This window comes from Lepisma saccharinum, chromosome 3 (assembly GCF_977018435.1).
Source record: "Lepisma saccharinum chromosome 3, izLepSacc3.1, whole genome shotgun sequence".
In the NCBI taxonomy this organism is placed as follows: Eukaryota; Metazoa; Arthropoda; class Insecta; order Zygentoma; family Lepismatidae; genus Lepisma; species Lepisma saccharinum.
Window position 1 is genome coordinate 55,697,505 of NC_139231.1, and position 119,597 is coordinate 55,817,101.

Sequence of the window (119,597 nt, forward strand, 5' to 3'; positions counted from 1 at the left end):
TTATGATATGTTGAGAGGTGCAATGCCAGAGGATTTCAACACCCTGCATCCAGAGAGAGAAGACATCTTAATACCACAGTGTTGCATGTGTTGCAGAAGTTTAATGAGACTGGATTCACCATAGTGGATGGCCGAGGACCACTACCAGCTAGAAACAGCAGCGGCAATCATGACATCATTAGTCAGGAGCCTGAAATGCAGTAGCCAACGTTTGGTATCAGTGACAAGTCAGTTAGTCAGTCAGATCCATACTCTGGGTGTTGCATTTGAGCAAGTGGCACCCCCTATAAAATTCAAATGCAGCTGGACCCACTGAGTGGCCACCCTGTCCTCCGGACCTTACACCCCCTTACCTTTGACACCATCTTTAACCAATGGTTTATCAAGACAAAATCAATGATCTCCGATAACTTCAGTACTGGATCCAGCAAACGTGTGACTCTGTGGACCCTGCAGTGTTGTTGCCTATCCATGAGGTCTGGCAGAAATGTCTTGCATTTTTTGTGGCACAGAACAGGCAAAACATAGAGCACATCTTGTAGGACACCAAATGTGAACTTCAACTGTCAAAATATACTCACCAAATAAAGTTAGTGGAAAAATAACGGCATATTCTTATTTCTGAGAAAATGCACATCTTAAATGGTGCTGCCACATGACCCCCTTCCCATTTGAAAAGCTGGAGGTAATTCCAAAATGGCAGCTTTCAAGATGGCCGCCATGATGTATGCTGTCCCCATCTGGTGTGCCCTCATTACCCATATCCAAAGTTTCATCATCCTCCGTCAAGCTGTTTTCAAATTAAAAGGGTGGTGCTGAACTTTTGCCTCACCCTGTATTTTTAAAGTGAATGTGCATATTGAGAATTCAATAACATTTGTCTTTCATATGGTGGCTTATTACACAGCTCTTTATTTGATTACAGGTAGACAGTTGAATGTGTTCAACAGCCAGTCTCAGATTCAGATTGGTGGGAAATGGAATCCAGCCAAACAACATATTGAAAGACCATTTTCTGGAATCATGACTGGATTAGTTTTCAATTCAGAGCACTTTCTGGAACTGGCAGCTGAGAAGGAGTCTCGAACGGCAGTCAGGGGAGATGTTAAGTTGTTAGCATCAATACCTCCTCATCTCAAAATCCGTCATTCTGAGCCATTGCAACGCATGCAACAGGTAAGTGCAATATATATATATATATATATTTAAACAATGCAAATAGTCTTCCTTGCAAAATATGCACTCAAAAAGTGTAAAATATGCACTTAAATATGCACTTTAAAAACCCGTTTCATTTATAAATGCTGTATATTACAAACTATGACAGATTACATGCCAGGCAATGAATATGCATTATTCTGAATGCTCATTCGCTACACAGATTTTTTTCAATTAATATGGTTCTGCGTTAAATGAAACCCAATACATTACAGATCAAGATCCTGATTGCGTTTGATAACAACGTGATGTCTCGAATTTTCGAACTTGAAACTCCTTCTGTTATAAGATAGAATAGTCTTATATTCAGAAAACACACATTCTACTTTGCAAGATACAAGTGGACTGTATTTTAAGTCAACAAAGTCAGACACATCAAGTTCCAGATCATCCACACGTTGTCCATTTGTATGCAGAATTTTGCAAACTTTCACCATTGTTGCATACCCACTGTTCTTTTTCAATACTGCATCCATTTTCTGTACAAACACAGGATCTTCAACCTGGGCGAGGGCCTCTTTAACGTCTTCTATAATTTTGATACTTGTTTGAAGTTGTAGCCCTTTGTTTTCTAATCGACAAATGGAATCCTTCAGGCAAGAGAAATTAGCTTGGATGTAGGCAAGATCCTCACGAATTCCCTCTGTGGAAAGTATGCGCTGGGCCTCCTCGATGCACTCTGCTTCCTGGGCATCAAGTCTATCAACAACCTGTTTCACCATTTCAAAATTGTCAGCGTAATATGCAGCAGACTCAATCCATGTGCCCCATCTAGTAACCACAGGAGATGGTGGAAGTGGCACGTCCACTGCTACTTCCTGGAAAAATCTTACACGGCTAGGTGCTTTGATTTTGATTTTGATTTGATTTGGTTTATTTTACTTCGCTTTTTGTGCCACTTTTGGCTAATTTGCGAAGATGGGGATGAGTAATGATATGATGAAATTGATGAATAGACACTCGCAAACATCCATGCCCAGGCCAGGATTCGAACCCGGGACCCCTAGCGTTGTAGCACGATGTGCTAACCACTCCGCCACGGGGCCGGCTAGGTGCTTTGAGAAACACATTTTTCACATTTGAAATTAGTTCATTGACGTTATGAAAGGTTGCTCGAACTAATTCAGACACACGATGCAGCGCATGTGCAAGACATGTAACATGAATAAGTTTCGGATACAATATTTTAAGACCAGCCATTGCTTTACTCGTATATGGAGCAGCATCGGTACAACAACTAGCACTTGGTCGTAATATGACCCTATGCTGTCTGGCCAAAATAACTGCAGACAGTTATTAAAGAAAGCTGCTATTATGTTATGGTTCATTTTTTCAAGTTCTTCAATTCTCAACAAATAAGATTTTGACTCTTCTTCTTCGACTCCCAATACACCGAACATGAAATTTACAATTCACCTTTGATTTACGTCAGTTGTTTTGTCAAGAGATACCCAAATCTTATTTTGGCTCACTTTTTGCCTCATTTTACTTAAAGTTCCCTGGTACAGTTCCGGAACATAGTTTTTTCTAATGGTTGATTCATCGCTTTAAATGGAGACTATGTTGAGTAGCTGGTTTGTATAGAGGAAGAGTCACTCCAACTACATGTGCAATTTGAATGCTCTACATCAGTTAGTAAAGAGGTTATGACCACTTTTGCATTACTTTCGGTAGGACCCTCATACAATGATTTCCCTTGTTATTGGAGTGTATTCTCTTTAAATGACTGCTTTCAATTTAATGATTTTTAATTATTTGTTCCATAAATATGATGGCTGTACCCTGAAGAAATAAATGTTCAGTGATGTTGTGTGGTAACTGGAGGAAGTATACAGTGTTTCCTTGTCACCTATTCCATCTAGTCAGCAGATTTTCATCAAGATAGACAATACACAATTCTTAATGGAGAGCAGTCAATGTCTAGTTTACTTTGTTGATGAAAAATCAGGTAAAAAGATATATTTCATGACAAGTTTCTATATTCTATTTCAATTTCTATATTTTGTATATCGTATATGACGAATGAAGAATTTGCAGTTAACCCAATATCAGAGTTTTGAAGAAAATAAATATGCTGACCAAGGCAGTAATTTATTTTATTAAAAACATAAACTAAACATAACGTTTCAGCATATTTATTTTTTCATAATCATGGAAACAAGGCTTAATGGTGTTATATCAGGGTTTGTTTGGAAGCCAAACCCACATCTACTTGGGCAGTAATCTGTGTCAGTGTTCTAACAAATTGAGCTACCAAGCTACATTCTAGAGTCCCAATTTCTGCCTCTTGGTGCACACAGACTATCAAAGAGAGAAATTCAGATGTTAGCTCAGTAAACCAACTAAACGCACAGCCATGAAATTAGGCAGGTGGCAGAAGTTTGCACTGTTGCCACATCAGAGCACAGCCCTGTGTGTTTGGAGGTTTAAGAGAATGAAAGATCTCATTGTAGAGTTGTTCTTTGTATTCCATGTGATACAAACTGATAGTATTTGCTTCAAAGGTCAGCGATGACACAAAAGTGACCAGGGAGAGGTCGGTCTGATGCTTGAACTAGGCAATGCAGCCTGGTTGATGTTGCCACACAGTGTGCGCGAACCAGCAACTTTTTGTCCCACTCTCGCTTTGCTTTTTCCATATGTGGCACCAGTGCAATTCTGCCCAGCCTCCTATTTTACGACTGTGTGTTTAGTTAGATATTCAACACACACACAAACCAATTCAAGACACAACAATGTATTTATCATATTACTACTCTGATCAGGCACGTATCCAGGAATTTCTTTTGGGAGAGGGGGAGGGGCTGAACACTTTATTTTTAAGGGATATAGATAGGATCTCACACAATTGTATGTTTAAGGCCAGTGGTGGGGATTGGGTTCCAAAACAGGGGTGGGGGGTGGGGAGGGGGACAAGGAAAGTTTGCTTTCTATTGGTAGACAAGGCGTAGCATTAAGAGGCCATAGTGTGGAGGCAAGAAAATGGGGAGCAACTATCCTCTAAACCGTCGCCACTGTTTAAGGCTGCCATTTTAATCAGAATGTGAAATCTGAACATTTTCACCACTCGACTCCTCTGTTTCCATGCATTAAGATTGTCTGCCAGAACCATATGAGTATGTTTGTGTGTCCATTTCTTCTCATCAGGCTTCCAAACATCAATGCTGTCTTTGAGTGTCGGCCAGAGTTGTTGTTGTCACATTGGCCGTGTGAGGGCGGGCATTGTCATGGAGAAGAATGACATTTCCAGACAACATCCCAGGTCTTTTCTTGCGAATGGACTTTCGTACAGCACCACTCAACAATGTGGAGTAATACTGGGCATTAATCGTGCTCCCTTTGTCCAGAAAATCCACATGGATAACGCCCTTCATGTCCCAGAAGACACTTGCCATGATCTTTCCAGCGGATGGCTGCGTTTTGCTTTTCTTAGGGGGCGGGGAACCTTTATGCCGCCACTCCATGCTGCATCTTTTGGTCTCTGGGGTTGAATTGTGCAACCATGTTTCATCACACATGATGATGGATTGCAACAATTCATCACCTTCTGCTCGAAACCGATTCAGAAGCTGTTCACAGACCTTCCCGTGTGTCCACTTCTGATCGAATGTCAGCAGGCGGGGAACCCACCTTGCACAGATTTTGCGGAAGCGTAAGTGGTCATGAATGATTGTCTCAACACTACCGACACTGATATTCACCTCGGCAGCAATATCCCGCACTGTTACTCGCCGGTTCTCAAGAATCATTTGCTCAACACGTGCGATATTCACTGGTGTGACTGCAGTCGGGCGAATGTGTCCATGCACTTCATTTGTCACCAGCTCCCGTCCTTTGCGAAACTGCTCACACCATTCGTACACTCTTGTCCGCGACATCGTTTGTTCACCATACTGTGATTGCAATCGTCTGAAAATCTCAGCTGGTTTCACTTTCTTCTTCACGAGAAATTTAATTACACACCGCTGCTCCACAGCCACAGACACACTGCTTGCCGCCATGTTTGCTGCAACTGCTGCGCATGCGCGAAATACGTCATGCTGGGCGCTAGTTACTCGCGAAGGAATACATTACGTCACCCGCACGTTTCATCATGACCCGGCTATTCAACGATTTTTTACGTATGAAAATCCCAGTCAACCTTGAACGACACTTGTAGCTGTATCTCGAAACAATTAATGCACAGTGAAAACCCTTCCATTCCCAACATCTCCCAATATGATCAAATTCTTACTCTTTTATCTCCAATGACATGCCCAAAGGAGGGTTGGTGGCGTCATACCCCATTTGACCAAGTATTCCTTTAAAAAAGAACGTCAGAGACAGGAAAAGATGACAAAATTAGGATTGACAACCAAAAATAGTATGCATAACCCCTCTTCCTTCCGAAAATCCTGGGCACACCACTCTTTATCGCGGACACATTTTTAAAAATTAACTCACCAGAAGTTTTTATCATTTCGTATTGGATACTTAAGTATGATACGTTCTTCCTGCAGGTTTGGATATTATCCTTTAGGGTGTTGTTGCCTGCCTTCACACCTAACCTTAACAACTCCTAATTTTCCATCCTTGTGACTTGGATCTTGAAGGCTTAGGAACATTTCAGACCGAAGGGACACGCAATACATGTCATTTGGAATGAGCCAATCAACAGCAACGTTTCACATCATAGCTACACAAAAGCCTGCACAAACCTATGTTCGACTTGTGAAATTCTCATACGACACTGTGTGAAATCTCCCTTAGTAGGCCACTGTCATCACCACCTCGAAGTGCCAGCTCGTGTTAACTACACAAGTAATATGTCTCCTCAACCACTGGGAATGCCCCACAGTTTTCTTCTTTCTCCTTTATTTTCTGTCCTTGTTCGTTATACTGGCAACATCTTACGATTTGACATACATATTTTAGCGAAAAATCAGTTGAAGTCAAGGATGGCTCTGTGGCTCAGTTGGTAGAGCAATGGCACTGTATGCCAGAGCCCTGGTTTGGGTCCTGATAGAGCCTGCAATTTCCACCTAATATGTCTACATATGCAACATAATCTTGCTTTCTCTTCTCGACATTCATAAAATTTTCGGCTGTCCCTTCATGGCAGTTAGGTGTTTGAGTGTGTGTCGAAAACCAGTAGGTATTTTTAAGTATTTTTTTATGCCATGAAATTTTCAAACTGCATACAAGAAATTTGGTCCGGGCACAACTAAATCATCACTCAAAACTTTGATTTTCAGTTGATCTGTGCAGCTTATTTTTTTCAAAAAAACTACTCCAATACCCGGTACTGCTGAAATATTTGCTTTAGAGAGGGAGAGAGACATTCGAACTCTTCAGCCCTCAACGTGAACTAGCACTACACTGCGGCTCCAGAAGTTCCGCTGTCATCAATGTCTTCAACTTTGGACCCGAGCTGGAACTAGTAGTAGGCTTCATTACTTTACGGTATTTAGTCCTTTTCATTTTCGAATCACTAGATCTTATAAAGCTACTAACGGACACTGATCACTAATCGTCTGTATGAACTGTCACATTTACCTCTGAAGTCTCATTAACTGATTCTGTTGTACAGATCAACCGGGAATTGAAGCTGCGTATTTATATCCTTATTATATTCTAGAACATTCCGCAGATAAAATGATTGTTTAATATTGTCAGTAGTTCGATTCCTCTTATTCAAGAACATTCCCTCTTGCACTTTCTAGAGATTAAATATTACAACGAATCATCCTACTTGTGGTGCTACCTTTGTTGTGCATCTTGCAAATGCTGACAAGTCTTTACATAGTGCTCAAGTTCGCTGTGACAACACCGAAAGCGCAAGAAAAGTTTACGTGCAGTATTATCAACAACAGGGTTATAGAACATTCTCAGTCTTGCCTTGATAATTATTTCTCTCCTTAAATTATCGTTACATTATTCAAGAAGATAAAAACCTAACTTTATGCAGTGTAAACTGAAAAATTTTCTGAGGGGCTCGAGCCCCCTGATCCCCACCTTGGATACGTGCTATTAACAATAACAGGGTTATAGACAGTGGCAGCGATTAGGGGAGCAGTTACCCCTCCCCCCTTTTTACCACTTTGCCCCCAAACTAAGTAAACCTTATCTACCATGGAAAAGTAAACTGTCCTTGCCTACCCAGTTTTGAAACCCAATCACCGCCACTGGTAATAGAACATTCTCCATCTTGTCTTGATAATTATTTCTCTCAAATTATCATCACATTATTCAAGAAGCCAAAAACCTATTTTTTTCTAGCGTAAAGAGAAACATTTCCTGAAGGGGGCTCGAGCCCCTTGATCCCCACCTTGGATATGTGCTATTAACAATAACAGGGTTATAGAACGTTCGGTCTTGTCTCGATAATTATTTCTCTCAAATTATCATCACATTATTCAAGGAGCCAGAAACCCAATTTTATCTAGCGCAAACAGAAAAAAAATCTGAAAGGGGGGGGGGGCATGAGCCACCTGATCCCACCTTGGATATGTGCTATTAACAATAACAAGGTTTATAGAACATTATTCTCCATCTTGCCTCGAAAATTATTTCTCTCCTTAAATTATAGTCACATTATTTTATTTCACACCAAAGGAAACCAAAAACCTCATTTTATCTAGTAAACCGAAAACTTTTTTTGGGGGGGGCTCGGGTCCAGCGGCGTAGTGTCCACGTAAGGCTTGTAAGTCCACCTTACAAGCTGAAATTATTGAAGAAAACGTATTTCATTCCCGTATTTATCGCTTGAACACACATAGCAATATCAGACTTCAAGTAGAACTTTTAACGAAACAATTGAGGACTTGTTTTGATTCGAGTTGTTTCTCTGTAAGGCCTCTTGAGAGGACTTACGTGCGGGTGAATGGAAGAAATGATTTGGACTCGCTCATGGCGGGTGTGTTTGCTTACGTAGTATCTTATCAACCAATGACAGGGCGCCCCGATTCTGACGCACTGTAATGCGCATAATGAGTGGCTGCTGCTATCTGGCGAGATTTCTGTCCCCGCTGCGTCTGTTTGCACGGTCAGAAGAGAACCAAGAAAATCGACTCCCGTGTTGTTTCAACAGTGCTTGACGTGCGGTGTAGCTAACAAAACGGGTGTCATTTTAAATGTGTAAACTAACTATTAAGTTCACAAAGAGATGGTTTAATGTTGGATATTACCTTCATTAGAAGCAGCGAAGTTAAAGATAAAAGAGGAATATCTGGCAATTCTAGATCCGGCAGCGCCCGCAAAGTTAGGTGCGTGCATCCCAGTTGCCCGTAATGTTAGAAGCATGCGCGTAATACTTAGCGTTATGATTTACAGATTTTTTTTTTTTACCTTTTCCTTTGTCTAAGTAACTTGATATGCTTTTCAAAATGTGCGCAAATATCGTAACCATGATAATGAGTAATATTTTCGAATGCATTTGCATTTGCAAATTGTATCTTACGCATTTCCCACAAATGCCTTTTTAGTGAAAGAAAAAGAATAATAAGAATAAAAATATGACATGGCCTTTCCAGAAGAAGAGTTTGTGTGCTTAACTAAGCTGTATGCGAAATTTGTCAATTGCTACCAGTATATAGGTAATTTATTCTGAAGCCGAATATCGAGTATAGACTGTGTTTGAACTTCATGAGTACCTGCGTACTACCCATTTGAATGAAGCTGTTGAACAAGTGTACAAACTAACAGAATTCTTCCTCACTGTTCCTGCCTCAAGCTCGTCGGTGGAAAAGTAGTTTTCTACACTGAAGAGGATTCACACATTTCAACGCAGCACACAGACTCAGGCAAGGAAATCTGACTTGGGACTGATATCCATTGAAAAGGAGCTGCTAAAGACATTGACCAGAAACTCCCGATTCTACGACGACGTGATTGAGGTGTAAGGCTAGAGCATCGTCGGATCGAGTTACAGTGTAAATGAGAATTTTCATTAAGTAATACATACATATGCTATTATTGTTAACATAGATTGTGTGCATTTTGTGTTTGAAATTGAGTATGCCCATGCATGACTTACATTCAAATATATTCTATTTCGTTAAGATATCTTTGGGTTTTCTTTATCCAATATTCAGATCAGGTTTATCTAAGGAAGCCTTACACCTTTCATAGAATCACGCTACGCCACTGCTCGGGTCCCTAAGCCCCCTCCCCTCTTGGATACGTGGCTGACTCTGGTGATACTAAACAGCCATTGAAGACAAATTGAGACAAAGACAAAAAGTGAAAAAGACAAAGTGAGCACAAACATGGTCAAAACAATGCTCCAAGTTTCAGATCAATATTTTATTTGTATACTCACTTTGTTCCGTGTGTGATTCATGATGGCTGTAGCAACTTGTAATGTATTTTGCCTGCAATGTTGTCAGGTGTGAAATGTCAATGTAATTTCAGCATCAGACGATTTTCATGGAACCTGGTTCCTACATCAATTCCACCTGACACTGTCATACTTACTTTGCCACTGGACCCATCCAGTGCATGCATAGTTGCATTGATGGTCTTGGCTAGCTCACATGGACTGTACGAGGGTCACCATTTATATTTTGAGCCTAACAATGAAAAAACAGGAATTTGGCATTGAAAACTGCTTTATTGTTTTTCGAAGTATTCTCCTTTATGGTCAATACACTTTTGCATTCGTTCGAACACTTTGTCAAAGCAGTTTTTCCAATCTCCATAATATGGTTTTTGAACGCATCAACGGCGTCTTCCGCCGATGAAAATCGTTGTCCACGCAATTTATTCTTGACATTCGGGAACAAGAAGAAGTCATTGGGTGCCAAATCAGGACTGTACGTCGGATGACCCATCAATTCGATTTTTTGACTGTTCATAAAGTCGGTTGTTAGACAAGATGTGTGACAGCTGGCATTGTCTTGATGAAGAATGATCCGACGGCGTTTGTTTGTTTTCCGTATTTGACCGAAGACCTCTGGCAAACAAATTGTTGTATACCATTCAGAGTTGACCATTCTATGTTCCTCTAAAGGCACAGTTGCCACATGACCAGTTTTCCCGAAAAAACAGGCGACCATTTGTTTCGATGTGCTTCGAGCGCGAACAACTTTTGTTGGATTGGGTTCATCTTGAAACACCCATACAGTCGACTGCTGTTTACGTTCCGGCTCATATGCATATATCCATGATTCGTCACCTGTTACAATCTTATATACGTCTTTTGAAGCACCACAATTGTATTTATTGAGCATTTGTTTGCACCAATTGACGCGAGCGTCTTTTTGAGTTTTTGTCAAATTGTGTGGGATCCAACGAGAACATACCTTTCTCACAGCTAAATGATCATGTAATGTTTTATATATGCTGGTGGAACTAATGCCTATGGTTGCCTCAATCTCACAGTATGTCACATGACGATCTTGCAGTATTAGGTTTTGCACAGCATCAATGTTTTCTTGAACAACAACTGATTTTGGACGACCTTCGCGAATCTCGTCGGTGAGCGAATGGCGGCCACGATTAAATTCGTTATACCAGCGTTTCACAGTGGCAAAGGATGGGGCTTCATCGCCAAATGTGGAAGTAAGTTGATCGATGCACTCTTGTCTTGATAATCCACGTCGAAAATCGTAAAAAATCATCGCACGAAAATGTTCACGAGTTAATTCCATTTTATTGTTGTCGCGCAATCTCCAAGGCAACATAAACAACACAAATCAAGCTATTGACAAAACATTTGAAGTACGTTATGGTCAATAATGCCAGACGATTCCGTGCAAACGTCAAATCGCGCCTAACTTCAATCAGTGTTGCCAAGGCTCAAAATATAAATAGTGACCCTCGTATACTATATGTTTGCATTTATACTACCCTAACAATAACGATATTATACTATTTTGAACATATATTCGATAGTGTACTATGTGGCAGTAATTTTAAGGTAAAGAGTAGAGATATATACCTAATGTGTCTTTCAGACTCCAGCGTCAGGCTACTCAGGAGTTATGGACGACCTTGTGTTTTCTGGAGCAGGTTCTGGATGTAATGCAGATGATGAAGATGAATGCACTCCACTATTTGAAAGTGGAGGATCAGGTTAGTTGATAAATTATATCTATTTTTGAATATGAATGAGATATGTCACCCAATTATTGTAATAATAATATACTTTAAAAAAAAAGTCACACAAAACATTTCGTAAAGCACAGATATTAACATTTTATTTCATAATCTAGAACAAATCAAAATTGTATTAATTACTGTCAAATCAAGAAGCAGTGGCATGTCCAGGATGAATGTTCAGCAATATACTCATGTGCCTATGCTGCTCCAAAGTAAATTCACTTGGGAAAATACAGCAGTACTTCTAAAGTGTATACCTTTAGTCCACTCAAAATTTCAGAAAACAATACAATATTTGTTATCATTAATTTGATTTAAAATATTATTATGAAATAGGTATGGAAGGGAATATTTTTTGGTCTTCAAGGGATAGGGGGAAAAAATGGTCATGATTTCCCAACTTTCACAATTTCTCTCTGGGGATTTATGGCAAAAAAACTACAATTTCTTGAAAATTTTGAATACTTGTATTGTACTTATGATTGATTCCGTGGCTGTTTGAAAAGTTCCCAAATATGAGGTAATCCATTTCCCAAGGCAGAATCAGGATAGTACAAAAGTTGCTGACATAAAAACTTACACATTCTTTCAGGCAAAATGATTCACTTGAATATTTGGTTCTGATAGTTGTTGCGTACCACAGTGTCAGTCTCTGTATTATGTATTCTTTAATTTTACCTTTCACAGTCAACCCAATGGTACACATAAATGGCATTAAACATATCTACAACAATCTTTGCAATGAAAAAGAAAATAATTCCGGTATAAGTTTCTAAAATAAGGAGTAAGTTCAAGTTCAGTTTCTTAAAATAGGAACTTTCTTGTTTCTGAACTTCTGTTTATATCAATTTCTGTATTCTAAACACCTTATGTAAATAATTTATTAAATAGAGAAAGAAGAAATAATTTTGAAGATAGAATACTTTTAAAATGTGCATTGTGATGTGCTGCAAGTTGATCAAAGAAATTGCTAATGACTTGCACTAGAAATAAAACTAAATTTTTGTACCAAGTAACACACAAAACCTACACATATATGTGTGTGTGTAGGTTTAGGTTTTAAATTAATTTTTAACTGAATATTTTACCACCAACCTTTCCCCACAGGACATATCAAAGTTCAAGTTCATATCTCTCCCCCCCCCCTCCTTTCCTCTAACGAATAAAGACAAATCTTGGATATTCTGTTACATAAACATGCTAATGTACAAACTGGATTTTTATCCCTTTTTCCATATATTTCCTTCTCTTAATGTAGGTGATGATATTATTACACCAGTGTACACACCTCCACCACGTCCTACAACTTTACCTCCTAAGACGACTCCAGAAATTGATTCCAAACAGTGTGGAGATGACGAAGATTGCTTGCCGGGATCAGGATCAGGGGAGTTGACAACTGAAACTATTGTGTCCAGTGGAGGTAAGGAGGGAACATGTTCTGAAGTAGATATCAAGAGTATTGTATCCATCCATTTGTACTTCAACTTTGCTTCAGTATTGTTTCCAATGTAAATTCTAATTTTATGTAATCTTCAAGTGAGCATAATGTAGACTAGTAGTACCAGTAATTATAAAATTGTTTGAACTTTTTTCTTGCTTGTATATTAAGTCAATTAACAAATATTTTTTAAATATGAATAATTTTTCTGCTTATTTATTTTAGTTTCCATCTTTGGCAATTCTCCAGAATCTCACTGCATGTTCTTCTTACCTCAGAACTGAGTGTACTTAGGAATCCTCTATACTTTTAATTATATATGTTTTTCAAATGTTACATCTAAGCAGTATCATATCATAATATTTTTGCATTCATGGGTCTCCTCCCTGAAAAGTGAATATCAGGTCAAAATTACATATTTAGTTTATTTTGACAACAATTATTAAAAAGATGTGATACTAATGATAAGGCAAGTACAGGGTTCCTTGTGGACATGTCAGAATTTCAATGTTTTTAATCCAGAAGGAAAATTACTGTATTCCTGCTTGTTACAATCTGTCATACATTAATGCATTTTACACAAAATGTTATTTGCATTTTTCAGCCAAATAAAATGTAAGCATTTTTTAATACTTACATATAGTGTTTTTTTTCTTTGTACTCTTAAAGTTGGTTTGTTATTGTTATTGTGTTCATCATAAGATCCACTCAAAATATTGTGGAATGTACATAAATGATCTTGAATCCATGTTACACAAACACTTCTTTCGTTAAAATGTTATTAGTTTTATTGTTGCCCATAAAAAGCTTCCGGTACAGCATACCATACTGCCTGATAAAAAGCACTGTTTATGTGTAGATGTTTGTGACAAGCATTGGATACATGAAATATGACAGTATGATTTATATTCTATCCTTAAAGCAACATAAATACTGATAATGTAACTATTAATTGTAATGCAATTATAAATTATGAATTTTTAATTTACTGAAAAATATTTAAGTTACAGTTTCCCTATACAAGTAAATTTATATTTGTATCTGTTTAGATAAATCATGGACAATTCTTTGTCTGTTTTCTTTCAGAACCTGGAAGTTCCTCTATTGGCTACAGGCCTTCAAGCAGTACTGGGACGTCTGAGACCAGCAGTACCTCGGAAGAACCTGGCTCTACGTATTCTGAGACAAAGAGCACCAGCATCTCCACCACCAGCCATTCAACTACATCAAAACATGAGTCCAGCTCCAAAGCTACCTCAACTAGTACAACAAGTACATCTAGTACGACTGGATTTCCACCCCCACCCCCTCCACCTCCACCCACTCTCCGTCCACCAACAGACAAAGATATTCAAACAAGTGGCAGTGGGAAGAATCGTATTTCATCTGAAGCTGCAGAGAATGCTGCTTTAATCATTGGCATCATCGCTGGTGCTTTAATAGCTATAATTCTAATCATACTTATAATCTTGAAATTCAAGAACAGGTCGGAAGGATCGTACAAAGTGGATGAGAGCAAGAACTATCAGTTTGCACAAGGACCTGGTCCCAACGCTGCCCTACTCAATGGGAGCCAGTCCCAAATGAACGGGAACGTCAAAAATGGTGAAAAGTGTGCTGCAAAAGTGTCCAAAAAACGTGAACTAAAGGACATCAAAGAATGGTACGTGTAGAAACAATTGAGGAAGTTGCAATACTTCCTTATTACTGAATACCATTACTACAATTATCAAAAACTCAAGTGAGAAGTGAACAGTTAATATGTACTAACTACACAAATAAAACTGAATGGTAGGCATTGATGTTAGCTAGTGCTGTCCAAGACTGAAATCAGTGCCACAAGGAATAGCACAAACATTAACACAAAAGTGTTGTATGTTGAATCAGTCGACTGTCAATGGAAACAAATTAGGATAATTCACTTGCAACATTAATTGACAAACACAACACAACAGTGTGAATAGAACTTGTTAACAAATCTGCAAGAACTCCGAGCCACTTCAGCCAACAACATAAGACTGAGCTTTTAAGTAATGTAAAGTAAACTTATTTAACTGAAACTTAAAATACCAGAAAAAATGGGTTTTGTTTAAAACCCCACATATGTTTTTAAACTAATGAAGACATTTTCATTTAGTTAACTTAATGCACATATGGAAAGGAATGCACATGTAAAATAGTAGTTATACTAATGTTATTATTTTATTGCTTTAAAGTAATTTCTTAAAACCACCTTTGCTGACTAAAGCTGATATTACTTTGGCCTAGAAAATTCTAATGTCCGTACTTCTCTTTGTTTTAAAACATTTTTCTCCTGTAAGATACACGCTATCAGTATTTATTTTTACAAACATAGAATCGTTCTGCAAAATTTATGATTATAAAAGAAGTGGTAATAAGAATAACAGAATATTTAAAAATATTATTTTTTTGTGTAAGTATACAGATTTTTTAAAACTATTCGTATGATTTCTGTGCATTCATAATGGGAATTGGTATGTATCAAAAGTAATAGAAAAGACAGGTATCAAAGTTATGCAATATTATTTAGGAAATTGTTGTCTTTTTATAATTTCATGCCTATCCATATATGGCCCCTGTTAAAGTTCCTGTTCTTATTAAGAGAATATTTGAATAAGAAAGTACAAGTGTATATAAAGCTTTATTCTTCACAAATGGTAATGAATTTGTACAAATTTATGATTTTTAAAATTTTTCTTTTTATATTTTCAGTGACTGTCATGATTGTCTAATTTATTCAAATTATATATTTAGGAAGGCAAATGTACTAACAAGCAAATAAGTCAAAATGATATTGGGAAAATAAATTTAAAATAACTATATATGATTGTATGGAGTCTCCTAATACTGTTACTATATTTATTAAGAATGTGCAATGAAATTCCATCATATTACAGACACAATGTTTATATTAAGTGGCTGGTGTTTGTGAAGAATATGTAGAATTAAATTGATATTCATAAACGATAAAAATGGTTTTAAAAAAGTCAGTAGCTACAATTCTAGCTATTTTGCTAAGATTAATTAGCCAGTTTCAATGATATTGTGCTAAGAATAATTCACTTTGCTGCAAAGACAAGGGACCTCAGTAGTAAATCTGTGGCTTGTTTCCTTATCTGTTTTTTCAATTCATCTTTCATCGTGAAAAATAACCTAAAGAAGGAAACAGCAACATATAGTAAGATAAATTATATGTGGGTGTGTGGGGGGAAGGAGGGGAAGGAGAGAGAGAGTTCCTATGTAGCCAAATGATTAGCATACTCACCTTCCATGCAACCAGTCCTGAGTTCCATTCCTGGCAGGAGATACAATATTTTGATGGTGACCCACCGTCGTGGGTACAACTTGCGAGCTACAGTAGCAGACTCCAGCCTCAGAAGCCAGAAAATATCAGTGATGGAACTCAAAGGTTGTCTAAATGGATAAATCAAATTGGGAGGAAAGTGTAAACACTTACCACACAAAATGAAAATTTATTGTATTTCGCAGCCTGGCCACATGTTCACTGGAGAAGCAAAGATGTCACCATGCTGCAGTGTAGCCAGACAATTCATTCATTTTTCAGCAACAATGTCCCCTTTTCTGCTGCAATTGATGCACTCATTTTGATCCGATTTTGAACCTTTCTGATTCATTTTTCAGTAAAAATCTGAGCTTATCTACAATATTTTGCTCTCATTTTCATCAGATTTCAGGTCTTTATCCTTCATTTTTCAACAACAATCTGATATCTGATGAAAATGAGAGAAAAATATTGTAGATAAGGTCAGATTTTTACTGAAAAATTAATCAGAAATGCTCAAAATCGGATCAAAATGAGTGCAACAATTGCAGAAAGGGGACATTGTTTCAGAAAAATGAACGATAAGGGCTCGAAAACTGATGAAAATAAGTGGGAGATGATAGAAACACCTGTTGCTATAAGTGGATGGGTGGGATGGAAATTGTTAGAAATATGTGGTTATGACCAAAACAGTCGGTATGAGTTAGAGATTACTTACGGAGTGACTCTGGTAGTACGCATGACTCATTCAGCATTTTGGAGAGAATGTGTCGATTGACAGAGAGAGTAACATAATTACTACTCTGAAACAGTCATTGATGTTTGTGTTGTGGCTGCTCATGTGGGTGGTGCTAGTAAAAATCAGTTTTGGTTGGATGAATTGTGATTATTGATTATGAGGTTCAAAGGATTGAGATTTCACCCAGACAAAAGTCACTGCCGATCTGTCAGAGGAGAATGTACAGGGTCCGGCAATATATATCTACCACTTTCAAAGGTTGGTATCTCCTATGACCCGGCAGAAGGGATGAAACCCAGCATGCTAGGTAAGAGCACGAGGGATGCCATTTCTGTAGCAATGGAGCGTTGGACCCCTGAACACTGTGCTTTTGTGGTAGAGGCATATTTTATTGCATTGTAGCTGCACAGCGTACATGTCGACGACAATTTAACATTGGGACCAGAACGACACAATACGGAGGTGGGTAGTTGATGTGATTTTCAGAAAATAAGATGAAGTTAACAGTATTGTGTTATTGGGTTACAAATGGCATTATGTTGTCTGTCAATTACCACAATCTTGCTGTGCATTAGCTGTATTTTGTTACTATGTTAAATATATTAAAATGGTAGATGTATGTTGACAGACCCTATATAGTAGTGGCTTTAACCCAGGTGAAACCTCAACCCCCCCTTAAACTGAGAATTAAAAATCACGGATGGTTATGTTGTTCTAACAGTTGGTAGCAATAACATAAAGAACTAAACGTGTTACTGTAATTTGAAGAAAGTCATGATGTCAGCAGCATATGCATATATATGCATGCAGCAAACATGCAGCTAAAGTACTGTATCCTCTTATCTTCTTATCTCATCTGGCCACTCTGAAATGTGAATGTCATCTTCCCTCTTTACACTGAGGATGATGTCTATAGAGGAAAGAAGTATGTGAATTTTATTTTGTGTAGGAAGTGTTTGCTGCCTCACTCCCCCCTCTCCAGTGCATGTGCACACACACACACGCATATACATACATACATACATATAAAAATACATATTATATGTATATAAGGTAGGTCCTATTGACTCTTACAGTCTTCATCTGTGTTTAACAAGACTGATTATTGTGAATTTCAGATAATAAAAACCAGCTGAAATATAAAATCATTGTTTCCTGATGTTTGCTAAAATACTGATACATATCATAAAATTATGCATTGTAAATAAGTGGAATTTCACTGCATGTTTAGTAAATTGTGTTAATTCTTTTGGTGTAGTCCCAACTGAGAATATTCTAAATTGTGTTTAAATGTTCATTCTTATTACAAATCGCACATTCCCAGAATAGATCTAATGTGTTATTCTAACAATGAAATTATGCAACTTAAGTTAACCTAAAATGTGTAACTTTTATTTTATTTTAAATTTAATATTGTATGTTTTGTGTATATTTTGAGACAATCTTCAGTCTGTTCCTACAACTCTGAAATTTATCTTCTATTTTGGTGTCACAAAAGTACAAGGATTAAATCAGGTGAACTTAAGTGTTGCAGAGACAAGACAGAGCACACTGTTATAAAGAAGGAGCACCTTTGGATATGATATGCCAAGTTCGATACACAACAGCTGTATCTTCACTTAAAAGTACTTCCAAGAAATTCATTGTGGAAAGTAGTTAGTAAAGAATCACTCAAGTGACATGTGCTATTGGGTTAAAGGATTTAATAATGTTTTAGATAGGAAACACATAAATGGTGATGGTTTCAAAGAGATTTCTCTTCAAAGTTTCCTCATGAAAAAGCATTGTTTTGTTGGCAATAACCTTGTGTTAATGGTGTGAACTACTACAAGAAGCCTCTAGTTTTTATCAAATTTCAAAATGGACCTACAGATAAAGTGATTCTAGAGTACATTTTACTAATGTGTGGATGTGCGCGTTTGTGTGAATAATGTGAAGAGAAGAACAGCAAATTGTTATTCTGTGTGCAACGAGAGATCTTCTGAGGCAGCAGATTAAAGCTGTTTGCCATATTTGATTGAACACTTCTGTTACTGGATGAACAGAGAATTTTATTTTCCAGATCTACGTAAAGTTACAAAGTATGAATTACTGTCATGTTTCATGTAGGTAAAAATGTGCAGCTAGCTTTCTGTCTACCATTAAAAACCTTCCATGTACTAAAACATACATTAAAATCATGCTCATTTCATGCACACTGCCAAATTCCAAGCAAGCTTATTAACAATTTTTGGGGGAGGGATAAAAGAAATGAAAAAAAAAAAACATTTTATAAAAGTGAATCAATCTGGATAAGAACATTTCTTCCAATTCTTATTACAAATTATAATTTTCAATCACTGGGTTTCTTTGCATTTGTTCATCAGGAATAGAATAATAAATTATAAAATTTTGGGTATATAATGTATCTGGTTATTAAAGAGTTAAGTTCAATTTGTATAATATTATGTTCAATAAAGTTCTTCTTTCCAAAACATTTAAGATAGTTTAAATTGTGGTTTCATGTGCAAGATACCTTAATTCACATACAGATGAATTACAGGGTTTTTATGCACATTTTTACAAAACCCACACTTACTGCAGAAAATATGAAGTTCCTAATCCTTCGTTGTTTCTCTGAATACCATGTTACATTTTAACACAATCTGCTTTAAGTAAGCGTTTCTCTAAAGATCTGAAATTATACCACCACTCACTTCCTGGGAAACTTCTTGAAATAAGATACAATGTGTCATTTGAATATAAATACTTCTTCAAATGTGTAATGTCTACTGGTCTTTTTCTTGACTGTAGAAGAGGATATCTAGTTATTTAATCTTTAATCTTAATTATGTATCACCTATTCTGCCTTAGTCATGATCATTGACACCTGACTGGACAAGTCAAGTAGCAAAGTAAGGGTGGAATAGAGGGAAACAGGTTCTGCAAAGATAGTCTGTTGCTGAAAAAATATTGCACTTTTATACATATAACGCCGCTGGCAAAATTCATAAACAGAACAAAGTGAGTGATAATGAACAAAACAGCCGAATGCAAATCAAATACTGATTGGAAACTTAGTGTTATTTTATGCATGTTTCTACCTACATACATGTAGATTCCTCCTCTTGAGCTAGTCTTATCTTTCATGGTTGGACAGTACCATATATTTTATTAACAGCAACGTTGATCTAATAACCCTCAAGTAGGAATTTGGATATGCTGTTCCATAAAGCCAACCATCATCAATATATCCCATATTATGATGCAATGTGCTTTATGAATAAGTGGACATCAACAAATCAAGCTTTTTCTTTAATGATATTTAAGACACGTTTCTAATAGACAACACTGTTGTGAACATATTATAAATAAAATAAATTTTAAATTTACCAAGAGAATATTAAGTGTATCATTGAAAATCAGTTACTTCTGTATGAATACATGCACATTTTTGCTGGTCACTTTTAATTTCCATAGCTCTGGCATAAGTAAGGGTTACAAAACTTGTATGGACTTGTGGAGGAAGAATTGTTGATTTATTGTAGCTGAACATTAACCCATGAACATTTGTTTGCCTTCCAAATGAGTCACCTTTCTGTCTAATTATCTAGACATTGACAGAAGTGACACATTTACCATGCTTATATTTTCCTAATTTCCACTTAAACTTTCTAAGACTAAGTGGAATTTCAATTATGAAATTAATTTTAGTTTTCCATTATCTTCTTTGCTCTACTTTTCAGTAAATAAAAGATTAATAATATTAAACAGAGAGAAAAATTTCACCATTCTTGAATCCCCATGTAATATTCACCAACTTCTACACTTAACATGCCCACAAAGACAAATATTGACTGGCAGAAGAAATAAAAGTCAGTTGGTTTGAATTGCTGTTAAGTCCACTTTATGCACAGTAAGGCTAATCGAGACTGGACCTACAGTTTAAAGTGGGATCCGAATCACTTGTGCCTCCACTGGGTATCGAACCTGGGACCCCTCGATAATAAGGCAATGATGCAACCTACCACTGCACCATGGGGGAGGCCCTAAAATCAGTGGCAACTATAAATCTGTACTATATTGTTGCACAGTAAAATTTGCTGAATATGTGCATTGCTTCACTGTTTGAATACACTGAAAGGGAATAAAATAAAAATACAGTCTGGATTTTCTTTTCTGAGTGATTGCCAGCATTTTAAAAACTTATATTTTCTTTCTTGACACAATTTATGGCAGCTAGTCACAAAAAAATCTTGAAATGGTGATTTTACATATTAAATGATTACAAAATGTTGCTCCTCTAAATCATATAATCACCTCAACTTTGTGCATGGTTGAGTGGCTGCATATATATGTAGTAGGGTTGAGATGATACCAATAACAAGATATCAGTATTGGTTTGAATTTATTCATCAATTCACACTGATCGTTTCTAGAACATAAGTCAATTACATGGAGCACTTTTAAATATCATGAACAAAACAGACAATTTTGTATTCTGTAATAATTTTGTGTGGCCAAATTTAGATTTCTTTATTAAATGACAGTATTATAACCTATTAATTGGGTATTTTTGGTTAGTCTAATCTCTGTCTATTTTTCATGGAATTCTACAATGCTGGGAAATATATTTTGTTAAACAAAGTAATTAAAAATATTTAAAGCACACAAAATAATTCCTTATTGTTAATTTTAATTGTTACAAAAACAAGAATTGTTAATGTCATCACACATATGCTTATGACTCAATTCTGTAATTCCTGTTTTGAACAGAATTCTACAGTACATCATGCTGCATCATAGTGTACTCTGACACACAAAGCATTAATTAAGGGGGTCAATGGTCTGATTATTTCATATACAGTGTGTTTCCGTGACCTTGATTCAAATTTGCAGGGTGAATGGTTCCAATATGAGATGAGATGAATCCCGATCCGGAAATGCACCATTAGAAAGTTATGAAACAAAACTATTTGGGAACTTCCTATGACAGTGGAATAAAAGAACTGAAAGATGCAGCTTGTAGATTTAATACAGAAGTTACTACAGTATATCGTAGCACTCTACGATGAAAACATTACAGTAATTGTTCAAAATGGCAGCCCCCAGTGTCAATGCAGGCACAATGGCATCGCAAGAAGCTCTGTTGCATCTGCTGTAACAAACCCAGAGTCATTCTGACGATATCACAGGCAGCAAGGATTCTTGCCAGGAGGGTATGGAAGGGGTGTGCCTCAGCTCAGCACCGAATCGTCAATTGTTAGGAGGACCTGTTGGCAAGAAGCCTTGCTATATTGTCAGAATGACTCCAGAGCAGATACGATGGAGCTTCTTGTGACACTGGGGCTGCAGCTTTGATCAATTAATGTAACGTTTTCATCATAGAGTGCTACGTACGATACACTGGAGTAATATCTGTATTAAACCTACAAGTCACATCTTTCAGTTGTCTTATTCCATTGTTATTTAATGCCCCAAATAGTTTTGGCTCGTAACTTTTTCATTGTGCATTTCTGGACCGGGGTTCCTTATCTTATATTGGTACTTGAGTCAGTCTCCACCTTGCAAGTTTGAATCAAGGTTACATAAACACCCTGTATAAACCCAAGAATGTGTTAAAGTAAAATTTTGGTAGTAGATTAGGTGAAATACTTATGTCCCAACATCCTCCAAACGTTATATTTCTTTCAGTATTCAGTTGTAGATAATAATACCATTAAGAGCCAGTAATAGTATTGATATTGTCATGGGTTTTCATTGAAAGTGGTATCAGCTTAGCCCTAATATATCTATATCTGTACATATGTCTGTATATATATCCTTTTTCCCATCCTTTTGCCCCTAATGTTTTCTTTCTCTTGTTGACAAATTCTTATGGTTGCCACTCCATCAATATGCATTTTCTAGTTGCATGATAATCTGAACTTGAATTGAATTCCTTAAAATTGCTTACAAGTGCTTGATCCATTTATGTTACACCCTTTATATACATGAACAGATGGTAAAAGCCTTCGAGTTATTTTTAATGAAACCAAACAAACAAAAAAAATGAAGAAAAATTTAAATGTCATAGATTGAAAGTTACTAACTTTAGTTTCTCATAGATTGAAAGTTACTAACTTTAGTTTCTGTCAAGATTGATTCACATACTTACATCAGAATAAGGTAAATTAGATTTTTATACACCCTCACACCCATTAAATTAGTGACTCTGTAAGCTGGCTTTAGTTAGAATCCTCTTTTATAAACCCCAGCATTTTCTTGTTAACAATTTAAATTTGCAATTACCACAATGGCTAACCTGCATTGTAAATCAGGTATCTTTATCTGGTTTTGTGTATATATATATTTACACATGCTACATTGTAAATGTATAATAATAAACCTTTTTAACGAAAAAATGTGTTCATTATTTACTGCTATTCAAATCTAAATTGATTTCCTTGGATGAATAGAATTGTTACATTTTTGTAACATGTGAATGTTGGGTTTTAACTTACTCATCACACACACACAAAGCAAGGAGGAGGAAGTATGTAAAGATAGATTAATCAATAAGAAGTTTTATAATTTAATTCGTATTTCTTTCATTAAGATGATGAAAGATTATACCAAACACACTGTTGAAGTTGTGTAAATATCTAGTAAATTCGATTTACGATACAACACAAACATTTATAAATTGCACATTTCATTAAATTCAAAAATAAGAAAAATGTTCATCATTCTAATCAACTAGTTTAATTTCTTGTAAATATGAATTTTTATAATGTTAGTGTAGTCAGTTAGAAGCATTACATTTTCTTCTTGACCAATGATGACTTTGACTATGTAATATACATATCTGAAGGTCAGAAGCTGTTCTTGAAAGTAGTTACTTGCCCTGTTTAGATTTTTGAATTCATAACGTCTGGAAGTTGGTGTTGTATACACCATCCTCAACAATTACCATTCTGTGGTGTATTTAAAATCACATACATGAAAGTCCATGTTCAAAGTCTGAAATATTATTCAATGCTCTGAAATGCATATGAAATTCATTGAATCAGTCACAGGAACAAAGTTGTAATCAACTTTTTGGAGACAGAGGTGCAATGATGGATCAATATTCTTCTTTAATAGTGGTGTTAGTTGTAGCTTCTATGGACAAATGGAAGCCTTTCTACATCATAAAACTTCAGTTTGAAAGAACAACATGTATGATGGGTATGAGAAAGTAATACAGCTGATTATTGTGTCATTTTTGTGAGATTAGATGTGTGTTAGTTATAATGTTGTTCCATTCTTTGTAGGTCACAGCCAGGATAAAATCAAGTGAGCTTTTACTTACTGTGCATATTAACCGGTAAAAGTTTTGAACAACGTTTTGTGTTTCAAATTCAAGAATTTACATATCACTTCTTTACGGTCAATACATCCATTTGTCATGTTATCTGTGACAGCATTTGTCATATTTTTATTGTAGCCAGTATCATCATCATCTGCCAGTTTCCAGTCTCTGGTTGAACTGGCACAGAAGTCAATCTGCTGCTTCTTCTGTTCTTCCATCACTCATCACTTTCCTCCATGCCTCAATCCTGCGTTTTTCTTCCAACACTTTCCACAACCTGATTTTTCTAGCCCCATCCTCTTGATTTGTTCAAACCATCGCAACAATCTCTGATCTATTCTGTCTGTAGTTTCGCTACTTCCTTTCTTTGCCAAATCTACTCATTTCTATTTCTATTTCTGGTTTTCTCTACTCTACTCAAGAATTTCATACCTACTGCCTTTGTCTATTTCTGCCTTTATTATCCAAACCTTTGCTCCATATGTAATTATAGGTACAGTCATGGACACTTCTAGGTTGTATCTAGGTTGATCGATTGATTTGGTTTATTTTACTTATCTTTTCTGCCACTTTTGGCTATCACAGTGAAGAGGATGAGTGATGATATGATGAAATTGATGAAGGGACACTCACAAAGAACACCCATGCCCGGGTCTGGACACCAGGCATCATAGCTCACTGTGCTAACCACTCCACCACGGAGGTTGGCAGTTTCTGTAAGAGACATGTGTTTATATTCATTGCCGCAAAATAGCTATTACATACAATTTGTATATAAAGTTATATACAAGGTCATGGGTGCCTGGAAAATTGTGTACCCTTTAGCCTGTGGCTGCTTGTTGAGCAGTTCTGGATCTTTCCAACTTCTGGACATCTCTCTGCACTTCTCGCGAGACTTGATGGAAAAATGTGCACCTCTTTCCTTCATCTTGGACTACAGTCTTCATATTTTTCACTTTGCAGCCAAATGTGGTGCGCAAGTTACCAATAAATGTAGTCATGAACACTTCTGGGTTGTAGCAGCTCCATTGACTTTCAATTGGACCATTACAATCCAAAAGTTTCCATGCTATATTATTATCCTTGTGGTACCAGATCAGGTTGCTATATCTATGATAATCATGATTTATGAGCTACTTCAAAGGTCTGGTAAAGGTGGCTGCAGTATGATACCAATCACACCACTACTACCAAGATCGAGAAAATGTGGATCTTTACCTCCACACACACCCTACGAACCTTCATGCCATGAACTATAATTTATGCAATCAGGAGTCAAACATAGGGTTATGACTAGAGCCCGGAAGTTTGGCAAAATGCCTCTTTTTATCTACTGCATATATTGATAAAATTTTTCCTGATATACGTTTCTTATGTTGTTTCGAATGTTTTAGAAGCCTTTTCATTTTGCCTATTTTGCCTATTTGGGACCCCACTGCCTATTTTTAATTATAATGCCTTTTTTACCTTTTTCAATGAAATTTGACCATTTTCTTTAAAAAAAATGTGTATATAAATGATTTTTCTCCCAAAAAACATTGTTGGCATTTATTTTTCTTCCGTTTATTATGTGAATAATTTTCGCCTTATTTAAGTAATATTGAACTCATGCATGTTTCAACATTGCTGAAGGAGAAAAGTGTGAGAAAAATGTATTTCATGCTCAGTTAGGATATTGCCTTTCGGTTAACATTTCCTTGTGCATGATTGACTGCTGAAGTGGACAGGCTGATTTCGAACACAAAGAAGATATTTCTGAAATCTCCCTCTCGAACCCGAAAATTTAGGGAAGTTGCATCTGAGCTTAGTTTACTTCCGCAACCAGTTTTGACCAGATGGGGAACCTGGATATCAGCAGCGATATATTATGCTAACAACCTTGAAAAATCAGTGAGGTGATAGATGCTCTTCCAGAAAATGAAGCGGTTTCAATTCGTGAAGTGAAAAACTCCTGTGCTATTCAAGTTTATTTTTGCACATTATGGTGCATTGCCAGCGACAATTACAATTATAGCATCCGTGAAAATCTACGAGGAATCTATGCAGCAGATAATGGAATTGCCAGGAGCTGTTGCGGAAAAGTGCAAATGAGAACTTGAAACAATTGAAAACAATTTGTGATATTCTAAAAGGTGAAAATGCTGTTACCAAAATGAGTCCAGCTACATTAGCTTGTTTTATGTATGCTCCAATAACTTCTGTCGAAGTAGAAATATCATTTTCTATTATGAAAAACATTCTCTCTGACAGACTACTATCAATGAATGTTGAGAACTTTAAAAAACACCTTGTAGTTATGTGCAATCAAGACGGAGAAAATTGAAATGCTCTTCCCAATGTAGATTTTAACTTTTTGCCAGAAATTATAGATAAAAGTAAGCGACTTCCAAATGTGCCTTTTTTCGGTTTATTTTGCCTTTTTTTTTATTTTTAGTGCCTATTTTCAACATTATAAATGCCTTTTTGCCTGCCTATTTTAACGAAAATAAATGCCTGAACTTCCGGGCTCTAGTTATGACCATTGGCTTCATAGATATTTAATGATGTAAAACATTAATTTTCTATTAATACACATACGCTTTTCATTGCTTGTAGGAATTTTCTGAAATCCATGTAAACAAAAGCATGGAAATGAGAATTGAGTTTACTTCAAAGTCCACTTTACGCACAGAAAGGCTAATCGGGACTGGGCCTACAGTTGAATGTGGGATCCGAACTACTATGTGCCTCCAAACGGTATCTAACCTGGGACCACTTGATTACAAGGTGACAAAATGACAACATTACCACTATGCCATCTAAGATCCCGAAGGAAGTGAGAATGTAGTCAAATATTTTCTTTGAGTTCACAATATATTTTAAGGACATTTTGAAAGGAGAAGGGGAGGGATGATGTGGCAGTAACGGGAGGTTATATTTTCATCTTCTTTTATAGAATTCCCATCCTCTCATGCATGCAAACTGATCCAAGCAGATATTATAACCTCCTTCTAACCTGCTCCTTTGGCAATGCCACTGCATAGAATCTTATTCATATTGCGTAACTACAATGACAAGAATATTCATTTTTTAGCTCAGAATGTATAATTTGCAAGCAGCCTTCATTAACTAATACTAATAGACCCTGTCAGTGAAAAGTTTAAAATCTAAACTACTATTATTTGCTTTGTTCCACAATTTGCCATGTGTACTTCAGTGACAGGCATGCCAAAGAATTAGGTAATAGGTGAATATGACCCAAAGGGTGTGCTATGCGTACTTTTTTCTTAGTGGCCTGTTCCATATTTTACCATATTTACAAGTAGGGGAGGTGGATCAAAAGGAAGAGGACTGTATCATCTCACCATATGCCAGTGGTTCCCAAAGTGTGTGCCACAGCACCCTGGAGCATTGTGGCTGGCTTACAGGGGCACCGCAAAATCAATGGTGTGCCCAAGGGGGTTGGTGGGGGTCATAACCCCCCCTTTGGCACAGTATTCCTAATAGAAAAGAACATCAATGGTAGGAAAAGGTGACAAAATGAGGGCAGACTACCAAAAAAAGGGTACTTTTGAAAATCCTGGGCATGCCACTGCGCGAAATGTTCCAATATTTTCACTGAAATATTATGATTGTTCCAAATATGTGCTTATTTAGTGCTTTTTAAATATAAAATGTTCCTGAATTTGAAATATGTGTTTATATTTTAAATTAAGGCAAGCAACCTAACCACACTAACTGATCGTTGCAAGTGTTAGATAGGTAGGGTGGCCATAATATTTTGACCCAAAAATGGGGCATCCCAAGGAGATCAGTCCACTTTCCTGAAAAATCGGTTAGGCCTAATTATAAAAGTATTGCTATTATTTCTTAAAGGATGGATCGCATAAATCATACATTATAAACAATAAAATAAATATGATCTCCCGTTGTCAAAAAGTATTATTATAATCTTGGTATGATTTTCACAACATTTCTCGTCCTTTCTGATCAAGCTTTGATATTAGTCCTATACGCTGAAGTTCAGTGCCAGAAGTATTTAGCAGAGCCAATCATCTTCAGAGCAGCTTTGTTCTTCATCAATCGTTTATAAATCTCCCCAAAAATCTTACCCCACATATCAGATACACAACTCTAGAATTTTCTTTTCAGTTTGTGCCAAGATGCAGGAACTTTATATTCTTTTTGCAATTCTGTAAGGAAACTGCATGCTTATTTTGCTCTACAAATAACGGAACACATACAAAACAATGCATCTTTTTAGCATGAAATGTTTCAAAGTTAGACTTGGTTTTCAAGATAACTCCTAGATGTTTATAAAACGGGTCAAATGGTGGCTTTTTAATAATAAGGATGGGACGACCGGGACATGCTTCTGAAACGGGACTGTCCCGGTCAAAATGGGACGTATGGTCACCCTATGGATAGGCCTACATTCTGACTTGGGTGCCATGGAAAGATCTTGAAACACTAAGGGTGCCATGAAATGAAAATGTTTGGGAACCCCTGCCATATGCAACAATGCAGAGTAGTTTGAGTACAACTTTAAATTGTAGGTCCAGTCCCAATTTATTTATCTGATCATATATTGAACTGAAACTTTGCCAAAAACTGGCCACGTCACTGTTAAGTGATAACAAGTGACCATGGTGAAAAAAAGATAACACCAAACACACTGTCGCTGCACATTCTTGCCTAAAAACTATGTGAATGTGCAAGAAAGTAGTGCAAGGAAAAAAACATAATAAAAACTACATCAAAGGCCAATGTTGGGAAAATCCTAAGATCTCTGTAGTTTTAGCATGTTGCATGACTCCTCTACAAAAGTTCATAATATTAGTAGCTATATTTTTCCTGGGATTTCTAGTTTTGTAAGTACAGGGTGTCCCACGAACGGCGCAACTGGGAATTAAGAGTGGCGTTACTTTGTAACCGAAAACTGTACATACATAAGTCATACACCAAATGTTAGCCCTGTCCAAGTAGATATTTTTAAACATAGAAACAACAAACGGGGTGCAGTGTTGTTCATGCAGTGTTGCCAAATGTAAGTGAAAGTGTAAATTTATTTTTCCACAAAGCATGGAAAATTGCATGTCAAACATTCGTACGGAAATTTGAACGTCAATTTCCACCTTGGGTAGGTGGACTATTTCGCCATCTATAGTTCAGAGAAGAAAACCGATCGTTTTCGCGTATAGCAAATCCTGAAATGCCTCGTAAAGGCGTACCGGTCCAAATGGGTCTTTTAAAAAAATTATGAGGTACAGTGGCAACACTGTTGATGTTTGAAGGCAACAAAAGGTGTGTTTAGTGATGGTCTATGACATGGAAATACTGGAAACAGGAAAAAAAGAAAATTTTCATTTTCTTTTTTTCCTGTTTCCAGTATTTTCATGTCATAGACCATCACTAAATTTTCATTTTCTTTTCTTCCTGTTTCCAGTATTTCCATGTCATAGACCATCACTAAACACACCTTTTGTTGCCTTCAAACATCAACAGTGTTGCCACTGTACCTCATATTTTTTTTAAAACGCCCATTTGGACCGGTACGCCTTTACGAGGCATTTCAGGATTTGCTATACGCGAAAAAGATCGGTTTTCTTCTCTGAACTATAGATGGCGAAATAGTCCACCTACCCAAGGTGGAAATTGACGTCCAAATTTCCGTACGAATGTTTGACATGCAATTTTCCATGCTTTGTGGAAAAATAAATTTACACTTTCACTTACATTTGGCAACACTGCACCCCGTTTGTTGTTTCTATGTTTAAAAATATCTACTTGGACAGGGCTAACATTTGGTGTATGATTTATGTATGTACAGGTTTCGGTTACAAAGTAACGCCACTCTTAATTCCCAGTTGCGCCGTTCGTGGGACACCCTGTACAATGAAAAATCATGGAAATAATTTTTGAGTTTTCGCAACATTGGCTTGTTGGTAAAATGACACTTTCAAGGTGATGATATTGTATTTATCACTGTCAATGAGAAGAATGTTAAGAGGAGGTACATGAAAACAACTTGTTAGATAAATATTGCTCCACCATTTTTTATTTTTAGTGCTACAACAGTTTCTTGAAAGAAAGTTGAAATATCAACAAAAAATATTTATAAGAAACACAGAAATTTAGCATTAATGTATTTTAATTCTGCTTCATCCCATCCTAAGGAAAACTGTTATTGAAGGAATGATGTAAACTCTCATACAACCGTTTTAGAACAAATTACTCAAAAAATATATATGTATGTATAAATCTGAACAAAAATCGGAAACACGCTCATTAAAATCTCTTTAAAATGTATGTTACTATATTGCTCACTATTTCCAAGTATGAACACACTAACAGAAATTGCATAAAATAAATTATACACTTTTCTCTCACTTGAAAATTGCAAATCAGAGGGAAAAAACAGTACTTGCTTTGAACACTTACAAACCATGACCGCCCCTTGAACTACATTAAGAATTAAAATTATCCCTACTTCAAAATATCCATTTGTACACAGTCCCTTGTTAATCAAATATGTATATCAATATAATACAACTGTCTGTTGACATGTTAATTGCTTTCTTCCTCAATGTTTAGAGCATCATGAGCTTTTCCCACTACACTTTCTGGAGTTTCTTTCTCCAGTAGAATTTCCAGTTCTGAACTTCCATCATTGTTCAAATTATTTATCTTGTGATTTTCTTGTAGATCAGTCTGATCCTCCACTACTGACTCGATATGTGAAAAGTTGTCTTCCGCAAAAGTTGGTTTTGTGATCAAATTTTCATCCTCAAATATTGAATCTTGCACAAGATTTTTCTCTGTCTGGCTCTCATCTACATCTTGTTCATTGTAATCGAAACCGTTTGATGATATCTCCTGTGGTTGACTAATATCTTCTATTACAACTTCCTGTTTCCTATCAGTTTCAATTTCTGATTTGCTTGGAATTTCTTCTTCCAAATCTGTTGATTGGATATTTACTCCATATAAATCATCTCCATTTATGTTTGAGACCTCCTTCGGTAACTCTTCGGTCGACTTAACTTCCACAAAATCATTTTCAGTAGAGACCAACTCCTTTTCTACTTCCAATCCTTCAACATTTCCAGTTTCTTCCTTTTCATATGTTTCCACAAGCTCAGAGTCATCCATTGCATGATCAGTATCTTGTTTTTCAGGTATTTCCTCTGTTGATTGATTTTCCGCAAAGACGTCTTCAACATTGATTTCCTCAGCCTTTTTGTTTTCTTCAATCAGTTCTGTTTCTTCCACAATATTGGCTTGTTGGTCAGATTTGGAAAGGTTTTCTGCTTCTGTAGCCAGAGATTCAGGTGTCTCTTCATTTCCTAATGGTGCAATAGCATCCTCATTTACAGAAAATACTTCATTCTTTGACGTTTGTCTTTCTAGTGCCTCTTGCTGCTGACAAGTTGTTGTTGAATCATCTTGCTGAGAAGTTTTCCTTGATGGAGCTTTTACTGGTTCATCTGCCTGTGAAGTTTGTCTTGACAAAGGCTTAGAGACTTCTTCTGCCTGTATTGATGTTTGCCTCGACAATGGTTTTGTTTTTTCCTCTACCTGTGATGCTTGTGTTGACAAAGGTTTGATTGGCTCTGATTGTTGTGAAGGTTTCCTTGATGGAGTTTTTGTTTCTTCCTCTACCTTAGATGATTGTCTGGATAAAGGTTTGGTTGGTTCTTCCTCTACCTTTGGCGTTGGTTCTGATTGCTGTGAAGTTTTCCTTGATGGAGTTTTTGTTACCTCCTCTACCTTCGACGATTGTCTAGATAAAGGTTTGGTTGGTTCTGATTGCTGTGAAGTTTTCCTTGATGGAGTTTTTGTTACTTCCTCTACCTTTGACGATTGTCTTGAAAGAGATTTAGGCGACTCTGTCTGTTCAGAAATTTTTCTGGACTGTGGTTTTGTTGGTTCATCCATAGCTGATGTTTGTCTGGATACTGGTTGAACTAAATCACTTTGCATTGATGTTTGTCTTGAAATAATAGGATCTGTATAACTTACTTCTGAATTTTGTCTTGAGAATGAGTTTTGTGAAGAAGCAGAAGAAATTAATTCATCTTGCTTTGATGTTTGCTTTCGTAATTTCTTAGACGACTTATCTTTCTGCAGCGGCTCCTCTAGTGCTTTGTCCAATTCATCTTCATAAGAGGGTTCTGCAAGGATATCTTGTTGTGATGTTTGAGATGACAAGCGATGGGATACTGAATCATCTTCTGAAATTTGTGAAAACACTGGCCTCGTACTTTCCTTCTTGAATTCAGAAATATGGTCCTCTGAATAGCCATTCATATTCTGCTGGATATTATTTTCCTTTGGGCGTGTACTTGATTTTGGCAGCATATAGTCTTCCTCTGCAATTGCTGCACGCTTCTTTTCTTTCTTTCTTGATGATTCTTCGCGCTCCTAAAAAGAAAATAATGTTATAAATATTCAAAATATGTTTACTAGAAACATGATATATACCTGTAATAATATATTCATTGATACTACCTGGGTCATTCCACGTCAATCCATCCAGGCCATGTCACCCACCATCCCCGATTTTGATGAAATTCCGTATACTTATAGAACGTTTGATGCTTATTACAAAAATGACAACTTTTTAAAAATTGGTCAAGGGGTTCAGAAGTTACGAGCTTTTTAAGAACTCCTTGTACACCACATGCAGCTCCACTTTGAATTACATGGATTAGGTTATAAACGATCGCATCTTCCCTCGGATTTGCCGTAGAAACTTCAAGTTTGTTTTCTTTTGTTCAGAATAGTATAATCTTTCATTTAAATAACGTTTCAGATGAATGCATAAATAAACATGTATTTTTATATATAGTTTTATGTATTTTTTTAGAAAAATAAATGACTAACTTCAAGAGCGAATTTCATGCAATGCCCCCCATTACAATTTCCCCCCAATTTTATATGTAGGTAGCTCAGAGTGTGTACTAATGCCTGATGGAAAAATTGGGATGGGCGGTTCAGAGACAGGGTGATAAAAAAATAATTTGCATAAAATGACATTAAAGGTAAATCTTATTAAAAATGTTTATGTATTTAGCACAAAGCCTGAATTACATTATGTTTCAAGCTATAATATTCAAAATTTATGTTCACTATGTGTGAATGTAAGCATAGGCGTAACATGGCGGGGGCAAAGGGAAGTTCTTGCCCTCTCCAAAATCTATATATTAATTTAAAATTTGCAAGTTAAATATATTTTGTGATCCTCCTGGTACTTGAGGAACAAACGAATAAAGAGTAATAATTGTGATTTTTCAAATGTATTTATCAAATAATCCTGGACACTATTTTTATGCAATGGAAAACTTTGTGATTATCCCAACCCGAAGATAGTTTCCAAGTGACACCCATTAAGATAGCACCTAAAAATTGTACTCTATGCATTGTCAGAATTTCATGTACTATAAATTGTGCCGTTCATATTTTGGATGGATATTTTGACCATTTTGAAAAAAACTTCCATCAGCACAAATGTGTAGTATTAATTCTTACTTCATATTACGTATCCCCATGAAGAGTAGCCAAAGAAGAACTTCCATATTGAGATAAAATGCACAAAAAGAATGTTCTCGAAGATAAATTTGCTAAACTTGGGAATGTTAATAATGATTATATATATAATTATATAATATATAATTTTCTTTAAAAAATGAAGACTGTTGAAACTAACTTAGATACAGTGGAACCTCGATTTTACGTTATCCAGGAGACGAAGTTGAAAAACCTTAATACGTGGGAAAATGTAAAATCTTGGAAAATTTCTAAACAATTTGCTATGTTGGGATCACCAAGATTGAATGCAAAATGAAGGAAAATGTAAAATCGAGGAACTTAAATCGGAGTTCCACTGTAATTATTACTTGCAAATTTTAAATTATTATATAAATTTTGGAGAGAGCAAGAGCTTCCCTTTGCCCCCGCCATGTTACGCCTATGCTTACATTCACACATAGTGAACATAAATTTTGAATATTGTACCTTGAAACATAATGTACTTCAGGCTTTGTGCTAAATACATAAACATTTTTAATAAGATTTACTTTTAATGTCATTTTATGCAAATTATTTTTTTATCACCCTGTCTCTGAACCGCCCATCCCAATTTTTCCATCAGGCATTAGTACACACTCTGAGCTACCTACATATAAAATTGGGGGGAAATTGTAGGGGGGGGCATTGCATGAAATTCGCTCTTGAAGTTAGTCATTTATTTTTCTAAAAAATACATAAAACTATTTATAAAAATACATGTTTATTTATGCATTCATCTGAAACGTTATTTAAATGAAAGCTTATACTATTCTGAACGAAAGAAAACAAACTTGAAGTTTCTACGGCAAACCCGAGGGAAGATGCGGTCGTTTATAACCTAATGCGTGTCATTCACAGTGGAGCTGCATGTGGTGTACAAGGAGTTCTTAAAAAGCTCGTAACTTCTGAACCCCTTGACCAATTTTTAAAAAGTTGTCATTTTTGTAATCAGCATCAAACGTTCTATAAGTATACCGAATTTCATCAAAATCGGGGATGGTGTGTGACATTTTCACAAAATTCTGGATGATTTGACATGGAATGACCCACCTGCGATTATTTCTATGTAAGAGCATGATGAATGGCAATTTATACCAAATTTTTCTTGACTAAACTAGGGCCTCCCCGATGGCGCAGTGGTAGCATCATCACCTTGTAATCAAAGGGTCCCAGGTTCGGTTCCTGGTGAGAGCACATAGTGGTTCGGATCCCACTTTAAACTGTAGGTCCAGTCCCAATTAGCCTTACTGTGCATAAAGTGGACTTAAACACCAAATCAACTCAACTCAACTCTTCACTATACTAATAAACAAAAACCCAAATGCACCAACAAGATATGTTATAATGTTCTCAATACATGCTTCTAGTAACCCCAATGAACATTAGTTGAAATATGAAATCTATTCATAATATTTAATAATTGTATGTTTACAAATAACAAACACCCTTCACAAATGTGTAAAAATGTAATTACATTTTGGCATATGCAATTTAAATATTGCATTGGAATTCATTGCATTGGTTGTGAGAAATATCAGAGTATAATATTGCCACCAATCTGTAACAACTTAGACTGAGTAAAACTGCAGTCCTGATTTCTCCATGTTCCTCCATAAACATGTTTTTTTTTCTGAAATCTATGAGGTACAAATTACTCTTGTATCTGTATGTTTTACCTACCTAAATTGATGTTATAATTTCAATAAATGGAATGAAATATGAGATACAAAGGTTCCATTCCACTATTGAAGGGTACAGAGGTCAAATACTAAAAGTAAGACACACTGACAGAAAATCAGTATGTTTCATATACCTAGAGCTTGCAATATCAGGGGTTATTTATTTTTTATTTATTTACTTTTTAGCAAGGATTTTCGAATTAAATTAATAATAAAATATTAATGTCCATTCTACAACTATAATTCAATGAGCTCATCTCACCAGATATACGAGCCCCATATAAATGTAGTTTGTGATTCAACATGTCCCTCCCAAAGTGGATATCCTTTTGCATTAAATAATTCTGTGCAATAGAAGACATTTTCTATATATTTGGAAATGTTGCAAAACTCTGAATCCACAACACATGAAATTTCATTAGATGCAAATAATGTTCTGTGCAGCTATTAATAGCAGATAATTGCACTATATTATACCAATACATGCACGTGTGTATTACAAATGAAAACTATGGTGGAAGATATAACTACAGTCAATTCATTAATTAATTAAATTTATTGCTATTTCTTCAGTGATTTCTGTACACATCCCAATTTTTTTTTCACCAAAGTCAAATTTATGGTAATTTTTTGTAATCAATTTACCCTTATACTTCTAAAATTACCTTATTCCCCCACCATTACAAAATTCTGGGTAAACCCCTGTATTTCCATTAAACGTACTTTAGACATAGACTGTTAAGTTTTTGTATATGTATACAATACATTGTTTTGCATTTTTATTTCACTTAATATTAGTAAATATTTTAACAATGAATATATTATATTGAGCTTGTATTCCCCTATTATTTAGGTCAGTTCAGAAGAACATCAACATTCATTAACAACACAACAGATTTATTTAACTATGTGGTTGTCTACTAGCATTCAAGTTTCCAAACCAATATGGGGCAGTAATTTTTGCAAGTTACATAGAGGCTGAATGCAGCAAACATTTGTAAGCAATCAATTACTACAAACCTATTTGTTGTGGAGACTGTTATTAAGTAAAAAAAAAAAAAAAAACAACTTGGGACTTCTTACCTTGCTTGATGATCCACCTATTGGCACCTTGAGTCCTATCAATGGCCTTGAAGCTCTTGTTTGGATGTATGCTGATTCTAGGGTTGGCGGTGTATTTCTAAACTCACCGGCAAAAGCTGTAACAAAGCAAATTAACTATGTAGAATGTTTCGCTTGCTGCACCTGCAAATTAAACATTCAGCACATTTAAATTTCATGCACCACATAAACTACAGATTTACTATTTTTCATTCACGACAGATAATTCCTTAATTAAGTACACTTATTCAGATAATTGTATATCATGAAATAATGTTTTACACTTCCTTGTGGACAAGTGTTATCTAACTTCATGTTATATACTGTCAAAAATGTAATGCAACATTTAAAAACTTGCCACTATAGCTCTCCAGGTCTAAGGGCCAGAGAAATAGAAGTGACCAGGAAATGTAAATATGATTGTAAAACACATTATTTCCCTCTCTACCATGGTATTTGTACATTACTAGGGAATAGGACTTATGCATATGTAACATAATTATTTGCTACATTGATACCTATTGCAATCATATAACTTATATTCTGTGGTGCCATTAGAAGGAAAATATTTCAATATAGGTTTAAGGGGAGGTATTGTATGTGATAACTTTCATGATTTACATGCTGATAAAATTCATTGAAATATAACAGCAACATTTCTTACTCAAGAATGATTGTAACCTTGAATATTGTGTGCCATATAAGTTCCATGCATTGCGTCAAATTGCCCCACAGACAGTAGTTTGTAAGCTAGGGTGTAGGGTTTCTTGTAGGTACTTAGCCAGATTTAGACCTAAGCCATGTAGGTCCATAGCTAGGGGTGCACAAATTAGGGGAAGCAAAATTGCTTTATCATAATGCGTTTGACTGTAAGGCGTTTGAGTGTAATACCACTGAATAAATGTAAAATATAAGTAATTTCTTTGAAGTTCGAGTTGATAGCCCATTAAACAAACAAACTTTTAAGCCTACTTTATGCTCAGATAGGCTAATCAGGATGAGACTGATGGTTTGAAGTGGGATGCAAACCACTGTGTAATGTACCACCTCCGGGGATCAAACCGGTGACCCCCCTGATTACAAGGTGCCATCGGAGAGGTTCTCCATTAAACTTCTCCATTGGTGAAAGATAAGATTCAATAAAACATGTACAATCAGTTGCAAGTGTTTTTGATGAAAAAGATGCTAGGAAAGATCTCAATTCTTGAACATCACCTTCATTCAACACTACGTTGAAAATAGCTGGACATTTGTAATTTCTATGAGCAGTGGAAATTTTTGCAAAATATTTTAATTCAGGTAAAACGCATCTGGAAGTAATTTTAGATATTAACAATGTATCTCATCCACAATTAACAGCACCCTCACCCAAATTCTGTGGGAGGGGACGACAAAACTTTAAATCTGGTCCTGGTAGAATCGAATCAGTCAGTAAACAAATAAATACCTCATCCTTGGCCTATTGTTTATTGTTGTTATTCAAATAATTTTTCTGTGTTGCAATCATTGTATATGTATATGTATATGTGTGTGTGTGTGTGTGTATGTGTATGTGTGTGTGTACACAAGGGCTGCTGGAAAAGTTTCTGCAATCAATATGAAAAAAGACATGTGAAATTCTGGGAATGGCTTTATTGTTTTTCAAAGTTTTCACCCTTAAGATCGATACACTTTTGCATACGCTCAAACCAATTTTGAAAGCATTTTTTCCACTCTGAAGCTGATACCTCAGAAGCCGTTGTTTGGAATGTGTCAACAGCTGCTTCAGGCGACACAAATCGCTCACCACGCTTCTTATTTTTCATGTCTGGGAATAAAAGAAGTCATTAGGTGATAAATCAGGTGAGTACAGACAATGAGTAATTAATTCTTCATTTTTACTGGACAAAAAATCAACAGTTTGGTGTGCTGAGTGGGAACTGGCGTTGTCGTGGTGAAGAATAATGCGACGATTTGGGTTTGTTTTACGCAATTCATTGATGACCTCTGGCAAACAAATTGTTGTATACCACTCAGCATTTACAGTCCTTCGATCTTCTAAAGCTATTGTTGCCACATCCACATATCCGGTATACCGAAAAAACAAGCAATCATTTGCTTGGCAGCACTCCTCGAACGAACAACTTTTGTTGGTTTCAGCTCACTTTCAAACACCCAAACAGTGGATTGCTGTTTAGTTTCGGGTTCGTATGAATAGATCCACGTTTCTTCCCCTGTAACGATGTAGTACACCAAATTTGACTTTCCTCGGATGAATTTTTTGAGCATTTCTTTACACCAATCTACACGAACCTGTTTTTGAGCTTCAGTCAAGTTGTGTGGGATCCAACGGCTTGAAAGTTTCTGTACGTTCAGATGACCATGCAAAATCGTATTGCTTTTCTTGTTAATGTTCAAGGATGCCTGAATCTCACAGTATGCCACATGCCGATCTCTATCTGAATCATTTCACGCACAGCATCAACATTACTGGCAACAATAGACGTGGATGGACGACCTTAACGAAATTCATCACTGAGAAATGTGCGACCACGCTGGAATTCGGAAAACCAATTGTACATAGTCCTATTGGATGGTGCTTCATTCCCAAAAGTCAAATGAAGTCGCTCGATGCATTGTTTCGGTGTTAAACTACATTTGAAATCATAAAAAATCATTGCCCGAAAGTGTTCACGAGAAATTTCCATTCTCACACGAAACTACTACTTCAAACTGCTGTTAAAAATAAACGAATAGGCTTAAACAAACAATCAAAGATAATTTAAACATAAAAACGTCTATTCTTCCGATTTTTATATATTTTTATAATAGCGGAAAACTAACGCCACTGTTGGTGGTAGTTTGCAGAAACTTTTCCAGCAGCCCTCGTATATACACATACATATATATACACACATCAGTATCGAAAATAAGTGGAGATGGCATCCACTCCCACCCGAGCTAGCAAAATTTTTGCAAAGCATTCTTCCAGTTGCCCCATTGTCACCATGTTAAACCATAGGAGCATCTCCCTCCACCCAGCTAACTCCAAGGCCCAAGCAAACATCCCAAGGCCCAAGCAAACATCCCCCAGCTAATATTTTCCAGTTCAGGGGCTGATAGTGTTTTCAATTATCCGCTTACACTTCTGCAATCCCGGGTTCAAGTTCTGACAAAATAATGCACAAATTTTAAGTTTTCAAATTTAAATGTGATGGATATCAAAATTCTGGCACACGCTGTCAACAGGGGCGAACAGGGATAACAGAAACGATAGCTAATTAATGTGAAGATCATCAACTGGAAACAATGAAGCGCAAAATATTAACAAATTGTCTGAGATAATTCGTAGTTCTGGTTCCTATGAAGTGATAATAAATAAAATAGAATTATAGTATTGCCAATGAAGTAATTTTCTTCTTCTACGGGTGGGTAAGAAGTAACTAGGAATTGAACATTTGCTGTAGTTTTGGTAATATTTAAGCAATCTCAATGCAATTTTCTGTACATATACATTATGGAATAGGATTACATATGTGCCAGCTCAGAATTCAATGTAGGCACTGGCGGCATCCACCAGCTTCCTCCAACGAACGGGAATGGAATCCACAGTCTTCTGTAGCAATTGCTTAGGGACGTTTGTGATAACATCCAGAATCCACAGTGCGTGGTTATGTCTTGTACACTTCCTCCTTTAACCAACCCCACAGAAAAAAGTCCCAGGGCGTGAAGTCTGGCAGCCCATTCGTGAGGTCCTTGTCGTTTCAGTCAACATCTCTGAATTGTGGTCCAACCAGGGCCCATACGATATGTGCAAAGTGTGGTGGTGCGCCGTCTCGCATGAAAACAAGCTCACCAATGTTTCCCCAGCGAGATACGATGGGCCAAACATACCCTTGCAACATTGTCAGGTACTATTCAAAATGTTATCACATTGTTACATTACGTCTTAATGCTCTTATTTGTTAATTTTCAGAATGGTTGTTACTAATATTCGTATGCACATACACAGTGCGTCTAGTTTTAAGACAGTTGACGCTGTGCAATTTTCAGGCGAGCCATCTACCGGCCAAGTACGGAAGCAGTTAGCAATAGGTGTCAAGTCATTGCAGGCAGTGTTTGGTGTAGGCGAGTGTGGTAGTGTCTGTGCCGTGTGCGATTGTACAGAGTTGTATCTAAGTTGCCCGTCATGAATGCGAGTGAGGAGCAACGAATAGCGATTAAGTTCTGTTTCAAAGCCGGTAAAACGGTGACAGAAACCCTTGAGATGATAAATGCAACTTACGGGGATCAAGCATTAGCCCGGTCGAATGTGTTCCGATGGTATGGACACTTTCGTGACGTACGAGACGATATTGCAGACGATCCCAGGAGTGGCCGTCCAGACTCCAGTTGAGCGTCGAAAGGAATTGAACATCGATGCAGTTCGATAATTGCTTCTTGAGAACCGCCAGCTGTTGCTCAGAATGATAGCAGATTCCTTCTTTAAAGAATTCGGCGTGTCCGACCGGCCATGGCTGCCTCCAATGACTGGTTCCTGCTGCACGACAATGCCCCCGCGCACAACGCCATTACTGTCAGGCAGTTTTTCGCCAAAAAAAAAATGTGACTGTGTTGGACCACTCTCTTATTCGCCGGACTTAGCACCTGCGGACTATTTTCTGTTCCCGAAATTAAAATCCCCATTGAAAGGTTATGTTTTCGACTCTGTGATATTCAGAAGGGCGTGACGCGTGTTTTACACTCGATTCCCAAAGGTGACTTCTACTACGGCATCCAGAGACTGTACGACCGTGCAAACACGTGTGTCCACTTAGGATGGATGTATACTGAAGAATGAATAATAAAAGTTTTGATTGCTTTCCTATAAGTATGTTTCTCATTCCAGTCCTAAAACCTAGTAGACGCACTATGTATGTAATCCTATTTCATAATGCACTACATGTAAAGAAAGTTTCATTGAGATTGTTTAAATATTACGAAAACTAAAGCGGATATTCAATGCCTAGTTACTTCTCACCCACCCTGTATATAGTTATTATAGATTTAGAGGCCAAACTTTTAGAATTTCTTGCAATATATGTAATTTGTTGAGTAGTCACTTCTGTGGAACAGCAGGTGTAGGTTAGACACAAGTGTGTCATTTTATGTGTCCCTTCATCTACGTATTTCACTTCTTCATCATATTACAGTCGCAATTAGCCCAGAGAAGTGCAAAAATGACATAAAATAAACAAAATACCAATAGAATAAGATTTTGTGATGCTTTTTAGAATTATGAAGAGGGAAAGTTGAATCTTATGACATCAACATGTACATTAGGGTGTTGCGATGAAAATATACATTTTTGACGAATATCGGTAATGGGTAGTGCTCAAAATATGAATTTTTACTTCCTTGCAACAACAACAACACACACACACCACAAATGATCTCGGCTCGATTACTTCACTCCTTCAGCTTCAGGCATCAGGCTTCACTTTTCATTTGAAATTTTCAGGAGCCAATGAGAAGGTAATCAGCACGACATAATTAATTGTTTCTGCGGTCGTATGCAAAATCTGGTGGTGTGCAGGAGGTCAAACGCTTGCAGTGAGTTATCAACAGCTTCAAACACCACGCATGTAGACGATCGACCATCACGTCTTTCCGCGTGCAGTGTCACGAAGCAAGGTTGCAGCGAGTTGCCAGCAGTCTACAGGCATTGTTACCAAGGAGGAGTCAAATAGAACCAATTACCCAAGGACATACTATCGTCCAGCTGAGGCCAGTTTATTCTTTAGGGCTGATCTTCAACTATCTTTCAGGTAACGCAGAACTTCGTTAGTAATGGTGTGCAGACTTGCTTAACGAACTTGCAAAGTGCTCAAGATAACGATCCCGCGGTTAGCCGTGTATTTCTTGACGAGCCAAACAAGGAACCTTTTCTTGAACTAACTTTTCGCAACATAAAACAAAGGCAAAATACGATCCAAGATACGGAATTGGCTTAACAAATCTTACGAAGTGAATGCATTTGTTTGAATGTAATTTCGCTGATACTTTATTCACGATATTTTCTTACGTTGTCATTTTAGCTAACCTGAGCAACCGCGACGCTTCAAATCAAAATTTTTGGGGCGAATGAATGCTAAAGTGATTTTTGAACGAATCTCCATTTGTCAACCTTGAAATAGCGAAAGCAACTGTTCCCCATACTTTTCAATTTAAAAATCTATTATCCTATCCAATTAAATGTACGAAAAGGTTCAAAACTTTTCTTAAAGGATTGAAATTGCATACATATATTAAATGCTATATTAAATGCTTCTCTTTTCAATAATGTTTAAATTGTGCAAATGTTCTAGGAGGGAGGGTATTTGTATAAAAAAGTATTACATAAATTTGTATGAATACTAAATGTATATCGGCCTCCCCGATGGCGCAGTGGTAGCGTCGTCGCCTTGTAATCAAGGGGTACCGGATTCGATACCCGGTGGAGGCACATAGTTGTTCGGATCCCACTTTAAACTGTAGGTCCAGTCCCGATTAGCCTTACTGTACATAAAGAGGACCTAAATCGCCAAATCAACCAACCAACTAAATGTATATCTATTGCTTTGAATGCTTGAATTGGACATGATAAATTATTTTTTATGAACAATTGTTGAGAGAATTCCACTTTTACATTGTATAAATACGATCGTAACCAAATTGTTGATAAGTTATGAATTATACTGTTTACACTTTTATCTTGGTTGTTAATGATTTAAATTGACCATTAAAAAATTTCCTTGATAATACTTTGATGTACCTAGGTATTTGCAGTATTTATTGAAGCTTGTTCAAGTTTTGAAGAATACACTATTACGCGCAGTTACATTTTTTTGGATATGGCTATTTTGCGTGTTAGTCGTATGTAAAGTAGACAATCTGATTTTAGTTAATAATATATTGATTTTGGTACGCTGCCAAAAAGTAAAAATCCTTTTTGCTTAAGAATTTGACTTACTGAATGAACTCGCCACTGATATTTTTGTGTGCGCTGGTTGAAATATAGACTCGGCAGGGCATGCGTTTTGAGCCGTTTGTAATTAGAGCAAACTACTTTACGCCGTATGGCTGACGTCAGAAGGGTGTAATACCCTTGTAAACCGTTATGGTAACACTACAGTAGAACTATAGTTCCTATTATAGTAAGAGATTACATTCTGTCCAAAAATTGAGATAGAAGCAGTAATAGATAGCTTTCAAGTGTTCAACGGCATATAAACCAGGGCTGTTAAAAGTTCAGGAACAGTCTCACTTCAAGGTCCATTGTGTGGAAGCTTTCCTCCCCTTTCTGTCACGTCGCGGTAATGCGTAACAAGACTTCCTATGCACAGAAGCTCTTGCTTGCTCGTTTTTATCGCCTTGATCACGATAAGAACTTGCATGGTTTTCACCCTTTGGATTTTTTTCTAAAATGAGATCGGTCACCCATAAATCATAAAATAAAGATCCAGGAACACATACATTATATTGGGTTCCGTAACACAATTAAAATTCGGTCCAAGTTGCACATTGTTTCATTTCAATACCAAACGTGAACCGTATTTAAATTGATCCGAAAAAACAAAGGCTCCGGGACCGAATAGAAATACTTTAAAGATAAAAAGGTTCTTTACGGTCCAGAACTCATTTATGCTTGCTGATTCTCTCTCCCGGACAGAAATAGAATATATTTACAATTTCTGGACTTTTAACAAGCCTGATATAAAACATGAAGTTAGACATACAGTCGCGGACACTTCTGGGTTGTAACAAACCAATTGAGTTTCAATGATATCATTACAACTCAGGAGTGTCTGTGACTGTACAACAGCAGAAAAAAGTCACAATTTATTCGGTCGTTCTTGTTGCCTTTCCACTGCCCCCTTTAAGATTTCAAACAAAAAGTGAAGCCTGCAAGAGTGAAGTACGTAATCGAGCCGAGATATTTATGGGATGTAAGAGAGAGTATCGATACGAGACAAGACTTTACAGTTTCGTGTGCGGGCAAGTTTCTCTCTATCGGTCTCGTCTCGAATTATAAATGCCTGTCCTGTTATAGTTTCGTCGCAATTTATAAACACTTGTCTCGGTCTCATCTCGAACATATACAACGTGTGACGTCACAAATTTCAACTTTTATGGAGATCAGAAGCGTAACTTGCAACCTAACTTACGATGGGGGGGGGGGGGTGGAAACATGAACTTCCTCTTAAAGAAGCTTACAAAAAATACCCCTTACTAGTTTTAATGAGGGTAAAATAGAAGAAGCAGAAGGGGACGAGGCAAATTCATTTTAGGCGACGCCAAATTCTATTCTAGTCTAGGACGTTTAACGAGCTACGGCTCTGCCCCTGCCTTTTCTGTACCACTGATTCGTCTGTTTGTAACCACTAGCAGAGATGTGATATAGTCAATTTATTTATGGCCTTTTTGCATCAATTAGTTTACCAACGACCGCCTTCTTCTTCTTCTTCAAAACATTTTTATTTACTTCCCATAGAGCTGCAGAGAAGGGCAGCGTATCCAGAGTTGTACTCATTTGCAATGTCTATGAATAAACTATAACAATAGTACATTGTAGTTTTGAACTACAACTATGAATTGTACATGCCAAAATGCACACTACTTACTGAACGTGATTGAGCGTTCAATGCTTGGTGCGTTTTGCATGATATAGGCTCGCAATTGGATGGCTTTGTGATTTATTTAAGGTCAAAACCAAAATGTTTATATTTGAAATGACCGCTTCGGTGGCAAAGTTTGTCAAAGTTCGTTTGTCAGAGTTTGTATTAAGTGCCCTTTCTGTTCAGACAGGTTATTTGGGACCGTACTACAGCTTGAAGTGGGATCCGAACCGCTGTGCAACGTAACCCCACCGGAGTTCGAACCCTGGAACCCTTGTTTACAAGACGACAGAATAGTGGCCATACATACGACTTGCATCTTGCTACGAAAGGTAGGTACGAGGGGCGATCAGGTTGCTCTGACCCTAACATAGAAAGAGCGGCAATAGGGATTCAATTTTTTTTTTATTTTTCAACATACTCCCCTGCAACTCCAATGCACTTCTCCCATCAGTGCTCCAACGCCTGGATACCTTACAAAAAAAATTCTTCCGACTGGTCCTCCAACCATGAGTCCACAGCCCTTATCACCTCAGAATCATCAGAAAATTTTTGCCCACGAATGTCATTCTTCAAATGTTTGAACAAATGGAAATCACTGGGGGTCAAATCTGGGGAATAGGGTGGGTGGGGCAGCAATTCGAACGATGCATCTGCGATAGCGGCCCTCGCAATGCGTGAGGTATGGACAGGTGCATTGTCCTGGTGAAGGAGCACACCACGGGTCAACATCCCACGCCTCTTTTTCTTGATGGAATCACGTAATTTCTTGATTAGGTCACTGTAGTATGTGCCAGTGATGGTTTGGCCTCTTTGTAGATAGTCCACAAGAAGGACACCCTTGCAGTCCCAGAAAATTGAGGCCATCACCTTCTTGGCTGACGTTTGCACCTTGAACTTCTTCGTTGGTAGAGAATGTGGGTGTTTCCACTCCATGCTTTGTGACTTTGTTCCTGGGTCGAAGTGATGGACCCATGTTTCATCCATATTTACAAATCGGGCAAGGAAATCGTCTATGTCAGCACGAAACTTGTCAAGAAGTTCTTGACTGATGAGCACTCGGGTGCGCTTCTGATCTGGGGTGAGGTTTCGAGGGACCCATCTTGCAGCAATTTTTTTCATTTGCAATTCCTGGGTAATTATGTTTTGCACAGTGCCATATGACAGGCCACACATCTCAGCAACATGACGCATAGTGACTCGACGATCCTTCAGCACGATATCGTGGACTTTGTTAATGTTTTCGGTCGTCATGACAGTTTTTGGTGCTCCACCTGCATGTTCATTCTCACACGACTCTCTCCCACAATTAAACTCAAGACACCATCTCTTCACCATACTGTATGAAGGAGCACTGTCCCCTAATGTATCCACCAAGTCCTCATGAATTTTGGATACCGTCCACTTCTTCTTCACAAAATATTTAATCACAGCTCTCACCTCAGTTTTCTCCATTCTGGCACATTGACACAACTTCACTCAGTTAAACCCCTGTAAAAAGAAAACTGTACGCTACTCAGACTTGCAATTCAGATTGAAAGCATATAAAGGATCACTAAACAATAACAAAATAAAAAATCAATCGTGACGTCATTCCTTCTATGTTAGGGTCGGAGCAACCTGATCGCCCCTCGTACTTTGCATTTCCTACATCTAACTGATATACTATGAGACACCAATATTTTCATTGTTGCAATATAGTGCAAATGGACACATTTTCACGTGTCGTGAAAGTCAATCAATATAATTTATTATTTGCATATACCGTATATGACTTTCATATTTTCTCAACATGCAGTTTTTCTGCAATATGTCAACTGCTTTACTTGTTATGTAATTTATCAATTTTCTATCTACATACTACTCTCTGTCCCGGGAATCTATGGAGCTAGCGAACGAAAACAGGCCTCTGCGCAAGTGAGAACTCCAGAGGGAAAGTGAGTGCAGCGCGCACAGTTTTGCTCTGTCCATTCGCCTTCTACACTTCTCTTCCGTTATGCGCGACCTTGCTCCACAAATTCCAGGGACAGACTATACATAATTTCATATCTCGTGTATTGTGTTTATGTAGCGTTTCATATAGAAGTACAATTCAGAACCGCAGTTTCCTACTTTTTGTTTAGACTACAGTGTTTAAAACAAATAATTTTCGAAATATTCTTAGTAGATGTGAAATTTTGAGAATGAGTTGAACTTAAAATAATAAGTGACTTTAGGACGCAAAATTATCAAATTGGTACGATATAGATATGTCTCGTCTTTACATATATAAATAGATACTAATAAAACACTCGAGTAAATCCGCTCTTACACACACATGTTGAGAAGTCGTACCATTTCACCCCAAGCAATGAAGTGTTACGTTACATACTTACGCAGGAAGCAGAAAGAACTGCAAATTAAGACAGTAATATCCAATAAAAAGAGAAATAACTCGATGAAAGTATTTAATAAATTTAATGAATTATTCCAAATTAGCAGAAGAATGTTTCAAGGAAATATGCATACTGTAGTATATGAAACGTAGCATAAAGAAAAATTCAACAAGCTGTTCGCGTTAAGAGAATGCTACACATGAACGTATATCAATATTTGCAAGAAGCGAATGATGGATAAAATAGTGAACTACAAATGTAGCAGATAGGAAGGAACGAATCAAATTTGTCATAAATAAGTAAGTTTAAAAGAGGCCCCATGCAGAACTACACAGACAAATTAAATTAATTATTGTTATTTTTTTCTAATTTGCATGTTCGGAAATATCACGACAGTAATAAAACGAAAGCATATACAAAGAAAGAAGTAAATGCTGTTATCTATAAAAAAAATAAGAAATAATACTATTGATCTATTACATAAAGTGTAAATCTAACATACCGGGTGGCCAGAATTAAATTTGCCCAACTCAGAGTCCTCTGTCAAGGTTATTAGAAGTATAGGTTGGGCCAATCCGTTGTTTACTCGTGATGACGAAACGACGGTAAGAAGTGAATTTATCAATGAAATGAATTCCAAATCTATGCGCTAGTGTTGCACTATGCAGATAGGAAAACCATACCAGAAACTGAACACACGAAATCGAGTACACAAATGAGCATTTCCACCCAGTTACATTTTGTGGCTTTAGACAAATTGAAAATAAATATCGATAGGTACTTATTGTTATGCGGGACAGAATATTATTGATCGGAACGGAATATCTTTTTTTAAATCCCGTCATTCGGGACTGGAAATATTCGCAATTTCTCGACTAGTCGGGAAATTTTCCGACGCTCTGGAAATTTCAAATTCTACACGTCATTTTCACCTTAAGTGATTGTCTTTGCATTTCTGGAATGAAAACTAACAATTTCCGATAAGTTCCAGGCACTTGCAATGTAGAAAAGAGAAGAATTAATACCGTTTTGAAATGACCATTCGGAATTTCCCGACTGCTCGGGATCCAGAAAAGTAGGGAAGTCATTTGCTGAAGTCGGGATCGGGACAGAATTTTTCTTTCCGATCCCGGTCCCGACTTTTCTAGATACCGCACACCACTTGTTATTATTATTTATTACAAGATACATCTTCCAAGTACGTTGAACATAATGCACTGTGAATACCAGAAAAGACAAGTTCAAATGAGCATTTATGTACACTATATTTACACTAGGCTATGCACTTGTATTTTTTTCTTCAGTGCACAACATGTTTCCGCGAATATATCAAAGTCTGCCTAACATGAAATGTAATATTGTATAACTTTGCTTTCACACAAACTTGTCATAAAGTAATATTTCATTCTCACAGGCAGTGGCGTGCCCAAGCGGGAGTTGGTGGGGGTTATAACCCTACCCGCTGGCCCCGTATTCCTAAAAAGAAAGAACGTCAAATGTAGGAAAAGATGGCAAAATGAGGGATGACTACCAAAAATAGTGCACGTAACCCCTCCCTTTCGAAAATCCTGGGCACGCCACTGCAGTCTCAGGTTAACATGCAAGGGCAGATTTTTCCACCTTTCGATGTGTAGTCTTTAATTTCTGCAGTAGAAACCAAGTGTGGCTTCTTACCGATGTTTAAAATGATTAATACAACTTTCGTGTTGGTATTTTATAAGCACAAAATATACACGAAGTTTTGTTCAAAGCTAAGTTGCGTTACTGCGAAACCGTAATTAGATTTTGATCAGCTGTAGGAGTTTAGCTTAATGGTTTAATTTTTGCTTTGTAACTTGGCCATAAAGTAGAATTTAGTTGCAGAAGTATTGTATTTTTTAATATTGCTTATACGTTCTATTAAATAAATGTTAATGTCTCTGTAATGGTCTTACATAGTAGTATACATTTTTTAAGAATACTTCAGTGAATTGAACACGTTGCCACAAATATTTAAAATACTATTACTAATTTGTATAATACATTTTAAACTTCTGCTCTATAGAATCCTTCAAAATGTCACCAGTATTTTTTTTCATATAATCAAAAGAACATCACGTTATGAATCTCCTGCATGTGATTGCAGAGTAATCAAACAAATGCCAAATTATCTATTCTTCCATTGCACGTTAAGGAACAAACACAGACACGCCCTTTTTAACAGACTACACAGAGCCAAGATACCATTTCCTGTATCATACAGTCCCTGTTATCGTCTCCCCCCCTCGTGGTTTAAAAGATATCATAACAATATGTAAATCTCTTTAGTGACCTACACTGAACTTAAAGTTTAATTGACATGTGAAAGCGGAAATTTAGAGATCCTTCTTTCTTACGATTTCTAAACAACCGAAGAGTGTGGTGAACGTGAAACTACTTATTGTTCGCAACAACAATATGTATTTTACAAATCGCCTCTAATCAAAAACCCTATTACATCACAGTAAGTGATTTTTTAAGACAATTCAGTAGTCACTTTAAAACCACTGAGTGCCACATGGTGGGAAAGCAGATTCGATGCCTTAACTTTGTTGAGATGTCAAATGGGAGAGGTCTAGGATGCGCTCCTTAAAATAATTGGCGACAATAAAACTGTCCAAATGGTCGCACATGAGGCTCGGTGTATTGCAAACTAGTTGTGTGGCTTTACATTTCTTTGCTCACTAGTTATATGGTACGTATGACTCAGGGGCGTGCCGTGACCTTTCGTGATAGGCAAGCGATGGGTTAATTTTTCGTTTTGGTTAATTATAACAATTTCAAATATAATATAAGCCTACACACATCCCTATCTACAATAATGTGCATAGTGGTGAAGTATCGGGCTTGAGTGTGTGAAGTGCATACATACCGTAAAATCAAATCTTCGCTGCAGGTTTATAAAGAAGAAAAAAGCCTCTCTATATAAACTTGTAAATTTCAACCATGAAGAAAATAATGATTTACTTGATATTTGAGGGCAACTGTAAATTAAATCACGTTCTTTTTTAACCCTAAAAATAATAAACATCCTATTAGCATAAAATTTCGATCTTAAACAAACGGACGGGTTTCGGTTTCTTACTTGGCTAGAATTATGAATCATGACTTGTCTTCAGTTGGATGCAAGCGCAGATGTGATTCTGGGAACGTTCACGTATTTGCAGTGCATTATAAAAATTGCTCAAGTCACTGTAGCTGTATAGTTCCATGGTCCTAAATTTGTATTGAACAAAACACATGGCCAACAAAATAATTTATTAAGATCGTTGCTACCACATAATATTGTTGTACTGAGATGTTTTAAACTGCCTAATGAAAACTTTCCCATCTTTCTTAGTTGGTTTGGTTGTGCACAGTTCAGGACACGGTCGCTCGACTCACAATCACAAGCTCCAACTTTACACCATATGTTCTCGAACTGAATGGTTTTGAAAGAAGGTCCCTAATCAAGGCCTTACCTGCAGCACTGCAAATTGGTATGGTATGTCAACCCTGGCGGAAATTTTCAATGTACTTTTACACCAGGTACAAAAACACGACACAAAGAACAGAAAAAAACATCACAATATCACAGTAAAAAACAACACGCAACAGCAGCACCCACGCTTCTAAATTAACCTTCCTTTTCACCATAACCTGCAGTGTTACATACCCTCCATATTTCCGAGTAACCGACCATGTGACGAATATGTTCAAGTACCGGCTGTGATTTCATTTCTTATAAATAGCATACGACTTGTGATCACTGGCTAACTTCATAATGTAATTTGTTGATTACTATAGAGTATCAAACATGAAAATCGTACCGCGTTAGGTGGTACTACGGATGCACAGAAAATTCTGGAAGTTAGCAACACTTGTGGCCGTGTGGACGAATTCTTTCCAACACCCTTGCCAAAGACAGATGCGGTCTTGGTGATGCTTGCCCTCGGCCTTTTTTCTTCGTAAACGGGGATGGACAGTGTCCATGCAAGAACTGCATAAGTCACTCGAAAAGCGGGGAGAAAGGCGAGCAGTCCTCTTCTTCTAAACGCGGTCAATCGTGGCGCATCGCCCAACGTCGTCAAGGGTGTAGCCGGTTTATGTTTCAAGCCAAAAGAACAGAAAATAGAGGAAATGAAAATTCTGCAATGTAAATATCTTATAGTAAATAAATTCCATTCTAATATGTATAGAGGCATTGAAAAACACGAACTTTAAATATCAAAAGTGTTTTAAAAAAGAACGCAAGCGGCGCTTGCCCCGCCTTTCCTTACCGCACGCTTCTGGTATGACTTCTTATTCCAAGTTTTGAAAAAAGCAAGAGTGATGAAAATTTCAAAGTTTCTTAGACGCCACTTGGCAGCCTGGTAGGACTTCCCTCCCTCAGCTCGTGGAGGCGTCGGTGGGGGGGGGGCGACCTTTGAGTCCAGGTTGATGAATTGGCATCGAATTTAGATATAGATGATCCAAAGATAGGCAACACTGTACAGGGCCGAAATCGAAAGGAGAAGCAGTTTCAGTATGATGAAACTGTTGAAGATCCACTAAAGCGGTACAAAGTTGATTTTTATTACCAGGCCGTAGACGATTATTTTAGCTCTAAGAGAAAGGTTTTAGCAGCTTAAACATAATAGTGAATTTTCCATTTCTTTTATGATATTAGTAAGCTTAAAGACATGCAATCTTATCTTTGTTTGAAAATTGTAGAAAACTCCCGGAATGTTAACACATGAAAGCTACTGAATTAAAAGATGAACGAAAAGCGTTTTTGGCTATAAGAAAACAATTACACGAAAGGAGACCTTAAACTGATAAAGAGTCATGATTTTGCACCTAATGTGAGTGTAGAACTTCGGATTTATTAACTTTGTCGGTAAACGTGGCAAGTGGCGAACAAAGTTCTTCTTGGAAATTAAGGCTAATAAAAATACTATCTCCTATCAATCATGTCTGAAACACCCTTGTTTCTATTTTATGCAAGATAGCTTTATACGAAGAATAATATTAAATGCAAAGGTAAAGTTCCCTGTGCACATAGCACCATGTCATGAAGGCACGTTTAGGTGATGTGGGGGTAGGTCCACACACATTCTCGATCTCGGCCATTTTAGAGGTGATATGATCAGCACCACTCTCCGGCCGCCTTTACCTCCCAGGGTTGCCCCCATGGTACACCCATTCATTTGAGGCTGGGTGAACCCCAGAGCCGCTTTATACGGGGAAAACGCAGGAAAGAATTCAGACCTTAGATCACCTACATTTTAAAAATCCAATCATGTATCACAGACCTACAACGTTAAACATATGAAGTCAAGCCTTCATTTCTTTCCTAATACTTGTTACATTTAAGATACATTTAAGAGAAAGAGAGAGTTTTCATAAAATACAATAATAAGTCTAATATAAAATTAGTGTTTAACTGTGGTCGAGCGAAATATCCTTTTTTGGTTAATAGTATAATAAAATTATTTATTTTATAGTTTGATGTTTTAATTAGGAATATATTAATTTTCAATTTCCCGTTGCTACGTAATGACGGGAGGGGGGGGGGGGGCTTTCGAGAGGGAGCGCCATCTGCCGCCACCTCCCAGGGCGGCAAAATTACTAGCGCCGGCCGTGGTGTACACTGTATGTAACACCTTATTACTGACTTCCTTGACCCTTGATGTACAGGGTCTTGGAAAACAAAGAAATGAGCATAATTTTCTCTACGGAGAAGATATTGAACCTAAACCAAAAAGAACACAAATAATAAACTCGACAATGTAAATTGATGAGATTTAGTAAATCATTTAATGAAGTGACTAATCGCAAAGGACATAATCAGCTCAGATCCTATTACTTCTTCATGGTATGTGACGTAAAGTTCCCGCCCAACCGTTTGACGGCGTTAGTGGTTATCGCATCTCCTTTTCCACAGCCTGTAGTACACATCCTCATCTAGACATTGTTCTTGTTCTGGTGTTTAATATCTGCATAGTGCAACACTGTCGTTTTGTCATTTCACGTGACTTTACATTGAAGTGATGGATTCACTTGGCCGGTCACACGTCATCGCAAGCAAAAACTTCAACCGTTACCATGGTTTTGGGCCAGGGCTGTCCTCTGTAGCCTGTTTGAGGCATCGTAGAACTCTGAAATTTGGTGAATCCACTATGCAGACCATGGAGAAGAGGATGGCGATAAAAAAGTTCAATTTTCCGCCACCAGGTTGAAATGTGGCGCTGAACTTCTATGATGGGTTATACAAAAAATCACGTTAAGTGATTTAGCTGAGTTATTAATTAGAAAGACATTTGTTACTGGCTGGAAGTTGCGAGAAAATAATCTCTCGTTTATTGCAAGATTGCAAGGTAAAGGCAAATCCATAACCAATTGGAGCAGTTTACATCATTATTACAACTCATCATGGAAGTACAGCGCCACATTTCAACCTGGTGGCGGTGAAATGAACTATTTTTCTTATGGCCATCCTCTTCCCCATGGTCTGTATAGTGGATTCGCCAAATTTCAGAGTTGTACGACTCCTCAAACAGGCTACAGATGGCTCTGAGTTGGGTAACTTTAATTCTGGCCACCCGGTACCATAAAGTTATAAACATGTTGATGTTTACACTTATCTCCTGTATTTTCCTTTGGGTGAAAATCTGCCATTATATGTGGGCTTTTAGCACACTTAAATATACTCGTACAATTGCAGTTTATAGAAACTCTCGTATCAAGAAGTCGCGAGGACCTATGCTTGTCATCACATGTATCTTATTATAATAACCTGTGGCGCAACAGCTCACCGAGGGGCCTGGCCTACCTACCTACCTCCCTCCCACCTGATCCTACTCACTTATCCCCCCAATGTGGGAGATCGTCCAACCAGTTACGGGGTGACGTGTGGTCCCATGACCGGGTTACGCTACTCATTTGTAGCTCCCCAATTTCCTCACCGGTCCCATACAGGCCGAAATCTCAGAGAAAAGTTCTTACGCTTCCCCCAGAAGACTCGAACCTGCGCGCGTCCCGTAGCCGGAGTCCAAAGCATGACGCCTTAGACCTCACGGCTACGGTGCGGAACACATCTATCATATTAAAACCTCAAAACGCACGGTATTTTTAATAATATACATTTTGAAAATGCATTTGTATCAGAAAGACAAATTACCTTTGGATTTAAAATTTCACTGCCTTCGTACACTTAATTCACGCAAGTTTCAGTTGAAAATACAACGTATTAAAGAAAAATATTCGTATTGGCTACCTATATGGTAACCAGATTATGCAATGCAAAAAATTGTACACCCAGCACAGGTATTTCCGTATCAGGCCAATACAACTATCGAATGCCTCTGAAGTGACAAGCACCTGATCACATGGTTCGCGGTTGGAGCTGAAAAACAGTGTGCAAACGACCTTTGGCTTCCAAATTCATACTCCACTCAAAGAGAAAAATTAAAGAAATTTATATTCGATGGCGCCAGAGCACCCATTGTTTCAGTTCGCACGCCCCGCCCTCGTTCCCCTTTGCGCACCCCAGTTTTGACCTCCACGGTGATGATAACAAGAGTCAAAAATAAAACATGACAGCAAGTTTATTATAGCACTATGTGCTCTTTCATTTATGGTGGTGATGCACATGTCCAAAGTGTAAGTCCAGTTCTTATTAGCCTCTGTGTAATATAACTACCGTTCTTTATTTAACATCCCAAACAATCCATTTGAAAACAACATAGTGTAACTTCTTTCAGTTGTAAGTTGCGTTCTTAGCACATACTTCTATTTCTTATTCTTTTATTGCCTCGTTTCATTATCTATATTCTCGTTATAAACTATTAGCAGATAAACCTATTACATTAGTATTAATATTACATTTTTACGAGTATAGAGTAAAAGTCGTCTGCACATAGTTATTAAAGATGTAAAGATATTTGGAGGGACTTTTGTATGCTGAACTTGAGTGACCTTATTACGGGAACGTCAGGCCAGTGTCAGGTTACTTTCCCGTTGCGCACTCCTGTAACATTCGTATGTTCTCAGTTTTTTTCTTTATAAAAACCAACCCTATTCCTCGGCCTACTGTCTCGTTTGTATATCTTTACGATAGTCTTATTTCAATGTGGCTTCTTCCTCGTTTGTTTTTCAATAAATGCCTTTTAGAAAGAAAATAATAGTAGTAATAGTGTGATCTAGAAAGTGACACATTTTCTCAATGTCATTTCTGCAGTTTTTTCAAGGAACTTAACATTAAAAACTTCTGAGCGAAAATAGTGTAAAAGACATGTACAAGTAATTATTATAATACAATTGTTTTGAGGCAGTAGCCATTATTCAATATAGGGATGTATTAAACAACTGTAACCGTTTATACAAGTTTCATATTACCCTTCGAATGGCAGAAAAGATATCAAGAATGTTACTCATATGTTTGTTTGCAACTTTTTAACTAAAAATGTGAACAGAATCGCCAACGTTTCAAGTTATAACTTCAATAGTCTGATCGATCGATGTCACATTCACCTCTTGTGTACATAGACCCTACTACTGGGCAACGAATGCCTAAGATCTTTTTCAGGAGAAGGAATTGAAGACTAAAATTGGTAAACGCTGTAAGTGACACAATAATTCAAACACCGTTTTCCACGTTAAACTGTGAAATGTGCCATGCTTTATAACGTGGTGAACGTGAAATGTGGTTGGTAGACCTCTAAGTAGTTCAAAGGGCGTGTAAAGAGATCACTAGTGTGCACTTTCTTACGGGGTGATGTGCGGAACGATGCGATTTCCCAACACTTTCGTTTTTGGCACTTACAACGTTTACCACTTTTAGTCCTCAATTATTGGTGATAGTGAACTATAACTCGTGTGTCTACACCTGATACGAGGGTCACTATTTATATTTTGAGCCTTGGCAACACTGATTGAAGTTAGGCGCGATTTGACGTTTGCACGGAATCGTCTGGCATTATTGACCATAACGTACTTCAAATGTTTTGTCAATAGCTTCATTTGTGTTGTTTATGTTTCCTTGGAGATTGCGCGACAACAATAAAATGGAATTAACTCGTGAACATTTTCGTACGATGATTTTTTACGATTTTCGACGTGGATTATCAAGACAAGAGTGCATCGATCAACTTACTTCCACATTTGGCGATGAAGCCCCATCCTTTGCCACTGTGAAACGCTGGTATAACGAATTTAATCGTGGCCGCCATTCGCTCACCGACGAGATTCGCGAAGGTCGTCCAAAATCAGTTGTTGTTCAAGAAAACATTGATGCTGTGCAAAACCTAATATTGCAAGATCGTCATGTGACATACTGTGAGATTGAGGCAACCATAGGCATTAGTTCCACCAGCATATATAAAATATTACATGATCATTTAGCTGTGAGAAAGGTATGTTCTCGTTGGATCCCACACAATTTGACAAAAACTGAAAAAGACGCTCGCGTCAATTGGTGCAAACAAATGCTAAATAAATACAATCGTGGTGCTTCAAAAGACGTATATAAGATTGTAACAGGTGACGAATCATGGATATATGCATATGAGCCGGAACGTAAACAGCAGTCGACTGTATGGGAGTTTCAAGATGAACCCAACCCAACAAAAGTTGTTCGCGCTCGAAGTACATCGAAACAAATGATCGCCTGTTTTTTCGGGAAAACTGGTCATGTGGCAACTGTGCCTTTAGAGAAAGGTAGAACGGTCAACTCTGAATGGTACACAACAATTTGTTTGCCAGAGGTCTTCGGTCAAATACGGAAAACAAACAAACGCCGTCGGATCATTCTTCATCAAGACAATGCCAGCTGTCACACATCTCGTCTAACAACCGACTTTATGAACAGTCAAAAAATCGAATTGATGGGTCATCCGACGTACAGTCCTGATTTGGCACCCAATGACTTCTTCTTGTTCCCGAATGTCAAGAATAAATTGCGTGGACAACTATTTTCGTCGGCGGAAGACGCCGTTGATGCGTTCAAAAATCATATTATGGAGGTGTCTCAAGAAGATTGGAAAAACTGCTTTGACAAATGGTTCGAACGAATGCAAAAGTGTATTGACCATAAAGGAGAATACTTCTAAAAACAATAAAGCAGTTTTCAATGCCAAATTCCTTTTTTTTCATTGCTAGGGTCAAAATATAAATAGTGACCCTCGTATGTCATTTCTTCTCTTTCTTTCAGAGACACATTATAAAATAAGAGCGTTTAACTTAATGCTGCAAAATAAATACATATTACATGTGATTGTTATTTTGCTGACTGACGAACAGTTTTCAACAAAATTACCTCTTTATATTATTAGGATAGCTACACCTCAGTAAGTCAATAAAATCTACATACAAACGTGCAATAGAAATAGAGATAGAAGAGATGAGAGTACATGCTACATGCATAACATTACAAAAACACTTATTCCCTCTCAAAAATAAAAAACATAAGCACGGTGTATTTCCAAAAAAACAGAAACAAGCAGAAAAATTAAAATTTATTTTATATTCGGTGGACTTTACTTGTGGAAAAAATATTTATCTTATTTAGTAGTATGAATGATTTTGCAATTTAATTTGTAGCTACACTATACATTTTTTTTTTTTTTTTTTTTTAACTTTTGTTCTTTTTAAATTTCCATTTTTCCTGTGTGGGGAAAATGTTTGCACACAATTAATATCTTCTGCTTGCCGTATTTCATTTCGTACAAAAAGCAAAACACTGGTAAAGAAGGCTCAAAATTAATACTTACTCTGCGTAAGCTGTTGATTCTGCAACAGGCGAATGGAGACTGGCAGTGAGCAGCTCTCTCCAGTGCATTTACATGGGAGCATTAATAGGACAATTAATTTTATTTCTAAATGTGGGTGTTGTGGAATATCTTAGTTATTTAGCATCGTAAATTTTCAAACTATAGCAGCTGCATATGCTACTGAAATTAAATCCATAGCATGTATATGTTTTCTCAATAAAATCCGTACATTCATTATGTAGTCGTTATGGTTACAATTAAGCTCCGAAAGCAAAAGTCATGCTGTGGTATTCTGTGAATTTGTTAGAATAATAGCTTAGATTTTCAGTGTATGAAATTGCCATTTAACAAAATAATCAATATAGAGGTTCAGATGACATTCATAGATATTTTGCATGTGCTTTCCTCGCAATATTTCACAGGCAGATTTTTGTTGTTAAAACCATTTCGATTTGAAGACGTTTACCTGATGCTAAGATAATAATTAGTTAACATTATTACTTTTCATGTACAATTCCTAACATTCTTCTATTTCTCCGTTACGAAGTGGACGAAGGAAATAATATTTCCCGCTCTATGCTGTAAATGATTCTGCATCTCTATTCAGTATTACTTGCCTCATTTATAGAACTTTCATTTTTACTCTTCTATATAGGATGTACCCTTTGGCAAAACTGAATCTTCAATAGAAAATAGTATTCGTTGCTGATAAATTTCAAACCTTTAAAAATTAAATGTTCTAGTGACGATTCACTATGAACTTTCCAAAACGTTTATGCATAAACTATACTTGTACATGAAGTATGTATTTAATATAGATTACTGTTTTGTAGTCTATGTAAAATAACTTTACTGTTCTACATTTCAGATCAATTATATATGATCTTAAAACAAGATTATAATTGCCTTCAGTGTTTCACAAATAGATTTCCTCACTCGTTGAAAGTGGCACCTTTTAGATATGTTTCTATTCGTTTGTCAAACAAAATGCGTCGTATAAAGCATAAATTCAAATTGAGAGGGAGATTAAAAAATTGTTCTTTTACACAAAACTTTAGAACCATGCAGACTATATAGCGACCACAAGTCTTACTAGTATTAGTAAGGCTATCTTTATCATGTTATTTATCCATATTAAAAGTTAAGACTCAACTACTCATTATTAACCTTTTTTCATTTTGACTCACAAAATAATCCATTATTAGTTCTGTTGTTTTAAGTGGGTATAATAAATTCACCACCACCGAGATCAATCTCAGTGAAACACGTATAAACATGGACGATGTTAACAATTGACGCCAACAAAGAAGAAGTAACGCCACACAATAAGACAAAGACATAGACTCATTTGAACATTTTGAAACATCCTAATATTTGATTTCTAGCGGTCATGAGACATTTTTAAAGTCACTGAACCAAAACATTACAGAACACAAACGTAAAATTTTAACAGCACTGCAAAGCCAAAATTGCAAAATACAAAGACGAAACAAGTAGTATGTGAAGTAAATGTTTCTGTTTTAGTATGTCTATGAAAGAGAAGAAGAAATGTTACAAGTGGAAAGTAAATATTATATATTGTACAGTGTATTTTAGTTGGTTTGACCATGAAAGGGTACACATAATAGGTTAAAGAAATGGTGCGAAGTTTCCGCGTTTTCTCAAAAGGCAAATAGAGAGCTGCACACAATCATAAAGCTTACGCTGAAGACCCTGGAAGGAAAAGGCATTTTATTTAAATTCACGGACACACGATTTTTTTCTATAACTAAATTATATTAAAGACTAATCATTCGTTACTATTAAATTCCATAATTGGTTGCAGTAGCAATCGATGTATGTTAAATAAAATACTTTTAAACAAAACGAAGGAAATTGTTTTTGGTCCAATATTCTCAAAGTTGCTTTTTCTAAACTCCAGTTTTATGTATCAGTCATGCAATTATATTTTAGTTAACTAATCCTAAGGAAGAGGGAAGTATGACAGTTTTGAATGTTATTTCAGAGTTGTACAAGTGTAGATCATAACAAACATTTACATTGAAAAGAACAATAATTCACTGAATTAGAGAAACGCGAGTATTCCATATACTCAGTATATGACGTATTTTATTCAAGTAATGGGTGTGTGTGTAAGGAAGGAGAATTATTACGGTTAACAAACTGTCTACGTCCGATTTATAAAATGGCCAGAAAATTATAGAACATTGTAGTCTCGGTGCTGAAACAGCAGAAGCTTAATAGAATTATGATCCATGCAGTGGCGGAAATTGGGTTCCAAAACCGGGGGGCAAGGTGCAAAAACTGGGGGTCAAAGACAGTATATTTCCCTTTGTAGATAAGATTTAGCATAGTATGGGGGCAAAAGTTGCAAAAAGTAGGGGGCAACTGCCCCCCTCGTCCCCCTAATCGCTGCCACTGGCATCCATGGTATGAAGTAGTCGGAAAGTGGTGACAAACGTGCAATTCTTTTAGTGTCGAGATTAGAGAAATGTCAATGTGTTACACCTTGTTAGTGATGTGGAAGGGTGTGCTACAAACACCCATTTTGATCCAACTTTCTTTTAAAAAGGAGAAGAACGTCTGGTACATGAAATCATGACAAAATATGACATTGTCTACAGCCCTTACCAAAATTGTAGGTACAGAAAGACAGCTTTTCCTATAATTAAAAACTTCAAGTACACTAATTACGTTCACTTGAATAGTTTAAAACTGCGACACCATCAAGTTGATTATTCTATATTAAGTTATTTTCTGCAGATAAAATATAATTTCCTTTTCGATACTACATAAGCATATGCAGTCTCGCCAAATAGTAAATACAATTCTACACGTAAATAACAACCTCATATACCTTTGATTTGAGCCCTAGGCCCGTTGGCAGCTGTTCTTGTCTTGTCATAATAGGAGAGGAACTTGACGTCGTTCTTCACTCTCTCGTCCTCTGCCAAAACAAGATTGCGGCGCTTGGCAATGGCTCGGCCTCCAGCGAAGCTCAGGCACGCCAAGTGACCCTTGCCTGCAAAGGAATTAGTCATTAATTAATTTCCACTCACGTATTCTCTGAACATTCCAATATTTTCCCTAAAGAACACGATTACAAGTGCACTGCAATCTAATGTGTACGATACATGCACATATACTAATTTCGCCACAGTTATAGCATGGCTGGGAGAACAACAACAAAGGATTGACCTCCGTTCAATAAGAGTATTCCAAATGTTTGTTATTCCACTGCAATTTGTATTATACGTGAAGATCTGCTAATTCGCATCTTCAGCTTCACTTGACTCACCAGGAGACAAATACAGTGTAGGCTATTAAAACATAGTACAGACAGCTATATCTAATATGGTGTCGTTTGGCATAGTTTGCCATATTATGAAAAGATTAGAGCTCTATATACAATAAAAATAAACTAACTAAATTTAGGTATTAAAAAACAAGTAGTGGCTCAACAAAAGAAAAATTTCAAAACACACACGATAAGATGCATATGGGCAAAAATTTTACAGTTAGAGCATTTGTAGGGGCAGAACAGCATAGGGACGGGCCACGCAGAAAATGCAAAGAGAAATGTAGCATTAATGTAAATTGATTGATTAGTATTTCACCCAGAACTAAAGGCCGAATCACACGGAACTGGATATCCAGTTAGTTGGTGCTGAACTGGCTACCTGCCCGGATGTGATGGCTGCCTGGCTGGCTGCTTGACTGGTTTGGAGGAATACGTCTCCTCGACTGGATACTGTGAAACAGCCAATCAGAGCAAAGTTTGGCCATGTGAAGATAATCTGTGAGTTTGCAAAGAAGAGAGTAATTTTGTCTGTGGTTTCCGAGTGTTGGCTGTTTTTGTTAGTTTCTCGATAAAAAAAAAAGTAAAGAGAGAACGTGCAGTGCATTCGTGTTCAGTTCATTAATATTTAGGTATTTATGCAAAGCGATGAGATGTGTAGGGGAGACCGGGACACATTGTCACAAGGGGCATGTTGTCACAGTAGCAATTCTGAGAAAAACCTTAACGTCAGCGAGCTGGTGCTGCTTTTTCTTTTACCCACTAGATGTCACTCCCAACTGTACTCGTTTAGAGGTGCGCGTGAAACACGTGGCTGAGTCAGTTGAGCTTTGTCTGTTTTCAGTGCTTCAGTGTAAATTTTTTGAGTCCTGGAATTTTCCTACTGTGTGTTCGTGAAAGCGTGAGCGGTAAGTATTTTCGTGTGTGTTATGTAGGTTAGAAATAGAGCTTCATAATGTGGTACTCTGAATGCGCTTAATCTTATTGTTTGGTACAGATATTTTTTTAAAAAGAGGAACGACGGCACGTGGGGCATGTTGTCACTGTGACAATGTGCCCCACTGTGTGTTAGTCATGATACAAGTGGTGTATTCCTCTTTTAATAAGTGGTTCTCTTGCTTCCCAGATGGTGAGAACATGCAAAAGAAAGACTGAGAGGAATGCCCCGCCCATGGGAGACCTACTGGCTGCAGCAAGAACCGTGAAAAGAAACGATAACCCCGTATCAATACGTAAAGCTGCCAAAGAATTTCATGTCCACTACAGAACATTGGCGAGATTCTTTGCAGGTGTTAGAGATGGTGAACTACAGTCTGGGCAATGCTCATTCACATTAGGTTACTCAACATGTAACAGAGTATTTGCGGAACATGAGGAAGACTTTCTAGTATCATACCGAAAACAAGCTTCGGACATATACTTTGGACTCACGACGATTTGGCTTACAACTATGCAAAAGCGCTCGGAAAGAAGTGTGTCGTGGAACGAAAAGGGCACTTCTGGTCTAGACTGGTTTTCGGGATTTCTGAAAAGACATGATGACCTTGCTATAAGAACTCCCCAAGCAACCAGCCTTCCGCGAGCAACCAGCTTCAACAAAACAAACGTCGAAGCATTCTTCAACAATTTAAAGCTTATAATGGAACGCCACAAGTTTCGTCCCTCAGATATCTATAATATGGATGAGACGGGAATCTCAACAGTGCAACGTCCTAACCGTGTTGTTGCTCGTAAAGGTTTCAAACAGATAGAATCCATTACGTCAGCTGAAAGGAGAAGTTTAGTGACTCTAGCAGTTGCTGTGTCCGCAACGGGAAACACGGTGCCACCATATTTCGTTTTTCCCAGGGTTCACTACAAAGAACATTTTATCAGGGGAGGACCACCGGGCAGCGCTGGGTGTGCAAACCCCTCCGGATGGATGAAGGAAGAAAATTTTGTTGAGTTTTTGAAGCATTTTGTTGCCAACGTTAAATGCTGTAAGGAGTCTCCAGTGCTACTGCTTGTAGACAACCACGGGTCTCACCTGTCAATTGCAGGTTTGCAATACGCCAGAGAAAACGGTGTTGTGGTTCTCTCATTACCATCCCACTGTTCGCTCAAATTTCAGCCACTAGATAGGTCAGTGTTTGGACCTCTCAAGAAATTCATCAACTCTGCATGCGAGAATTGGTTGAAAACTAACCTTGGAAAAACAATCACAATCCAGAACGTTGCAGACATTGTTGCCACAGCTTTTCCAATGGCTGCCACTCTCCGAAATATTACGGCTGGTTTAAGTGTTGCCGCCATATTTCCATTAAATTCGGAAATATTCACTGAAGAAGATTTCATGCCAGGTTATGTTACTGACCGATGCTGCACGAGTTCACAGTCGCAAGAGCAGGAAGGAAGTACATCAAATTTTAGTGTAGGCACATCACAAGCGGATGCTGAAACGGGGAGATCACCACCGCCTGAAGTAACAGCATCAACAGGAAGAACATCGGCCCCATCTACCGAAATGGTAGCATCAACGTCGTCTGAAGCAGCGACCGATCTCACTCCCGAGCATATCAGACCATTCCCGAAGGCAAGGCCAAGGAAAACCAACAACAGCTGATGAAATTGCAAGTCATGCATTCTTACTGATACTCCAGAGAGAAACCGAATTGCGAATTCAAGAAGAAGCAAGGCCAAAGGCAAAACTCCTTCAAAGAAAAGACTGAATCTTGAACAAAAAACAACTCCATCTAAGAAACAATGTCGACGAAGGTCCAAAGATGATTACGATTCTTCCTCAGAGGACGGCGACACGCTGTCTTTAGTGTGTGAGGATCCATACAGGACAAGTACAGGCAGTGACCAGTGGATTCAGTGCATTCGATGTAAGAGATGGGCCCACGAAAAGTGCGCGACGAAGAACTTGTTTTACGTGTGTATTAACTGTGATTCTGACGATGACGTCTAGGTCTGGTAACTTAATAGAAGCAAAAGGATAAAAATTTTGAAAACAATCTGAGGTGCCAACTGATAAGACTAAACTAAACTTTGTAACAATATTTACTCCCTTTGTAACTTTACGTAGGTCTATAATATGAATTATTTTGCAATTTATTAACTCTAAAATCACAAGAAAGTTGAATACCATTGGCAAATTTCGTGTGTTGGAAGTGTAGGCCCTATCTTTTGCAAATTTTCTTACTGAAACAGTTTTCTGTAACCTTTAAGTTTGTAGTTTTGATTCATTAGCTACTCTGTAAGCTAGTGTTGTTTTCATGAAAGTTCTGGTTTACCTACAAAGATTGATGTAACAATATATGTATCTTTTGGGATTGAAGAAAATATACAGGCCCAACTACTTTATTTCCTGTTTAACTAGCATAATTTACCTTTCAATTTAATTAGCTTTTAAGTATCTTTTACATGCTAAGTAATTAGTGTTAGTAACATTTCCAATCTTTTTCTAGGAATTGCATTAATAATATATACCTATTTAATGAAACTGCCACTAGAATAGCATGTGACAACTTGCCCCAGATATTGTGACGACTTGCCCCGCATATGGGGTACATTGTCACAACTGTATTGATCATAAAGAAGAGTTAATAAGTCCAGATCAGGATGAGTTACATCATACACAGTAACATATGTTGTGCAAAAAATAACTAAGTATTTGCATGTAAAAAATTATAATTTTCGACCTTACGTGAGAGCCACAAAAAAATAAAATGTGAAAATTGTGACAAAGTGACCCGGTCTCCCCTACGTGACAAATATGATTAGCCGAAAATGAAAATCCTTATTATTATAAGTGTATTAAATTAAATGTTCGATTTTTTAAAAGAAATTGTGAATGAATCCTGCGAATCTCATGTACGAATATGCATACCCGAGTTAATTAAAAAGCTTGTTCGGTACGCATTGATTACTATATTTTTTTGAGTCAATCTCTAGTCCATACTTTTCTTTTTTTAATTTTTAATAAAAGCACAAAGTAATTCTACATCTCGTCCATCTTTACAGATTGTCTGCTCTGCGCAATGTCTTATGGAAATAAAAGTCTATCGACAAGTACGATAACAAGTATCGTGTGAGGCGAAAACTAGCAAATGGGTAGCCAGTCCAGCGCCACCGTGTGATTCAGGCTTTATTCAAAGTCTGTCATTTTTGGCAAACCGGTTCTACGTAATTACGGTCCGTTACAATTATACTAATCATTAACACACAAATTTAATAACAATTTACCAAGAGAGAAAAATGATTAATTTTCAGCTGAAATCACATTTAGACGTTACAATTCTCACTGATTGATAAGTGATAATGATCACTTTTAAAGTGTGTTCCAATAATAATTAATTAGTCAGTTAAATAAAGTTAAACACACAGAACAAGCAAACTAATTCAATAAATTATATTTTCAGTCCTGCAAGAAAATGTAATTAGAGCAATGGAAACTACAAATAAAATTTGAAATGAAGAAAATTAGTTAGTTGTTAGGAACGACAATTATAACTGAATGAAATAGGGATGGCTACATGAGATTGCTCTGAGAAAACAACAATATACGTTGTGCAAAATACACACAAACACTTTATCTGAAATTAGTCTCGGACGTATATAATATATGTTTCATGGTATGCTCGTATTATTATACGAAAACAATACACATTCATCGCATGTTCTATCTTCAATAAATCTCAATCTGGAATGTTTAAATTTTTGAAAAATTTGTTACCTATATAATTTTTTGCTGGTTCTGGATAATGAGAAATGCTAAAGATTTCTTGCTGCACATTTCGCACGGGTCCAACCAGCCGCTGGATATACGCATCTGAATAAATTGGAGTTCCCAGCTCATCGTTTCTGCGAAAAACATATATTGTTACAAAATGTTATAAATGTGCGATTACAATAATAATCATTACTGCAAATGGAAATGAAATAACGTTAAAAACCACTGATACAAAATTGAGCTGATATATAGATAATCTTATCAACTTCGACCCTCGTAATATAATTTCCACCATATTTTCTCATAAATATTAGGTTCATCACTTGGTAGTTTCTTAGGGGTCCATCTTCCCAAGTCTGTGGTTTACAAAGAACTTAAAATTAAGATTTGTCATAAACAATAAATATACTTTATTGTGCGTGTAAACACAGACCACACAAAATTATAAATTATGACTGGAATAAGTAATTGTAAATTTTGATGAAAACAATATAGAAATCGTGTGATAAAGTGCAAAGGATTTAAATCTTTTTATTCTGATCAGGACTACATTAGCTGGATTTTTCGCAATATCAAATTTCTTTCTGTAAGTGTTTCAGAAATGGTGGTAGTTAATCGACGAAATTAAATTGTAGCCTTATCGGTACGGTCTCCACAGCATTCATTGAAATATATCCTCAGGAATTTACTCAACTCATACTTTCAAAATGAAATTCTTGGCATTATAACAAAACGTTCTAAGTTATTTCTGACACGTAATACTGTAGGATCGAATCAATCATTTTACATGGAAGTCGAAATAAGATGAAAACTGAGGCGTATCAACAAGAGTATACGTGTTGATGTCTCAGTCATCAGCAATCTCTCTTTCAAAGTAGAAGTAAAGGCTAGGACTTAAAATCTAAAAAAAAAAACCTAAAAAAAAAACAACCTTTCATAGATTGAGTGAATACTAGAAAATAATCGTATACTTACTGATAACTCTTGAACAGAGGCTTGTTTCTTCGTGGAACTGGCGCGTGGATTTTTCTCAGCAATGCGTTTGTCTGTGCTCTAATCAATCTAGTTTCATCGTCAAATGACTGGAAAATACACATAAAATATATTAGTATTTATGTAAAACTAAGTGGAAAAAGCTACAAAGTGAATATGTAGATCCGGTGTCGACAAACGGATAAGAATGTTCTAAAACTTTTAATGCTGCAAAGTAAATGATGTATTTAAAATATGATATTCTTTTCGGAATACTTACGTTTGAACTTACTACAAAATCAAATTTTAAAACTTGATGTCACAATAAATTTCAAACAATATCATCATATTTCACCATAATTTTACAATTGTTGGCGACCATCGAATACTATTTTTTGTTGTTGTTGTTGTCGACTTACGACTTTTGAATATAAAACAGATATTTGGTACTCACTTCGTCTTCAGTATTAACTAAGTTGTAGTCAAAAGTGAAGGGACATTGTGACACAGTTACTGAAAGCAAGGAAGGTTTAACTGAAAACGTCCATACAACAGTATTGGATAACACGGTGTTTCAAGATAATGGTGATATGGAAACATATTATCTGCGTATAAACGATGTCCTTTTTCCAAATTTTGCTTGATTCACTGAGGAAGGGATATATTTCATCAGATTTGATAACCCTCCAGTAGGAACATTAGCATACAAGATGATAAATATGCATAATTGTGGTTTTACGTCTCTGAAACATTGCAGTAAAATATGTATGTATAAATGAGTGAGTGGTAATTACTAAGTTGTTATCGTACTTACCTCTTTATATTACGACACAATTGTTTTTCCATAAAGTTATTCTTTTGGGGAGAAAAGACTAGATTGCATATTTGTTCAATGGCCTTGCTGTCTCTTTCGTGACCTTCATTAGCATTTGTTACTCATTCATTTGCATTTAATGATTAACTTCATTAGCATGTGGCTTAGCTGTGAACTTCTATTATTGTCACTATCTTAGAATATGCTTATTGCATGAATTTGAACAAATCTTATTGTTCTAGGTACATTCCAGCGAAAAGTGGGCATACCCATGAAAAAATGAAACGAATTGTTGGTCATATCATATTTGACACGTGCATGGCTCCAACAATCCAGAAACATGTGGTTTGTAACTCTGTGTCACGTGATCAGCCATATGGTTCGTAGAAGGAACCGCGTAGATAAGCCGTTGCAGTAGACATTGCTATGTTTCGTCTGTTGCAGGCTTTCAAGCTTTTGCCTCATGGAAGCTGTTCGATGGATCTTGACATATTCTAATTGGTAATGAAGTACATACGATGACCTTCTTTAGTCTGAAGTAGTTTTCGGCATAAAAAATATTACTTTCACAGGAACTTTAATTTCCCTAATCACTAGACATGGTATATTCAATCTATTTTGCGTCCCTTACAACAAATTTCAAATTGTTTCCTTCGTGCACTATTCACGTTATAACCATAAATCTTTCAGATAAGAAACACCCTGCAATGATGTACTGGTGAGTAAATTTTTGCGTTTTGAATTTTGTATTGACAGTATGCAGGCTACTAACAAAATCATAAGAGAGTTATTTGAATGTTGTGTTCGTTACGCTGGACTGTGCCTCGAATAATATCTAGTGTCATTTGTGGCATTGAGACAGTGATTCTAATTTTATATTACTTATCTTCATTGGAGATGTGATAAAAAAGTGAATATTTTAAAGTGAATTAAAGATTACTGAATGGGAATAAGTAAGAATTTCTGATTTCAGTATTTTTCTAGTGCATATACTTTTTTCAACTACATACATATCATTACGAAAGTTGATTTTGTGTCCAAAGATGATAAGACTCTCCATTTCCGATTGAGATCAGCACATTGTGAAAGGAAGCTATTTCATAATCCCGTGTGTTTCTTAAACAATAAGATACTTACCACGATGGCGTTTGTGTTGAGGAAGTCCTCTAAGTGCTCTTTTCCAACGTGTGGACGAGCTTTGTGGTAGATTCTGTCGATCTCCGCAAGAAAAACTGAAGGGCGCACACGGTTCGTGTGAGGCGGTGGAGTGACCAGAGTCATGCGTTTGTGGGCGACAACTGGGATGGACCGGTGGTAAGTCTGACCCTGGAATGCGATTGTCCCTTGCGGGGTTAGGAACGTCCCTCCACAAAGGGAGAGGGCGGAGGGTTAATGAAAATAAGCAACTGGTCAGTAGTGTTATGTAAGCTAGGCGCTGCCGAGATTACTCATTGTCGTAATAAGTTTTATGAAGTGAAATGGTAATAAATAGAAAGATTTCTGCGAGGCATTGCAGAAGAGATTAGTGCTGGATTTGTATATTTTCAGCGGAGTTACGAAAATATAATCTATATGAAAAAGCACTGGCGGTTACAAAAGCATAAAATAGAAAGGTAAAATAAGATTCACTTTTATAAGAACACGAGTAGTAGTTATTCCTAACCTAAAAAAAATAATGATAGAGCCTGGCCAGAAATAAAAGTAAATTAACAGAAAGGCAGGAACTATAAAAGCAGTAAAATGTTTAGTTGATTAAATATATTTTAAATAATACATTAGATAAATTTCGCTTTTCAAAGAACCTTGTGTTAGCAAATTTGAAGAATAAGCAATGTGCAAACTAAATAAACTTAGGCTTATATTAAAAACTATAAATAAACGCTGAAAACAAATTAAACAACTCAAAGCAAATTCGAAGGCAGATATTCATGCAGCAACAATTCTCTCAGATATTCTGCAAAAAATAAGTTAAATAATTAAAAGTACTAATTTAAGACTAAGTTTCAGATCCATATCAGGCATACGTAATAAGTTCAAAGTGTTTTACAGAAGCATATCACAAAATGTAGGACAAATGCATGATACAGAGCATTCAGTTCCTTAAAAATAATTTTGAAAATCTAAGTTTTCAATATACAACTAAAGAACCAACTAAATGCATAAGCCACTTCTCAGGAACCTGCCACACGACGTTATCTTTCATCACAACGAAAATGTCCACATTGTTATTTTTTGTGTTCTTTGCTTTATTTATCACTCAGAATTTAATTGTATTTTACTTCAATTAATAAAGTGCTTTTTGAACAGAGTCAATGACTAACATTTGTGAACATAAAGTAAATTGTGATTTTACGCAAAAACTTTAAAAGATTGTATGGAGCCCATATGTTCAAAGTATCAAGCAAGGAACATATTTATATTTCGAGGCATGTGCATTTGTATTTCACGTAATTAAAAATTATCCATATCATCATGATATCGCAAAATTAAAGATTAGTTTTGTGATCTGCAACTGTAGAGTATAAAATACAAGTAAATTTGGGTCTATATTTAACATCAGATGAATTATTTAATCAGTAATATAAATGCTAAGCTGAAACGTAATATACTGGTATCTCGGTAATATACAATTGGTATTAAAGTAATTTTGATTATCAACTTCTATAAGTTCAGCAAATAAGAAAATATTGTTACTTTATTTTTGTCCTCGTATATAATTACCTCAACAAAGTTTACTACATATTAACTCTGAAATATTTCCATCTATTATTTTGTATTTACACATCATAAAATTACTAATACTACATCATACTAATAAGTAACCTTTAATATTAATTAGAATATTTGAATTCTCACTATATTTCATTGAAGAAGTTATTTCTAATAATAATCAAATGTTTCTAATACCATAAATTCTTAACAATTCAACTTAACGTACTACCTTGAATAACTTCTACATTTAGAAACACAGATCCCTGTAGCTATGAATGCAGTTACTAGCTTACCTTACCGATTCCTGGAGCCAGTTTTGGATCGAGCTTCTTTCACAAGAACAAAAGGGACAACGTGTCAACAGACAGTGGGGCGGGAGCGTGAGGAGGGGCCACAATGTAAGAGAAGAGAAAGGAGTGCATTAGTCACGTGCTGCTTATGACAACATACAACAAAACAAGAAACATGTAGAAGATAATGATGACGTCATTGTGCATTGGTTGCAGGCCAGAGTGTATATGCTGGAAATTGCGAAAGCTACTTAAGAGTGTAAATGTAGCGAGTCTGGTTTTCCCTTAAGAAGAAACAATGAAATGTTCAATAAGAACTGTTACTTCCTTTTTATTTTGCAGAGATTAATGAGAAATCATTTTAAAATTATTCTAAAAATTAAAGCCATAATATTATAATGGGTTTTATAAATGTGCTTATTTATAATGTGTAAGAAAATGTGTTTCCTTTAAGCAGTTTTGGGAATTGGAAGAAACAACTATTTTTTTTTATTAAATTGGTAAAAATTATCGAAAATGCATTATGAAGAGTGAATACTGTGACCAGTAACAAATTTAAGTTACATGATGAGATGGTTTAAGCAGCATTGCCGAAGTTGAACGAAGATGAACGAAGATGAACCAACTCCTACCAGTTAGTATACTAAGTTTAGTTAATGCTTCGAAAAAAACCCTACTTGCTTTGATTTATGTTAGTAAATGCTCAAATGAGGAATTTAAGAAATGCATACATTGACTTGTTTTCAGTGAACTAAGCAAAAAAAAAAGCATCGAAAAATGGCCCGGGTGGTCTACGAAGGCAAGGGGAGGGAGCTACACGCGGTAGGAGTAGTGGCGGTAGGAGGTGCCGTGGGGGAGACGCCCCGAGGACACAGAGGAGTAGGAATAGGAGCCGGGGTGGTCGGAGGAGCGAGAGGACCGCTCGGAGGTGTAAGAGTAGTCCCCAGGGCCGGTGCCTGTGGAGCGGCTCACTCTCTCGGACGTCGAGTTGTAGCTCCTGGTGGGGGCGGTGTACGGCGAGGAGGAGGACGCCGTGGACGAATCGGAGGTGTAGGAGTAGGAATACTGTTGCTCCGCTCGCCGTCCGCGCTCAGGGGTGTCCACCACCACGTAGTGACGGGGAGTCTGTCGGGAGCAAAACACAGTCCACATTGCACTTTCCAGCATATAGCATGACGTCACCGTTCTCTTAACTTAACTAAGAAACATGACCAGTACGTTCCACATGCAAGAATAACAAGTAAAGTTCCAGGCAAAATAATAAAAAATGTCGGCGTAAGAGTTCGAATCTTAACTTGCATATGAAAATATTAAAGTACACAACAAAAATACTGTCAATATCTTAATCCAATCTAACATAAAATTTCCCATGTAGCGTTTGGATTTCCCATAACATCGCGTTTGCCGAGCAGCAGTTTCTCATGCGACACAAGTAGAAGAATACGAGAGGTGAGATTGGACGTACAGAACATATTCACACTTTATCTTGTTACTTGTTAACGGGTTCGTGAGTGAGTTAAACTACTTACCTGTAGGTGTAAATACTATTTGACGGCGTGAGTTCTAAAAGAAAACATAATGCATGCAAACATGGCATGTTATCGTAATGGAGTAATTTAAAGTGTACAACCCTTACGTTATCTGTTATAAATAATGTCCTGGGTAGGGTAAATAACCTAAAGCTTCCTAGAAAGCCCTATTCCATGATCAGTGACAGCGTCAGAAAAATGAATGGGAAGACAGAGGGAAGCAGGAATATTTTCTGGGTGGGCAGTCACAGTATACACCGAGAAACCATAGAGAAATGCATATTTGGGCTACAACAGCATTTATTTATCTATTTTTTCTTGTTTGCCGATGGACGCATTGGTTGAGTGGCGGCGTTCGCCTTCCCATGTTCTCTCTGTCGCCGTTACTGTTTGTAATGCGTTTTAGACAGACGACGCTTTTTAATCTTTGGTTTGTTTATGTACAATTTCAATGGTTTCAATTTTCTCTTCTTTTAAACTTAGTTCTATTTATGTAAGCACAAATGCCGAACAAAAATGTTAAATTGTACGGTCGGAAACAAATGTGCGTTGTAGGAGGAAATTGATTTTCTCTGATCTCACATTATCAGATCAAACTATTATAAACAGGCAAACTCACCAACAACACATACATTTTAGAATCTAAAGCTCGTGTAAAATAGAGGGGTCCCGGGTTCGATACCCGGTGGAGGCACATAGTGGTTCGGATCACAACTGTACGACCAGTCCCGATTAGCATTTCTGTGCATAAAGTGGACTTAAAGCAACAATTCAATCAATTCAATCGTGTAAAATTAATATGGGATTAGGGGTTTCATATTGTATGCACAATCCATTTTTGCTTACGATTGTAAACCGAACAACAATTTACACCAGATTTCCTGATACACATTACTTTTATATCATCTCGTGCCTGTGATTTCTTGTTCAAGTTAAGGTGACAACATTTTTCTGGTCATTTTGAACCAGCATCAACATCAGCAGAGTACTAGGATGAATATTGATTAGTATTTCTATAGTTGCACACATAGGTATTCTCCTCCTTTGGCGAAGAAACGAATGAACGCGCGCTCCATTTGTAATACAGTATTTGAATTCTTATTAATTAAAATGTGGTTTCATAAAATGAAAACTTCGGCTTCTGAATTATGTCATAGAGCAATAACAATCGAATTCATTTATGGACCTGGATTTTACTACGTGTCCTTTAAATATGCGACAATCTCAAGGTTTCTGAAGCCTACAAATACCATTGACGTTACATGAAAATCGTTAAAAAAGAATGTAAGCAGGAGAACTTGTTATTGCCATGCGAGTGAGTTGTTAATGACGACATCGTAAGAGCAGCAGTGTCACTAACGAAGTCTGAGCCCTCTCACATGGTGAACTTCTTGCGGAATTCTACTTCATTGCCTCGTTAAGGTTCCATTAAATAAATGTATTTTGTATTCCTGTCCTCGGTTTTACTTTTGGTAACAAGAGAGGATAGAGTTCGTCGACCTAAAGCCAAACTAAATCTTGAAAATAAAATTACTGTGCCGAAACAATCTTATGTCTTCATGTCGACATACAACTCACAAAAAATATAAAAAAATAATTAGGATAGCATCATTCATTTTAACTGTGCTTACAACTTCTCATCAAAGCACTTGTGATCCAATATCAAAAACGATATGATAAAAGTTTCCTTTCCGAAACTTGACATTCTTATAGGAAAAAAAATAGAAGTAGGTTTATTAAACAACCGCTATAGCGTATATAAAAAAACGTACATCAAATGTTGTAACGAAATTTTGTGGTTTAAAAATATTTCCAGCAATGCTACATTAATTTTACCATGTGAAGAAGGGTACCATGTAATTTTGAACACCCCAATGAGATTTCGCTTTTTTACGATAATTGTATGACTCAAAAACCTACATAACTTTCACATGAAAATAAATTGGTTGTTTCACCTTTGCTTGAAAACACCATTATAATAGTGTAGATATAAACGAAACTATTAGACAATATGTTCCATAAAGAAATGTTTTGATTCAATAAAAACATATCAATCTTCAGGTGATTTTGTTTCTGCTCTGTGATTATCAGAATTACTACTTCGGAAACCGTTTAGAAAAAGTCACAATATATTAAGATTTCAGGCACCAGTTAATGTAATGTATTGGAACTGTTAAGCCTTCTACGACGTCATCTGAAATTCACGTGAGAGAGTGTTCAGACCCGGGGCATTTGCGTAGCTCTTCGAGACGAACCTTTATGCGTCTTGCATTTCCGTAGGCGGTATAAAGCGGAGGAACCAAGCTCGGCCGTGGAACAGTCGGATGCATTTCCCATGGCACTGGCCGTCTCTGAAAGGCGAGAAACAGAAAGAATGTGGCTTCAGAAGTACAAGATATCAACGATGAAGTTAGCGAGAAAATCTATATTGGCGTTACTTTCAACAGATTCACAGCATTCCAAAGAGCATATGTTCTCAAGATAGGTATTAAACAAATTTGGAAAAAGCTTGAAAGATAGTGGTTTACAAACAGTAAAGAATTCGCGGCGTGTGATATAGCACCTTCGTACGAGAGGGCAATAACATATTTTCTATTTTATCGTGCGTTATTATTACCACGTTCCAACAGCAATTTAATTTTTTTCTATGTGAGGCTTTAAATACCTAATTTTACCCAAAGAAATAGACCTGGTTTCGAGTAGTGAAATCTCTAGTGAAAGTTGGGCAAGAGAACATTCTCACTGTTACAATATTATACTAGATCGAAAATCAGTGTTCTATATTATAATTTACCCGAGCAGGGTATTTAAAAAGCATTTTCCAATACACAAGTGTATCTTTCCTTCAGAGCTTGTTAAATTATGCCACATTTGATTCTTTTTGTTATTTATTATCTCAGCGTAAAATGGCAACCTTGTGCTGCAACTGAAAAATACTCAATAAATAATTTTAAACATTGCACACAATTTTTCTTTAGGTTATTGTTATCATTCTCAAATCTTCATTCAAATTGTAGTTCACTTCTAATGTTCAGGTTTAACTCACTCTTCAATGAGCAGAGATAAATACAAATAATAAAAACTATATAGTTGTAGTTATAATTGTGCAAATTATATTTTAATGTTTATATTTAAGTAAAGCTTTAAAGTACGTTGTGTTAAATTGTATCGTGAAATAAGTATTCCCGGATCTTGGTCGTTATAACGACTTACCTAAAAATCATCAGACACATAAAGAGATTACAAAATATACAACCATACAACTGATTACAAAAAATAAGTTGTATCCTCACTTATTGAATTCCAGGGCGCATCGCAGCATCAGTTATTTTTAGATCAGGAGAAAGACAAAATTATTACAAGGGAAGATGCGTATTTCAGACATTTTGTAATATTTTATTGAAGTCCAATTAATAAGCGCACCCTAATCAGCACTGTGCATTTGTAGAAATTATTCTTCTTCTTTTTAGCTGTCCCTGTCAGCATTATCTTGTCGACTTTGGACATCGTTATTGTATTGTATTTTTTTTAATGTTTTCTTCTAAGATTGATAGTTAGTCTCTCAAATTAATCAGAATCACAAACATAAAACGATTATTATGAATAATTCACTTTTCTTTTTTTTTACCTTTTGCTGTTTCTTATTTTTTTTTAAATATATGTATATACTATATAAAAATCACTTTATATTTCGAGTCTACATTTCCGAGCATATGCATACAGCATCCATATTAATGAAGGGGATAAATCTGTTAGAATGGATGAGAGTGATATTGGAAATGGAAGTTTTAAACGTTGTAAACCTTTGTAGAGTATGATTTGTTGATCTGAAAAAATTGGACATTCTAGAAATAAATGTTTAGCATCAAGATTATTATTGTCAAATTTACAATTTTCTTCAATTTTAATATTTATTTTTGTTAAGTGTGCTGGAGTACGTACATGTCCTGCTCTTAATCTACGTATTAATAAAAACTATGACATGCCGTGGGAGTGTGTATGAATTGAACCAAGGGACCTTGGATTTAAATTCTGCAATCCATCTAATTAGATGTATTGCCCACAAACTTAAATTGATCCTTGCACCATTCGTTCCATAATTTTGATTTTCACTCGTGGTAATAAATCCGTATACATTAATCTATTGAGACTTATGAGTTGTAAATCTCTCGCCTGTTTAGCATATAAGTCCACTCGATCATTTCCTACGTTAATATTATGGCTTTAACATAACTGAATTGTATGTCAATGTTCCTTTTGCAAGCAAATTGAACTTGTTGAATAATGAAAATAATAAGACAAGATTGATGACATAATCTGGAATAAGATGTAGATAATGCTTGAAGGGCACTCAGAGAATCTGTAAGGAGAAGAATTTTTAAAAAATCTTCAGCTATTCCACATTGTAAGGCTTTGAATAGAGGGTAACTTTCCGCAGTAAAAATGGTTGAATCTATAGGTAATCTAAATTGTTGATAAATGTTTTTCTCTGGGATGTAATAGGTACATCCTACACCTTTGTTATTCTTTGAACCATCGGCGTAAATCATCACATGCATTGGCCATTTTTCTCTGTACAATGCATGTAAACCTAGATCTCTGAAGTGAATTGAACATTGAGTATATAATGGAATATCTAGTTGATAAATCAAAGGATGTAAGAGAGTGAAAGTGTTAGATCGAAGTTCTGGAAATAAGTAATGACAATACACAAAAAAATATGAGGTGGTATGAGGATTTATTACATCGGCTTCAGCCCATTTGTAGAAAACAAGTATTTCAGAGTAAAATTGAATCCTTATGGTTTCAAAGTTAAGTTTAACAATTGAGCCAGTGCACGGCCATCTCTATTCCAAGGGGGCCAGAGTATTCAATTTGGCAACTCCGTGTTACGTCACATCAGCCGACCGATGTTACTCGGGAAAAAAATATTAGAGAATGGACATACATAGGTAGAAGAGTAATTTATTTCAATTTTCAGGACTCCGGCCTCCCTTGGAATAAATATGACCGTGGTCAGTGAGTTTTTTTCTTTGTTAGTAATAAGAAAACAAGGATGTTTTGAACATACATTGAAAATAAATCGCATTAGCTCTGATCTTCAAAAGATCTGTTTCGTTGATGATTATTGTGATAAATAGCTTGATCATCAAAATTTACTTAAAAATCAATGTGAATAGAGGTTTTAAAATTCATCTTTCTTCAGGCAACCATTGATAGTGATGTAAACGCTCTAACCCTCCATCCATGGGCTAAATAGAGAATATGATCTGTCTCTTAATTCCCTTCCAATATATTTAATGTTTCTTTTGCTAATAACAAATATATTTATCATTTACAATTACGTGCATTGACGCCACCACTATTAAAGGTTGAGGTTGCGTTGAACAAAACTTCAGTAAGAGGCAGTCTGTAAAGTACTTACTCTTCTGCTGAGGGTTGGACGCTTCTTGAAAGTGATTTCCCTCTGAATTAGATAATATATTCAAAGTATACCAATTAAGTAGTACTAAAAGCATATAACTGTTTTAATTGTATTCCAATTTAATCAAAATGAAAGTTAATCGTTGAAAGTTACATTTGGGTTTTTGCTGCAGAAAATGGCTCGATGGGAATTTTTGAGACAAAAGTCTACTTTCTTTGGATTTGTGCATACTTGATGGATCTAAAAATAACCCTGGATCGAGCTGTGGCCTGATTTGTAATATTCTTGGCGTGGAGTCAAGAAAATCTGGCAATGCGACTGAAATTATAAGCAAAGTGAGAAATGTGAAATTGCTATCCTAACTTTCGTTTTGGTTTTGAGGTTAAATGAGTTTGAGTTAAACGAGCCGAATATAATTAAGTTAAGTAACTTGGTAACACGAGTGAGTACCTACTAACGCAATAAACTAACAATTATTATTATCTTTGTCATTGCATGTGTAAATGACAGCAGTAACTGTTTTCACTTGTTCTGACAAAAAAACTTTTTCATTAAACATCAAAACAACTTCCATATTATTTGAAAGCTTGACAAATTTAACAATTTAAGTGTCGGATGGTAGTCAATAGTTAGTTTTTTTCATACATTTGAAATGTTAAAACATTTTACAGTATCATACAGACGTAACTTTAATATTTACTACCCGAATGGTGGCAGCGCGCATAGATTCAGTTGTTTCAATACTTATACGCACTTCTACATAAATGTTCAACGTAGTTCTTAATTATATATCCAAATGCATAATTCATCCATTATATGACTAGTTATATAATTTGGATATTAGAATTTGACCAATGTATGACATAAAGTACAAAGAGATGAGACCAGTGTTGCATGTGGAGTTCACTAGTGTTAATACACGCGTAACCAGCCATTATGCGCAGTGAGTTCATTGGCATAAAAGGTGAGTTAGATGGAACGTTATTTAAAAATGATAAGAATTTACTTTCACGTTAATTGATATAAATCATATCTCGTAATTGTTATAGACCTAATCATTAATGAAAGAGTTCATTACTTTTGTATACGTGATTTTTTGCACGATGCAGCAACTTCGACAACAAGGACAGAAAGTTGTTTTCACTTATATTCGTGCGCATAGTAATAAAAAAAAATACCTTGACATAGTAGATGCAAGTGCTAAGAAAGCGAGAACCGAGGAACGTGTAACACCTCTTAGATTACCTTACACAGATCTTTTACCTAGAGTAAAACATAAGCTACTAAATACCACATCCTATAAGTGGCAAGCTGAAGTCAGTAATCATAGACCTTGGTACCAAAACAGGAATCTACCTCGGGAAGTGGTTGTTTTTATATTAAGAATGCATACAGACCATGTATTAGTAAATCAACATTTGGCTCGTTTAAAGGTTGGGCCATCAACTTTCTGTCAGTGTGGTGAAGCTTTTCAAGCACTCAATCATTTGTTTTTTCAATGTCACTTAAAGCAACAACACCGAGTCTCTTTATATAAAAAACTTACAATACTCACAGGCTCCATTTCCGATATCCTTATCTACATTAATGTCTGAACCTCGCAATGCAGTTATTTGGATATTTTATAGTTTCGTTCGAAAACATAGGTTTGTAATCTAAACAGCCATGCCCCTCACGACAATTTAAAACTAGAAGCCCTCGCAGAAGTCGTTATATAATAAGAACAGAATGGACAACAGCTCTCAATAAGTCAATAGCGTTTCGAAGAAAGGGAAAGATATTAATCAACAGTTTGAAACATATATAATAGTACCTGAACTTTGGCTAGAAATCGCAAAGTACGCGGTGTGAGCCAACAAAATAAATAATTTCCCTGTGACATATGTGAAACTATTTTATGCATGTGAATTCATTGCAATATTAAATTACATTACCAATGATCAGCCCTGGCCCAAAACCATGGTAACGGTTGAAGTTTTTGCGTGCGATGACGTGTGACCGGCCAAGTGAATGCATCACTTCAATGTGAAGTCACGTGAAATGACAAAACGACAGTGTTGCACTATGCAGATATTAAACACCAGAGCAAGAACAATGTCTAGATGAGGATGTGTACTACAGGCTATGGAAAAGGAGATGCGATAACCACTAACTCCGTCAAACGGTTGGGCGGGAACTTTACGTCACATACCATGAAGAAGTAATAGGGTCTGAGTTGATTATGTCCTTTGCGATTAGTCCACTCAGAATTAGTTCACTTCATCAAATGATTTACTAAATCTCATCAATTTACATTGTCGAATTCATTATTTGAGTTTTTTTGTTTTTTTTTGGTTTAGGTACAACATCTTCACCGAAGAGAAAATTATGCTCATTTCTTTGTTTTCCTTGACCCTGTACATCCAGGGTCAAGGAAGTCAGTAATAAGGTGTGTTATATACAGTGTACGTACAACTATAGATTGAATTGTATCTTCTCCAAATATGATGTATAAAGAAACAAACTGCCGGAGAACTAAGTGAGGTGAGTGTACAATTTTATATTACTATTATAGTGGAACCACAAGCAAAGAAACCTGCGCAGACTCGCGACTCCTGTGCATCGTACTCCAGTGTGGAGGGGAGGGGGAGAGTGGAGCATGCTCTCTTATAGTCCGAGTTGAACGGAAGAGGAGGAAGGTTCTTTTTCTTGTGGTCGCTCTTGTAAGTAAGGGGAACTGTGATTGGCCATTCATCTATTTTATCACTTCTTCATAATCTCAATTGACTTAAATGGCCGGAAGAGCAAAGTAAATTTATGAAATATAAATACAAACACGTACCGTTTAATAAATAACCAAAATGGAATGAAAAGTTAGCAGTTTGTATTTTTATTGCTTTATGTGAATATGTAGGGAAAAAGCGAGAGAGAATTGTACACCAATGGCAAAGAAATGGTAGGCGAAGTATTTACCAGGATTATACTCCCTACATTCCTGCTCATAATAAGGAGTCGAAGGTATCTTGCTTAAGGAACTTTCTTCGATGTAAACCTAAAAGTTGACTTTCAAGATTACGTACATAATCTTCTGGGTAGAAATGCGCACTGCGGATTCTAGCATTAGCATGATTCACGTTAGCGTTTCCACACGAATCCAAAGCTCGGTGACCGAAGAATCCTTTTGAAAAACGTATATAACGTATATATTATGTTCAACGTACTTGGAAGATGTATCTTGTGCTGAACTAAAATAAATAATAATAACAAGTGGTGTGTGGTATCTCGGAAAGTCGGGACCGGGATAGGAAAGAAAAATTCTGTCCCTATCACGACTTCAGCAAATGACTTCCCTAAATTTCTGGATACCGAGCAGTCGGGAAATACCGAATGGTCATTTTAAAACTGTATTAATTCTTGACGTTTTCTACATTGCAAGTGTCTGGAACTTATCGGAAATTGTAAGTTTTCATTCCAGAAATGCAAAGAAAATCACTTAAGGTGAAAATGAGAATTTGAGATTTCCCGTCCCGAATGTCGGGATTTAAAAAAAAATCCCGTTCCGATCAAAAATATTCTGTCCCGCATAACAATAAGTACCTATCTATATTTATTTTCAATTTGTCTGAAGCAACAAAATGTAAATGGGTGGAAATGCTCATTTGTGTACTCGATTTCGTGTGTTCAGTTTCTGGCATGGTTTCCTATCTGCATAGTGCAACACTAGCGCATAGATTTGGAATTCATTTCATGGATAAATTCACCTCTTACCGTCGTTTCGTCATTACGAGTAAACAACGGATTGGCCCAACCTATACTTCTAATAACCTTGACCAATGATATCCTAACTCTACTATATAAATGACCTTATAATCAAGTGGTCCCGCGTTTGATACCCGATGGAGGCATATTGCACAGTGGTTCGTATCTCACTTTACTTTAAACTGTAGGTCCAGTCCCGATTAGCTTCTCTGTGCATAAAGTGGACTAAAAAATCAAACATTTTAAAATGTGTCTGTAATTATTTCACTGTTAGAACTAAAACCTTATCTGAGGCTTTCAAATTGCATTCCTGGTAAGAAATTTGTGGTTCGCTAGCACTGTTCTCACTTGTACATTTGCAGAACTTGTTGGAAGTTGTCACTATAATGTACCCAACGTCAAAGAACAAAACACTGTTCAAGTTACGAATGAACATAATGTATTGTTTGACATATGAAGCTTTCAGACCGAAGTAACGCGCGACAGGTGACAAGCGACAAGTAACACAAGGGTTTCACGCCGAAGCGATAAGCGACACGGGTACTTCTAGTCTGTAAGGAAGCTGTGCATGCACGATTGAATTGTTGTTTAAAGGCAACGTTATGCACAGAAAGGCTAATCGGGACTGGACCTACAGTTTAAAGTGGGATCCGAACCACTGTGCAATGTTCCTCCACCGGGTATCGAACCCGGGAAACCTTGATTACAAGGCGACGACGGTACCACTGTGCCATCGGGGAGGCCCCTGTGCAACACGAGTATCAGATCGAGGCGACACGGAGAAAATGGCCCAGTCCGAGCGAAAAGCAGCGCGTGCAGCGTGTCGGGTCGTTCCGGTACGGAAGTTCGTTTTCAACTAACATGTGTTGCTTGTCACTATGGTCTGAACGATCCCTTACGCGTGGAAGGCTGCTGAATTCGTGGAGTTATCGACTCGCTTGTTGTTTCTTTGTTAGTTATTTCGTGATTTCCATCTAATCAGAGGTTTATCCAGAATTTTTAATTTGGAGGGGTGTAAGTCCGTGTTTAGGGGGTGTAAGTTCGTGTTAGGGGAGTAAGGGTATATTTAGAGCCAAAATAACCATAAATTGAACATTTGTGAAAATGTTTAGGTGGATGTTGAAATTTGGGGAGGGGGGCTATTAGTTGGTGTGTGGATACTCATTGTCGCTATTTGAATAAAGATTCGGAAAGGCGACGTAAAGTAGAACAAATCCATTACATTAGACGCGGGTTGACGTCATTAGTTTTCCACATTTTGACACCCTCGTCACCATTTGGCTGTGGGAACTGAACGTCAAAGCATTCGTCCCTCCACCGCCAGAACTAGTCTCCAATTGTTCGCCAGCCACCGCCTCTGTAGAGAGTAGCGACTGGGGAAAGGAGCGGCTGATGACGTATTCGGCGGAAGAGACTCGTGACTAAATTTGGAGCGGGGAAAGCCGAGCCCTGGAATCCAGAGAGAAATATGTCATCTGCTCCTTCTCTTCACCCTCCAGCAGGTTGCGACTGCGGAAACTGTTACATGTATGCTAAACAGGATACAATCTAACGAAGATTAACCACCACACAATACCGTGGTGATGTCTTCGCAAGGAGGGGATTGACAGTAAGTCAAGAGATGTACGGCTATTTTTTTAGCAGTCAGTTCTATATTTTGGAATATTTTACTGCATTTGATGCTATTGATGATTACGGACATGTCGCCATAGTGCCTGTTGTTGTGAACCGACTCCCATTGATAGACACATGGACACTCAACAAAACTAGGATATTTATTGTAAGAATCGATCTATCAGTCTGTCCGTGAATGGACGTCAATTTTTTTCTACAATGATATAATTAATGAACTGAGAGAGTACCATAAGTAATCAATAAAAGTAGAAATATATTTTGTGCAAAAATACCGATAAGGTAATAATTTTAATAAAATAATAGTTATATCCAATTGACTATATAGGAAACTATAAATGCTACAAAGATAACATTTTGTGTAATTAAATGGGATTCAAATACCATTTAATTATAAAATAAATTATTCTTATTGTAAATTCGTTACAAATAGAATGCTTTTCATGCCGAGGTGGCCGCGGAGCGGCGGCTAGCACGCCGTAAAGTAAGATCGCATCTGTCGGCATTTAGACCCACAGCTGCACGCTTACCTTGGCACTGGACGCGTCAGTGCTTCAGTATCCAGATAGCTGGTGTCCAGTTTGCACGTGTTTGTTAAGGTGTTAACAAGTGTTTTAGATTGTTTTGTTTTAGTTTACGTATTAATGGTGCTTTTCTGCAGTCTAATAATGCCACGCTATCGTACAATTTAAAATAAAGCATTTTTATGCACCACTCTTACGTCATAACGAATTCTTGTAGGGAAGTTAGAATGCGTTATGCAGCAGAATTCCCGATGTTTCTGTTTTGCACAGAGACAGTGTTCGGATACTTGTGAACTAATTTAGGAAATCAGGGTCTGTTCAGGGTAAAATGGCGTGTGCTTACTGAGGAGACGACGTTGAAGTACGATTGGAACATACTCCTAAAAAATCTCTCCGGCACCTTGCACAAGAAACAGACATTTTCATAACGTCTGCGTGGCGAGTTACCAACTTTTAAACCTGAAGCCATACATTAGAAGAACTGAAAGAAAATATCAGGAGAGAAATTGAAGCAATGTCGGAAGAGGTACTGATACATGTTAGTGAAAATTTCCTATAAATATGTCGTAAATACGAGGAGGATGCAGGAGGACATCATTTCCAACACCTCTTGTAACAAGGCACTTGCTCATTTTGATGTAACTATCAGTGTAATTGTACGAGATTATTTCATTACATAGCTAGCGGTTCCAGTCACGCGGATGTTGCATCCAGTTTGCCGGCAGACGCGATCTTACTATCCGGCGCGCCAGCCGAAGCTCCACGGCCACTGTATATAGGCACTGTATATAACCAATATAGAATATACATGTAGACTATGTACTGATCAGTGGCCGGCTATGTGGCGAGAATGTTAGGTGGTCGACTTTCGAACATAGAGGTTCTCAGGTTCGAGTCCTGAATGTCATCTTCTCAATTTCCACGTACGTTAACCACACATATATGAGAAATTACTTGCATCAAATTGTTAACATTATAATACACTTAATCTTCAAAACGTGACGTCATTCAGACGAATCCATCAATATAAGTTCCACTTAGGATAGGGTAGGCAATAGCCCTATTTGTGTAAGAGCACTCTCGTATGCACGAGTAGTACTCCGAGCAAGCAGATGTAGTGTAGCGTTGTAAGAGGGGAGGAGAGGAGGGAGGGTGAGTGAGTGAGGCAGAAGACCTTGAGGTACGTTGTGCTGACTGGAATCTCACTGTCACAAAATCTATCCCAGATATAGCCTATTTTAGGTAAGAGTTTGTGTATACTATTCCATGGTCTTATTTTCGCCAAATGGTCGGTAAGTACAGGTAGCAGCAGCTCTTTGGTACTAACTTTTCAGAGAATAAACACTGCTCGACGCTATATTGGTATACTGATGGTTATGCTATTCGACCTTAAAAGATCACCTAATTTTAACTAACGAACCAATTCAACCACTTAGGACATGTTTCTGAGCCACTTTTAGAAGTACGTTTATCTGTGGACTTTTTTGATAATATGTTTATCTGTGTTAACATGCTCTCTCCAAATACTTTCATATCATCCTAGGAGTTACAGACTACAATAACAGCAATAAGCTTTGCAAAGATCCCGCGCAAATCCATCCGTTTTGTTAATCATGAACTCTAAATGACACAAAGTTCTTCGGAAACTAAGTTGCAGTTAGTTCGAAATGACAGAGCAAGGTGGAAAATATTGCGAACCACGTTCACGGTATGGATATATCATGGTGTTTGTCTCACCATCCATTTCATGTATCTATCGTTCATCCTCGTCGTCGCGATTAACGCAAGTGGGAGAAACGCGATGTAAAATAACCAAAATAGAGGTCGATATTATAGTTTTCTGATTCTCACGTAAATATATGGAGCTCGATTTGGACATTGGCCATCCAAATCATTTTCATATCTCTGTAGTTTTTATATTTCTAAAGATTAGTAGTAAAGGGAAATAGCTAGTGACCTTGTCTTTTGGCATTTGTGATAACACCAAAAGTGATTATTATTGGATATAATGAAATGTTAAATACATGTTTATGTATAATAACGGCAAAATAACGCGAATTTGGTGTTGTACGCGATGTTTAGTGTTTCTCGTGAATTTCGCCATCTTTTACGCGTATGCAGCTAGAAATGTCTAGTAAATTGACTCATCGCCGCTGTTTTCTCGTTTAATAGATCAGAGTCCGCTACTTTCTAAGTAAATACCTAAATATTGGAACTTACTGCACGTTCTAGTTTACTTACTTCCAAAACAAACAAAATTGAAACATTGACTCGAATGCGGAACAACTCGCACGGAAGTCAAGAACGCTAACGCAGGAGTTTTATTAATTGTCGTATATCTAATGTAAAAATTTTCAGTCATCTAACTGTAGTGATGGTACGAAATGTCTCATGTTTCTCGATGAGTCTTAAGTAAAATAAATCGGCTTCTTCCAAGAACAACAAAGATGCCTTTAACGTTGTTTTTTTTGTCACCAAGGCTCTTTCTAAGGCTCTTCTTAAAAGTCCAAAGCAGTTATATATATGTTGATTAATTTGCAAATTCTGTTACTCAAGTCATGTAAAAAGTACGACAGACTAGATATTTGTTTTATTATATCATTTTAATGTTGAGTGCCGCTTCTTTTTCTGAAGCAACAATTTTGGGGAATATAACGCGAATTTTTGCATCAAAACAAACACAAAAAATTCAGGTCGCTAGAGAGATTGTTGACTCGTGCGTATGGACAGGCGTCCATCAATTGGCACTGATGTTAGCTACAACGCACACAAGCACACACACACACTTAACTGGCTTGACCATACTCGAGTAAAATGTTATGGTATTTATACTTCTTGCGGAACTTCTTAAGTGAGCAGCATTTGTAATTTTCAAACGACTATCCTCTATGGGAACTTCACTGTTCTTGGAAAATTGAAATAATAAATAGGATTTCTGATATTTGATATTTCAGTTAAAGTGTCATATTAGCGATACGTAGAATAATAAGATACTTACTAATATGCTCTGGATGTAGGCACCGTTGACGTAATTCCGGCACGTGATACCTCCTTGGAAATGTAATCTTTCAAATGCCACTATTTTGTCACGGTAAGTCAAATTGTGTCAGCACACCCTGCGATCACATTTGTCTCACCCTGTATATATGGGAATGGGGGGTAACATTGTAGCGACACTATTATAATAAAATATGCTTAGGCTATTGAACTCTCTTGGGTTATTGAAGAAACCTGTATTTAGATAAAATTCACGCAAGTGGAGCGATTTTCTTGTCGGTATAATTTTAATTTTAATTTTCACGATTCTGTAGGCACGTTTTCCCTTGCATTATTTACTTTTTTCTATTGGTATATTCTTGCACGTATAGGAAGAATCTTTTCACACGAAGTAAATGTTCTGTGGTGAAATGCAGTTTTTCAGAAAACTCGTTCCTCCCTTATTCTTCCTTTATCTTATGCAACCAATCATGGAGCAATGCATTGCGGGTTCCTATAATTTGCAGGGGTTTCGAAGCAGCACGACACGTTCAAAGGTTCAAAGCTTGTGTATGCAGTGATGGAACCGGCTTAGTTCATTTGCGTAACGTAAATGAACATGATTGATTGATTTGTTGTTTTAAATCCACTTTATGCACAGAAAGGCTAATCGGTACTGGACCTACAGTTTAAAGTGGGATCCGAACCACTATGTGCCTCCACCGGGTATCGAACCCGGGACCCCTTGTAAATTAATATCACTCGTTGACAATCGAACTTCCGATCTACTAATTTTCAAACAAGGAAGTAATCAAGATCAACACTGATTGTTCAATCGGTCATTTATTCATGAAATCTATTGGCTAAAGATGCTTCAAATACACGCCAGTAACTCCCCCAGCAAGTATTTTTTGTATGTTAAACTGATGAAGGCGTCACTCACAAATAACATCCATGCCTAGGCCAGGAATCGAACCCTGGAACTTCTGTGGCGTGTTCGAAAGTCGTCCACTTGAAATGCTTGGCAACCTAGTCTGTTACAGCACGTAATAAAAGCCCTGTAGAAAGTTCTACACGTGTGTGCACGCTTCTATGTTAATACAAAAAATGGCGCAACAGTCCATTGAGGGCTCGGGCCTACTTACGACTGCCGGCCACACTTCCACCTGATTCTACTTACTCATTCGCCCGATGTGGGAGACATCCAAACCAGTTACGGGGTGATATGTGGTCAGCACGACGAACCCCCAGTCGTTGCAGGTTTTCAAAACCGGAGGGTTTTTTTTTATATATTCGGTATAATTTCATTATTGCTTAATATATATATATCAGGCAATAATATCAATATAAAATATGAATTCTAGTAGCCCTATTTATGCCTACGCTTATGCTGGCACGCTCACGTATAAGAAGGTGAGTGCGAGTCTGAGAGAGGGGATGATTTCATGTGAGAATTTTTATTTTAATGCTCCTGCATAAAGCGGCTCTGAGACTCTCACAACCTCTAATCAATTAATACTTTTAGGAGAAACTCTGGGGACTGTAGTGTAGTGCTGATCACATCATCTCTAGTATGAACAATATCGGAATGTGTAAGCACCTACCTCCACACCTACTATGCCTTCATGGCATGGTGCAATGCACAAAGTATACCTTTATCTTTCACAATCACTATTATAGCACTAGCAATGATATAAACATGGACAAAAGTAATGAAACAGCTGTTCAAATGAAATATAATGTTGCTAGACTTCGTCTGACCGAGATAGATTGCAAATACTTGCAGTATAATGTCCTGAGGAGAAAGAAAGTAGCTGATGTGTGTATGAGTGTAGATAGTATATAATAATGCTACTTACTTTTAATAAAGTATATAATGCTGATGTTACATTGAAATTTGTCAATGAAATGCACTGCATTTACACCCCTAGATGTTGAAGTGAAATATATTGATGACAAAGATACAATTCAATATTATTGCTTATGTGACGTGCTGGTCTACTTATAAATTGTGAATATTATACATGTATTTATATCCATTTTTCACGTTTAGCCTGAATGTAAGCTTCATTATTAATTGTTTGATGTTGTCTCTATCTTCTGTAAATACGTCACTGATGCCCAAATTCCTGTTGGAAATTAATTTGGTAAAAAAAAAGAAATAACTCAGATATGGCCTGTCAAATGTCGTTCATCGCTTAACACCCAAATATATCAAAAGTACTATTCTCACAACCGCAATGCACGTTATTTCTGAAAATCTAAGGAAAGTTGTCATGCAGCTTATCATTTATGAAAGCTCTGTTTTCATTCCAAATGTAGAAGTGATTGGTAACAATGCACAGACATCCCTTTGAAACCACTTAATTGATCTGACTGAACAGCTACTTAAAATTTTCTTCCGACGTATTTGGAAGAACGCCAGCATAGTACAATTCTCACTCCTGATGCTGTGGTCAACAGCTGCTATACCTTAGGCACAAAAGGCAGTAGTCACCATGAAGAAAATGTAATCATATTTCAATCAATGGTTAATCTTCATTCATTAGTCAACGACGCAATTCCGAGCTCTAAATGTATACATACACTTAACCATGTATTTCATCTAATATAGATATATCATTAATAGTGACAATGAAATGTCATCTTCGGAGTGGAATGTTAAATTTTGTTGAGAGCATTTGATTGAATAATGTGATGTTTTTCACAATAAAAGCGACGTAATTAACGAATTTCACTTACTTTTCATAAATACTTATGTTTCAGGCAGCCAGGATATTTTTCGGGGGGGCTGGATTTGTAAAGGTGGATATTACATAGACGTGTTCTAGGGGGAACGGGATGCACAAAAAATATTTAGTAATTACAATTTTTAATTTTCGTTTTTAAACGTTGTCGAAATACAAAAATGGTAATCGGGGTAATTTACTACTTTGGTTTTTCCTAGTTATCTACGAGTACTGCCTTGATTTGAAATTTCTCATTTTCTCAAAATTTCGGGAGGGGCTGTAGCCCAATCAGATCCCCTCTGCGTACGCCAGTTTCAACGTTCGAATATATGTAAATTTACACAAAATATAATTTAAAAATTGTCTTAACGTCCAACTTACATGGCGTGCATATAGCCATTTCGTTGTAAATTGCCACCTACAAGTGCAATCGTAGTTCCTAATTACATTGCGTCAAATTATTAAGAAAACAGAATCGCAGTTACTGACAATCGTAAAATCTGGGTAAAGATAGTTTTCTCTGTAAGTAGCACAGTGAATACAATCAGCATTTAGTACATATAAGGAACTGCCATTGTGGTTGACGTTTAAGTCCTCTGTCCGTCTTTTACGCATAGTTGATCGCCTACATAAGTAGCCCTATGGGCCATTCCTAACAAAGGCAGTAAAGTTTTACGTTCGAAACAGCTTGCCTTAGAATGACAAGTTCATCTCATCATGGCTCTTGCATGTATGCATACTGTATTAACTCAGTAACTTATCTACCCTGCGACTTCCTGGATTATTTTCAGACATTTCTCGTTGTGTGCCAACCAGATCCCAAATCCTGATATTGCTCCAGATATTTCTCCCTCCTTGCGCAAATGCAGTCTCCCAACGCGCATTTCACTGAACGTGATGGCGCAATATATTTTGGCAGCAGAAGTCCCCTGGGGGGCGGTTGACTAAGAAAGAGAGGGTTATGTAACAGGTGCTGCTGACGCACCGAGCGCCGAGCCAGATCGAGGAAAGCAGCGTCCTCTATTTTTAGCCTTCTGCGACTTCCGCCACGCTGGACCAGCTGCTGGGAACGTCAATGCCAACTGTTACGTGCTCAGGGTAAACAAAAATGGTTCTAAAATTAATTAATCGTCAACAATGACACAGGAAAGTTTGGCAGATTTGCACTAAGATTTACAGTACAAATGTCAAAGGTGTAAATGAATTGAAGAAAATGATATCTTCAAGTCTTTCTCTACTCTCTAGCTTTCTCCAAGTTTCATCATTTTTCAGCCTATTCGTATTCCCTTATCACCCATGCTCCCCATACGCGCTAATATTTGTTGCGTACTTTCATGTATATGTCTATCTCTAATTGGTCCATACCTTTACACTAATAATTTATATTAAAACTGTTCTTATCTGAGTCAACGGCTAGATTTCTAATATCTAAGTAGGAACTGGTCTCAAAAGGATTTAATGTTTTTAAGTTTATTATTTGATCTTGTTAAATAGCTCTTCAAGCACACGAAAGTACTATACTTCATTTAATTGTATAAGAATGCTGAATTTCAGAGTAAAATTAAACATATAGAACAAAGTGTAAAATGAATGTACAGTGCTTGCAAGAATCCGTTTTCCCGGATCTATCTCTTCTAGGAATACTCAAATGTTGATTGCATTTAGTTTATTTTACTTAGTTTTTTTAGACACTTTTGGCTAACCGCGAAAATTTTGATTGGAATCAGTTTTCTTAGTTAGAGAAGATAATGCCTTCTTAGAAGCATGTACGTTGCAAGAAAACAATGAATGAATGAATGAATATTTAAGTTCTTGTAAAGTTATTTAAAAGCTTATTAAAAAGTCGTCAACACTAAACCTAAGAGAAAACAATTTATCCACCTCTGGTATTGTGAGATAAGTGGAAAAGTCAACCTTTCTTAGATACGTTAACTTTCAAATGCAAATATTGCCTGAACTCAAAATCCGTGTGCTCTCTCCATATAATAATTAATTAAAGGAATAACCCAAATTGAAACAAGTTCAACAGGTCACTGAAAGCCATTAGGGAGAAAATTTTAGCATGAAGATTGAAATAATTATAGGTGAACGGAATTTTACATCATAATACTGGCTTTGTTAATAGTATAATGTGGGATTTCTTGAACGATGGAGCGAAGTTCATAGAAAAGTATGTAAATCTAAATGGTAGGTTCTTGGAGCATTTCGTTGTTATGGATAACCATATGCTTATGAGTATTTCTAGTATTAACTTACTTTACTGCTACTACAAGAGTTAATTCTACTTAGCAAAATACCACATTTTCATAAATAAGCTAATCATTGATGGATACTGTTATCGAAATGGTCTCTTCTCCAATAGTAAATCTATTTAAAATTCACTTTATGGGCCAATTTTGGAGACATTATTCATGATGTTGCTAAGAGCAAATAAGGTTCCATATTGAATTAAATCCATCTTGTTTCCGAAAATAATGTAATTCATTAGACACGTTATTTTTATTAAATTAACGAACTTCTGTTGAAAGCAACAATGGATTACGGTTATTTCAATTCATAATATTAACATTTCCTTGTCATTGTATCTTGACATCTTAGGTAAACTATAAAGCACACAATGTTAACACGGTTAAACATGTAACATTATTTATGATGCATTCATGGACAATGCTAAAGGCCATTTAACGAAGACGATAGACTATAATCTAGTAATTTGTGAAAGTCCATCATCATCATGATAAAGAAATAAATTGCGCAAATGATCATCTACGTCTTGTCAGGATTTTGAGCCTGTCAACATCAGCATCACAGTGCTAGTAGATGACAGGGTGTATTTCTACTGAACTTTTTGCTTTAGAATTAGTCTCAGAGTTCTTGATACAATTCATTATCCACTCTTTCCACTCAACATTTAAACTCAAAGAAAGGCTTCTTCACTTTTCCCCGATGGCGCAGTGGTAGCGTCGTCGCCTTGTAATCAAGGGGTCCCGGGTTCCATACCCGGTGGAGGCACATAGTGGTTCGGATCCCACTTTAAACTGTAGGTCCAGTCCCGATTAGCCTTACTGTGCATAAAGTGGACTTAAAACACCAACTCAACTCAACTTTTCCCCAAGAGGACATCCGTTATCTGCATGATTGTGTAAACGAATTCTGCTTTTCCACCAACTTCATACAGCTCTTCATTCTTGCATACGTTGGCTTCACATCTACCACGTAACCAATGAGATTTTGTCCACGCTGAAGTGACGTGACTATATTCGTGCAATACACGTCACAATGGATATTTGAAGAGCTCGGGTGTAAAACATAGTAAGTGACATTTTGGTAATTTCTGAGTTCATTAAGAAAAACTGTTATTAGAATCTACCTGTATACTGTAGATAAATTTTTTCGTGTTGTGTTTACCATCAGAAGGCTTCACTGAGTCCAATGCAAATTGTATGACATGGCAATTTCACTCAAAAATTGAAGGATGGCACATTTTACTCTGTAACTCAAAAATGACCAAAATGTCACTTACCATGTTTTACACACGAGTCCTTCATTTTATCTTCTGATACAATTTCTATTCAGAATTTCGAATGAGTGCGTTTGCCTAGTATAGACAGAAGTAAAACTATTTTCTGGGAAAGATTAAAAGCGACCCACCAAATACGATATATTCCAAGTTTCAAACTCCACTTTCATTCTGACAAACCAGAATGAAAGTACCAGTACGTGGAACTATGTGCTCAACATTGCTATTATATTTTCTTTGTGTTAGGACCTAAACATACGAGGTCCTTCAGTATGCTGTAACACTGACCCATTCTAACCTCCCAACAACTGAAAACTAGATAGCTTGCAATGATTTTATGCAAAAATAAATTACGTTGTAACATGTATGTTCGTTTACACAGTTGTTGTTGGACTAGAGCATTTGCAGGAAGGCGGTGAAAATGAAAAATTGTAAATTTATTTTTCATCATGTACTTGGAAAATGGAAAACTTAAAAACACGTGAGGACGTGGTACAAACTTTAGGACAATATGCTTCCATCATATTGTACCGTTACTAGATGTTAACATGAGTTCAAATGTGGCAGAGAGACATGTGAAGATGCTCGACAGGTCTACCAGTGACAGTGACCACATTGACAGCGATTCATGACATGGTGATGGCAGACAGACGAGCCATCGTTAGATATTTAGCGGAGTGTACAGGGTTATAAAGAGTAGAGGGCATAGCATACGCGTATTAACGAAATATTTATGACGAAAGTGTCAGCAAGATGGGTCTCTCGAAACCTGACTCCTGATCAGAAGCGTAGCAGAGTGACATATTCAAGAAAACTTTGACACATATCGCGCGGATTACTTTCAGTACTTTAAAAAACAAGCAATATAAGCGGCTTTCATATTCGAATTGCTAAGTCATATGTTACAATGACACATTGGTAAGATCAAAGCAGCAAAATCTAGTGAAAAAAGATTTCATTTCACTGTGTAATAATTTAACTTTGGCAATTAAATCCTTGCTTATTTGAATTGTACTGAAATGTAAGCAGCAGAATGAAACACAAAACGTATTAGAGCTAGCTAACTTTTAATGGAAAAGAGGAGGCAGTGATTTAAAGACACAAATAGGATGGACAATGACATCAGATTCAAATGCTGTTTGAAGTCTTCTGATGTTCTCCTTGATGGAATGTACGTGGTTCATTTCCGAATGGTGAAAATATTTAACAAATAAACAACGGGCAGGCCATTCCTATTGAACCTTCTCTTTTATTTCGGCATTAAACAACATCGCCTTCTGCCTAATTTTCTGACTGACGAAACGTCCATGATTTACCGAGTATCAAATTAGCGCTTATCGTACGAGTACGAGCGACCTTGAGCGACCTTTGGTTCGATCCCCCAGCATGTTGTGAAGGCAACACATACAATGAGTTAACCACATGTCGCACAACGCAAAGTCGTTAAGCAGACCTCAGGGCTGTTGCGCCAGGGAGTTTCATGTAGTTTTTTATTAACATTTTATGTAGAAAGATTATAACACAAATATTCAGTTGAATGAAACACGCGGTCTCAAGCATCGTGTTGATAATTTGCCCGGTATAATGAGGTATTTTTATTTGCAAGCTACGTTTCTTTTTAGATTTGTAAAAATTGTGTGGATCGTGTTTGTTGCGGTTAGGTGAAAATGCAATTGAGTTTAATTTTATTCGCAATAAGAAATTAAGAATTATGTCAAACAGTTAGTGAATTTGAAATGCGACACTAAAAGAAGGGATTTCTAGATTAATTTGTGTTAGTGTAAAAGGTAGACGGTCGATTTGAAAGCGAAAGCAACTTACGGTCACAGAATATGCTGAAACGTTGGGTCGGGTGTATGGCCGACGGGTAGTGTAGAAATCAGATTCGTAAACCATCTTGTTGTTGTTGTTGAGCGTCCACTGGAATTGAAACTTTTGACCTGTCTCCTATCTCTGCAGCCTCACAGCTTCGTTCGATTTCGGCAACTGAAGCTCCTTGGCTGCGTTCGCCGAGAGCCACGCCCTGGCCCCTTCCTCCCGCCTGAGCTATTTCTGGAAAACGTTCTCACATTTCGGAGATTCCGAAACTCTTGAAAGCGGTTGTAAAACAGTGATGACATATATTCATTCCGTGGATATCATATCTTGGCATAAGGGAGTAAAATCACACGACAAGTTGTGCAGAGGAACTGCCACGAATATTGTGATTCTTCTGACCATCTCAACTACAACAAATTTCTGATATCATCGTCTTTTGGAACTAAATATTTGCACTGTTTTAAATATTTCCTTTCAACACAAAGGATATGAATATAAAAGTAATTAACTTCGCCAAGAATTGATTAAAAATGTATGCTTTTCTTATTTATCTTATTATAAATCACAATATGTAGCACTGTATATATTTCATAAATAACCCATACAATAGCGGTGTAAGCACCCAAATATCAACCTCACTTCCACGTATTACACCCCGTTAAACTGCCTTTCTGCAGGCGAACGAGGCTCTGGCGGGAGATTTTAATCCTCAAAGACACGTGTCGATTTTAGTTATGGTAAGGGGCTTGAACCATGTAATGCAAATAGTTAAAGTGATGACGAACCCAGACTTTTCACATAAATCAATCAAATCGATACAATATTTTTTTTGTTCCCATGGTATCAGTATTCACATACAAATCTATCTCAACTTCTTCACAACTAACTTACTCTCTGACATTTCTGCACGAAGGTATATTGAGACAGCAACATAAATTTTATACCTGTCCCTGCCCTGGGCAATATCAATCCACGATTGACCATCCTTACCAATTTCCTACAGAGTCATCTTAATATTGTCATTCCCTTTAGTATTGACCTTCCTACAGTCTCTTACCATTAGGTTTACACAAAAAACCTCTAAAACATTGCGTCGTACATGACCTGCCAAATGAATTCTTCTTGATTTAATTACTAATTTATTATAATATCATGGGCTAAATACAGATTATGCTGTTCAATGTTATGTAATCTTCTCAATTCACTTGGCTGTTTCATTTATTTTAGGATTTTAAGATTCTGTTTTCAAAACTCTAAATTTATGTTCCTCTTTAATATAAGGGACCATGTTTCACATGCCAAAATTACTGTTTTTATATACTTTAATTCTTAGATACTTTGACGATACTCGAGAATAAAAAGCTTATGAATATGAAAGTAACATGCATTACGTGAATTAAGTCTGCTTTTATTTTTTTTTAAAAAAAATATCGTTTTCACCTCCTAAGTATTTGAATTTAGAAACCGATTGAATAGGTTATTATCTATAATTACATTTATAGTGTTTCCACATTTTTAAACACCGGAACAATAACACAACATTAAATCCAATATATCAAAATATTAAAGAATTTGTCAATTTCTACATATACAAACAAGTCTCTGCTTTTCTTAAGATACTTTCTTATGAACGCAATCCATACCATGGGAAAAAGGATTTGTTAAAATATACTTAGTTTAGTTATTTCTTAATAACGTCCTCGGAAACGTTGTTTATCATTATAAAACCATTCATTGCAACAATAATATTCCCGTAACCTCGTAAATATCGTGCCATGTGATATTCTTAATTGTGTTTTGTCAATACACGATATTTATTTGCAACATTCATTACAGTTTTCTGACAGCCCTCTCCCCTCCTCACATACACCAATTTTCAACACCTATGGTCTTAAATTCTATCAGTTTCTTCTTCATCTATCTAAGTTTAACATTTTCGGCAGGCGAGACAGTAGCGTAACAAGCAGCCCGCATAGCCCGAGCTGCTAGGGAGGCCCCTCCAGATACCATAATAAAGTCTAAAGTCTGAATATGAAAGTAACATGCATTACGTGAATTAACTTGTGTTTTTCATTTTGTATAACCAAACGGTCTTTATTTTCTGGATTACCCTCGTAATATGAAGACGCTTCTGGATTGTACTCGTCCAATTCGAAGCCAATGGGGTTATCGCAACCCGAAATGTCCATGAACAACAAATGTATCAAAAGTATTTAGCAGAATTGCGCAGCCACAAAGTACCCTTAAGAGCAAACAAAAAAAAAAACACTGCTTGTTCGTGTAAAAGTAATGGATAAGACTTTCACGTACTGTTCCTCGCATACCTCCAACATTTATCTGAAATAAAACTCGGCTGATCGGTGCATCCGACCAGCTACCGACATGTATCTACTCCTTTGTTTTGAACCTCGATCCCAGTTCTATGCCACTTCTTTCTCTAGTATTCTTGTGAAGCACGTCTTTACGTCGCGTGGTGAGAAGCACTTCAGAGTTTTTGGATCATGTGAAACATTCTTAGACGTCACCTGTAAAAGTGTGTCCAACATTTTGGATTGCCCTGTATATTTGGAGCGCATTTGTTCATCATCAACCTTGATGCAGCGTTTGGTGGGCGAGATGGTTTGAAAAGGTCTCCTTTTGCAGCCAAATGTCTCGCGTCAAAAGCAGTCGCTTCTTGCAGACGCTGCCTAAACAGCAGGAGGAGTTGAATCAGGCTACGGCCTGTTCTCTGTCTTCATTCGCACTAAAGGCCCACGCGCGCATTCCCTCGACGCCCTCGCAAATCCTTGCCGCCAACCTCCTCGCCCTTCGCGGATTTACGCCTCTGCCAAATTACGTCACTTGGCCCTTCTCCCATTCGCACGACCCACTTGAGTCCCGCATTGCCAAAGTGTAAGTGAGCATGGCGTTAAACATCGATACCACGGAGTTATCACACTCGTAGGGAGAACTTTATGTCTCCCCTAAAAATAACACGGCGTTTTCGTGATTGCATTTTTCACAAAGCAAAAACTCTACCAGCACGCTGTTTGTCTCCTTCAATGTTACCTTAACATTCAAGATATTTTGGAACTACATTTTGGAGCGAAATTGTGTAATATTGGATATTACAGATATTTTGCAGTTTCCTTTTTTTCACGGGAAAACGGACATTATGTAACCAGGTAGTGAATTGGACTAAAATTGGCAAACGCTGTAAGTGCCACAAGAATTCAAACACCATTTTCCACGTTAAACTGTGAAATGTGCCATGCTTGATAATGTGGTAAACGTGAAACGTGGCTGGTAGCCCTCTAAGTAGTTCAAAGGGCGTGTAAAAAGGCACTAGTGTGAACGTTCGTACGGGCTGATGTGCTGAACGATGCAATTTCCCAACACTTTCGCTTTTGGCACTTACAACGTTTACCACTTTTAGTCCTCAATTCAGTATTGCGGTAACAGTCTAAAGTGTATCACTTCTGGAGCGTAAGAGAAAACTATTCTAAATTAAAGGTTAACTACGCGTATTACGGGGAAAGGTATGCACATGGAATGTGTTTTAAATTAAATATGGGCTCTGGGTGTAGGAGTGCTGCTGGGTACTGCAGCTAGACAGAAGATGTGGGTAATGGGTTATCAGACAAAAAAAGACTCCAGGACCAATTTTCAATAAATATATCGCTATTGTTGACTCTGCACTCTGTTTTAGAATTTCAGCTTCTGAAAACTTTCTAACAAATTTTTACAGATACATTTAACACTTTTTTTAAAAAAAAATTCTCACCTAATTTACGTACAGTTGAGACTTCTTTATACGTAACTGTTACAGAGGCGCAACCACGAATTTTTGTCTGGGGGCAAGTACCAGGATAAACGTACCAATAATAATAATAATAATAATAATAACAATAATAATGGCATTATTATTATTATTATAATTATTACTATTATTATTACTAGTGGTAGTAGTAGTATCAAATACATTATTATCCTCATAAATGACGCAAAGAGGGAGTAGAAGTCGCTACTAAAGCATTTGTTTGGAACAAACTATTTGAAATATTTTTTCAACATAGTCAATTTTACATTAGCTAATAATGGGAAACAAGGACCCAAACTGTATTTTTGAATAGCAGAATATGAATGATAAATGCATTCCGAAGATAATTCTTTTTGTACATATAACATGTATAACTTTCATTTACAACATATGTTTTACACATATGCAACATTGAACGACATAAAATAAGAAAATACATATGCAACATGCTAACATTAATTGTGTACGTATTCAAACTTTATTCAATACATATATACAACACATATTATATAAATACATTACATTACAGAAAACAATGACATTGCGAGCGAAGTGATAAAGACAATTTTTATATCCAATTTTTGCAATTGAAAACAATATTGATTTAATAGGGCACAAATAGTTTTACTGGACGCTATGGCATGCTCTCTTTTTCAACTACTCTCATTAAGATCGCTCGGCATCCATGGCCGACTCCCGCCGCCCCCTAGCTACGGCTCTGAACCTGAGGATGCCAAGATAAGCAGGGCTTGCGAGCGAAGCGAACAAGAAAATTTTGCGAAATGTATTTTAATATGCATAATTAGAAATCGAAGGGGGCAATTGCTCCTCAGTGCACCCCCTGCAGGCCGTCAATGTTTGCCCCCCCTATTTACCCCTAATAGGGCACAAATAATTTCACGAGGCGCCAAGGCATTCTCTCTTTTACAGCTTCTTTTCATTTAGTTCATTCGGTACCCATGGCCGACTCCCGCCGCCACCTAGCTACGGCTCTGAACTTGACGAAACTGAGAAAAACCGGCTTTGCGAGCGAAGCGAGAAAGAAAATCTTACGAGATGTACTTTATTTGTATAAAATTTGAAATCGAAGGGGGCAATTCTCCTCTGTGCCCCCCGTGCAGGTGCCCTTGGCCGTCAATGTTTGTCCCCCCTTGCCCTCCTAGAATTGACTTCCGTCGAAGGTTAGGGCGGCAATGCCCCCCATGCCCCCTGTGGCTGCGCCACTGCACAGTTATGCGTAATTCTACTTTATACCTACCGGCAATATATGATTTTAAAATGTGCTAATTAAACCTTACTTACACGCAGTGGCGGCGATTCGGTTCCAAAACTGAGAGGGCAAGGTGCCAAAACTAGGGGGGGGGGGGCAAGGACAGTTTACTTTCCCTTGGTAGATAAGATTTAGCATAGTGCAGGGCAAAAGTGGCAAAAATGGGGCAACTGCCTCTCCTAATCCCCCTAATCGCCGCCACTGTAATTGCACGTAATGCATGTATACGTAATTCGATGTTATACGTAACTAATTTTCATAAAATACAGTTGATTTGTAAAGTCGACGCGCTAGCTACGTTAACGACCGGCTGGCTTTGAAGTCGACGGAGCGCGCCCACCAGCTGCAACAATCGAATTCACCGCACAGTGTTGCCACACATCTACTTTCCACATCTACTCTACGCCACCTTGTTCCACCGCGCACAACCACCTTCCCACGGTCTCCATATTGAAGTTGCAAAGTACGGCAACAGCGTATGCTCAATCATGTGACTGAGTAGACGAGCAGAATGACAGCTGCGCCCATTGGCTCAAGGACTCCACGTGAAGCAGACGAGCAAAATGATAGCTGCGCCCATTGGCTGAAGGTTGAGTGTCATTGGACGAAAAAAACTCGCCCGCTATTTATCCCCACTCACGTTTATGGCGGCGGCTTTCTTCAGTTCTTCGACGTTAACGAAGTAAACGCGTGGACTATACATAACCAAGCTACAACAATGTCACAGAAGTATACATTTATTGTTACAAAAACTCAAGGCGAGTTTCGGGGTGCAAGGGGTGCTCCTTCCACGTAGTGCACCCAATAGTCAACCTCATTTCCACGTAGTACACCCTGGACAGCAGACTAACGAGGGTCTGGCGACTGGCCCCATGGCCAGTATAATTCTGTGTCGTCCTGTGTTTTGTCTTTATTTGTGCTGAGCGCGCTTTTAGCCTCACCTTTTAAGTAAATTTTATTTTCAAACACGCTTTTATTTTTGTTATGATAAGGGGCTGGACCCCGTATAGCGTGACGGGTGCAAAATAGCCTCAGTGCTGACGCACCCAAAAAGATTTAATTCACATTCACACACACAAGGCGAGTTTCAAATACGAAATAAGGAGGCGGTCCTGGCGGCGATCGGTCTCGAGTTACGAGAAAGAGTGCGGCGCGGCGGTGTCACAGAGAAGGCAAGGAGAGGCGGCATGAAATCAGAGGAGAAAGATTTGCCGCAGTTGTTCAGAACATGAGACGCATTATCTTTTGTACGTAATCGCGATACGAAAGTACATACGTTAAAAAGATGCCGATAGCTGACATATGCTGTGTAAAAGTGTTCCCCTGTGCTTAGCACCACGCCATGAAGGCGTATAGGGGGTGTGGGGGTAACGCCCCACACTTTCTTGATACGGTCGTGAGTGGGGGTGATGTGATCAGCACCACGCCCCTGACCGCCTTTACCCCCCAGGGTTTCCCCCAGGTACCCATGTTATTCGACGCTGGGTGGGCGCCGGGGCCGCTTCCAACGTTAGAAAAGTTCCCGGATTTGAACCGGCCGGGGATCGAACCCGGGACCTTGAGCATGGTAGTCAGACGCGTTACCGACTGAGCCACCGCGGCCAGTTCATATGCTGTGTTCCATAATAAAAACAGAAGAGCGGTTCCTTTCAGTGAATGTTTTCAGTTGCTACCGGTCGAACATTGAGAACAGAAAGAGGAAAAGTTCCACGCTAGACCAGAAAGTACAATTTAGATTAGAAATGGACACTAATCCACATAAAAGTAAAACTGATATAGCTGCAGATTTAGGCATTGCTTATACCACCATTTGCACAGTAATTGTAAAAGAAATGATGTTTTAGACGAATTTTTAAAATTGGGTAGAAAATCAACAACGAAGTCGTCAACAAGAGGGAAGATATGCAAATTTGGAAAAAAAACGCTTCTTACCTGTATTCAAGAATCAAACTTTTAGATTCGTTGATTTACCACTTTATGTTACGTGGGTTATAAATAAAGTAGTGGCAACACTGTCAGGAAAATGTTATGACAACGTGCATGTGCTATCAGGCGGTGAGCAATATCAGTTTGGGCCCATGTCGATGTGTGGAGTAGGGATGGCCAGATCCGGATCCTAAGGTTGGTTCCGGATCCTAAGGATCCGGATCTGGTACTTCTGGATCCGGATCCCTTTTGCCATCCCACATGCGCTTCTTTGGAAAGTAAGAATGTGTTTATAACATATTGTTACCTGCTAATATACATACATATATACATATATATATATATATATATATATATATATATATATATATATATATATATACATACACACTCACACACACATATATATATACACATATAGCCTATATATAGTGTGTGTGTGCGCGTGCGCGATTTGTAATTAATTAATACACTTACAAGGGAGGTCTAAGTCTCCCCCTCCGATTTCCATGAAACTTGGCAGGTGTATAGAGTAGGGATGGCCAAACGGATCCGGATCCGAAAAATCCGGATCCGTTCGGATCCGGATCCGGATCCAAAAGTTACGGATCTGGATCCGGATCCGAAAATTCCGGATCCGGATCCGAAAGTTTCGGATCTGGATCCGGATCCGAAAGTTCCGGATCTGGATCCGGATCCGAGAGTTCCGGATCCGGGTCTGAAAGTTTCGGATCTGGATCCGGATCCGAAAGTTCCGGATCTGGATCCGGATCCGAGAGTTCCGGATCCGGATCCGGGTCTGAAAGTTTCGGATCTGGATCCGGATCCGGATCCGAAAGTTTCTGATCTGGATCCGGATTCGAAAATCCGGATACAGATCCGAGAGTTTCGTATCTCAATCCCATTATAATATTACCACACCTTAAAGGGTATTATGATCTTCGATTACGAAGAAATTTTTCGTTAGTTCTACAAGAATTTTTTTCAAGTGTTGTTCCTACAATACTTTGCTACGCATCGGCTAACACACTCGTGCACACATGTCAGAGGTGATTTTGTAAATGCCATTGAAACGAATATGTATTCATTCGAATGTATTGGAAATGAAACCTTTAACACATATAACAAGATAGAAATGTTATACAAAAATTATACAATTGTTCTACAGTTACAGTTCTACAAACTAAAATAAAACATTACAATATATGCAGTGTTAAATAATTACAAAGTGTAAGACTAACAAGGGAGGTTATCTAAGTGTCCCCCTCCGATTTCCATGAAACTTGGCAGGTGTATAGTGGGGCCCAATGGAAGAAATACGTGTTTTTTTGTTTCAGCTAAAAATCAGTTTTAGGGGGCAAAACCCCCTCAAATGTCAAGATGAGGACAAATTGAAGTGAGGATCTGACCCCTGTGTCCCCCTCCGATTTCCATGATACTTGGCAGGTGTATAGTGGGGCCCAATGGAAGAAATACGTGTTTTTTTGTTTCAGCTAAAAATCAGTTTTAGGGGGCAAAACCCCCTCAAATGTCAAGATGAGGACAAATTGAAGTGAGGATCTGACCCCTGTGTCCCCCTCCGATTTCCATGATACTTGGCAGGTGTATAGTGGGGCCCAATGGAAGAAATACGTGTTTTTTTGTTTCAGCTAAAAATCAGTTTTAGGGCGCAAAACCCCCTCAAATGTCAAGATGAGGACAAATTGAAGTGAGGATCTGACCCCTGTGTCCCCCTCCGATTTCCATGATACTTGGCAGGTGTGTGCATAAACGGGCCCAAATGAAGAAATACGTGTTTTTTTTGTTTCAGCTAAAAAACTGTTTTAGGGGGCAAAATCCCCTCAAATGTCAAGATGAGGACAAATTGAAGTAAGGATCTGACCCCTGTGTCCCTCCGATTTCCATAAAACTTGGCAGGTGTATAGTGGGGTCCAATGGAAGAAATACGTGTTTTTATGTTTCACCTAAAAAACGGTTTTAGGGGGCAAAACCCACTCAAATGTCAAGATGAGGACAAATTGAAGTGAGGATCGGACCCCTGTGTCCCACTCCGATTTCCATGATACTTGGCAGGTGTGTGTATAAACGGGCCCAAATGAAGAAATGCGTGTTGTTTTTTTTTTTGTTTCGGCTAAAAACTGTTTTAGGGGGCAACCCTCCCCCTCAAATGTCAATATGAGGACAAATTTAGGTGGGCATTTGACTTATGTGTCCCCATCAAATTTCCATGAAACTTGGCAGGTGTATAGTGGGGTCCAAAGGAAGAAATGCGTGTTTTTTTTTTGTTTCAGCTAAAAAAAACTGTTTTACAGGGCGAAACCCACTCAATTGTCAAGATGAGGACAAATTGAAGTGGGGATCTGACCCCTGTGTCCCCCTCCGATTTCCATGAAACTTGGAAGGTGTGTGTATAAACGGGCCCAAATGAAGAAATACGTGTTTTTTTGTTTCGGCAAAAAGTTGTTCTAGGGGGCAATCTCCTCTCAAATGTCAAGATGAGGACAAATTGAAGTGGGGATCTGACCCCTGTGTTCCCCTCCGATTTCCATGAAACGTGGCAGGTGTATAGTAGGGATGGCCAGATCCGGATCCTAGCGGATCCGAAATCCAGATCCAGAACTTTTTTTTTTTTAATTTGTAGAACTGTAACTGTAGAACAATTGTATAATTTTTGTATAACATTTCTATCTTGTTATATGTGTTAAAGGTTTCATCCTGGAATGGAATGTCTCACATTTATGTGTTTTCATTCCCCCCCCCTCAAATGTCAAGATGAGGAGAAATTGAAGTGGGGATCTGACCCCGAAACCACGTAAATATGGCATAGGAAGAAACAAGGGGCATACGGCCTTTCTATACACCTATCAAATTTCATAAGAATCGGAGGGGGACACAGGGGTCAGATGATCCTCACGTCAATTTGTCCTCATCGTGACATTTGAGGCGGGTTTTGCCCCCTAAAACAGTTTTTTAGCCGAAACAAAAAAAACACGTATTTCTTCCTTTGGGCCCCTCTATACACCTGCCAAGTTTCATGAAAATCGGAGGGGGACACAGGGGTCAGATCCTTACTTCAATTTGTCCTCATCTTGACATTTAAGGGGATTTTGCCCCCTAAAACAGTTTTTAGCTGAAACAAAAAAACACGTAATTCTTCCTTTGGGCCCTTCTATACACATTTGAGAGGAGGTTGCCCTCTAGAACAAATTTTTTGCCGAAACAAGAAAATACGTATTTCTTCATTTGGGCCCTGCAAGTTTCATGGAAATCGGAGGGGAACACAGGGGTCAGATCCCCACTTCAATTTGTCCTCATCTTGACATTTGAGAGGAGGTTGCCCCCTAGAACAATTTTTTTGCCGAAACAAGAAAACACGTATTTCTTCATTTGGGCCCTGCAAGTTTCATGGAAATCGGAGGAGAACACAGGGGTCAGATCCCCACTTCAATTTGTCCTCATCTTGACATTTGAGAGGTGGTTGCCCCCTAGAACAAATTTTTTGCCGAAACAAGAAAACACGAATTTCTTCATTTGGGCCCTGCAAGTTTCATGGAAATCGGAGGGGGAGACTTAGACCTCCCTTGTAAATGTATTAATTAATTACAAATCGCGCACACACACTATATATATATATATGTGTGTGTATGTATATTATATATATATGTATATTAGCAGGTAACAATATGTTATAAGCACATTCTTACTTTCCAAAAAGCGCATGTGGGATGGCAAAACGGATCCGGATCCGAAAATTCCGGATCAGGATCCAAAACTACCGGATCCGGATCTGAAAGTACCGGATCCGGATCCGAAAGTTTTGGATCCGGATCCGAAAGTTCTGGATCCGGATCCGAAAGTTCTGGATCCGGATCCGAAAGTTCTGGATCCGGATCCAGATCCGGATCCGCGGATCCGGATCTGAAAATTCCGGATCCGCGGATCCGGATCCGGATCTGAAAATTCCGGATCCACGGATCCGGATCCGAAAAATTTTAGGATCCGGATCCTTAGGATCCGGAACCAACCGGATCCGGATTTCGGATCCGCCAGGATCCGGATCTGGCCATCCCTGCCCAAAGGAAGAAATACGTGTTTTTGTGTTTCAGCTAAAAAACTGTTTTAGGGGGCAACCGCCCCTCAAATGTCAAGATGAGGAGAAATTGAAGTGGGGATCTGACCGCGAAACTACGTAAATATGGCATAGGAAGAAACAGGGGGCATAGAGCCTCTCTATACACCTGCCAAACTTCATGGAAATCGGAGGGGGGACAAAGAGGTCAGATGATCCCCACGTCAATTTGTCCTCGTCTTGACATTTGAGGCGGGTTTTGCAACCTAAAACAGTTTTTTAGCCGAAACAAAAACACGTATTTCTTCCTTTGGGTCCCTTTATACACCTGCCAAGTTTCATGGAAATCGGAGGGGGACACAGGAGTCAGATCCCCACTTCAATTTATCCTCATCTTGACATTTGAGGGGGTTGCCCCCTAAAACAGTTTTTAAGCTGAAACAAAAAAAAACACGTATTTCTTCCTTTGGGCCCCACTATAGACCTGCCAAGTTTCATGGAAATAGGAGGGGGACACAGGAGTCAAATGCCCACTTCAATTTGTCCTCATCTTGACATTTGAGTGGGTTTTGCCCCCTAAAACCGTTTTTAAGCTGAAACAAAAAAAACGTATTTCTTCCTTTGGGCCCCACTATAGACCTGCCAAGTTTCATGGAAATAGGAGGGGGGCACAGGAGTCAAATGCCCACTTAAATTTGTCCTCATCTTGACATTTGAGTGGGTTTTGCCCCCTAAAACCGTTTTTAAGCTGAAACAAAAAAAAAAACGTATTTCTTCCTTTGGGCCCCACTATAGGCCTGCCAAGTTTCATGGAAATAGGAGGGGGACACAGGAGTCAAATGCCCACTTAAATTTGTCCTCATCTTGACATTTGAGTGGGTTTTGCCCCCTAAAACCGTTTTTAAGCTGAAACAAAAAAAAACGTATTTCTTCCTTTGGGCCCCACTATAGACCTGCCAAGTTTCATGGAAATAGGAGGGGGACACAGGAGTCAAATGCCCACTTAAATTTGTCCTCATCTTGACATTTGAGTGGGGGTTGCCCCCTAAAACAGTTTTTAGCCGGAAAAAAACACGTATTTCTTCCTTTGGGCCCGTTTATTCACACACCTGCTAATTTTCATGGAAATCGGGGGGGGGACACTTAGAACACCTCCCTTGTTAGTCTTATACTTTGTAATTATATAACACTGCATATATCAATTTGTAAAACTGTAACTGTAGAAAAATTGTATAATTTTTGTATAACATTTCTATCTTGTTATATGCGTTAAAGATTTCATCCTGGAATGGAATGTCTCACATTTATGTTTGTTTCCATTTCCAATACATTCGAATGAATACATATTCGTTTCAATGGCATTTACAAAATCACCTCTGACATTTTATGTTAAACAAGTAAGATTATTTTTGTGCACGTGTGTGTTAGCCGATCCGTAGCAAAGTATTTTAGGAACAACACTTGAAAAAAATTATTGTAGGACTAACTAATGAAAAATTTCTTTGTAATCGAAGATCATAATACCTTTTAAGGTGTGGTAATATTATAATGGGATTGAGGTACGAAACTCTCGGATCCGGATCCAGATCCGTAATTTTTGGTTCCGGATCCGGATCCGAACGGATCCGGATTTTTCGGATCCGGATCCGTTTGGCCATCCCTAGTGTGGAGCGCCAAAAGTGGTCGGTACAGCGAGTGATGTGGTGCATGTAGGAGGTTGAAATGAACACCATTTTCTGTACTGCTCTAAAACATGTTTACATTGTGGATCAAAATCCAGGTATGATCATGGCAAAAATGCACAAGAATGTGATCAAAACTTGCACGAAGCCTGAAGCAACAGTAACTTGCCTTACCTGATGGTTGCACATTGGTGACAATATCGGGAACCCAGCATCATGCAATTTTCCTCATGTTCAGGTTGTTCTCACGGACGCATCTCAACCTCCTAAAGAAATGCACTTACGCATTATGCAACCATCAGATACTGCTAGATATTGTTACTACAGGCTTCATGCAAGTCTTGCTGACATTGTCGTGCATTTTTTCCACAGGCAACCTAGATTTTGATCCACAATCAATGTTCTACCTTTGTAAACATGTTTTAGAGCAGTACAGAAAATGGTGTTAATTTCAACGTCCTGCATACACCACAGCACTCGCTGCACCGACCACTTTTGGCACTCCACACATCGACATGGGGCCAAACTGACATTGCTCACTGCCTGATAGCTCATGCACGGTGTTATCACCTTTTCCTGACAGTGTTGCCACTACTTTATTTACAACACACGTAGAAATAACCTGTATTATATATAACTTGTTCCTCAAAATATTGTATATACAATTACAGTATTTTAATAATGATTTGATATGATATCTAACTCTGATTTGTAAGTAATTCTCAGTTATACGTATTATTTTCTCTTCACCTTGACATACGTATAACCAGTGGCGTGCCGAGGATTTTCGAAAGGAAGGCGTTACGTATACTTTTTTAGTAGTCGGCCCTCATTTTGCCAAGAACATGAGAACAAAGTCTAAATTCGATTTAAACTGTACTTCAACTAGAAAATATTGTTCACTTTTTAACTATGTTCGCATTTAAATAATGGTTCTTTTTGTAAGAGATGTTTAAAAATCTGCACAACATCGGAACAAGTGGAACTATATTCATTGTCGCGTAATGTATGTGCTTAACCATGGCTTTGGCTTAACTCAATTCTTTGAAATTTACATTTTTGGAACACCCTCAAAATTACACACAAACTATAAAAACAACTTCAATTTCTTAATTTCAAGACATTCGAGTTTCGAAAAATTCGATAGACAGATATATATGTTTATGTGTGGGTGTAACATTAATGTAATTGGACTTGTGTACCTTATGAATCGAAGGTAGAAAATCATATACCACTTGAACAACGTTGCAAATATTCTGAAGCATGATACAGGATTCACTGAAATACAGACAGGACACCGGCCCCAAACATTGTGTAATGAAGAGAACGATCTATTTTCTGCCTGCTCTGTGCCATCTGTTGGAACAGAGAGGATAAAGAGCGCCAACAGCCGAGCTGTAATCCTTCAAGGAAATCTGTTTCTGTGACGTCATCTTCTTGCTTGATTGTTCCAAAAAGAAGTAGAGCTGGGTTCGGGTTGACAAACTGCCAGAAAGATGTAAACTATGAAAATACCATTAAAAATATAATATGTTACAGAAATAAGAGTCTGTTTATTTTCATTGCCCAAACCCTAATTTAGTACATTTTGTTACAATTTTAGATTCATGTGTGTATTAGGGTAAGTCGAATGTTCCATTGCATTTCAAAACTATACAGGGCACAAAGTTCATTTATGTAAAACAGCTTACGAATATCAAAATGGTGTAAATTAATTTTTCACCAGCACACATTCTGAAGGAATATTCATTACTTATGAATCATAATCATATTGCAATCATGATTTGCATGTCGAGAAGATATGCTTTACCGATTATTGTCGCCTAGCAATAAGACAAAATCGGTAATGCGTTAGGCATGATTAACGTCTACTATAATGTTCATAGCTTTCTCGGAAGCAGATGTTTGCGGGGTCCTCTTTTTCCGACTGGGAAGTGTCGATGCCAATATTCAGTTACTGTTCAGGTTCTTTTGTGTAAATGAGTGAGGAGGCGAACTTCTTGGTCTTTTGCCTTTGAAAGAGTGCCTCGTCCGAAATAAACAAGACGTCGGTGGAAGTGATCTTGTCTTCTGCAAAGAATTCATCTTTAAACATGAAAAAAATGCCCTGTTGTAAAAAAATCTTACAAATAATAATCAAATTTATTCACTATTCCAGTGGTTTCCAAAGTGTGCTGGCTTATAGGAACGCCGCGAAATGTTCCAATATTTATTGATTCAATGATATGATTGTTCCCAATATGTGTTTATTTGGTACCTTTTACATATAAAATGTTTCTGATTTTGAAAGATGTGTTTATTTCTTAAGCAACCTAAACACACTAACTTAGGGTGACCATCCGTACTGATTTTCGCAGTACAGTCCTTTTTTTTGATGGGCTGTCCTGCAGAATGCGAAGCCATGTATAAAATTAAGATATGTCCTTTCTTTCATATATGTCCTGCGAAATGTCCTGATTTCTAATCCGGTCTCCGAAGTCCAAATATTTATTTTCTACTTATATTTTCTTTTGTTTTTTCCATGTCAACAGTTTATGCAGTACATACGTTTCTGTTGTGGTCGGGCTGGAGAGAATGAACATCCGGTTAGAACAATGCGTAGTTACCACGGCAGAGAGCAGGTTGTAGATAGTTGCGAACAAAAGGGTCACGTGGCGCCGATCTGTCCAGTTGTTGCGGGGTGCGTAGAGTGGAAGTCTCGTTCCTGACGTGCACGTCTCGTATTTCAACACTGTCGGGTGAAGATGCCTCCTAGGAGGAAATGTGCATTTAATTCAGAACTGAAATCTCTTTATCCATTTCTTAAGAGAGGCAAAAGCGATAGTGATGTTCACTGTGAAAAATGTTCAGGTGAGTTTTCAATTGCAAACAGTGGAAGGTCTGAAATAACACGACATCTGCAAACGGCAAAACACAAATCTGCCGACGCTGCTGCTGCATCTAGTGCTACTCTTTCTACATTTTTTCGAAACAAGAATTTTGGGCCTAAAGAACAAAAATTGGCAGCAGCAGAAGCGTCTTTTGCATTTCATACAGTGCAACATAATCAATCGTTTCGTTCTACAGACTGTAGTTCGAAACTCGTTAAGAAGTGCTTCGAACCACAATATGCTTGTGCAAGAACAAAATGTGAAGCGATCGTGACAAATGTGATAAGCCCCTATGCAATTGCAGAGCTTCAGAAAGAGTTGGATCAGGTAAATTACATTACAGTTTACACAGATTCGTCGAACCATAAAACTACGAAATTGTTTCCATTGTTGGTGCGCTACTCCCTTCCTTTGAGCGGAGTGCACGTAAAAAGTTCTGGATTTTCAAGATCAGTGTGGTGAAACGTCCGATATTGTGTCTTCGTATATCCTGAAGACATTAAATGAATACAACATTGAAACTAAAGTTGTTGGATTATGTGCTGACAACACCAACTGCAACTTTGGAGGAGCAGCAAGAAAAGGTAAAAAAAATATTTACAGTATATTCAGGAATGCTTAAACAAACCAATTGTAGGTGTAGGTTGTTCTGCACATATAGTGAATAATTTTGTACAAACTGCGATGGACTGTTTACCGATTTGCATAGAAAGTGTGGTGCACAAAATATACTCATATTTTTACATATATACAGTACGTGAACATGCTTTACGTGAATTTTGTGACTTCGTGGAGATAGAGTTCTCAAAGCTTCTTTCTTACAGCAAAACTAGGTGGCTCTCTTTGTTGCCAGCCGTAGAGCGCATACTTAAACTCTATCCAGCATTGAAATCATACTTTCTATCACAGGACAAGTGTCCCACAATCATTAAAATGTTCTTTGAGGACCCCCTATCTGAAATATGGCTTTATTTTATCCATTCTAATGCAGCACTTTTTAATGACTTTGTTCACTTTCTAGAGGGTCAATATGTTTCTATGATACAAGGTTCTGCATTGATTGCCGAACTTAAACAAAAATTAGTTGACAGATATAACTGCCTTTTATTGCCTCTTATAGTGCAGTCGAAACTGAAAAGTCTGGAGGAAAATGGGTTTGTTTGTATGTCAAGTTTTAAGGAACATGTGCGTTCATTTTATTCAAATTGTATTGAATATATTAAGCAGTGGTCCTCTCCCTTTTCTGAAATGATTGTGTTGGATTGGGTAAAACTGGATTCGATGATCGAATGGGACAGGGTGCAAAATAGCGTACAATTTTTCAACAAATGGTCAGGAAAGCAACTTAATGATTCTTATCTCTTTGATGAAATTTCAAATGTAAGAGCGTATGCTACTGTTGAAAAACTGAAAGCATGGAACACTGCTCAAATGATAGTAGATTTAAGATGGGTTGAGATATTCAAATATTTTCAGGAAAAATGCATTTCCTTTTATCAGGTATTTGATATTGTAGAGTTCAGTTTGTGCCTTCCAGCCACAAATGCACCCACTGAGAGAGTTTTCTCATTAATGAATGACATGTGGACTGCTGAGAAATCTCAATTGAAAACTGAAACTCTGTAACACATATAATTTCAGTTGTACCTGTAGTGAATTCCATGATATGGTTATGGAAAATACAAAGTTATTACATGCTATTCACTCGAAGCAAAAGTACAGAACCATTAAGGATGATACTTAAATATTGGTACATTTGATTATGAAATATTTGTTAATTTGAAGTTATTGGAATTGTTTTAAAGACTTAAAGTATAAGTGACATGTTCTCAACAAAATTTTGCTCACAATTGTAGTTTGTTTAATATGTCAAATTTAGTTTTCATTTTTGTTTTATGCCACTCATATACTTTGGGGGTTCATCAAATAAAAGAATAATTATTTTTATAACTTTGTCCTTTATGTCTTTCCTTTTTTGAAGAAAGTTTGTCCTGGTATGTGTGTGTACTGTTTTTTGCTGGTAAGGATCTGGTCACCCTACACTAACTGAGCACTGCAAGTGTTAAATAGGCCTACATTCTAACTTGGGCTCCGCGGAAATATCTTGCAACACTAAGGGCGCCGTGAAACTAGAAAGTTTGGGAATCCCTGCACTATTCAATTCAGAGAAATCCACATGTAAGGTTAGTTTGCACTGTAAGCAGTATGTGAAGAAATATGCATCATATATTATCAAATCTGACGTATAGGTCTCTGAGAGGGGAGGGAGCCATCACAATTTCCCTCCTCCTTATCCGCTCATAGTTTCAGGTTATACTAGGAAAACGTTCATTACAGGGAACGGATGTGATACCTGCTGAAATGTCCTCATTGTATGACAAAGTGGTGCGTTACTTCCCGAAAATAACGGTAACGGTGATGTGTTACTTTTTTCTTAGTAACTCGTTCAACTCTGATGGAGAGCGCGAAATGGGTAGACAAAGTAGAAAAGAGAATGTTCTGGAAAGAGTTGGTGACAAAAATCCTGGTTATAGGCGGATTAAGATTTTTCTGAGAGGTGCACAGAATATTGTGTAATAAGCTCATAATAGGATATAACATTGAAAATATGCTGCGTCCACACATATCTGTATCATGCATAATGTACTGGCATCAAGGTTTGTATCATGATCGGCCTAGTATGAACGAGGTAAAGTCCGCGCGTTTATTATGTCCCCATCGGCAACCCTTTTATAAAACTTAACACTGACAACAATAGCAAACAATAGCCAAGCCGCTCCCGATAAGCGCGTGCACTCAGACGTTGTTGCCACATTTTCTTTACTTACATTTCTTGTAGTTGCAAGGCGCCTCTCATTATTTTTGCTCCATAACCACGTGCGGGGTTGATTCTTTTTAACTAGTTGTGTTGTGTTATGGTGCTGTTTTGTTGCTTTGTTATAGTGTTGTGCTTTTAGTTTTTTCCTTAGACTTTGCATAATGCAAGTTATCACTCACGGCTGCTAGTGAAAAATCCAAAGTATGAAGACAAAACTGCAGAATATAATTTCCTTCATGGAGAGCACAGGTGCCCACCCCCCTCAAAGCCAATGGCGCATTCCCCCCAAAAATCATTTCATGCGTCCCCCCAGATTATATCATGTGCCCCCCCCCCAAAAACCATCATTCGCGCCCTCAAACCATATCGTAATCCCCACAAAGTATTTAATTACGACAGTGTGACTACCGAAAGTAACTTTTCCTTAGCTTTACAGAACACTATACTTGATCTGCCCATATTCAATAAACAGGGGTGCCCATCACTCAAGACCACCCCTAAAATCGTTCATAAACCCCCGAAAATAGTTTGGATGAATGTGTAATAGTTGATGTCTATTTGAATGAAATACCATGTTACATTGTCCATATTTTTTGATTGTTCGATTTTCGAAAAAACTTAAAGCTAGCACATTGATTGGTTAAATGTAGTAAATTAAAATATGTAAATATGCATATAAATAGTATTTTTGAGTGGGTTTATAAAACTCAATTTGAGTATTTAACACGTTTAATTCAGAATCCCCCCAGAACACCGGTGTCAATTAAGGCCTAATATGTAAGAGTTGGATATTTCTCCCCCTCCCTTTCGATAATACCCTTAAACACTTCCTTCTTAATCTTTATCTGTATTTATTTTCTCTTTCCATATTCTTTAATCTTGTTTCTCTTTCTTTTTCTTTTTTCCTTACAATTTCCTTCTGCTTTTCCGCTTTATCTCTTCAATTTGGCAACATCGCTTTCCTACTCCAGTTTGTTGCTTCTACTTCAAAAGAAAACCGCCAGTTTGGGTGTTTCTTTTAACAAAGAGTACCGCTCCCTTTGTTAACCGCTGGGGATATAATGAACGCGCGGACTTTATGGTATCAGCGTGACAAAACTGGACACGGGATACGGATACGGGCAGTGTGGATGCTGCACCGATAACTTCATCCGATCTTTCCTTCCCAGTGGGTGAGTGAAGGCGGGGGATATAACTTTCTCTTTAAATAAAAAAAAAATTAAAAAGCTTCTGATATAGCTGCAAACACGCAGATTTCACAATGGAAGCAGCACAACGATTAGTATTTGTTTAAGCCCTCTTTATACGGAGGTTAGTTGAAACGGAACGTTCTTAAAACCCGGTATCCACTTGTTGCAAACCAGCGTATCATCACTGCGTTCCGTATCATCAACCCCGTAGCATGATTGATACGGGAGTGCGATACGGTTCAGAGTCTGGTCTCAAATGACGATGAGTACACCCCAGCAAGTGGCAGCAGCCGCATATATTTTCATTAATTACGTTTTATCGAAAAAGAAAAAAACGCAAATCACCACGTTGGTGGATGACAAACATGTACGCGAACTAGGCCTTGAGCCAGGCAAGTTGTCGGTACCACTCGGGGGGGACGGGTTCCAATATGATTTTTTGGTAAGGTTGGGATGCCTGGAGATGGAAAATATGTGATAGCATGTCATAACTCTTTGCCTTCTGTGTGTTATCACTCCACTTTCCAGATAACCTTGATGTAAATGGAAAGTTTTGATAGTTTTTAATATTTTGACTTTTACTATTAGAAATGACAATTACAGTAATTTTGATCTAAATTAATAATAATGATAATAATAATTAAGATTATAATAATAACACCAATTAAAATGTATTAATATTTTAATAATTTAATTGACAAGTTTGATGGTATTTAACACCATCACTGCAGTCAATTGGCTATTTACCCATCATTAATGCGGATATCTCTGAATTAACAACTGAAGTGCGCAGCTGTGAGAATGACAGTAGCAGTCCAAGGACATTGTAAGAGTTCATTGAGGAACGTGGGCAAGTGGTACAATGCCTCTAAAGTGATATTTACATGAATCAATGGCGTGGAGAGCCATAGGAAGGATGGAAGCTGGACAGACAGCGAGAGGTATTTGTAGCTCTTGGAGTGTTTCAAAATGCCATTTCTCGCCTGTAGATTCGGTTCCAAACAACGAGAAATGTGCGACGAAGGCAAGGTCAAGGCCGTCCGCGATCAACAACAGCAAGAGACAAACTGATACCTCTTATTAACAACCGATTGGAACAGATGACAGAATGCAACGAAACTACAACATGCCATTCTCACAGCATGTAGGTGTCATCTCAAACTGTCTGCAACCACCTTCTTAAAGATGGCCTCTATGCATATAGACTCATGGTGTGTGTTCTATCATCGTACAGATTTCAATCCGGAGAAACTTGGCTGAGGAACATCGCAATTGAAACCACAACGAATGGGGTTGAGAGGTGATTGGTTCTAGGGCTCATGTGACCCTTCCTCCCTTCCTTCCGTCACAGACGACAGAAGCAGAATTCCTACTCGTTTCTTCGGGCTCGTGCTGTGTGGTGCTACAATACGCAATATTGACTGACGTAACTTTACCAAACTCAAATAGCTATACCATTTCTTAATGGCCACTGCATTGTATAATTTATCGCACTAACAGCGATGTGCGTTAAAAACTAAAGGATCAACACAGTTTTTGTCAAATAAGTTGGTGAAGTCCTCGTGGTATAAGTTCAGCCTACAGCGCCTTGAATAACGTAGTGTGGAAAACGACCCAAGAAACTGTTTCCCCGAGACGATGACAAGTAGATGGCAGTGCGATCGGCACACGTGCTAATTTTGTTATGAAAGTAATGCGGCTTAGTTAGTTTTTGGAATATATTGTGTAGATTTGTTTCTCTAGAAAGGCGGTAAGTGAATTGATGGAAACAGTTATATTTGTGGAGTGATTTGCAGTCAAGAAATGGCATTAATTTGGAAAGAAAAGTAAAATAAAATTAATAAATAAATAGCATGCGTAACACAAGAAGAAACATCGCAATGTGATTCCGGACGTCAGGTCTTGGACTGTGTATTAGAGTTTATTTTTCTATGTTATTAGAATATAAATAGTATCCTGAGAGATATTTCATACCGAGGCGACAAACCACAAATGTCGCTTGAAAGCGAGCAGTCGGAAATCAATGCAGCCTTTCGAACCGTAGGGACAAAAGCTCTGACTGAACCGTTTCCTCAAGGAGATTTTACACCAAAGCGACAAACGATACGAGGATTTCACACCAAAGCGACACGGGTCATTCGGACCAAGGCAACTTTCATACCGAAGTGACACATGTTGCTTGGAAAGGAGCCAATCAAGAGCAACATTTCACATCGTAGCGGCATGACGGGAAGCACAGGCCAGCGTTCGGTTGGTGAAAACCTCAAGCGATAAGTGTCGCGTGCCGCTTTGGTGCGCAATCTCACTAAAGTAAGACACTCATTGCATCGCCTATGCGCGAACAACAAACCACGGCAACATGTTGCAAGCTATTGAGGAAATGGCCCAGTTTGAGCGACGCAGAAGCGACAAAGCGACACGTGTGGCTTATCGTGTCGCCTAGATCTGTTGTTGTAATGTGCGATTTATCGTGTCGCCTATCTGTTGTTCGCAAGCAACGCTTGCTAATAGACTGAAGGCACCATGTCGCTTGTCACTTAGTTGGGAACTCCCCCTGTAGCGCGTCGCTTCGGTTTCAGCACCCTTCCTTTAAGGAGCTTTCCGACCGAAGTAACAAGTAGCACGCGAATACGCCATATGAACGTGTCGTTTGCTGTTTGGACCCTCATGTGCAATGAATGCTATTTTACAATCTGGAAGTGTGTGTCACTAGTGTGACAGTGTGAACATCCCGTGTCGCTTGTCCCATTGGTTTGAAAGTTGCCTTACACTCATGTCGATGGCACTAAGAAAGTTTTGTGGGGTTCCCCTTGTCGTTTCATGCAATCATCATTATCATCATCGCCGCGATTAATTTAAATCAGAAGAAAAGAGATAAATATCCAAAATACAAATGCTTCAGTGTGTATATCTTTAAAAGAAATGATGATGATGATAATAATAATGAACCTAATTCATACACAAAAATTTAGTTGCCAAGAACATTCCACGCGTATTTTTTCTCCCGTATTATTAACGAAAGTATGACGATAACAGGACGTGGTCGACTGTCTAGAATGTTCGTTAATATCTTCGCGACCACTGTACCAAATATCATAGCAATTATCACATTCATAGAAATGCTTCATGTAAAAGAATCAGACGTTGCAGCGAAAACTCCATTTACTTCCATTATAAGCAGACGAATGCCTAGCACGTGTACCGACACCAGCGCCTCTAGCGGTATCATTTTCGAGTGGAACCAGCCTGAGAGCGCAGAAGCATGCCGTTTTCCACACTACGTTATTCTAGGCGCTGTAGTTCAGCCTATGGCTGCTCTACCACTTAACCCGCAAAAGTATTCTATTTTTTAAAATTATTATTTTTTCGTTAGTTACTAACTGCTTAATATTGTTTCAATGGAAATGTTTAGCATTCATTTGAAAACTCTGAACATCGAAGGTGTCTGGACAAAATTATTTTAAAATGTTTATCAGCATTCTCAAGATGCAATAAACAGTGGTCTGAATTACTAATCGGCGCTGTTACGTCAGTAGAGTATACGATAGTTGGATCATCCACCCACCTCCGTGTCAGAGTGTTTTGCACAGCGCGCCAAAACGACAGAGGTCCTTGGTTCGAATCCCGGCGTGAGCACGGGTGTTCTTTGTGAGTGTCCCTTCATCAATATCATCACTCATATTCATATTCGCGATTAACCAATAGTGGTAGAAAAGCGATGTAAAATAAACCAATTCAATCAGTAGTTGGATCACCCACAACAATGACGTCTACTGTTGTTCAGAGGCGCTTGTGATTCAGGTAAGTTTTTTAATAACTTGCGTCATGCAGAAAGGTATAAAAAAGGTATAAAACACCAGAGTTCAAAACATTTGTGGCATAGTAAGGCATCTAATATTCTAGCTAAAACATACATGGATCATAGGCGTGCGCACGGTTAGGCAAGGGGGGCAATTGCCCCCCTAATCATGGACGTCCGAAACGAAGGGACAAGCAAGGTATTTTTCCATGGGGCACAGTGTTGGCGGTTGGGTTCCAAAACTAGGGGGAGGGGGCAAAGTGTAAAAAGGGGGAAGGGCAGTTTGCTTTCCATTGGTACATAAGGTTTAGCTTAGCATAGTGCTTGGGCAAAAGTTGCAAAAAGTGGGAAGGGCAACTGCCCCCCACGCCCCTCCTAATCTCCAGCGCAGATTACCCCGATAATAGAGTTGCCTCTCAAAAAATACCACTTGAATTTGAAATTATTGCATTCCTGCATTCCCATTATGATAATAAAAGTAAATTATTGTGACTGAAATCAAATTATATGTGTGAAATACTATATACTTTTAGTTTGACATTCGTTTTCTAAGGGAAGAGATGTGGTCTTGCCTCACCCCCTACAGACATCCGTGTCCCTATATTATTATACTTGCATCTAGAAATTTAGTGTAGAGGAATCTTATCGCCGTTATTAAATGATATTATACTCTTTAAAAAATGGAAGTATTTTCAAGCAGATGAATGTTCAAAGCAACAACGTGGGAAGGGGCTGCAGTGGCGCGACCAGGGGGGCAGGAGGCATTGCCCCCCAACCGTGGACGGAAATCAATTCAAGCGGGGGCAAACAAAGAAGTGAAATAAAGCAAAACTATAGTGGAGCCCAAGTTAAGAGTTCAGTATTGGCTCTTATGGGCTTTTACTTTTGAGATCACCACCCCTAAACAAGAGTGTTTCTGTCAGAAACAAAAGTTGTTAACATTCGAAGAGAAAGTAATAAATAAGCAAAAATCAGAGGAAATGTAAGGCTTTGATGGTTTACACCTTCTTTTGCAATTCGGACCATCAAAACAAGACGTTTTCCTTTCTTGGGCTTACCGCGATTTGGGGAGTTAAAACTAACAGCCGTCCGACGGTTGCCACTTGCTGCAAACTCGTGTTGGAAAGAGGGAAGGAGGCGGGGAATGTTCAGGCAAAAGTTAGTGAATAGGCTTCCCTCGGGGATCAAGTGGTTTGTTGTTTGCATGCTCGCTTTCTCATTTTGGGTATTTTTTGAAGGAATTTATTATTATAATTATTATACAACAGCAAAATGGCAAGGGGTGGTATTATTAAGCATAAAAGTGTCCAGAGTCTTACAAG

The 119,597-nt window shown here is 37.5% G+C and overlaps 2 protein-coding genes across 13 annotated transcripts in view; one reads left to right on the top strand and one right to left on the bottom strand.

Annotated features, from left to right (window-relative positions):
- Nrx-1 (Neurexin 1) overlaps positions 1-15,987 on the top strand; it is a 743,918-nt gene extending 727,931 nt beyond the window's left edge. For both annotated transcript variants that reach the window (XM_083118572.1, XM_083118573.1), the window contains 4 exons: positions 926-1,176; positions 11,154-11,271; positions 12,557-12,721; positions 13,826-15,987. In XM_083118572.1, the coding sequence (XP_082974698.1) occupies positions 926-1,176; positions 11,154-11,271; positions 12,557-12,721; positions 13,826-14,412 (1,121 nt within the window). In that variant the 3' untranslated portion in view covers positions 14,413-15,987. The remainder of the gene's footprint in view (positions 1-925; positions 1,177-11,153; positions 11,272-12,556; positions 12,722-13,825) is intronic.
- Positions 15,988-30,101: 14,114 nt separating this feature from the next.
- Positions 30,102-95,036, bottom strand: LOC145985053 (uncharacterized). 11 transcript variants are annotated; one of them, XM_083118576.1, is made up of 9 exons: positions 94,856-95,036; positions 74,746-74,841; positions 70,965-70,997; positions 69,097-69,285; positions 67,149-67,255; positions 66,177-66,304; positions 61,019-61,183; positions 36,406-36,521; positions 30,102-32,497 (listed from the first exon to the last, which is right to left on the bottom strand). In XM_083118576.1, exons 1-9 carry the CDS (start codon positions 94,928-94,930, stop codon positions 30,641-30,643), a joined length of 2,766 nt encoding a protein of 921 aa, XP_082974702.1. In that variant the 5' UTR covers positions 94,931-95,036; the 3' UTR covers positions 30,102-30,640. The 11 variants fall into 11 exon arrangements, with proteins under 11 accessions (XP_082974702.1, XP_082974701.1, XP_082974705.1 ...); XM_083118575.1 differs by having other exon boundaries at positions 70,965-71,000; XM_083118579.1 differs by lacking the exon at positions 74,746-74,841.
- Positions 95,037-119,597: the final 24,561 nt, after the last annotated feature.

What these genes read in the sequence shown, in the direction of transcription:
- LOC145985053 (XM_083118575.1), bottom strand. Translation starts at nt 94,930, where the DNA reads ATGGTTTACGAATCTGATTTCTACACTACCCGTCGGCCATACACCCGA. An exon ending in CCTCTGTTCAAGAGTTATCA is followed by an intron (nt 66,305 to 67,148) that starts GTAAGTATACGA and finishes TGTTTTTCGCAG; the next exon opens with AAACGATGAGCTGGGAACTC. An exon ending in ACCAGCAAAAAATTATATAG is followed by an intron (nt 61,184 to 66,176) that starts GTAACAAATTTT and finishes ATTCCTTTGCAG; the next exon opens with GCAAGGGTCACTTGGCGTGC.